Source organism: Dermacentor variabilis, chromosome 7, assembly GCF_050947875.1.
Source record: "Dermacentor variabilis isolate Ectoservices chromosome 7, ASM5094787v1, whole genome shotgun sequence".
NCBI classification, from domain to species: domain Eukaryota; kingdom Metazoa; phylum Arthropoda; class Arachnida; order Ixodida; family Ixodidae; genus Dermacentor; species Dermacentor variabilis.
In genome coordinates, this window is record NC_134574.1 from 106118210 (window position 1) to 106262388 (window position 144179).

At 45.0% G+C, this 144179-nt stretch overlaps 3 protein-coding genes and 1 long non-coding RNA gene across 6 annotated transcripts; 3 read left to right on the forward strand and 1 right to left on the reverse strand.

Moving 5' to 3' along the window:
- The first annotated feature begins 5079 nt into the window (after positions 1-5079).
- On the forward strand, positions 5080-42133 carry LOC142587000 (uncharacterized). The gene is made up of 5 exons (XM_075697868.1): positions 5080-5234; positions 21838-21971; positions 22214-22308; positions 37429-37524; positions 41917-42133. Exons 1-5 carry the CDS (start codon positions 5130-5132, stop codon positions 42102-42104), a joined length of 618 nt encoding a protein of 205 aa, XP_075553983.1. The 5' UTR covers positions 5080-5129; the 3' UTR covers positions 42105-42133.
- A 5376-nt stretch (positions 42134-47509) lies between these two features.
- LOC142588767 (THAP domain-containing protein 1-like) lies at positions 47510-51662 on the reverse strand. Its single transcript, XM_075700586.1, has 2 exons — positions 51597-51662; positions 47510-47800 (listed from the first exon to the last, which is right to left on the reverse strand). The coding sequence occupies exons 1-2, from the start codon at positions 51660-51662 to the stop codon at positions 47510-47512; spliced, it is 357 nt and encodes a 118-aa protein (XP_075556701.1).
- Positions 51663-55389: 3727 nt separating this feature from the next.
- On the forward strand, positions 55390-97450 carry LOC142587001 (uncharacterized). Of its 2 annotated transcripts, none has more exons than XM_075697869.1 (5): positions 55390-55570; positions 70847-70980; positions 71219-71313; positions 89343-89438; positions 97242-97450. In XM_075697869.1, the coding sequence occupies exons 1-5, from the start codon at positions 55466-55468 to the stop codon at positions 97415-97417; spliced, it is 606 nt and encodes a 201-aa protein (XP_075553984.1). In that variant the 5' UTR covers positions 55390-55465; the 3' UTR covers positions 97418-97450. The 2 variants fall into 2 exon arrangements, with proteins under 2 accessions (XP_075553984.1, XP_075553985.1); XM_075697870.1 differs by lacking the exon at positions 55390-55570 and adding an exon at positions 66113-66244.
- Positions 97451-121362: 23912 nt separating this feature from the next.
- Positions 121363-135192, forward strand: LOC142587003 (uncharacterized). Of its 2 annotated transcripts, XR_012829329.1 has the most exons (6): positions 121805-122162; positions 122243-122348; positions 128209-128345; positions 128409-128506; positions 132951-133037; positions 134997-135192. It is a non-coding gene; the product is annotated as an uncharacterized LOC142587003 (long non-coding RNA). The 2 variants fall into 2 exon arrangements; XR_012829328.1 differs by lacking the exons at positions 121805-122162; positions 122243-122348 and adding an exon at positions 121363-121577.
- The last annotated feature ends 8987 nt before the right edge of the window (positions 135193-144179 follow it).

The following is a 144179-nucleotide window of genomic DNA, read 5'->3' on the forward strand; positions in this document are numbered from 1 at the left end:
ACATCCGTCTTGAAAAAGAGGCAAGTACGAGGCCAGAAGCATGATGCTTAAGTAATTTCCATGAAATGTCACCGGAGTTCGCCGACCATGTTCACTGCTGCACCGATTCAATCAAAGGATAGGAGCACGTTGACACTGCTAAAGGATAAATGTCGGGTCAAATTAGGTTCGCCCTGAAAAACAGCTGCTTTTTCTTCGGAAATCCTACGCCATTCCCAAAGACCTAGATGCGATAAAAAACAAATTTAACAATTCATCATATTCGCAAAGGTAGGAATGCCACTAAAGATTTTCGGGGCCCGAAAACAACACTAAACCGAGATTACCGCACTAAATACCGAACGCACAAACATATGCTTAGAATGTATACATTGGTTCACAAGCTTTCCTGAGATTAAATGAACAAAGAGCATGTGTTGCTGCAGTTTGTTTTGCGTTACTCACCAGCATTATTATGGCAGATATAACTACATCATTGTACTATGTTATGAAATTACGAAGAATTTCAAGCAATATGCGAGGGTATGAACGCATAACACGTTACACTTGTTAAAACATGAAGTGGAAATTTGCAAGTTGTAAGCAAAAATATAAGATTTTCTAAGCCCATATACTGCCTCGTACGAATCGGTCACATACGGTTAACACACCCATATCAATGTCCCGGAGAGTAAAGTGATGCAGAACCCGTGGCATTCTTCGTATTCTGTTTAGGTGTCATTATCTCGGCTGCAGAAAGGGGACGGCAATACAGAGAAAAGGGACACTGGGCAAGCGCTGAACAATCGATATTTTAGTGCCCTCTGCAAGCAATGAGATATTTCTGGCTCTCCTATAAACGAGAGTACGTGCAAGCAAGAAATAGCAACGGACAAACAAGATTGGTTGGAGGTGACACCAGCCACAATCTTAAAAAGGGTGCAGTGCATATTTACAACGGCAAACATCGCCCCACCACACTACACCACGCTGTACTGTGCACTGGTTCATACGAACGCTGCACAGCTAGCGGAAGAAAACAGGCTGAAGAAGGCACGACAGGCAGCAAAATACGCGAGCAAGACCGAACGCACTGCCCAGCTAGAAGAAGAAAAGCGCAGGAGGAAGGTCCAACCAAACCTGTCAAGAAATTTTGATTCTTGCTCCGTGATCTCGGCGCAAGAGGTCACGTGTTGGACCACCACTGAGCAAAGGGAGGGTTTTACGGAGCGTTCGCTAGCCAAGGCCGGCTGCGTGACGTAATGCTCTGTCCTAATTTTTGTTTCCTCCACAAAGGCAAAGCACCGCATAATATGCATCCGGGGCCGCACCCCGCCTCAGCTCGGCGTGCTCAGTAGATCAACATCAAAGTCCATTTTGCAGAAGTAAAGTTTAGGGTATACTGTATCTGTCTTTTTAAACTCGCTATTGGAAATGACAAATAAAATTTTAGCCTACTATAAGTTACACCTGGAGTAATATTGTGAACAAACATTAGAAAGAACGTGGGAGTAATAATTTTTACAGCTAGCCGATTCGTCCGTCCGTCCGTCCGTCCATCGGTCGCCTGTACGCCGAATATTCCTCCAGCGCAACATCATGCACATGCGTGAAAAAAAAGGGTGGTTTAATGAAGAAAGTGCCGGTATACTGAAACACGCGGCAACCCTTTGATTTCCTGTGCTAGCGGCGTGCTGGACAACATCTCACTCTTCTGTGTAAAAATCCACAGAAGAGTGAGATGTTGTCCAGCACGCCGCTAGCACAGGAAATAAAAGGGTTGCCACGTGTTTCAGTATACCGGCACTTTCTTCATTAAACCACCTTTTTTTTCTGCAGGGGCACAATGTAGTACAGTGTCAGTTGTCAGTTAAATGCTTGTGCTTTGTCATTCTTTTTCTCTGTTTCCCTGCCTATGTTGCGCAGCTCTGATAATGAACGTGAAGGAAATTGCCCAAGTTCCCATGCTATAGCAGCTTCAAAGTCGAAGGTAATTGAGCAATTTTTTCTGGTATTCAAAGCGAAGAAAGATAGCTGGTAAATTATAAAGTAACTTTGATTTGCCTACTTTCCCGGCTATGTCGAGGCTGTTATCTCTTGGGTAATTCAGTATCTCGACGTGTATATTTCTGTATATATACACAATATTATATGTGCAGCGAATGCAAGTAATTACGAGTGGGCCTATATAAGGTGTCCAAGCTAATGTAAACCAAGCTGTTCAATGAAACAAAACGCATTTATTTAACAAGCCTTTAGAAGCTGCGGCGTGCGGTTTTCTTACTGCTAACGACTGATCAGCGTAGATTTTATAATTGCGCCTTGCACCGTGTTTTTATTAATTATTTTTGTTTAACATCTTAAAAAACATTAGCTAAGGACACATGGTATAACCCTTGTACGCTGAGTCCCAATGTATTTCAAGTAAGCCCAGCTCTGCTATGCGTAACAAAAAAAAAAGAATATCTGGACAAAGCCTGGACAAACATAATCGGCCCACAGGTACGGGTACCACCTACCGCCTAATGTAATAGTGCTGTATTTACTTAATCAATTGCTTTTCTTTATTTTCGTTGATTTAACTATTGGGTGCAAGTTGTGGACTGCCCGTTTTCGGCAAATACTCCAGAATTCATGGGTTTGTACCACTGGTACACAAGAGGCCCCAAATACATAAATGTAGCTAGATATACACCATACTTTTCTTATGCACATGCCATCGCCGTAATCCCCCAACCGGCGTCATGCATTGCCTTTGTCCGGGTGCCATGACTACTTCGACGTCCAAACCTTAAATGCGCCTGATTTGATGTTTTTTTTTTATTTCGGCATAGCTTGTGAACGATGCAAGGCAAAAACATAAAAATTAAGTGAATGTAAAGTTACGCGCTATGTTGTGATGAAACATAAACATAGCAAGAGAATTCCCGGTACATATGATGACAGTACACACACCTGTGCGCAGTGCCGTTTGTTTTACAGGATTCCATTATCCGCTTCACCAAAGTTATGCTGTACATATATTACAAGATGTGTGTGGAGTCTGCATCACATATGTTAGCATTACTGTTTATTTAGTGCTGTGCTTCTGGTAAGTGAAAAGTTCCTTGCTCTATTTGGGCAACTGACTACTTTACCTCGAGCAATTGTTGGCTCAAACAATTGTCAACAGAAGGTATGTAAGAATCGTGCATGGTATTAGTTGATTCGTGCGAAAGCACTTCATGTCACACCCTCAATCAATACATTTTATACCTTAGCCGGTGTATAATGAAAGTCAGCAACGTTTTAGCGAGATATATTCAAATATCTCTGTGGCATGGAAAGTTGCGAAAACTGATTAGACATGACATTCGCCATGATTCACTATGACTCAAGCTTCTTGCTCTTCCTAAAACGTTCATAAATACTGATCAATTCGCAGATGCGAATGACGGCACAACGAAGACAACCCTACATACTCATTAGAAAAGAAATAGCCGCGCGAGTTTCGGCTGGTATTGAGGATGACACCACTTTGAGGCACAGTCGAAAACGCGACGTTGCGGCCACACTGGACCACCCTCTAAAGGAAGGGTAGCCTTCAGCCACAACCCAAGAACTTTTGCCTAAGTGCACACAAAAGGCAGAAATTATACACATTGTATTGGGAAAGAAGAGTCTCACCGCGAACTTCACGTGGGCAAGTGCGCTATGAAAAAGAATTCTGCATAGAGCTTTATTGTATGCACAGCGGCTGTCGGCTGCTCTTCGTACTGTCGACTATAGCATTGGAATATCTTCAAGCAGACCAAGAAAGACAGCGCATGTTAAAGTATATCTCCACCACTTACGACAGTTGGACTACCCAATAACTGTCCTAGAATAGATAGATAATCACGGCTAGGTGTCTCAACAACTATTTTTACAGAAGTGTCCCGGCTGTTAAGGAAAGCCAAAACTTACATGAACTTCCAGGACGGCGCAGGTCTTGTCATATTTATTTCATAAACTCACTTATTATATCGTCTTTTGAAGCAAACCATGTGTTGTCAGGTGGTTCACATTTCATTGCGCCCTACCAGCTTATTAGTGTGCCGGACTGTGCCACTAAACGGTTTAGAAAATTCTCCACCCCTACCTAAGGGTTCAGCTTAAACAGCTTCGATTGCTAAAAAATATGGGGTTTTCCGTTTCAAAACCACGATCTAATTATGTGGCACGCTGCAAGAGCGACTCCGGAATAATTTGGACCACGTTGGGTTCCTTAATGTGCATCTAAATCTAAGTACACGGGTGTTTTCCCTTTTCGGCCCCATCGAAATTCGCTCGCCGTGGCCTGGATTTCATCCTGCGATCTCTTGCTTAGCAGCCCCTAAGCCCCTAAGCAACCGCGGCGGGTGTCGAGAGCTCAAATTCAGCATTCCAATAACTGAACCACAACATTACACAGTAAGTTTTGCGAACAGGTCTTGCACGTACCTATATGATTATTATGACACAGTTATATTTCGTAGTGCCTATAACTTTTATCTTCACTTAGAATGAATTTTCTGATAAGTTCCGTGCTGGATCTCAAGTGCGCTGTTTTCTTTCAATAAACATATTTTATATCTCATAATTATTCACGCCAAGCCATGTGACGGCCAATAAAAGAAGCTTTAACGAAGCTTTTGTGTGTCGGAAGCTTTTACGTCTTTGTCACGTTCATGAACTCTTTATTCATACCACCATCCACAAGCCTTTCCGTCAGGTCCAAAGTTCGCCTAGCCACACATTTGTCCAAGCCATCTGCTAGGTGCCTCTCCACATTAAGTTCAGATTGCCGACCTATTCCAGTCGGATATGGGAAAATTTCCGCGTTAAAGGTTGCCCGTGACGTTGGGAGAAACTATTATACGATATTTACAAAAAGTCATATCCACAATTAAGTTTTTTAGCATGGGTCAGTTCTGATTGTAAGAGAGTGGAATTAAGGGGGCGACGTTATAAGTGTTACGATTAGACGTCATGAAACTCAGGGAACAAAGGTGAACAACCGCTACAGTGTAGGCTCCACGTGGTGATACCTATATAAGTTTTTGACGAGCTCTTTGTGACTTCAATAAAAAGTGTCTGGAGGTTCGTTTTTTCATTCAGCTAAATCTGAAGACACTTACAGGAGAAAAGTCATGGCAGGACCCAAAATCGAAATAATTCTTGTGATCGCTGTGTTGGTGGTATATCAGTGTTCAGGTGCCTATCAGGCTTATGGGCCCCACACGGATATAAAAAAGGTAAACACTTCTTTTGTCAGAAATTGTGTTTATTTTGAGGTAGCTGCATCGAAATTTAAAGAACGAGTGCGTTGCGATACTTGGAATGTAAATTACATATATATATATATATATATATATATATATATATATATATATATATATATATATATATATATATACGTAGCAGGGCCATTATAGGAACTGCTTTCAATTTCACACCTGGTGTTATTTTACGTGCTTCGGAAGCACGGTACACAAGCCTTTGCCCATTACACACTGCTAAAGAAAAATTGAAGGGTCATTCCGCTCTGTCAAGGTAGGACGACCAGCAAAGTTGCAGCACATCCCACAGGCTTAGACAAGGGTAAATGTAATTATTCTCATCATTTCGTAATTGCAGTGATGATAGCTTTGTGTACTCAGATATACACTCATTGGTATGGTTATAACCTTGGACAGAATATTGGTCAAAGTTAAATCTATACAAGTCCGTGGTTGAGTAGTTGAGCGACTTGGATTGGTGTGGCACTTGAAACTTTTCTAGCACAAACTGAGTGAACCATTTCTTGTCTGGCTTTGAAGTGTCCACATTGAAGGGATGAAACGATGATCACAGGGATAATTTTATCACGGCTAATCCATTCAAAGTGCGTGGTAGTGAACTCCATATTCCATTACATCCCTGCTGCGCAATGCAAAGTACGTATCACAATTCCGTCTTTCGTTCGTACGGCAAATACATTCATCCCTACAGTCGCTGGCATTGTCCTCTTGCGAGTCAACAGGTCAAATGTGCATAAATTGTTTCCTTTGCGTATATGGAAACGCCTCCTGGTCGTGTTAAGGTCGGTAATGTTAATACCATTACCGCCGGCAGTCATCGTGAGGTGGGTTGGGCCGTTTCTTCTATTTATCTATCTAGGCTCATAAGCTGATCAAGTGCCCCCAGCTTCGACCTCTAGATAAGTATGGGCGCGCGATCGCGAGGCTTTCGTGGTCGTTCCATCATCGTCATTGCAGCTTGGTAATCTGACTCGCGTAATGCCGTCTTCATCAGGTCATGGCCGTCATGCAGTCGTCATGCATTTGTTCTCATGTCATGCGGTCACGCCACCGTCGCCATGCCTTGGTGTTTGTTTGTTATCATCACTCAAGCTCCGTCATCTGACTATCGTCACGTCGTCGTCGTCAGGCTATCGCCGTTCCACAGGCTTCACGATACAGTCATTCTGGGGTCATTGCCGCGATATACTCGTCGTGATCAAATTGCCTTTATACTATTTTCACACCATCCTGGTCCTTGATTCGTCGTCATGAAGCCGCCGTGATGTCGTCACAGTTTCACCGTCATCGGTCGTCGTCCTCACGCTGTCATCATACCACCGTCATCATTTCAGTAACGTCACCCCAATGCCATGTAGTCGTCGTCAAAGCTCCTTCGTCATTCCATGGAGGATAGTCCGTATTCCTCATTCTTCTGTATTTATGCTGTCGTCATTCAATCGGGATTCTGCTGCCTGTGTCATGCTATCCTTGTGAATGCTTAACCGTCAGACACTTGCACAGTGGTCAGTATGCATTCGTTCTCATATATACCGTCATGGCCATGGTGAGCACACCTTAACAGTCATGCACTGTCCACCTCCACAGCATGCACGACTCAGTCGGGTGGGCGGGCCAGCCTGACAAACGCAAAAGTATACTTCAGCGTAATAACTGGTGCTGATTGTCTGCGGAGCGTCCACAACGCAACAGTCGCAGCACCCGCAACGACAAGGCACCCACGACGACGTACTGGTGAATACGTCATAGCGTGTTAAGGCGCGCCCGCATTCTAGACTTGTAAATAGAATAATAACGTTTCACTGTTCGAAATATGTCACTGCCATGCCAGCTATTATGGATCGCTGGCCCATAAATTCATAGCATTCATGGCCAGCCTACTAGGATTCACCATTAAAATCCACAACGCCCCGATGGTCCTTTTGGTAGACGCACGCAACGTAACTGTTGCATCGTGGAGCTCGAAGAGCTAATCGCTATAGGAAAAAGACAAGGACCCTAGAGCTGAATATGTATTCTGCCACTCAAGCAATAATGTCATGCTTGTAAAAACTGGGTGCTGAACCCACCATTGATACAAGTTTTTGTCGCATCATGCCTACTTCTAATACAAACGTGCATACGTATATGCATATACATGTGTAGTGATCATGATACAAAAACCTTTTTCCCGGATTTCACTTTGAAAAGTTCACAGCACGGGTACCGTTCTTTAGAGAGGCCAAAATGTACACATCCGTCTTGAAAAAGAGGCAAGTACGAGGCGAGAAGCATGATGCTTAATTAATTTCCACGAAATGTCACCGGAGTTCGCCGACCATGTTCACTGCTGCACAGATAGAACGAAAGGATAGGAGCATGTTGACACTGCTAGAGAATAAATGTCGGGTCAAATTAGGTTCGCCCTGAAATACAGCTGCTTTTTCTTCGGAAATCCTACGCCATTCCCGAAGACCTACGTGCGATAAAAGTCTAATTTAACAATTGATCATGTTCGCAGAGGTAGTAATGCCACTAAAGATTTTCGGGGCCCGAAAACGAAATTAAACCGAGAATACCGCACGAAATACCGAACGTACAAACATATGCTTAGAATATATACACAGGTTCACAAGCTTTCCTGAGATTAAATGAAAAAAGAGCCTGTGTTGCTGTAGTTTGTTTTGCAAAGTGTTACTCACCAGCATTATTATGGCACATATAACTACATCATTGTACTATGTTATGAAATTACGAAGAATGTCAGGCAATATGCGAGGCTGTGAACGCATGACACCTTACACTTGTTAAAACATGAAGTGGAAATTCGCAAAGTTGTAGGCAAAAAGCTAAGATTTTCTAAGCCCATATAAGGCCTCGTACGAATCGGTCACACACGGTCAACACACCCATATCAATGTCCCGGAGAGTAAACTGATGAAGAACCCGTGGCATTCTTCGCATTCTGTTTAGGTGTAATTATCACGGCTGCAGAAAGGAGACGGCAATACAGAGAAAAGGGACACTGGGCAATCTCTGAACAATTGATATTTTAGTGACCTCTGCAAGAAATGAGATATTTCTGGCCCTCCCATAAACGAGAGTACGTGCAAGCATGAAATAGCAACGGACAAAGAAGGTTGGTTGGAGGTGACACTAGCCGCAATCTTAAAATGGGTGTAGTTCGTGTTCGCAGTGGCAAACCCCGTTACACCACACCGCAACACGCTGTACTGGGCACTGATTCATACGAACGCTGCCCACCTAGAGGAAGACAGCAGGCTGAAGGAAGCACGACAGACAGCGAAAGGCGCCATGAAGACCAAGCGCACTACACAACTAGAAGAAGCAAAGCGCCGGAAGGGAGCTCAACCAAACGTCTCACCAAATTTCAATTCTAGCGCCGTGATCTCGACGCAAGAGGTCACATGTTGGTTTTGCGGAGCTTTCGCTTGCCAAGGCTGGCTGCGTGACGTAAAATTCTGTCCTAACTTTTTGTTTCCTCAACGAAGGTAAAGCACCGCACAAGACGCATCAAGGCACCATGCCCCACCTCAGCTCGGCGAGCTCAGTGGATCGACAGCAAAGTGCATTTCGCAGAAGTAAAGTGTAGGGTATACTGCCTCTGCCTTTTCAAAGCCCGCTATTGGAAATGACAAATAAAATTTCAGCCTGCTAGAAGTTACACCTTGAGTAATGTTGTTGACAAACAATAGAAAGAATTCGGGAGAAATATTTTTTACAGCTAGCCGATTCGTCCATGCGTCCGTCTATCGGTCGCCTGTACGCCGAAAACTCCTCCGGTGCAACACCATGCGCATGCATGAAAAAAAGAGAAGAAGGGTTCGTGTGCGATTAGCTGCAGCAGTTGTGACGTTCTTGGCCTCTGTCGCAGCCGAGTGCGTGCGCATTAGTTTGTCGCCGGCTTCGAAATGGGTGGGGCAAACGTCGCACATATTGCTAGAGAGCAAACATCTTTCGATGAGCAACTCTGCGATCAGAACTGGTAACGAACTTGTCTACGCCGCGCCGATGCCGCAGCCCCGGGCACAACACACTTGTGCAGCCGAGCGCAAGAAGCAACTGCGTACCGATGATCCGGCAGCCTTCTGAGCCATCGTTTAATGAACCGTACCGATTAACCCACTGATAAAAAACGGGGCGGCGCGTTTCAGCTTTTCTGGTTAACAATCTGTACGGAGTGTTTCGGCGGTGATTTTTTAAAATTAGTTTGAGAGTAATTAGCGTGTGAATTGCAGTCCAGAATAAAGGGTGGAGGGATCTCGTTTCATTCTCGCAGTTTGCCCATATGTTCTCGTATGAGTATCCGGATAGCGGTTGTGGCCTTTGGCTCAGACTCACTTGTAGGTCGACGACAATGCGAGTTAAAAGCACTTCATGCCTAATGCAAAAGCGAGCCTGGTCGCGCACGTCACATGTTTCCATAAGACTAATTGCACAGTGAACGGTACAGATATGCGAAAATTAAGGCTTTATTTTGTCCTTGTGGAAAGCCTCCATGATTTCACATGCACAAGGTCTTTTAATTCTATGCCTGTTTTTGGCTCGCAAAAAAATTTTTCAACAACATGCCGAGAATGAGATGTGATGCCATCCCGTTTAAATCGTTATTGTGTTGACGTAACATTCATCAGGGGCACGTTCCAGTCTCTTCAATGTAGATTTTTACACAGGAGAGCCACATGTTGTCCACCGCGCCACTAGCACAGGAAATTAAAGGGTTGCCACGTGTTTCAATTATCGCCCAAGTACACATGCGATTGCAGCTTCAGAGTCAAAGGTAATTGAGCAACATTCGCTTGTATTCAAAGCGAAGAAGTATACTTGTTAAATTTCTAAGTAACATTGATTTCCCTACTTTTCCAGCTATCTCTTGGGTAGTTCAGTATCCCGACGTGTATATATCTCTGTATAAATATACAATATTATATGTGCAGCGAATGCAAGTAATAACGAGCGGGCCTATATAAGGTGGCCAAGCTAATGTTAACCAAGCTGTTCAATGAAACAAAAAACATTTATTTAACATGCCTTTAGGAGCTACAGGGTGCGGTTTTCTTAATACTGACGACCGATCAGCGTAGATATTATAATTATCTTGCAGCGTATGTTTAATAATTATTTTTGTTTAGCATCTTGGCAAACATTAGATGGGACACATGGTATAACCCTTGTACGCTGAGTGACAACGTACTTCAAGTGAGCCGACCTATGTTATGCATAAAAAAAAATTCTGCATAAAACCTGAACCCACATAATCGGCCCACAGGTACCGGTACCACCTACCTCCTAATGATATAATGCTGTATTTACTGAATTCATTGCTTCGCTTTATTTTCTTTGATTTAGCTATTGGATGCGACTTAGGGACTGCCCGTTTTTGCAAATACTCCAGAATTCATGGGTTTGTGCCACTGGAACACGAGAGGCCTCAAGTCCATAAATGTAGCTGGATATAGACCATACTTTTCTTATGCACCTGCCAACGCCATCATCCCCCAACAGGCGTCATGCATTGCCTTTCTCCGGGTGGCATGGCTACTTGGACGTCGAAAGTGTAAATGCACCCGATTTGATGTTTTTTTTTATTTTGGCATAGCTTGTGAACCATGCGAGGCTAAACATAAAAATTAAGTGAATGTAAACTTACGCGCTATATTGTGATGAAACATAAACATAGCATGAAAATTCACGGTACATATGCTGACAGTACACACACTTGTGCGCAGTGCCGTTTGTTGTACAGGATTCCATTATCCGCTTCAGTAAAGTTATGCTGTACATACATGCCAATTAGTGTGTTGAGTCTGCATCACTTTTGTTAGCATTACTGTTTATTTAGTGCTGTGCTTCTGGTAAGTGAAAAGTTCCTCGCTCTATTAGAGCAACTGACTACATTAATTTGAGCAATTAGTGGCTCAAAGAATAGTGAACAGAACGTATGAAAGACTCGTGCATGTATTAGTTGATTCATGCAATAATATTTCAAGTCAAACCCTCTATCAAGACATTTTATGCGTGAGGGTGTGTATAATCAAAGTCAGTAACGTTTTAGCTAAACATATTGAAACAACTCTGTGGTATAGCAAGCCGGAAAAACTAATTAAAGATGACATTCGCCATGAGTCACTATGACTCAACCGTCTTACTCTTGCTAAAACGTTCATGAATACTGATCCATTCACAGATGCGAATGACGGCACCCCGAAGATGACCGTACATACTCATTAGAAATGAGCCGCATGAGTAGTGGCTGGTATTGAGGATGCCACTTCACTTTGAGGCACAGTAGAAAACGCGACGTTGTGGCTACACTGGACCACCTTTCAAAGGAAGGGGAGCCTTGACCCACAACCCAAGAACTTTTGCCTAAGTGCACACAAAAGGCAGAAATTGTACACATTGTATTTAGAAAGAAGACACCGCGAGCTTCACATAGGCAAGTGCGCTATGAAAAAAAATTCTGCATAGAACTTTGTTTTATTCACAGCGGCTGGCGGCTGCTCTTTGTACAGTCGACTATAGCATTGCGATATCTTCAAGCAGACCACGAAAGACAGCGCATACTCAAACATATCTCCATCAGTTACGACAGTTCGACTACCCAATCGCTGTCGTAGATTAAATAGAGAATCATGGATAAGTGTCCGTGTACTACTTTTACAGAAGTGGCCCGGCAGTTAAAGGAAGCCTAAACTCACATAAACTTTCAGCACGGCGCAGGTCTTGACATATTTCTTTCATAAGCTCACTAGTTATGTCGTATTTTGAAGGAAGCCCGGTGTTGTCAGCTTGTTCACATTTCATTCGGACCTACCAGCTCATTAGTGTGCCGGAATGTGGTTCTAACCTGTTAAGAAAATCATCGACTCCTACCTAAAGGTGCAGCTTAAACCGCTTTCATTTATCAAAAAATATGGGGGTTTCCATTTCAAAACCAGGATCTAATTATGTGACACGCTGCAAGGGCGACTCCGGAGTATTTTGGACCACGTTGGGATCCGTCTAAGTACATGGGTGTTTTCTCTATCTCGCCCCCATCAAAATGCGACCGCATTTCGATGGTGCATTCGACACGGTGGGTGTCGAATGCTCAAATCCTCAAATCCAGGATTACAATAAGGGAACCACAACATTACACAGTAAGTTTTGTGAAGAGGTCTTGCACGTAGCTATATGATTATTATATTACAATTCTCTTTTGTAGTGCCTATAACTTTTATCTGTATTTAGAATGAATTATCTGACCAAGTCCGAGCTCGGTTTCAAGTGCGCTGTCTTCGTTCACAAAACACGTTTTAATTCTCATAATTATTCAAGCCATGCCAGTGCGACGACCATTAAAGGAAGCTCTAACGAGCCTTTTAGTGCGCCGGAAGCTTTTACGTCTTTGTCACGTTCATGAACTCTTTACTCATGCCACCAACCACAACCCTTTTCCATCAGGTCTAAAGTTCGCCTAGCGACACATTTGTTCAAGCCATCTGCTAGTTGCCTTTCCACATTTAGTTCACATGCCCACCTATTCCAGTGGGATATGGGAAAATTTCAGTGTTAAAGGTTGCCCGTGGCGTTGGAAGAAACTATTATATGATATCTACATTAAAAGGACATATCCAGAATTTATTTTTTTAACGTTTGTCAGATATGGTTGTGAGATCGCGCAGTTAGGGAGGTGACATTATAAATGTTACGATTAGACGTCATGAAACTAAAGAAACAGACGTGAAATACCCTTACAGGCTAGGCTTCACTTCGTGAGACCTATATAAGTTAATGACAACCTGTTTGAGACTTGAATCAACAGTGTGCGCAGGTTTGTTTTTTGAGTCAGCCAAATCCGAAGACGCTCACAGCAGGAAAGTCATGGCAGGACCCAAAATCGAAAGAATTCTTTTGATTGCTGTGTTGGTGGCATATCAGTCGTCAGCAACCCGTAAAACTCAAGTGCACCAAACGGATATAAAAAAGGCGAACAATTCTTTGTGTCAGCAATTGTGTATATTTTATAGTAGCTGCTTCGAAATAGAAAGAAAGATTACGTTGAAATCTCTGGAATGTAATATATGTGTATACAGGGTGCTTCAGCGAACACTTTCAATATCTTTGAAAAGTTCCCTGTGGCAAATAGCTCAATTCTAGTTTATGAGACCGTCTCCTCGAAGCGGCGGACACTACTTGCAAAAACATTGAAATGCAAAATCGACTAATGAACAGGACTTCACTAATTAACCTATTCCCTAATTGTCTTAGAACGCATATTGCAATTTACAAATCTAGCAGTGGACTTCGCAAGGCGGATCCACTTGGAACGAATTCTCAGGACGACAACAGTTTCGAGATATAAATTCTTGAACTTTGCGGACAAATGCATTGGCGTTACAGTTATTTGTGTGTTTCAGTGCATGAAACGACGTTTTTTTAACATATAAACTGGAACGGCAATGCGTTTCTCTGCAAAGTTCAGGAATTTGTATCTCTAAACTGGTGTCATCTAGAAAATTCGTTCCAAGTAGATCCGCCTTGCAAACTCCACGGCTAGAATTGGTAAATTGCAGTAGGGGCCATAATGTAATTAGTTAAGAAGTTAATTCGCGAACGTTTATTAATTAATCAATTTTGCATGTCAAGTTTGTTGCAAGTATTGTCCACCGCTTCGAGTAGACGAGCACATGAGCTAGAATTGTGATATCTGCCGCAGGCAACTCTTAAAGATTTTTGAAAGTGTTCGCTGAAACACCCTGTATATGCACATAAACAAGTAGCAGGGTGTCATAGGACACTGGTTTCAATTTCACATCTGGTGTTATTTTACGTGCATCCGAAGCACGACACACGAGCGTTTTTGCAATTCCACACTCATAAAAATAAATTGAGGAGCCATTGCACTCTTTGAACGTGGATAACCAGCGAAGCTGTAGCACATCCCACAAGGTAAGACAAAAGTAAATGTATTTATTTTCATCATTACATAATCACAATGACGATAGCTTTGTAATTACAGAGATGTACACTGACTGGTTGGGTTTCAACCTTGGATAGAATCTTGGTCAAAGTTAAATCTATACAAGACCGTTGTTGAGTAGTTGAGTAACATAGATTGGTGTGGTACTTCAAACTTATCTAGTGCGAACGGAGTGAACTATTTCTTGAGTGGTTTTTCAGTGCCCACACTGAAGCCTTTAACGATGATTACAGGGTTAATGTCATCACGCCTAATCCATGCAAAGTGCGTGGTAATGAACTCCTCGATATCACATGATATCCCTGGAGAGACATGCAACGTAGATATCACAATTCATCTTGCGTTTGTTCGACACAGACATTCATCCCCACAGCCTCTGACATTGTCCTCTTGCGAGTCGAGAGGACAAATACCCATACATTGTGTCCTTTGCATACATGGAAACACCTCCTGCTCGTGAGTCCATGTGCTGTTCACAGACGACTAGACCCTTACGGCGCAATGAGCCATTGGATGGATGGAAACAGCTTTATTCTGAATCCGGCAAATTGGATGACCCGGTCTCAGCTCTCCCATGAGGGGACTTCGAGGCCTTGCCTCGTCGCCGGCTCTCGGGCTTGCTGGACAGCCCACTCTTGTGTCTTGAGGTTGGAGCTGCGCAGAGAGGCGGCCCACTTCGACGCAAGAGCCTCCGTAGCCATTACGATCTTGCCGCCGCCGTCAGAAGTGGCCCAATGTGCACAGACCAATCAGCACTGATCCGCGTGCTGCTCGTGTGGCTGGATGCTCTCTCTGAGCCATTACGTTTTTTTCTTGCTTACGGGGGTATGAGCCATTGCCTCCCCAGGTATGAGCCACTGATGATCCCAAATTTTGAAATGCTGTCCTCTGTGTTGTATGCGTGATTAGAAGGAACGAAAGTGCTATTGGCTTCACTTTCCTGAATGCTTGTAGGATTTCCCTTACAGTATTCTGAGCCATTCGACTTTTACTTGCTTATGAACCATTGCAGATGATAGTTTCGATCGCACATACAAAAATTTCACGGAACCTTAGCCCTAGACAGTTTCACTGTAATTTGACTTGTCTCGAAGTCAAGCACTCAACTCATTCTCCTGCTCATTACAACAGTGCCATCCACTACAGTCTTGAAATCTTGTAAGTTATATTACATCGCTTCTCTTAAGGCCGCCCCTTGGCGTCACTAGGCGTAGACGCCGACTGTGGCGCGCTCAAGAGACACCCGATCTTGCCGCCGCCGTCAGAAGTGGTCCAATGTGCACAGACCAATCAGCACTGATCCGCGTGCTGCTCGTGTGGCTGGATGCTCTCTCTCGCGGCGTTTATGCGATGGCGCCGAGAGGCGAAACGCTAGAAAACGCTGGTAAAAACGCCGAATGTGGGGTGGCCTTTAGGCACCCATTCCTGCTCTAAGCTCCGGCATCCCTAGGCGTTCTCGGCGTCCCTCTGCGTAATCGAGTGAACGAGCACAGCGACGGATGAATGAGCGAATGCGGGACGTATACGCCGCTTTTGAAATACGGCAATAACACGGGGAGTGCGAGGAGGCGAGTGGAGGAGGAGGGTGCAGCGGAACCATAAGGTGGAAAGCGGAAGAGGAGGGTATGGCGCAAGAGTGGGAGGAAGAGCATAGTGCGGCACAAGACCAGCTCTGCGGTGACGACTGCTACGAGATCGCCAGAGTAACGCACCGTCGTCAGTTCTCCGATGGCATGCGCGGACCGCGTCCACCAATACCACATATGGAAATAACGCGCCGCATAAGCGAAGGTCTTTCTGCGGGGCCTGCTACGAACCGCGCCTACGGGCCATCCCCATGCTGGCTATCGCCATCACCTGATTGGTGAGGCAGTCGCACCACCATTCGCTCCGTTTGCAACATGGCGCACGAAACAGATTGTCCACGTTAGCCAATATATCGCGAAATTAAACACGTATGGATCTGCACTTAAATTTTGCATTAGGGAAAATTGTAATGCCAGCGAACTTTTAAAATACAGATCTCGCTGCCTTCTTTTCGGGGTTTGTTATAGCTACTACAGCTGGGTTGGTTGGCAACTCAAGTAATAATCGTGTGCATATATCGACCATTTATTCAAGGCACCGCCATTTTGCGATCACAGCGCCCTCTATCATGTGGCGTCATTCTGGTTTGGCGGATCGCGGTGGAGGCAGCACAACGAACATGCTGTGAAAGATGAAGGCCAACTTTTTGCGTTTCCCTGAGGTGTCTGAACAAGTTCTTGCAATTGGGGAACTTCTTTGCGCGTCGTTACTTAGCTTTGAGCTAAGATATAGCAGCAATATTGAACGGTGACTGGCCTGAAGGCGCTCACCTCGATCGAAATAAGAGGCGAGTCAAGTATTATTTGTCTAGCCGTCTACTCTCTTAAGGTAAAAGCAGCCAGAGGTGTGTCCGTGTACCATGCGTTGCGCCACCGAGCTTACATGGCAATCCACGTAACTAGCGAATCTTCGACAAAACACATTTTGCTAGCTTTCGTGCGCCTAAAAGTTTCGTGGTACGATTTTCTAAGCATTATTTACCTGGCATCCGAACATCAAGATTTACAATATAAGGAAGTGTAAAATAACTCGACCGGAAGGGTGGTTAAAGGGACCTGATCGCGCAGTGCTGCGCTAGTTTTGCTGGCTTACGAAACTCGCATAAACTGCAAGTAGCAGAGAATTCAACTTCCATGCAATGTCGCGGGAGGCTCGAACGGTCTACGCCACTTGACCAAAACGCAGCTGCAGCGGCGAACCCGCCGCTCTGCCTTGGCTAGGTACCGCCGTCTATCGGTTGCTGTTCTAGTCACCGATGGCAGCAAAGGGCGGTAATGGCGTATGCGACGTTACCAATACCCCGGAAATTTGAATTTGGAGAAAGGCATGCGGCCCCTTCAAATACAGTTTTCTTGTAAACTAAGTCTCTTCGTGGCACTATACAAGTGTTTCGAGGTTTATGGAATGGTACTTAAACAGTCCACGTCGACTTAGTATTTGCCTTTCGTGTCCCTTTAGTATGGAGTGCTCAATAAGGCGACCTCGTGACAGTGGCCGAGAATATGCCAAAATCAACCAGATGCACGTGACGAGTTGAATGATGTGCACTGCTACGTTTTGAGTGGTGCCGGTGCAAGGGCTCTTCGCCTACTCAAGAGCGCAGAAATACGACAACTGCTCTGTGCAACAGTAATTTCTTTTTCTAAAGTAATGCAGTGCAGAATGCGCGGCATGAATCAGACAGCTTGCCGGTGACATTCACAAGCGCGGAAGAGCCCACGTGAACTAGGGGCGGCCGGTATGGCTTTGGTTACAGAATGCTAGAGAACCCACCTACATTTTCTTTTTTGGCATGCACTCTTTTCATAATACGTCCCTCGTCAACTTTCACTAGAACGATATATGCCAAGCACGATAATCACAGAACAAATTTCAACAGAACAATATTTATGTTCGTGCACTACGTAGTCCGGCACTAGGGCGTGCCTCATAAATAGATGGTTGTGTTGACACGTCACATCAACGAATATATCTTAAGTCACTGAGACAAAGGAGATTACTACTTGCAGAAACCATTGGTTGGAGTGACCATTGTGGTAGACCTATGAGAGGAGTGTTACAAAACGACAGGTAAAAATTTTTAAAGACTATAGCAGCTTCGACCAAGACCATTTCTTGGTAAATGAAAATTAGCATCTAACTTCAGAAACCACCAAGTCGAGCAACGGTTCTGTAATTTCATTTCAAGAGAAGGGTTTGGTAAAAAAACCTCCACATGTCTTTGTAGCCTGAATTGTCAAGCATAACTTTATCGCTGTTGCGAATTCCCGGCGACAAGAGGTAGGCAGGAACAAAGTTTAAGCACAAAACAATAATCTATATTTAGTCTGTGGATAAGATGCGTCCGACGTAACCCTGCATCTTTTTACATGCACTCTAGATGGATCGGGCAGTGTTTATATGAAAGCAGGTCAGGCGTTCCTTCTTGTTTTTCTCTTTCTTTAATTTTAGCATTAGGATACGTCGACCTCAAGCTCGCGGAACCGATAAATACGTGGTTCCCGCGCTTCTGCAATAGTGATGTGACTGGACGTAGTTTGCGGGACTTCTAGGCACACTCGTAAACTCCGAGCCTTCATCAGCTGTAGACGATGGAGGGACGTCGCAGGTAATTTGTGCAATACAGGGGCGGCGTAAGGAATTCTCTGACGCATAAGTGTCGAGTGGACGTGAAGCAGGGATGCAGTTGTTCCACTCCACTTTGTGCCTGCGATTCTGCAGAGAACATTGATAGCACAACTGATTTGGTCTTCCAGGGTGGTCAAATGAATTGGTCAAACCTTTTTTGTTGTCAAAGGCAAAACCTCTGATTTGGCATAAGATGTCTTCATGACCCGTTCTCTTAAATACTCACCAATTGCGTTCAAAGATTCCTGATTAACAACGTCTAGAGACTTGTTCGATGTCCATATGAAAATGTCATCAGCATACATAGATATGTTTATGTCTGGTGGAAGTACTGCAGGTAAACCTGCTATTGCGTCATTGAAGAGAAGTGGACTTAATACACTTCTTTGTGGAACTCCTTTGTTAATGTGTATGACTCGCTTTGTCCGTCATTTGTATTTGTATATATCTTTCTCTCTTTCAAGAAGTTAGCGATCCATTTGAGAACTCGACCATGCACTCCGAGAGTTTAGAGTCCAAGCAGAACATGAAGGTGACTGAAGGAGTCAAATACCTTTTTAATATCAATAAACACAGCAAAAGCAATGTTCCCACGTCTAATGTCATGGTCAACAAACGTTACCAAGTCAAAGATACAGTCCATTGTACATCTACGTTTTCTGAAACCAGCAATTTGGTTCTGTAGACAACTGCTGGATTCTATCCACCATTTAAGTCTAATATCGATCATTTTTCCATCACCTTTGAAACATAGCTCGTTAAACTAACAGGACGGAACAAGCTATGAGACAGTGGCCTTTTGCCAGGTTTTAGCAATGGGAGTACGTTAGCGATCATCAAACTCAGAGGAACATGCGCTTTCTCCCACATCTTGTTGAAGACGTGTAGGAGAGTGGACGTGCTTGCTTGGCCAAGGTTTTTCCAGGTAGAATAAGAAAGCTTGGCAGTGCTAGTCACTGTTCTTTGACGTTTCTTTGAGAAAGCATGCAGCAGTTTTTTTAGAGAGAACAGAATATCCAACTGGGTAGGGGGTAAATTGCAAGCATTTTAAATGTGTTGCTCTACCAAAAAGATAGATTGATCTTGAAGTGATATAGGATTTGCGAAGTTTATTAGTGTTGCGCACAACGTGTTTGCTATTTCGCGTTTAGATAAGCTAAGAGCTGTTGCAAGGCTTTTCAAGGGAATACATTGTGATACCGGATGGCCAAGGGCGCTTATCAATCTGCCGATTTTCGGCAAGGGAATGAAGGGGGTAAGCGACCTACAGAACTCACGCCACCGTTGCCGTCCCAGCTTTTGCATGTCCCGGTTAGATTTTCGAAGAGCAGCTTGACTTTCTTGATACTCTTCAAGCCGTTCGGAACGACGAAACTGACTCTCTTCTCCGTCTGACGCCACGGAGTCGTTCATAGTCGGCGTCGACACTGTATTGTCCTTCCGGAACAGTTGTGCATCGCGTAGCCCTGGGGTAATTACTCAGTACGGATGACGTGAACATGTCCAGGTCATTTACTTGGTTCAGTACCACAGAATTATATTCTCGAAATAGTTGCCACTTGAAAAGTTTAGTTACTCTGGGAGATCTTGCCGGATGCATAAGAGGATGCGCGATGAGAATTGGGTAGTGGTCAATACCCACGCGTGTCAATCTGTGCGTCATCTAATCATTTCAGCATCGGCATCAGGAAATCGTAATGCCGCCGTAATAATACCGCCGTCGTCAGACCATCTTTATCACTCAAGCGTCATCATATCACGGTTGCCGTGCCATCATCGTCACGTCTTCTCACTGTCGCCATGGCATCATCGTCATTGCATCGTCGTTATGCAATCGTCCTCGTGATGTTGGGGTTCTTCCATCATCAATATGCCATCGTCATCATGCGTGACATGTACATGCTCAAGGTCAGCAGATTCTCAGTGAAAGTTTATCCAACTGGCTCGTGTGGTCTCTAGTTGGAAATGGTCGCAAAACAGACACAGCCTTCTTGAAAAACACCATTGAAAGCTTCGCTTAGACCACTTACAACTGTGCTTTCTTGCGGTAGCAATAATACAGACATTCAAGGCGCATTCTCGCCGTCGTTTGCAGGCGTCGCCGTGATGTTCTGTAAACGTCCGAGGGTGATAACACAGGAAAACGAGTTCTTTAGCGAGTTGGGCACTTACTGCAGGTATACCAGCAGCCCCAAAAAACACACAGAAAAGAAAAGAACACTGACACACACGGACAATCGCTGCACTCACAACTGATTCAATTGCTAGTTAACACAGAAAGAAGGGCCTATTGTAGAAGAAATGTACTTCAGTAAAACGAGTTGTTGGGCGAGTTGGTCACTTATTACAGGTATAACAGCAGCGCCCAAAGAGCACACACAAAATAAAGGAACACTGACATACACGGAGAATTGTGGCACTCACAAGTGAAGGCGATAACCCCTTCCGCGCTCGTCATATCCTGCATATGTGAAAGAACGCGAGGGAAGCCGACGATCGCGGTTCAATGTGGCGTACGCGAAGGAGGGAAGCGGAGGGCAAACGCGCATTCTTACGTCGGGCGGAAGGTCCTTGCGGTATGGGAAGGAGGCAGGGCAGCGTTGTGCTCCGGCAACAACTGCGTATTTCACGACCGGGCGCAACAGAAACTGACGATCGACGCTGAATCTCGTTCGCAAAAAGGAGGAAAGCTGACAGACAGCGCTGCCAACAAGGACGTACATTAGACGGCCGCGCACGGTCGCGCGCGTGTATCTTGAAAGGGATCTCCAAACGGCTCATACCTTTGTGCGCGCTGTCTTGGCGCTCTTGCGTTGAAGCGAATGACAGCAGGAAAGTCACTTCGCTCGTTATTGCTGCCGCGGTTGCTTACACCAGAGTTTTGGCAGGGAATGCCCCTGCTCATGGCATGTCGTATGTTGATGTTTGCTTCTGCACGCTGACACCATGCTTGTTAATTGTTAGTAAGCAAATGTTTATGTGGCGGATAAAACTACTATACGACTATTCTTACATTATATAGCTTTGTAATAATTTCCTATCGCAATTTCGCAATTAATGCTTCGACTTTTGGGGGAAAATGCTACTTTTTTATTCAAACACTTTACGAGGTTCTGTAGCCCATGCAAGTATGCCTGGATTCACAAGCACTCGCTGCTTTCTGGTTGCTGCTTAGTGTCATGTCTGGGACGTTATAGAGCGTGGCCTTTTGTAATAGAATGCAAAGCCCCACCATTTCACCCATGTGGGCTGGTACAATGTCTAGATGACTAATAAAACTAGTAGCAATGAGTGTTTTGTGCAGTACAGCTGACAATATGAGGTTTGTGAAAGTCTAACGGAAGATACTCATGATTCTCAATATTGACGTATTTGCAGTTCCTCAACACGACCGATGTCATCTGGACTTACAATACCACTGCAGGGCCAACTTTAAAGTGTAGAGTCGACAATAAATTGTTTATGAATGACTCACAGATTGTGTTCCAAAGATCTCATCGCCTCCAAAACGGGTACGTTTTCTTTATCTCATATGCCACAATATGGTAATCACGTAATATTAAAGAAAGTGGGGCGAGTTGGTAGCCATTCATTAGGATACTGCAGTGCGCACACAAGAAACGAAGACCTGAGGCAAATGCAACACACAAGCGCTGCCTTTGCCTTTACCTTCCATTGCATTTGCCTTGTCGCCTTGTTTCTTGTGCGCGCGCGGCAGTATAATAACGATAATTACGACTTCTGTTGTGTGCAGGAACTGGACGCATAGGAATTTACGAGGAAATTTCACCCATTGGCTTTTCTCCCAAAGAAATCAAACTTATAACGCCATGCTTGTAAGCCGCTTCGGTAAGTCACTTTCAAAAAGCAAGACTTTTATTCATTGCCAAGTGAAAATATTCAGACTAGACCTAGGAAAAATCAACCAATGAGACAGTCCGTTACAAAGAAGGCACTTTTGCCTATTGAGTTTTCGTTGCTGAGACATGCAGGTTTCCGTCGCTAGGTATTATTCTCTTGAAAATCACAATGAGTTTGTGCAAGAAAACCGTGGTAGACGCTCAGAACAAACATTTAGCTATAGTTTAGCGCAGGACATCCATGGCGAATTCAAAACATCATGAACACTTTCGGTACTGGAGTTGCAAGGTGTGGTCATCCGTTTGATATTTTGTGCGGGACGCGAGAGGAGGGGTTTAACTTTCTAGCATACGCAGTGAGAAGTAATTGATAAGGGCTTTTGCGTATCCGCCGCTTTTTGCGGATCCATGGTGCGAGCCGAAGGAAGCGAAGGCAAGTGAAGGAGACGGAGACAGTGGAAGGCTGAGAGAAAAATGTGTTACCATATCGTCATTATAAAACCTGCTAGAGCGCAGATCCAAATAAATGGCGCAGTAAGGAACTAGGCTCCTACAGCGCTCTGCTTAGCCAGCGCATCACCACCACTAATGCCGTGGCGCTATATGTTCGATGAAAATAGAACACTCTCCCAGTTTGGTGCCATCTTTTTAGACCACGGAGCAACAGAGACAGAATTGTCCGTGACAAATGATATGTAATTGCTTGTTACCAAAACATTCTTGCAATGTTGTAAGTTATCGATTACTTCTTTTACATTGTAACGCTCGCTGTACATTTTGAAATGCCCATTAGATGTAATCAGTTACTTTATATAGGAGACAGGCCTTAAGAGGCGACGCAGCTTTAAACACAGGGATTTTGCGGAAACTGCAGAGGAATGCAAGTGGTAGCGGCACGTAGCCTGCCGATGTGCATGTTCAGAGAGGCGAAACCAGGCGCTTAACATTGGCATCTTCGGGCGACCGTTTGAGAGCGATCCAGAGATTGTCATCTTGTTCGGGTGACCGGAACCAGCCGGTCCGACTAGATTCAATGAGCTCTTTGAGATAGCTGAAATCCGGCTTGGAGCTCCTAGAAATTTTCAGACCGACCTCGTCGGACCAATTGCTAAATCAGGACGCTTTCCAGCTATGTCAACGCTATGCAGCTTCCATCAGCGTACTTTTGCCGGTGCCGGCTAAGCTGTTTTAGACGGCTTTGTAAAAGAGTTGTCACGCTTTATGAGTTCTGCGCCGATTGTGGCGTTAGCGGCACCTTGAGTTCTTTTTTCTTTAATCGAGAAGCAACCAGTTACAGTACATCATCCTAGTGCAGAAAACTTGCAGTGCTCGCAGAAGACTTGCAATATATGACCACTGTAACCTTCGCTATCATTGCATACAGTTTTCGGCTGACGTACACTCTTGTTTGCCGTGATATCATATCGCTGTTTCACGGTAGGTGACGCCGTGTTCAGACGGGCGTCCTCGTAAGTTCCAATCGGCTCTCGCTTCCTTCTCCCTCGTGTCGCAAATCCGGAAAGTGACCCGCCGTTCGTGTGGCGCATGTTTCCTCTCACTCGGATCTGGTGTATCTTGCAATCCTGTTAGGAGGACCGAATCAACCACCAGAATTGGCCATGTGCTTCCTTATCCTAACGCTTCTCCAGATGTGGCGGTCTAATTCAACTGTGACTCTGTTCTGAACATTCCGTTTTTTCTTAGAGGCAAGAGAGCGAGAGTGAAATTTTATTGTTACCAGCAGCGATGGGAGCGGACGCAGTCATCCTCCACCTAGCAGACGGCCGAGATCCCCTGGGTCTCAGCGGCTGCCTCGGTTAGCTGGACGGCCCGTACCTAGTTTTTTCTGGTCTGAGCGGAGCAGCCGGGTCTCCGACTGCTGCCGGTTTTGAATTTTGCTGCGCCTCGAAAACAGCCGCCTTCGAGCATGTCCATAGAATATGTGGGAGATCGCATACCGTCATCTTTTACACCGGTGGCGAAGCCTTCATCTCCCCTGTGGTGTCTGCGACAGCCTCAAGTGGATTTTGCTAATCCAGGAATTACAAAGAAGGCCAATCATCCATCGCCGGCTCTGAAGCAACTTAAGCTCCTATTACTGCACGATGCGTATCGTGACGAATAACATATATATGCCGATAGTTCGACCTCACCTACCTGCTCAAAGGCCGCATTCGTCGTTCCAGCTAAGCAGATTACAGTTGGATTCAAATTGTCACACACGACTGCATCTACATCGGCAGAACTTGCAGCTCTCCATGCCGCTATGACGAACGTCACCGAAGAGCCAACAGAGAAATGGGTCGTGTTTTGTGATTCTAAGGCAGCTCTTCACAGTATCAAGTCTGCATTACATCTCAGAACTTACGAGCAGATGATATCTGACATTAAAACTTCTTTCTGGGCGAGTTGGTGCATACTTGACATGAAAACTGTTTACAGCGCAAACACATGCAACCACAAAGTATAAGGGACAGGACACAAGCGCTGACTGTCAACTAACTTTTATTAACAGAAGACGGGTGCCTTATATAAGGGGAAAGGCAGAAGTGAAGGGGGAAGGGAGTGATACAATCGGGGAAAATGACGATGCGCATCGGTGAACGAACGTGCAAGCAGTCAACGCATTCAGACGCGAAGAAACAAGAAAACGAAAAAAGTAGACAAACACTAACAAAAGGCGAGGGATACTAAGATACAATGAAATCAGTAAGCAGCCGCTTCCAAAAAATGAAGCTCTGCCGCAAAAAGCGATACAGAAGGGGTGCTTACGCACGTGCTGCCATATTTGTGTATGTAGAACGCTTCCAAACTGACGCGCGCCGTCGCGTCGGCACTTTTGCCGAGAATCTTCGTCTCTCCCAAACGAGCCTCGCATCCTGTGCATCCAATTACATGCGCGACCAAATGTGCGTACTTGTCCTTTAAGTTGCTTAAATTTCGGGCATGTTCCCCCAAGCGTTCATTAATGCAGCGGCCGGTTTGGCCGACATAAGCCTTTCCACACTTCAAGGCACCCGTCTTCTGTTAATAAAAGTTAGTTGACAGTCAGCGCTTGTGTCCTGTCCCTTATACTTTGTGGTTGCATGTGTTTGCGCTGTAAACAGTTTTCATGTCATATCTGACATCAGGGAAGTGAACCACGATGCTCTGGAAAGAGGACACAACATTATATTTCAATGTATTCCTGCTCACTGTGGCATCGTTGGCAACAACCTAGCTGACAAGGCTGCCCGGTCTGCCTACGAAGATACCCAGACGCGTCCAAAACCTTTGGCGAGGTCGGACGTTGCCAAGAAACTTCACCTGCTTGCACGCGCACAGTCATAAGATCTCTGGAGTTCAAGTGCCTTCAATTGCAGATTACGTAAACTGGACCCCACGCTACGGCTACAAGTGCCATCTAGCCTTTCCCGCGGAGAAACAGCGTTACTGTGCCGCTTGTGGCTGGGAGTGGCATTCACGAACGCCTACTCCTGTCGTTTGTGAATGGGCGAAAGCTCGGTGTGCGACTCCTGTGGGTGCGAGGAAACCATCAAGCACCTATTGTGTACCTGCCCTCGCTACGATGTACAACGCCTCTATCTGCGGGAAACTTTACCCGACTGGACTCGAGACCATTCACCGAATCAATGATACTCAAACCGTGGCCACGCCCTTCACTGGCATGAAAAGCGATTCGTGCACTCGTACAATACTTGAAGTGCACCAGCTTAAGATGCCGTTTATAGTGTCTCTGTGTATAGTGTCTCTCACACGTGCACTCAGTGCTTCCTTCCCTCTTTTTTTCTCTTTCTATCCCCTTTCCCCCTCCACAGTGTAGGGTAGCAAACCGGGTGCTCATCTGGTTGAACTCCCTGCCTTTCCTGTCCTTGCTCTTTCTCTCTTTCACCATATCATTACATAATTTACATTTATGGTATTGCTCTGAAAAGAACCTGCTGCAGGCCAACTGGTTAAGATACATGTTTGTTTGCAGAAAGCGCCAAGCCACCGCTTGCTTCTTGGTTAGGTCAGGATGAGCTGGTGAATATTGGGCCCTACCCAGCCGATAGTAATCGGTGGTTTCTATGTAGCTGACCATGCACTCTCCTTTCATTTCCTATAGGTCCGGCTCAATTCCTCAGCGAGTTAGTCCTCGTGATATGTTGTGAGCCGCCTTGTTACCGAGGACAGAGGAGTTCGTGGGCGCTTATATAATTTTTATTGTCCGGCGATAATGGTCGTTGTTATTAAGTAGAATTCGGAAGTGACACGTCGGCACGATCCTTATAAATTGTAGCTGATCACATCAATCGCTTTCGTAATGTGACGCACACTTGGCGTCGTGCCTTTGACACGGAAATGGCCGCAGGGAAAAGAGCGCTATAGATATTACCAAATCATTTGCCACTCAGTAAAAATAAAGTAACAATGCGAAACCGCACCATTATTCTGTTAAAAACACCTCTTACTTCTGTGATTTGTTGCGTACATGCCGTCGTCTGCTATATTAGTCCAGATGTATGGCTTTGAAAAACGGAATGACTCATCGTATATTGACTATAGCTGCTTTGCTTTATAGGACAGCATGGGTGGCCGAGCAGTTTTGAAGAGTGCACGTTGCATGCTTCGTTCTTGTCGTATCGCGAAGCGCAAGGGCTTCACCCCGGCTCCGCTAGTTGAGAAGTGGTCGAATATCCACGATAGCAGCGGGTGCGCAGGAGGTGGCCGCTTGCACGGCGCAAGCGGATGCGCTGACATCTCTAGTTCACTTACTGCTTATTCGCCAGGCATGATGAAACTTTAAGGCGCTGCCCTGCGTACATACACTTTCATAATGTAAAGCGGTTGTTTCATAACCTCTGATTATATGCAAAGTCCCTATTAATCGTGATTGCAATACAAATACAGCATTGAAAAGTGCAAAAAGTTGCAGAAGGCTGGTAATGTTCAACAAATATTATTTCACATAAACACTAGCTTCAAAAATATGATGACCCATACCACAAATACCAACACCACGCGAATGTTTTCCAAACACTATCAGCACGAATTATGAAAAAAATTTACTCATTGGCCATAATGACGTCGAAACTGCGGCCCTACACAAACCTTTCAGCTGCCATTTCATACGGTCTCATTAGCTTAACTGGCATGGTTCGTCGCACCAAAAATAATAGCGTATTGCTCTGCAGTATGCGACCCAGAGAACATCAAATGACCGCTAACAAAATAATATTTCCTGTGACGCTATTCATGTGCTATTTGTTCAGGCAATCAATAAGCTGCTATGGGGCTATTTCTATTCTTTTCAATCCTCCTACGTGTATTCGGAAGATCTTGAATACATTGCATGGGCTTCTGGTCGCTTCCATACACTTTCTTTTTTTATACATTAACATCGTAATACAACTGGCAAGGATACAAAAAGATTTCATCGAAAAACTCCGCCGCTAAACTACACCTCATTTACCCCGCGCGTTACTCCCGTCACTGACTTCTCCGCGGGGAGTGCGCTTCGTTACTGTACACAGCGTGTAAATGTCGCTTAGCACACCTAACAGTCCCCCCTGTCCTTGACATCTCCCTCATAACGTGGGAAACCGCGCTCTCCAGCTTGGTCCCGCGCAAGCAACAAGTGCTGGTGCGGCGACTCCTGGAGACGGCCAGAGGTGCGATGGAAGTATTCTGCAAGAACCCACCTAGTGGACGTGTCGATTCCGTCTGGTGCTGAAGTTCCGATTTGCTAGGCCTGGCTGCGCGTGCGCAGCAGCTTGGCTCCACAGCCGATCGGCACTTCTGCAGCAAACGAAATGGACACGTCCAATAGGTGGACTCTTGCAGAATACCTACCCAGGACTCTTGGACTGAGGGCCCCTCCCCGGCGAGGGAGCCGCGGCTCCCTGGGTTGACTTCTTTGTTTTGCATGAAGTTATTTCTCTCTCCCTCTCCATGTAAGTCACGTTTTGTCTTCTTCATGAAAGCCCGAAGTTGGATTTTGTAACACGTCCACTTTCGGGCACGAAATTCAAAACACGTGACCATTCGATAGACAAGGAAGGGGCAACATGGGGGATAATGGCTTAGGTACAGCCGTCATGTGTGTTGAGAATAGAGGCCTTGAAGCTGCTATGGCTCGACAGCGGTGACCACTAAGCTATTTGTAATATACTGGTGTTCAAGTTTTCATAGAAGCCCATGTGCATAGAAAATTATGGCAGTTGGTTCTGTGCGTACTTTATGAATGCGAGCGAATAGAATGACAATGAACGACCATGCCAGAGAGGTTGCAAAAGCCACATTTTTTATTCACCTGAAATGTTATACCGAATATGCACGACTGAATAAAAATTATATTTCAATGGATGACGAGTAATGCGGCCAACATGGAGTCACAATATAAAAGATATATTTGAAACTTATTCTCAGAATCTTCGAAGCGCGCACAGTTCTATGCAACACCATGTCTTCATATTTACCAGTTATCGGACACGATAGCGCATCTCTATATTATTGTTTACAAAGCACTTCAAGTCATCAGTTTTATCGCCGGTTATTTTAGGATTTATTTAATGCTATCACGACGGAGAGCGAAGTTGCAGTGAAGCACAAACTGTACAATAGCTCCATGACTGCACCTCTTTTGTGGTGCTCTGTGTCATCGCTCAAATCTCTAGCGACACCCAAAAGATGCCGTAGAAGATTCAAGTGAGGTGAAATTTCAGGAGTTCACTATAAAATGAACACCACCTAAGCAGTTCGTACGGATGGTTAACCAGCGAAGCTCAAACGCGCGGTCCCGGTGTCTATCCCTCGGTTAATACCGACGGTTCTTTAAACGACGGCTTGGTAGGCTGCCGGATCTTCGACCCGCAGTTGCTGCTTGCGCTCGGTTGCACAAGCTTGTTCTTGTGCGCGGGCTGCAGCATGGGCACGGCGTAGACGGTCTTGTTCCCGGTTCTGCTCGCCACACTGCTGATCGAGAGCTGCCTGCTACTCAGGAGTACTTATGACGCTTCGCCTATTTATTTCAGAGGCGGAGAGAAACTGCTGCGTGCGCGCTCTGCTGCGACGGAAAGCAACGACGTCACTACTAGCGCAGCCAAACGCGCGCTTCTCTTTGTCTTTTTTGCACGCATGCACATAGGATTGAGCAGGAGGAGTTTTCGGCGCACAGACGACAGAGCGATGGACGGATGGACGGATGAATGATGATGATATGGGGATTTTATTGGCGCAAGGGCCAGTTATGGCCAAAGAGTGCCATTACAAATGGTAATTCAAATGATTTATTTTGAATGGCGTGGACAGTGAATTCATTATGGTAGGTGTGACCTGGCTGTATAAGCGCATAAAAATTTTCCCTGTAAATGGCGTAAGTATATAGCTACTACAATGATGACACTGATTAGTTATGGACGTGGACGATGGCAATTGTGTTTTGATAACAAAAACATACGAAAACGAAACAACAGTTACACTATAGCATCAAGACGGCCCTCGAACACAAGGGCTGGTAATCACGTGTTAAAATTTCCTGGCCAAATTATTTTCAGAATGTCGGTTTCGGCTAAAAAATCTAAGACTATTTGCAGTTTAAGAAGTGGTTCATCACTAATAAAAAATACCGGGTGAAGAGGTATATTTTCCCGATATGCAGAAGGGAAATGCTTTTTCCTCTGTGCTTCTATTGCTGGGCACTGGATAAGAACATGGAGGACTGTCAAGCTATCGCCGCACCTACTACAATGTAGGAGAATCCCCCCCAGTCAAGAGGTAGCAGTGAGTACTGTATGTGTGCCCTATTCTTAATCGGCAAAGTACTTCCTTGTATCGTGCTGTCTTGTCACTTATCCAATTCTGCAGTTTTGGTTTTATAATGTGTAACTTATTCAATGTTTGTGTGTCCCACTCTGCTTGCCAATGAATCCTCAATTTACGGCGCAGAAAGGGCTTTATGTCTGTGGCAGGAATGGGAATATTTCCATCTGTGTCGCTGAAGCTCACTGACGTAGCGTTTTCGTCAGCAGCTACGTTGCCTTTTATGCCTTTATGGCCAGGTACCCAGCATAGGATAATTGCTTGGCTGCACATATATGCGGAACACAAGCTATACAGCTCATTCAAAGCGGGATTTCTATGCTTTCGTAAGCTAATTAGGGCTCTCACGACACTTAATGAGTCCGTAAAGACAACAGCCTTAGCGACATTTCTGCGCCCTGTGTTTACCAGCCGAAAGTATAGCGTATGCTCCTGCCGTAAAGATACTGGCGTGTGGGTTTAGTGGCCCAGTTGTTGAAAATGAGGGTCCGAGAGCTGCGTAAGCAACACCAGCAGGAGACTTCGAAGCATCTCTGTAATATTCGTCAGAGGAATACTTCCCTTTAATTTGAAGAAAATGTGATTGTATGTGAGCGTCAGGTGCTTGCTTCGGTAATTCTAAGAAAGAGGTGTCACATGGGACATTTTGCCATTCCCAAGGCGGTGGAAGCCGAGTGGGGCCAATAAGACATTCTCTAAAAGAGGGACCCCTGTTTTTTTCTGAGAGAGCCTCCAACCGGAGGGACAGAGGAGGCCGGACACCTAGGCGGTTACGGAACAGCCTGGCCGTGAACGAGTCGTGAACAGCTGATTTTACCTTCAAGGCATACGAAATACTTAAATGTGTCCTTTGGTAGTGTAGGGACCATTCATTAGATTCAAAGTAAAGTCTTCGCATAGGACTAGTTCTAAAGGCGCCTGTTGCAAGGCGGATGCCTAAGTGGTGAACAGGATTTAGTATTTTTATAGTACTAGGTCCAGCAGAATCATAGACTATGGCCCCGTTGTCAAGGCGTGTTAATATTAGACTTTTGTACAACTTTATTAGGCATCTCCTGTCGCTTCCCCAAGCTGTGCTTGACAGCAGCTTCAGCAGATTCATAGTTTTGAGGCACTTAGCCTCAAGATACTTCAGGTGTGGCACAAAAGTTAGCTTACTGTCTAGAAGGATCCCTAAGAATTTGAGTTCACAGCTCACAGATAACCGTTCTCCATTGAGATTGATTATGGGTTCCGCCAGTATACCTCTCTTGTTAGAGAACCAGAGGCAGGTACTTTTTTGCGGGTTTAGCTTAAAACCATTTTCGTCCGCCCACTTAGACAACTAATTTGTGCAGAGATGTACTTGTCGCTCATAGATACTTAGATTACAAGATTTAAAACCTATCTGGATGTCATCCACATATACAGAATAAAACATACTAAGTGGTATGGCAGTCCGGATCGAGTTCATTTTGACAATAAAAACTGTGCAGCTCAGCACACCTACTTGTGAAACACCAGCCTCTGGGGTGAATGGACGAGACAGAACGTTACCAACTCCAACACCGAACGGGCGGTTACAGAGGTAAATCAGGATCGCGTACAGCAAGTTCCCTCGAACTCCCATTTCACACAGATCAGGAGGATTCCAAAGCGCCAGGTTGTGTTGTATGCCTTCTCCATATCTAAAAATACTGACAGGAAAAACTGTTTATGGACAGAGGCATCACGGATATTTGTCTTAATGCGGACAACGTGATCTGTTGTGGACCTACCCTCCCTAAAACCGCACTGTAAGGGATGGAGTATCTTGTTGCTTTCAAGAAAAAGGATGAGGCGACGGTTAATCATTTTCTCAAATAATTTGGATATGCAATTTGTGAGAGCTATACGCCTACAACTGTTGGGTGGGGAAGGATCCTTTCCCTCTTTAAGAAAAGGGATTACGAGTGCTTCTTTCCAGACAGAAGGAATGTAGCAGGCAGAGAACATGGAATTAAAGACTGACAGTAGTGTTTTTTGGGTTTCAGGGTGTAAGTGTCTGATCATCTCATACATTATTCCGTCACTTCCTGGAGCGGACTTGTTGCAACAGTTCAGTGAGGCCTGGAACTCAGCCATTCCAAATGGACGATTGTATACTTGATTAGATGTGCTTTGCGGACCCAAATTCATCTGTTCTGCTAGTCGCTGGTATTTTAGGAATGTATCTGTGTAACGAGATGTACTGGAAATGTGCTCAAAATGCGCTCCAAGGCAATCTGCCTGATCCTGAGGAGTGTCTCCTTGTGTATTTAATAAAGGTAACGGATGAGCTTCGCAAAAATTTATTCTGTTCACCCTGTTCCAGGCTTTTCGTTCGTCTAAATATGAATTGATGGTTGTTATGAAGTTTTTCCAACTTTCCCGTTTAGCGCGGCAGCGCGTTCTTCGACCTTTGGACTTGATCGCCTTGAAATTAATTAGATTCTCTGTTGTTGGGGAGTTACGGAGGAGATTCAAAGCCTTGTTTTGCTTTTTCTTCGCTTCCTTACACTCCTCATTCCACCATGGAATACGTCTTTTCGAGGGCGACCCTTTTGTTTGGGGAATACCTACTGATGCAGCATCAATAATGAACGCTGTTATGCATGCTGCAGCATCATCTAGGCTAAGTTCACAGATATCATTCCAGGCTAGCTGTGTTCGCGAAACTTCGTCCAGTCGGCGGAATCAACTTTCCATCGAGGAACATGTGCAGGACACTCACTTTGCTTTTTAAGGTTTAGAACAATGGGGAAGTGATCACTGCCATAGGGGTTCTTTTCTTAATGACATCTCACTCCAGATATGGTACAATTGTACTAGACGCTATGCTTACGTATATCGAAGAAAATGTTTTTTGTGTAGAGCTGTCAAATGTTGGCCTTTTCTTGTTAAGCAAGCAGGAACTTGAAGTGAATGGGATGTTTTCTATAGGCCGTCCTCTCGAATCACAGCGAGAGTCACCCCACAGTGTGCTATGCGTGTTTAGATCACCGACGACTATGTAAGGGTGATGGAGCTCCTCAATAAAGCTTTGAAATGTGCTAGAGAGTTGATAATTTGGGGGGATGTATACAGGCGTGATGGTAACTAGGTTATTGAATAGAACAGCTTCGATAGCAACTGCCCCAAGAGGAGTTTGAGCAGTTGCCGACAAGCAAAGGCTCTGTCGACTATTATTGCTACCCCGCAGGACGATGCAACAGCATCATTTCGATCTTTCCGGAAAATAGGATATTGCCTGAGAAAGTTTGTTCGCGTAGATTTGAAGGCATGGCTGTTGTGGACGAACACACCCTAATAAACAACTGCCTCTCATTGCAGCACTCGGCATCCACCGTGGCTTTGCCTGCTTCTGTGGTTGATGTCAGTCCCACCTTATGGACCGTCGAATGCAACGGCCTTCTTGAGCTCATCGATGAGTGTAAGAGCTGATTCTCATCTACGTCAGGAGTTAGCCAGGCCCCGCACACCAATCACCGTATTGTCACCGAAGCCGACGCCAGACTAATTTGACCGAATCCTTGTCGTGCCGCATAGAAAGAGCGCGAGGCAATACAAACACAAGTGAATACGATGCTTGAGGACGAGGTTATTCGGCCATATAAGAGTCCTTGGGCATCGCCTGTCATATTGGCGAAAAAGAAGGACGGTAGCCTGCGCTTCTGCGTCAACTCTCGAAAATTCTACCGGATCACAAAGAAAGACGCTTATCCGCTACTGCGTATCGATGATTCACTGGACAGGCTACGAACGGCACGTCACTTTTCGTCGATGGGCATGAAAAGCGGCTACTGGCAAATAGAAGTGGATGAGAGAGCCCGTGAGAAGACCGCTTTTGTGACGCCCGACGGACTTTATGAATTTCAGGTGCTTCCCTTCCGTTTGTGTTCTGCGCCAGCAACATTTCAACGACTAATGAACACGGTATTCTCAGGACTCAAATGGCAAACCTGCCTGGTGTACCTCCACGACGTGATTGTTTCCTCCGCCACGTTGGAGGAACACTTACGGAGACTAAAGACGGTCTTTGAAGCAATACGCTCAGCTGGTCTAACTTTCAAACCTGAAAAGTGCCATTCTGGTTTTGAAGAACTTCAGTTCCTCGGTCACGTTGTTAGTCGTGAAAGTGTCCGACCTGACCCGGATAAAATCTCTGCCGTCAGCAATTTCCCAACGCCATCAGATAAGAAGGCCGTGCGGCGTTTTCTGGGCCGTTGCGCCTACTAGCAACGGTTAATTGCGGAATTGTCGTGAATCGCATGGCCATTAACTCATCTCACCAGAGAAGATGTACCGTTCATGTGGGGCGAAGACCAGCAACGGGCATTTCACGACCTACGGCAATGGCTGCAGATGCCTCCTTTCCTCGCACACTTTGATGAAGGCGCTCCGACGATTCTTCATACCAATGCGAGTAATGTCGGCTTAGGCGCAGTACTAGTACAGCGGCATGACGGCGCCGAAAGAGTGATTGCTTGCGCCAGCAGGAACGTATCAGAACGGAAGGTAACTACACTAGAGAAAAAGAACGTCTCGCACTACCATGGGCAGTCCTGAAATTTCGCCGTATTTAAATTGTTTGTGTTTCACCGTGGTCAGTGATCATCATGCACTTTGCCGGCTGACTAAATTAAAAGGTCCAGCTCGTCGACTTGCGCGCTGGAGTCTTCGGCTACAGGAGTTCGACTTCACTGTTGTGTACAAATTGGGGAAACGCCACAACGACGCCGACTGCCTTTCTCCGTCTCCTGTTGAGACTGCAGTGCACGACGATGATAAAGCGGCTTTTCTAGGCATGCCAGATACTGTCAACGTGTTACGCAGGCAACGCGAGGACGAAGAACTGGTCCATCTTTCCGATTACTTAGAGGGAAGAACCAGCAGCGTGCCAAGGTTATTCGCCAGAGGGCTGCCTTCATTTTGCTTGTGCCCACGATGTTCTCTAGAAAAAGAACTTTTCACCTAGTGGCCGCAGCTGCCTACTCGTCATTCCCGCATCGATTCGTGACGAAGTCCTACATGCCTGTCACAACGAGCCAACCCTTGGTCACTTGGGCTACGCCCGCACATTGGCAAGTATTAGGTTATAGTACTACTGGCCGAGACTTGCGGCGGTTGCGAAACGTTACCTCCAGACATGCCTGGATTGCCAGTGCCGCTAAGCCACACCCGGCACGCCAGCTAGACTGCTGCATCCTGTTCAGATACCGCAAGCGCCGTTGGAGCAAATGATTGGCATGGACCTTTTATGTCCGTTTTCACTGTCTACTGCCGGCAATAGATGGATAATCATCTTCACAGATTATCTTACTCGACATGCCGAAACAGGTGCTATGCAACGGGGAACAGCAGCCGAAGCAGTGCGATTTTTTATCAAAACCATCTTCCTAAGGCATGACACTCCCACAGTGCTCATAACAGACACAGGTGCTATGATCAGGGCTGCGCTTCTGGGCTCTGTTTTGCGACTAAGTAGTGCCACTCATCGAAAGACCATGGCTTATCATCCCCAAACCACTGGGCTGACAGAGCGCTTGGATAAGACTGTGGCAGACATGATGAGGATGTACATCATCGTCGGCCGCAAGAACTGGGACGAGATTTCTCCATACGCTACATTTGCGCATAACACGGCTCACCAAAAGACAAGACGTTTGACACCTTTCTACTTTGTTTACAGCTAGGAAGTCACAACAATGTTGGACGCAATGCGGCCACACAAGTGCGGTGATGACGAGACGGGTTTGAGGAGTTTACGCAACGGGCACAAAAAGCCAGGCATCTTACGCGTTTGCGAATCCACGAACAACAGGACCACGATGCCAGACTCTACGACCTTCGACACAGACCCATCACGTACAACGTAATTGACCAGGTGTGGGTCTGGACTCCTAATTGTCCGCGGGGTCTCTCTGAGAAGCTCCTGCGAAGATGCTCCGGGCTTACACAGTTGTGCGCCGCATCAGCGGTGTGACTTATGAAGTTGTCCCCAACAGTCATAACTACTCCAAACGTCGGCGGCACCTGCCCGAGGTTGTCCACGCGCTTCGTATGAAGTCATATTTTTCCTCATGTCCTCAACTTTGCACCGTCTGTGCAATGCTTTCGGAGGTTGGTGCATCGGGACGACGCGTTTTTTTCCTAAGCAGGGGCACATTCCACATCCTATATGGTCGCCGCGGGTATCGGGCAGACGATGAAAACAGCACTGACGTAGCGCGCGGATAGAAAAACAGAGACTACGGCGTCACGTTGACTGCTCTGATAATGTGCTTTTATACCTTCCTCTACACCGGCTTTCCCGTCTCCTACTAGGCCGTGACAATATGACATCGTGTGGAAGTACTTGCGCCCAAGTGGTCCTTATATATGGCGGGGAAAATTAGTTCCTCAATAATAGGGTATCCTTCATCAAGAAGTAATTACGGAATGAGCTAGGACGACGCCTTGCTTACCTCACTGAATTAAGGTGCTTTTAACAGAAGTCTAAGCAGAGCTGAGTTTGCGTCCTATGACCAGAGCGTACAACGGAAGTTGACGAGCTCTGTTCACTTGCCGAAGACGTTTTTCTGGTAGGTATGATCCCCCATGTTACGAAGCTTCGGCTGCTTCTACTAGAGATAATGAGCTGAAACTGATCTGGTCATAGTAAGAAGGCCTGAAAGCATTTTCCGATCACTGGCTCAAAGATAACTATCGTGAACTAAAACCCATCGCCCTGAACCAAGCGAAGCATGGCGACATTGCTTGAGGAAGATTATTTGGTTATCGGTGACAAATGACGCAGGCGGTAGTTGCATTATTGCAACTGAAAGTTAGAGTTATTGCAGCAAAACCACTATACCACGGAAATCACGGGAAAATCATTTGCGATTGCCATGAAGAAGGGACGTTAGCCATCCTCTTGACGTATAAAGCAGCGCAAAACCGTCCTGTTCAGCTGCTTTAACCGTATGACATTTCAGCCAGTAGCAGCACCTGGATGATTGCTGGAACATCTTGTTTCATCCGTCTCTCAGATGACAATTTCTGATATGATTTGCCCCTTTCGAGCTTCCTGGCGCTCAAGCCCAGCAGCTGTTTGTTTTTTTACGCCAGCGCACCTTTACGATGTGTCGCCTCGCTTTCTTTCAAACCTGTGATTCCCAGTACGCACCGAAGTGCAGTGTGTATATTTAGACATCTATTTCTTAGTAACGGATGAGTCACTAATTACCACATTGCCCCGTCTATAATTCTCGCTTCACACTTTTTTTAAGAAAGCCATTAACGACAGCATTCGTTTCCATCTTTATAGAACACCCAATGGCCAATTGGAGTACAGAAGAACTACTAGTGCACCAAGACGCTAATAACCAGTGTGGCGTGTTCAAGATTGTCAGGAGAAAACTAGGTAAGCAGTCTTATTTATCGGAGAAAAAAAAACGTTTAGATATTTGGATATAGTCGACAATATTTACCTCATGCTTTAATCATTTTATGATTCATCCATGTTTCGCTGTGTACGCATACAATTCGCAAGCGATGAATACATGTAGTGTTTGGAAGCAACTAATGACGTTTTGGGTTGTCACTCTGGGATACCCAGTTTCTACGACTGAAAAAAAAACAGGCTGCATGTTCTGCTAGGGAAACAGGAAAACACGGTTCCAACGCCAATTTTTTACCCCAATAGGCCAAACAAATCCCCGAACAATATTTTTAAGCGATCCCTGTTAGCGTATGGCTGCTAGTTATAATCTTGGCAATATTAACTGCGAATCAATAGGTTCGCTAGAATATTAGACAACTGTCACACAAGAAACACCAAAGAAATTAATGGGCATAAAGTAGTCTGCACTGCTTGATCAATAATCCTGAATTCCAACACTGGCGCATATAATATTTATGATTTCTTACGGAAGAATTCAACCAAGCAGCCTTACTTACAATAAAGAAATTTTTTACGTTTGCTCATTGCGAGAAAATCGGTTGTGAAAATTGCTGCGGAATACTGCCGCTATAGAAATTCGATCACTACATGGTGCAACAACGTGCCAGTACCACTCAATCCTTCAACATTATTCTAAAAGAACCGAAATTTTTTTGTAGGACAACAACAGGATACCGTCAGTGAGCACAATTATCCCGTCAACACTGTTGTTATTTACCCAGCGCCTTTGTGTGCTGGGTAATGTGTGCCAGCCCCATTCCGCCTACCCCTCTGTTCTGACAATCAGCAGAACAAGGAACCCCCTGAGAAGGACAGAGCAATAGCAAGAATAATATCACTCAAGAACCAGTCTCCGCCGAATATTTCACAAGTCATCAGACATTGCGACACAGTCACCGAAACATCCAGACTCATTCAAGGGTCTGTTTTCAAACTATTGCGTGTAGTAATCTATATTAACAATAATAGAGGCAACATCAATTGGAATATAAACTATTCGCTGACGACTGTGGCAGTGACAGAGAAATTTATCATTGTAATGATCATATTAAACTGAATGATTCTTTAGCTGATATAGCTCTAAATGGCAGATGTAAATCAACATACAAAAGTCTGTCATCATGAATGTAACCGCAAAAACGGTATCATCAAACTTTATAGACGCAATTAAGGGCACTCCACTTAAAAAGGGGAAGAACAGAAAGATTTAAGCGTTACAATAACCTTGGAGCTCAAATGGGACAAACTTATCAGTAATATAATCTCAAAGGCGCTTCGCAAACTATCTTTTTTAATGAAGCCTGGTGCTCGAAACCACGTCAATGAAGCTGCTAGCCTACACATCATTTGTAAGGCCAGTTCTTGAATATGCTAACACAGTCTGGTTTCCGCATACGCTGATTAACATCACCAAACAAGAATGAATACAAAGGCAAGCTGTGAGGTTCATTTATAACAAATATAGTCGTAGACTCGCCCACAAATCTCTTAACCCAGTCCGGTTTGCGAACGCTATCAACAAAATTGAAAGACGCTCGCTCAAAATTCTTCTTTCAACTACTAAAAAATACCTGTGGGACAAATGCCTCCAAATACATTTCATTTTCCCAGGCTTGACCTACACGTAGTAAGCATACGCACATATTCACAGATTACGTATGCAAAAAATGACAAGTTTAGATAATCCTTCTTCCAGTTCGCAATAGCAGAATGGAACCAACTTGATGCTACTATGCCCACATTGAATCATTATCTGAATTTATTCCACAAATAGAAATAAAACTATGCGTGTAAGAGTGCCTATGCATGCAGTGGCATCTGTACAAATTACTTTGTTCGTTGGTAAATTTTAATAAAACTTCTCATTTAGGACAGTTTATTCGTTTGCCGTAATGATTCTGAATCGCCCGAAATTTATATTTAGTTACATTTGTTTTATTAGTTGGCGCTAGTGAAACCTCTGCTATGTTTATTTTCCTTTGCCATTTAACCTAAAGCTTATTGCTTTTTTCTTTTATTTTCTTTCTTTCACTAATACATGTGAACTTAACAATATATACTTATATATTATGTATAACTTCCACTGCTTTGAAAAGACGGGGAATGCGGGAGATGGAAATTCAAGACGATGAGCAAAACGTGAACAAGGTGAATGCAGGAGCCAACGCTTCGACATGCGGACTTGTCTTCTTCAAGGCGACATATGCTTTCCTCGCCACAGTATATATAGGTTGGGTTCACCCCGGTCTGTCAACACACGCGCGGTAGCCGGCGTGTCACACGCCCTCGTTTTTCCAACGACAGAGGCTTGAAATCGAGTCTGCAGCTTTCATGACTACTTTTGGCTGCTGGCTGAGCATTTACTATAGTGTAAGAGGTTTTTTAAACATTCTTCAGATTCTTCACGGGAACAAGCTTTTCTGTCCTAAGGCCATAAAACGTAAGAAGACTCTACTGTATCTTCAAGTCTCCAAGGAACAAATTTACGTAACCGCCGGCGCACGCATCGGTTGTTTACCCGCAACGTGCTTTTAACCACCCAATCAAACACCCTCTTCCTTTATTGGAGGTGACTTGTTTGCTTTGAAAACAAATAGCATTGCCTACCTTGATAGATTTTTGCATCTCATTGGCGTTTTGATAGGTTTTGCACCTCAAGAGGTGAGGAGCACGCACACGTGGAAAACGCTTAACTAGGTCCGAGCTAGCGCTATGAAAATAAACAGGAGGTGGAGAGCGGTACCGGTGGCTGCTATTGGTCCGCTTCCCTGGTTTAGCTTGCGGTAGCTGGATGTAAATCGTTGTGCAGTGATGCAGAATAATAAAAACAGGAAACACAAATCGCAAGCTGAGGGATAGCCTCCGAGTTTGGTGCATCGTAGAGGCCGAATTGGGAAGTAGTGCCGCCTATGTGAACGTCCAAAGTAAAATGTTAACGGCGCGCTATGGCGACGTTCAGTAGGTGGTGCGTTGTGAGTAGAGCCTCGGTCCACCGTAGCTTCCACAGCGCAAGGTATTGAATAAGGAGCTGAAGCACCGCGAATGGGATCGATGGTGATCTTTCGTTGCCAATATAAGTTAGCTTTTGTTGAAGGAACTAACGCACTTTATTGCTGCAAATTATTTCTGAAATATTCTATTTTAATTTTATATGCATTTCTCGACTTAAGCAGTGTTTCGTTTCCCCTCTAATTACGTAGCTTGCAAGAGCGACTTTAATAGCACACGATGTCGTTTACGAACCCACGCAGAGCGCGTATCCATGCAGGATCGGGCGTTTCGCACATAGGCACACAATGCTGAGTAGAAAATTTTACTGTCATTTGTTCTTGGAAAAGGATGTCGATAGAGGAAAGAAGCAAAACTTGGATCTCTGAACTATTATTCAAAGCAGCATTTTGTGCTTGTGAATGTTTCTCTACGCCACAGAAATAGCTATGTTCTGAACAGCCGACCTTATATGTGCTATGATGCAAAAAACCGCTGTGTCCCCCAACTAGTGGTAACAAAAACACCATCATCAGCGACGTCTTGTACGACGTCAGTAGTAATACGTAATTAAAGTTAGAACAACTTAGAGTAAGGTGATTTAAGACGAATAAAGTGAGTAAAAGTGGATTAAAGTGGATTAAGGCGGATTAAGTTTGGTAAAAATAAGACCAAGATGTATTAAAAGGGATCAAGGTCGATTGAGGGTGGTACAAACTATAGCAAGGAGGATGAAAGTAGAGTTGCGAAAGACGCGACACAGTGTATGACGTCATATCTCATGGACGTAACCAATTAGAGAAGTCATAATGCCTTCGCATTTAAACATCGTAAGGTTACTTAAGTGACTGTCCGTGCGCTATTTGGCTACACCTGACCCTTCGCCACTAAACACCACACATTCCTTTATTCAAGTGAGTGTCATTTTTTGTTCCGGTGACGAAGATATCGCTAGGCGCAAGACGCGCTACGTGAGCGCGAGAAATGTTTTCGTCAATTTTATATAGCGAAATAATATTGTGTAATGTGATTGCATGCGTGAAGCGAATAGTGGTACATATTCTGTAGCTTACGTGGTCATCAGCAATTATGATGGAATGAAGAGTGAGGCATGTGTAAATATCTGACGTGCTTGTCATGTAGCATTTCGGTGAGCGAGTAATGTGCTCGTGGTTATGGTTGTTCTTTAAATGTCGCTAGTTTCTATGGACAGAAGTTCGCCTAAAGAGAAGCTAGATTTCTGGTGAACATATTCTGCAACACCTTGTTAAAGAAATGTTTCAGAACTCAAAAATAAAGATGATGAAAACAAGCGTTATGGATTTTCTAGTCATAATGGAGTTTTGTCCTTGCTTCATTCCACAGGTCTTGACTTGATTACAGTCGAACTTCGCATAAGAAATTCTTCGGTACATGAAGGCCCCAGTGAAAACTGTACGAATGTATATCGCAGAAGTAAACGGATGAAGCAGAAAAGCTATGGCTTGTATACTTCCGACTGCCAGAAGGCAGTGGAAGATCACCAATATGAATTTTTATTAAACCGGCAATAAATTTCGTTCGTTGTATCCCCTTCCTTGTGATTCGCACTACTTTGTAGTACTGCTTTTCACAACGTTCACATGGGCGCTATATGGATTCCTTCCGAGATCGGCGCACGCAATCGAATTACGCAACTGGTGCGTCCGCTACTTCAACTGCATGGGTTCTCGCAAGATTGCTCCAGTTGTCACCTGAACATCGCATCGGAACATCTTTCTCTGTTTCTTCCATGAATGTACCTCGGCTAGATAGAGACAAAGTGCCATTTTATTGCTCCCGGCATTGCAGAAAACCTATAAAAATACATTTGAAGCAAGAAAACTGCGTTTGGGCACATTTCTACAGACGGAACAGAAAACTTAGCGACTTGGTGAACGTTCATAGCATGAGGGCAATTTACTGAGGCGAAGATTGAGGCAAGTAGGAAGAGCATATGCACTGACTCTCAGCCATTCTTTTATTGACAAAAACTTTAGCACATATACATACCCAACTTTAGTGAACGATACGTATTAACGCATATGCGGCTGCACGTTTCAGCTGCTCTGGCTAACTATCTGTATGGAGTGCTTTGGCGGAGTTTGCTTTTGCAACTTGTTTGGGGGTAACTAGCGTATACATTACTGTCCTGAACAAAGGGTTCAGGGATCTCGTTTCGTTCTCGCTACTTGCGCAGATGTTCTCGTATGAGTGTCCGGATAATGGTTGTGGCCTTTGGCTCAGAGTCACTTGAAGGTCGACGACAATGGGAGCTAAAAGCATTTCACGCTTAATAGAAGCGTGAGCGTGCTGGCGCATGTCACATGTTTCCATAAAACTGATTGCAGAGTGAAGCTGGATGAGAAACAGTACAGATATGCGATAATTAAGGCCTTATTTTGTGCTTGTGTAAAGTCTCAATAGACCCTTTCGAAAGTACGCCACCTGCCGAGTAAATGCAGTTTCGGTTTCGGTTGCAAAAAGCATCCTGGGCAGGAATTCGCCATGTCGCGGGGGAGCGCGGGCTGCGCGGGAACGCGGTAACCGCCGTAACGAGGTGAAGTTGGTTCTTTACTGTATGACGAGGTGCTGCTGTAAGTTGGAGTTGTAAGGTGTCACTTGGACGCGGATTTCGACATGAGCGACATAGTTTACCCGGTACACGGTTGGGAGAGTGACTTGCCGTGCCTCCCGCCACTCCGGGAAACGGCAATCAGCAGTTCTGTTTCGACGAAAACTACGAAGGGCTGACGAAAGGCGTACAAGTTGGTGACAGAGAGCTACGTTGTCGCCTCTACAGTCTCCGCGAACTATTCCTGCAAAACGGAAGTTTTTGTGGCTGAATGATGCCAATTTCATAGATAACATCAGTAACAGCGCTGAGAAAGCCTCCAAGGCCAATACATAGGTGCGCCCAAGGATTCGGCATGTTAAGAAGGGCTTAACATCTCCTGCACCCCGCGCGCTTGTTCGGAGCCATGTAGTAGAAATGCGATGAAAGGCGATTAATTTAACCGAATTTGGTCATTTAATGTTTGCGATGAGGAAATAGTTAGTTGTTGTAGTACTTGTAGCTTTATACACGGAGCGTGAACGCAGGCTCTAGCGGAAAAGAACCACTTTGTTGAGGTGAATCGCTTACCAGGGTTTTACGCTCGTGGAACTGTTACGCCGCTTGCTGATTACTACACCGCAAAATACTTTATCTCCCCGAAAAAAAAAGGCGGTTGTCCCGCTACCACCTGTTAAAAATGCGGGGCTTTTCTTCTTAAATCGGCACTAAAAGGGCTCGTTTTTCTGCTTCTCCATAACGCAGTTGAATGATGAAGTCTGTATAGAGAGGTAAGGAACCCTGTGTCTGATTTTACTCGAAAAATGTGGTGTGGTGCCGTGCCATTACGGAATTCAGGTATCACGTTTTACATCATTGCTTGATGTCACAGCGTGTGCCCGACTACGTTAATCAACTTTGCCCCCTCAAGACCACTTATGTGTAATTCATCTGCCCTGCAGCGAAGCAGACCTATCGGCTTCCTGTTGGACGTAAATCTGATTGTGCACATGATTGCATAAGCTCGCATTTGAAAAGCCTTGCTACATCACACGCCCACACTGAAAAAATTGCGTATTTCTCAACGAGCCACGGTCCATTGCGTATATAAGGGGTCACCCCCCACCTCCCCCGATTGGTAAGAAAAGGTCGCGTGCTTCTCATCGCAGTTGAAAGATTACAAACTTATAAAGAATTTCGCATGGGAATCAAGCATAAACCGGGGCTGTTGTACATTTGTACTCACTTTGTTTCAGGCCTAATACCGACTTTGCAAAGGCCAGCTGCTACAGAAGCCAACAAAAAACCCTCTCACCATATATAGTCAAGGCAGCGTTGTCGCTTCAGGGAGACATACTTAGCGGCCTTTGCGAGTGCGCTGCTGGCAAGAACGCATGTAACCATTTGCAAGCTGTGCTCAAGTTAGTGGCATTACTTCAAGTCAAAGGATACGATGAAGCACCAGAGCATCCATCATCGACAGATTTGCCGCAGCAGTGGAGAGTGTCAAGGACAAATCCGCTTCGCGGAACAACTCTGCAGCAGGTAGATTGGCGGAGAGTAGGGGAGGGTGGGCAAGATTTACCACGCACCTCTCGCCTGTATAAAGGCATTGCTGCTAACGAAGACCCGAAGCAACAGGAGGAAGACATAAAGGCTTTTTCCGATGCACTGAAAGAAATTAATGGTATGCAGGAGTTCGCCAGCTTTCTGGACGCTGCAGACAGCTCAGACGTCACTAAAACAAAATTTGGGACACGTTTGAAGGGCTGTCTTCTGGACTACCAACAGTCTATGGTTCCTGATGGATTTACAGTCTTCATGTACAAAGAGCTAGAAATACCTCGGCCGCAAATATGGGCAAGTGCGCAGGTGTTTACGGGCGCTTTCACTGTTCCAGAATGGAAAATACCCGACACGTTCGATGGAGCCTGTGCAGCATTTCTTAAGGTATTATACTTAGTTTTATATTCTATATTCATGCAACATCGCCTTAATTTAGGCTCGAACAATCAATTGTTTCAGTCCCTGCACATTAACACATAAAATATGTGCCATTGATAATCATTTGCCATAATCATGCCATAATCAAACTAGGCCGACTCGCAGTTATGCTTCAATTGATAATCATTTCAGGGTATATGCGTCACCCCAGCGGAGGCGAAGGACCTAGAAAGGACGTCTAAGAGGCAACGAAACAGCCTAACATGGCATCAAGGATGTCTTCACCGCCTTACTGCATCCAACTTCGGTTTCGTCCTGCACCGGAAGAAGTGGATAAAGAAAGGCTTTATTAGTCTAACGACTCCGAAGGACCTGTCATGCGTTAAGCCCGTCAGGTACGTTCAGGCATGGTGTTACTGAAAACATTTTGCGAATGCATTTTTGTCCTGGGCGTACACTCGATTTCCTGAAGCTTCACTAAATTCATTTTCCAGGTACGGCATAGCTAACGAGAAAGACGCCCTCCTGAGGTACAAGGATACCTTGACAACTGCGGGACATCCTGTTGAAGTATTCAACTGCGGCCTTTTTGTTGACCCGTCCAGGCCATGGCTTGGAGCATCGCCTGACGCCCTAACCATTGACCCTTGTGAACCATTTCCATGGGGGACAGTAGAGGTGAAATGCCCCTACTCCCTCAGACATGCCACCAGAGATGTTCTCCTTTCGGAAGACTTTTTTGTTGCATTTGATGAAGATTTCGAACTGAACTGAAAGTTTCCTACGAGCACCACAAACAGGTGATTGGACAGATGGGGATAACTCGCACACAGTGGGCAGACTTCGTTGTCTTCGGACCGCACTTTATTATAGTGCAGCGCGTGCGTTTTCCCGAAAAAGAGTGGAACGACATGGTTCATGTGCTAGACAATTTTTATTTTTACACTTTGCTCCCATTCTTCGTACAGCAGGTGAAAACATGAATGTTGCATGAAGAGCTAAACATTTATGCAAATAAAGACGAGTAAGCTTTTGCAATAAACAAAACCATTTGTAAGAGTTAGCACCAATAAAGCAATTTTTCCCACCAGTCACTCGCTTTCGGTGATCAAAGAGCTTTGCATATAGCTCAGCACGGCACACACTGAGCATACCTGGTTAATCATTGGACCCAGGGAATGTGGCACTGCCCTATCAAAGATGTGGTAGCACTTGATTCGTTGTATTTGCCTTTCGACCTGAATGAGGAATGAAGCGATTTCTTGTGTCCGCCGCACGTCGTCCTGCTCAAAATTGTTTTTGTGTCAAGAAAGGTGGCAGATTCAGGCCGACCCCTTTTTCTTGAAGTAGATCCTTGATCTTAAAGCCCTTGTCGGCCATGACAGTATCGCCGGGAGCAAACTTTAAGTCCAGAAAACCATATCTGATCACTATTTCGCGGTCGGAGAGCGACCCCATGAAAAGTTCTGATGCGAACGTAAGAAGACCATATGGTGCCACGCCAATGAGGGCCTTAAACGTGTTCGCCGACTTGTATGTTGAGTACGTACTTGACTGCAAAACGACGGAGCTAGGTACTTCACACTTCACCTCTGTGGCATAGATGATCACCCTTGTGCTTAGGCACAGCTCCCGAAATGCAGGAGGCATTTGCCTCCTGCATTTCTGTGCATCTCACTGCGTGGCGCCTACAGAGGAAGTTTTCCCAGCTGGATGTACATAAAATTTATCCAACTACAAAACACTCTTGACACTGTACTTGCAGAAACACCGAAAATATGCCCGAGGTGCAGGTGGAAAAATCTACTTTTAAATTTCATCAGTGTGAGAAAAAGTTCTTCCGCAGGTTCAAGCTTCCGTGGGCGTCCCTTAACGTCCCCAGGTGTGCTTTCACTTTCCAAGTATACATTATAGGCATTTTCACCCGGCTTCAGGTATAAAAGGAAGCATTGAAAGTACTTGCAGCTAGATAATCCAGTGTAAAACTGCATGCTGCTGTCGTCATCTCGGAACCTTGTAAGCAAGAATGGCTTTCTTCTCTTCTTTTGCTCGACTTTCTTTGTCTTCAGCTACTCGTTGCATTTCTTGCAGCTGCCTTTTGACATGTTCAAGCTGCTCAGTTAGCTTTTTGTTCCCTGCAATCAGCTCAATGTTGTAGTCGTTTCTGCGACGATGTCCTCTCTGAGCTTCCTTGCTTCACCTAAAGCCCTTTAAGGTTCTGAACATGAGCAGACAGCTGTGCAACTTCTTCGCACCGTGCTTTTAGCTCCAGTTGAATTTTTTGAACAGTGGCAGTGCACGAGTGAAAAACCACATCTGCAGCACTGTTTTGCGTCGCATGACCCTTGGCTGGTCGGCCTGGACTTTCAGATTGCTGTGAAGGCTCCCAGGTCATATCTTGGTCATTATTACTTTCACGCTGACTCAGATCAGTGTCGGGGCTTACTGCTTTAAAAGATGGCTTGTGAGACTCTTGCTGCAGCGCAGGGCTTGCTCCTTAGGTGGTCGACGCTGTTTCACAGGCTTGGCAAACACAAATTGCGTCGGCACAGCATTGACTTTCAGAAAGCGTCGCCCGCTGGCAACGTTTGGGATATAGTCATCCGGCTTGAAATCTTTGGAGCAAATCCTCGTAAACTGGCCGACCACGAAGTTTGGCCCTGGATCCCTTCTTATGGCGATTATCCACTTTTTGAACATCACCTTGTCCCGTGGGAACTCGGGAAATGAGACCTGCAAAAGGAAAATTAGGATATGCTTGTCCAAAATACAGGTATTTCACTAAAAAAGCTGGGTCACTAGCCGTCATGTTCTTACGTTGCCATGGGTGCCAATGCAGCTGACTAAAAGGAAATTCAGGATGGCTCTAGGCATCGCGTTTTTAGCACTGCATGTTGCTCACTCACAAAAAAGTTGTTTCTTCGCATTAACTTCCTGGCCCGATTTTAATCTGTTATTCATAAAAAATTAGCGTTGGATTTTTAAAAATAAATCACAAGGTGCAGGCCAAAAAATTTAATATTTTTTTCTGATCGAGGCTTTGAATAAAATACTCGGCATACTTATGAGGAAACTAGGCAGCTATAGGTAGACCACGTACATTTTTTTTTACTTGCCGGCTGCCCACACATTTGTAGCGCGTCGTACCAGACAGGCTGGCTAAAGAGTGTGATGTTCCAGTAGCATCCCGGTGTAATTCAGGGTTGCACAGACTTTTCGTGAGTTCAAATACTTCACCGTATCTATTATAGCTTGCCTGTAGACTGCGGACACTGCGACGAGGTCATTTATTTTAACGTGTTGTCAGTAGTACACTCGCTGCGCTGCAGTACAGCCGCAGTTTCAGGGAGCGACAGCGTCTCTACCCCCTATATAAGTGCCACAAACGTTCATCATCATCATCATCAGCCTAGTTACGCCCACTGCAGGGCAAAGGCCTCTCCCATACTTCTCCAACTACCCCGGTCATGTACTAATTGTGGCCATGTGGTCCCTGCAAACGTCTTAATGTCATCCGCCCACCTAACTTTCTGCCGCCCCCTGCTACGCATCCCTTCCCTTGGAATCCAGTCCGCAACCCTTAGTGACCATCTTCCCTCTCTTCCCTCCTCATTACATGTCCGGCCCATGCCCATTTCTTTTTCTTGATTTCAACTAAGATGTCATTTACCCGCGTTTGTTGTCTCACCCAATCTGCTCTTTTCTTATCCCTTAACGTTACACCCATCATTCTTCTTTCCATAGCTCATTGTGTCGTCCTCAATTTCAGCAGAACCCTTTTCGTAAGCCTCCAGGTTTCTGCCCCATATGTGAGTACTGGTAACACGCAGCTGTTATACCCTTTCCTTTTGAGGGATAGTGGCAACCTGCTGTTCATGATTTGAGAATGCCTGCCAAATGCACCCCAGCCCATTCTTATTCTTCTGGTTATTTCAGTCTCAGGATCCGGATCCGTGGTCACTACCTGCCCTAAGTAGATGTATTCCCTTACCACTTCCACTGCCTCGCTACCTATCGTAAACTGCTGTTCTGAGACTGTTAAACATTACTTTAGTTTTCTGCAGATTAATTTTCAGACCCACCCTTCTGCTTTGCCTCTCCAGGTCAGTGAGCATGCGTTGCAATTGGTCTCCTGAGTTACTAAGCAAGGCAATATCATCAGCGAATCGCAAGTTGCTAAGGTCATCATCATCATCAGCCTGGTTACGCCCACTACAGGCAAAGGCCTCTCCCATACTGCTCCAACAACCCCGGTCTTGTACTAATTGTGGCTATGCCATCCCTGCAAACTTCTTAATCTCATCCGCCCACCTAACGTTCTGCCGCCCTCTGCTACGCTTCCCTTCCCTCGGGATCCAGTCCGTAACCCTTAATGACCATCGGTTATCTTCCCTCCTCATTACATGTCCTGCCCATGCCCATTTCTTTTTCTTGATTTCAACTAAGATGTCATTAACTCGCGTTTGTTCCCTCACCCAATCTGCTCTTTTCTTATCCCTTAATGTTACGCCTATCATTCTTCTTTCCATAGCTCGTTGTGTCGTCCTCAATTTGAGTAGAACCTTTTTCGTAAGTCTCCAGGTTTCTGCCCCGTAGGTGAGTACTGGTAAGACACAGCTATTATATACTTTTCTCTTGAGGGATAACGGCAACCTGCTGTTCATGATTTGGGAATGCCTGCCAAACGCACTCCAGCCCATTCTTATTCTTCTGATTTCCGTCTCATGATCCGGATCCGCCGTCACTACCTACCCTAAGTAGATGTATTCCCTTACGACTTCCAGTGCCTCGCTGCCTATTGTAAATTGCTGTTCTCTGCCGAGACTGTTAAGCATTACTTTAGTTTTCTGCATATTAATTTTTAGACCCACTCTTCTGCTTTGCCTCTCCAGGTCAGTGAGCATGCATTGCAATTGGTCCCCTGATTTACTAAGCAAGGCAATATCATCAGCGAATCGCAAGTTACTAAGGTATTCTCCATCAACTTTTATCCCCAATTCTTCCCACTCCAGGTCTCTGAATACCTCCTGTAAACATGCTGTGAATAGCATTGGAGAGATCGTATCTCCCTGTCTGACGCCTTTCTTTACTGGGATTTTGTTGCTTTCTTTGTGGAGGACTACGGTGTCTGTGGAGCCGCTATAGATATCTTCCAGTATTTTTACATATGGCTCATCTACACCCTGATTCCGTAATGCCTCCATGACTGCTGAGGTTTCGACTGAATCAAACGCTTTCTCGTAATCAATGAAAGCTATATATAAGGGTTGGTTATATTCTGCACATTTCTCTATCACTTGATTGATAGTGTGAATATTGTTGGTCTATGGAATATTGTGGTATATGGTCTATTGTTGAGTAGCTTTTACGGAATCCTGCCTGGTCCTTTGGTTGACAGAAGTCTAAGGTGTTCCTGATGCTATTTGCGATTACCTTAGTAAATACTTTGTAGGCAATGGACAGTAAGCTGATCGGTCTATAATTTTTGAAATCTTTGGCGTCCCCTTTCTTAAGGATTAGGATTATGTTAGCGTTCTTCCAAGATTCCGGTACGCTCGAGGTTATGAGGCATTGCGTATACAGGGTAGCCAGTTTCTCTAGAACAATCTGACCACCATCCTTCAACAAATCTGCTGTTACGTGATCCTCCCCAGCTGCCTTCCCCTTTTGCATAGCTCCTAAGGCTTTCTTTACTTCTTCTGGCGTTACCTGTGGGATTTCGAATTCCTCTAGGCTATTCTCTCTTCCACTATCATCGTGGGTGCCACTGGTACTGTATAAATCTCTATAGAACTCCTCAGCCACTTGAACTATCTCATCCATATTAGTAACGATGTTGCCGGCTTTGTCTCTTAACGCACACATCTGATTCTTGCCTATTCCTAGTTTCTTCTTCATTGTTTTTAGGCTTCCTCCGTTTCTGAGAGCCTGTTCAATTCTATCCATACTATAGTTCCTGATGTCCGCAGTCTTACGCTTGTTGATTAGCTTAGAAAGTTCTGCCAGTTCTATTCTAGCTGTAGGGTTAGAGGCATTCATACATTGGCGTTTCTTGATCAGATCTTTCGTCTCCTGCGATAGCTTACTGGTTTCCTGTCTAACGGCGTTACCACCGACTTCTATTGCGTACTCCTTAATGCCAAAAGCCTGCCAAAACGTTACCGTCCATCAAAATACGGACACATGCGTGGATGAACGAACGCTTTGCAGAAACGTCCCACGTGGTGGGGAACGAAGTTCGAGTGGCTAGTTTTGCGCAGTGTTTGCGAAGCGCGGCTTAACGCCTGCATTTAGCACGCACGGTCGTTTCATTCCTGCTGTGGTCACAGACACGCGTGCGCCCCCCCTCCACACACGCACAACGCAGTTACCGTAGCCTCTAAAGCGTTCCCACAATGTTTCGCTAAAAAACGGAATACGGCAATGGCAAAAGTTCGCTCCAAGCTCGTTTACGCGGGGTCAATGCAGCAGGACAACAGTGGCATGTCCACGAACAACACCCGTAATAATAGCCCGTACGTATACGTACCTTCTCGCCGCTTTTGCATCGGTATCCCTCCTGGTGACATTCAGGAACACAGCAGAAGTGAACCATTGCCAAATAAATATTTTGAACGCAGACTTGCAACGTAAGGGCCTTGAACGACGCGACGCTTTGCTTAGTCAACACAGCCGAGACAGCGGCGGCAGCTGGCGGCACTCCCACAACATGGCGGCAGCGCACGTAGTTGTGGCGGCTGCCGCGAGCGGCCTACTTTTGCAAGGGGTCTATTATTTCACAAGCACTTTCATTCATATGAGTGTTTCTGATACGCAAAAATTTTTTGCAACAACTTGGCCGAGAATGAGAGATGGGACGCCATGCCGTTTAAATTGTTATTATGTTGACGTAATATTCATCAGGACCACGTTCCAGTCACGCCAATGTAGATTTTTATACAGAAGCGTCTAATGCTGTCCACCCCGCCACTAGCACAGGAAATAAAAGGGTTGCGACGGTTTCAGTACAGCGGCACTTTCTTCATTAAACCGCCCTCTTTTATTCTACAGCGGCACAGTATAATTACTGTGTCAGTTGCCAGTAGTGTGCATGTGCTGTGTCATTCTTTTCCTCCGTGTCCATGCCTCTATTGCGCAGCTTTGATAATGAACGTGAAGAAAATCGTCCAAGTTCATATGCTATTGCAGCTTCAGAGTCAAAGGTAATTGAGCAACTTTCTCTTGCTGTTAAAGAGGAGAAAGAAAGTTGGTAAATTTCAAACTAACATTGATTTGCCTACTTTCCCTGCTATGTCGATGCGGCTATGTGCTGGGTAGTTCAGTATCTCGACGTGAATATTTCTGTATAGATATGGAATATTATACGTGCAGCGAATGATAGTAGTAACGGCCGGGCCTATATAAGGTGTGCAAGGTAATGCTAGCCGAGCTGTTCAATGACAAAAATACATTTATTTAGCACGGTGCAAGATACGCCTTCAGAAGCTACGTTGTGCTGTTTTCTTAATGGTGAAGACCGATCAGCGTAGATATTATAATTGTGTCATGCACCGTGTTTTTAGCAATTATTTTTGTTTAACATCATGGCAAACATTATCTGGGAGACATGGTATAGTCTTTGTAAGCTGAATGACAATGTACTTCAAGCAAGGCCAGCTCTGTTATGCATAACAAAAAAATAAATTTCAACATAAAGCCTGGAAAAACAGAACCGGCCCACTGGTACCGGTACCACCTGCCGCTTAAGGAAGTAGTGCTATATTTACTGTATTCATTGCATGACTTTATTTTCTTTAATTTAGCTATTGGGTACGACTGGGGAACTGCCCGTTTTCGGCAAATCCTCCAGAAATCATGGGTTCGGGCTACTGGAACACGAGAGCCACAAATCCCTGAGTGCAGCTAGATATCCGCCATACATTTTTATGCACCTGCCATCACCATCATCTCCCAACAAGCATCAAACATTGCCTTTGTCCTGGTGGCATGGCTACTTGGACGTCGAAACTATAAATAAACGCCTGATTTGATGTTTCCATTTCGTCGCAGCTTTGTCGTAACAATGCAGTTCAAAAACACAAAAATTCTATAATAATAAATGTTATCCGCTTTGCTGGGAATAAACATAAACACTGCATGAAAATTCACTGTACATTTGATAACAGTACACACACTTGTGCGCATCGCTGTTTGTTGTACAGGATTCCATCAGCCGCTTCGATAAATGTACGCTGTACATATGTACAGCGTACATTTCGCGTTGAGTCTGTTGAGTCTGTTAAGTCTGTTGAGTCTGCACCACTTTTATTAGCATTACTATTTATTTAGTGTTGTGCTTCTGGTAAGTGAGAAGTTTCTTGCTCTATTTGAGCAAGGGACTACTTCACTTTCAGCAATTAGTGGCTCAAACAATAATGAACGAAACGTATGAAGGAGAAAGTGCATCTACTAGCTGATTCGTGCAAAAACACTTCATGTCAAACACTCTATCAATGCATTCTATACGTTAGGGTGTGTATAATAAATGTCGGCAACGTTTTAGTGAAATATACTCAGACATCTCTGTGGCATAGAAAACCCTAAAAACTGATTGAAGATGACATTCGCTACGATGCACAATGACTCAAGCTTCTGGCTATTGCTAAAACGTTCATAAACACTGATTCTTTCGCAGGCGCGAATGACCGCACCACGAAGACGACCATACATACTCATTAGAAATTATATAGCCGCACGAGTAGTGGCTGGTATTCCGGTTGCCACTTCACCTTAAGGTACTGTAGAAAACGCGATATTGCGGCCACACTAACCACCCTGGAAAGGAAGGGGAGCCTTGACCCACCACCCAAGAACTTTCGCATAAATCCACACAAAAGGCAGAAATTACGAACACTGTGCTTGGAAAGAAGGGTCTCACCCCGAATTTCACAAAGACAAGAGCGCTATGGAAAATAATCCTGCATAGAACTTTGTTGTATTCACAGCCACTGTCGGCTGCTCTTTGTACCGGCGACTACATCATTGTAATATCTTCAAACAGACCACATACGACAGCATATGTGGCAAGTGAAAACATACCTCCATCACTTACGACAGTTGGACTACCCAATCGTTGTACTAGAATAGATAGAGAATCATGGCTAGTTGTCTCAAAAACTATAGTTATAGAAGTGATCCGGGTGTTAAAGAAAGCCTAAACTTACATGAACTTCCACGACGGTGCCGGTCTTGACAGCTTTATTTCATAGAATCACATACTATATCTTTTTTTGAAGGAAACCATGTGTTGTCGGGTTGTTTACAATTCATTGCGACGCATCAGCTTATTAGTCTACCGGAGGATGGCCCTAACTGGTTTAGAGAACCATCCACCTTTGCATAAAGCTTCAGCTGAAACCACTTCGATTGCTAAAAAAAATTATGTGGTTTTCCGTTTCCAAACCACGATCTGATTATGAGGCCCGCTGTAGTGGGTGACTCCGAAAGAATATGAACCACGTTGCGTTCCTTAACGCGCACCTAAATCTAAGTACACTGGTGTTCCGCCCCCATCGAAATGCGACCGCCATGGCCGGGATTTGATCCTACGATCTGGTGCTTAGCAGCCCCACCCCGTCGCCACTAAGCAACCACGGTATGTGTAGAGTGATGAAATTCAGGATTTCAATAACTGAACTACCATACTATACAGTGAGCTTTTTGAACAGGTCTTGCACGTACCCATATGAATATTATCCTACAGTTCTCATTGGTAGTGCCTATAACTTTGGTGTGCATTTCGAATGAATTCTCTGACCAGTTCCGAGCTTCATCTCAATGGCGCTGTCTTCGTTCAATCGACATCTTTAAGTTCTCATAATTATTAAACAAGCTCTCATAATTAAACAAACTATAATGGATTTTTTAGTGTGCCGGAATCTTTTACGTCTCTGTCACGTTCATGAACTCCTTACTCATACCACCAACTACAACCTTTCCTTCAGGTCTAAAGTTCGCCTAGCGACACAGTTGTTCAAGCCTTCTGCCAGTTGCCCCTCACATTAAGTTCAGATTGCCGACCTATTCGAGTGGGATATAGGAAAATTTCAGGGTTAAAGGTTGCCCGTGACGTTGGGAGAAACTATTATATTATATCTACAAAAAGTCATATCAAGAATTAATTTTTTTTAACATGTGTCAGTTATGATGGTAAGAGAGTGAAATTAAGGGAGTGAACGAATAAATGTTACCATTAAATGTCATGAAACTTAGAAACAGACGTGAAGAACCCTTACAGTGTAGGCTTCACATGGTGAGACCTATATAAGTTAATGACTACCTGTTTGACACTTGAATAAACAGTGTGCAGGTTCATTTGTTGAGTCAGCCAAATCTCAAGACGCTTACAGCAGGACAGCCATGGCAGGACCCAAAATCGAAATTATTCTTTTCATTGCTGTGTTGGTGGCATGTCAGTCGCCAGCAACCCATCAAACTAAAGTGCCCCAAAGGGATATAAAAAAGGTGAGCAATTCTTTATATTAGCAAAATTGTCTATTTTTTAGTAGCTGCATCGAAATTAAAAAGAAAACTATGTTGGGATTTCTCGAATGTAATATATATGTATATATACAGATATACAGGTAGCGGGGTGTCATAGAGGTGTGCTTTAAATTTCACACCTGGTGTTCTTTTACGTGCATCCGTAGCACGATACACGACCGTGTTTGCATCCCACACTCATAAAAATAAATTGAGGAGCCTTTCCACTATGGGAATGTGGAGGACCGGCGAAACTGTAGCGCATCCCACACTGTAAGACAAAGGTAAATGTATTTATTTTCATCATTTTGTAATCGCAGTTACGATAGCCTTGTGATTACGGAGCTATACACTGACTGGTTCGATGACAACCTTGGACAGAACCTTGGTCGATGTTAAATCTATACAAGAACGTTGTTGACGACCACCGGGGTAACGTCAATACGGCATCCATACAAAGTGCGTGCTAATGAATTTCTCGATATGACATAATATCCCTGGAGAGACATCCATCTTTAGTTTATAGGGCAAAGACATTCATTTCCACAGTCGTTGATATTGTCCTCTTGCGAGTCAAGAGGACAAATGCGCATACATTCTGTCCTTAGCATAGGTGGAGACGCCTCCTTCTCGTTAGTTCATGTGCTCGTCAGAAACGACCTGACCCTTGCGGGACTATAAGCCATTGTGTTTTTTTGCTTGCTTACGGGGGTATGAGCTATTGCTTCTGCAGGTATGAGCCACAGATGAGCCCAGTTTTTGTCATGCTGTTCACTATGTTGCACGCGTGATTAGAAAGAAGGTAAGGGTTGTTGGCTGCACGGTGCTGAATGCATCTAGCAGTTCCCTTACAGTTCTATGAACCATTACATCTTGGTTAGGTTAGAGGGGTATGAGCCATTGCAAATGATGATAGTTTTGATCAAACACATGAAAATTATATGGGACCATAGCCATAGACAGTTTCACTGTAAAATTCCTTGTCTCGAAGTCGAGCACTCTACTCATTCTCCTGCTCAGTAGCACCGTGCCATCCACTACGATCTAGAAATCTTGCAAGTTCGTTTACATCGAGGCCCTTTAAGGCCTCGATGTAAACGTTCAGCGTTTTCAGCGTAAAATTCAGCGTTTTCCCGACGTTTCGTCACACGGCGTCACTGAGTCTGGACGCCGAGGGTCGCGCGCTCAAGAGACACTAGATCTCGACACGGCCACAGTAAGAGGCTCAATGACCACTGACCCATAAGCACTGGTCCGCATGCTGATCCTGTGGCTGGACGCTCTCTCTGGCGGCGTTCATGCGATGACGGCGAGAGGCATAATGCCCGAAAACGCCGGTAAAAACGCTGAATGTAGCGCGACCTTAAGGCACCCGCCCCTGCGTTGAGCTCCGGCCTCCCTAGGCGTTCTCGGCGTCCCTCAGCGTAACCGAGCGAACGAAAACGGCGAAGGATGCTTGAGTGAACGCGGACGGTATGCGCAGGTTTTGAAAGACTGCAATATCAAGGAGAGTGCGAGGATGAAAGTGGAGGAGGAAGATGCAGTCGAGCCATGAGACGGAAAGCGGAAGAAGAGGGTATTGCGAAAGCGAGAGAAGAAGAGCGTAGTGCCGCGCTACACGGGCTATGCGGTGACGACCGCTACGAGATCGCCAGAGTAGTGCACCGTCGTGGGTTTGCCGATGGCAAGCAGGGACCGCGTCCACCGATACATGAAGAAACAAAGCGCTGCATAAGCGAAGGCCTTTTTGCGGCGCCTGCTATGAACCGCGCCTAGGCGTCATCCCCGCGCTGGCCAGAGCCTTCTACGGATTCGTGAAGGAGTCGCACCTCAATTTCTTCCGTTTGCAACGTGCCGCAGGAGACAGATTATCCACGCCATCCAACATATCGCGAAATTAAGCGCCTATATAGCGGCGCTCAAATTTCGCATTTGGGAGTATTGTAATTTTCAGCGAACATTTAAAATACAATTCGTGCTGTCTTTTTTCCGGGGTTTGGTAGAGCTACTATAGCTGTGTTGCTCGGTATCTCAACTAATATCCGTGTGCATATATTGACCGTTTTATTCAAGGCGCCGCCATTTCGCGATCACAGCGCCGTCTATCGTCTGACGTCACGCTGGTATGGGGGATCGCGCTTGAGGCAGCGAACATGCTGTGAAAGGTGATTGCCAAGTTCATGCGTTTTGTTGAAGCGTCTGAACAAGTTCTTGCGATAGGAAAACTTCTTAGCGCGTCGTTACTAGGCTTTGGACCAAGGTATAGCCGCAATACTGAACGATTACAGGTTTAAAGGTAGTCACCACGATCGAAATAAGGAGTGAGTCAAGTCTGAATATTATCGATAGCTATTGTGCCGCGCCGTCTACTCTCTTAAGTTAAAAACAATCGGACGTGTGCCTCTGTACCGTGCGTTGCGCCGCACGAGCTTACATAGCAATCTACGTCACTAGCCAAGCACCAACAAAACATCTTTTGCTTGCATTCGTGCTGCTAAAATTATCCCGGTGCAATTTTCTAAGCACTATTTACTGGGCATCCGGGCATAAAGCTTTACAATATAAGGGACTGTGAACTATTTCGACCAGAAGGGTGGTCAATAAAGCAACCTGGTGACAGCGGCAGTGAATATGCCACAATCAACCAGACGCACGTGACGCGTTGAAAGATGCGCACTCTTCGGCCTCGAGTGGTGGCTGTGCAAAAGCTCCTCGCATACTCAAGAACACAGATAAACGGAAACTACTCTGCGCAACAGTACTTTCTTTTTCTGAAATAATGCGATGCAAAATGTGCGGTATGGACGAGACAGCTTGCCGGCGAGATTCAGACGCGCGGAAGAGCCCATGTGAACTAGGGGCGGCTGGTATGGCTTATAACGCACCTAGATTTTCTTCTTTGGCGTGCAGTGTTTTCATAATACTTCCCTAGTCAACTTCCACTAGAACGTTATTTGCCAAGCACGATAATCACAGAACACATTCGAACAGAATAATTTTTATGTTCGTGCTCTACTTAGTCCAGCACTACGGCGCGCCATATAAATAGATGGTTGTTGTGACAGGTAACATCAATGAATCTATCTTAAGTCACCGAGGCAAAGGAGATTACTAGTGGCAGAAACCATCGGTTTGAGGGGCCACTGGGGTAGAACTATGAGAGGAGTGCTACACAATGACAGGTCAAAATTTTTAAAGGCTACAGCACCTTCGAAGAAGACCATTTCTTGATAAATGAAAATGAGCAACTAACCTCAGAAACCACCAAGTGGAGTAACGTTTCTGCGATTTGATTTCGAAAGGATGGGTTTTGTCAAAAAATCCTCACATGTCCTTCTAGACTCAATTTTCAAGCATAAGTTTATCGCTATATCGCATTTCCGGCCATAAGAGATAGGCAGACACACATTTTAAGAACAAAACAACGATCTATATTTAAACTGTCGGTATGGTGCGTCAAACGTCTCCCTGCATCTTTTTACACGTACTCTAGACGGATCGGGCAGTGTTTCTATGGAAGCACGTCGGACGTTCCTTCTTGTTTCTCTTTTTTTCATCTTAGCATTAGCATACATCGGGTTTAAGCTCGCTGAACCGATAAATACATGGTTTCCTCGCGTCCGCGTCTATTCTCTGTTTGTTGCAGCGCAGCATACCTGTCGTTCTGCAGCCCTCGCAGGTCCGCGTGCTCATCATTGCCTTAAGAGGAAGCTTTAGCTCGGGCCCAACTCCAACGCGGCCTATTCAAATACATGTAAAACGCAAAAACAATTTTCTGAGACAGCCCCTTCACCGATTTTAACGAAATTTCTTGCATTTGAGAGACAAAGGTAAATTCTAGTAACTGTTGGAAGCGGAATTTAGATTTAGGGCTTCAAGTTTGTTTTAAAACATTTTAGGTATTCGACCGTTCTAAAGAAAATAGAAGCACGAAGTTTACAAATTCATAGCTCTTCATCAAGAACAGATGTAGCGGTTCTGTAAAGGCATCCATTAGATCGTCGAAAGCGGACAAATTCGATATGTCATTTTACATCTTATGTGAACTTGATTTGTTGGTTACAAGGCTTCTGCAAGAAGCTGTATTTACATATTAATACTTTTTTATTCATGTGTAACATATCAATTTTGGCCGCTTTACATGTACTATGATATGCAATTCACAGAATTGTGATATCATTTTTCGATGTTGCGTTACGGAGCTGTAAACTTGATGATTTAGTTTTCCGAAAATTTTTAATTTTTGTCTATCTTTTCATAAAAATTGACAACTTAACTCAAATATTCAAAACAAACGGTCCCTAGATTTTAAGTTGTTCCTTTAAATGCAACAAACCTCGTCAAATTTGGTACAGTGGTTGCCGAGAAAAACCAATTCTCCTTTTACATGCATTTAGATAGGAGCACCCGAGCTAAAGGTTTCTCTTAACTACTGCCGTATCTTATCCAATTGCATTATTGCACGCTTTCGCAGCAAGAGAAATGCATTCAATTCGGTGTACATCCACAAGATACTGCGACAACGTGGGCTCATCACAAATAGAGTAATGCTTGAATTACGCTTCGTTGCCGATCTACTATGCGAAAAGGGCGTTATAACGTAAAGCTATTCCAAACTTTTCTATTCCAATTCTGCTATCAGCCTTCCACGATTGGTCAAAAACTTTTTTCGACCACCCCCACTTCACCTGTCTGTCACGCGACGTCACGAAAACCACGATACCTCCCAATCTGATATGATGTGTACACACTGATTATGCGTGATTTGAGAGAAAAAAGAAAAACAGTTATTTCTGATTCGACCCCTTTTCGCCATTAGCCCTCGGCTATTGGTAAAAAGTTTTCGGGCTGCACCCACTTCACGTGCCTGTCACGTGACGTCACAAAACCGCAATAACTCACCGCGTCAAAGTGACGTGTACGCGATAAAGATGCATTAATATGCCGAACAAAACTGAATTTTCTTCGGAATATCCGCAGGCTGCCCCATTCCGAAAGGAATAAAAGATCGCTGCCGCCGATCGCTCAGACGCTGGCTACTCGCACCTGCCAGAGAGCATGGGTGTATTTGCATATAATAACACTTCGGGCATGGCCGTGTAACGTTTTCGTGCACTTTCGGCATGTTTACCCTCTCATTCTGCCAACTCTTCTTTGCTGAGGGTCCGTTTTAGCGTCATTCTTGAGCTTCCGTTGCATGCCGCCGCGATTTTCGACCAGCCCCCGCAAGCTAAGTAAGGGAAAGCCGACCAATCGTAGACGCCGGCACCACCCTCTTCATCCGGTTATCGACTTTCAGTGCAGTGGCTCGGCCCCATGGAATCCCTCTCCACTTGAACGTTCTCCTCGCCTCTTGTCAGCCAATTAGGTACGACAAGCCGCTCAGTGTAGGCAATGATATTCGTTTTTCAAGCAAACAAAAGTGACCTCCTATGAACGAGGAGAGCGTTTGACTGGTCTGTTCAGACAACCCTGTGGGTGACCGCCCGAAGCTTGCGTTGATGGTTACGCAAATTTGACATCAGGAGATTGGAATAGAAACATATTGGAATAGTTTTACGTTATAGGGCCCTAGCTTAATTCAATCCTGTCCCAACATTTCACAATTATTAAAATGTTGACAGCGAAACTGCAATCCATAAATTAACAGTATCGTTAACGTACAAAACCAGAGAAGCGTAATTCTATTCCCTATGGTTAGCTCCACGGAGCCCTTTTGAATTCGTGTTGAGTTTTCGTTCTCGAGCAGCCGCGAGTGACCCTTTCCGGAGCAGTTGCTTTATGGCTCGAAGCAGTTCTTTCTTGACGCATTACTATTCATATACATGCTGTGCTTATGGTAAGTGAGAAGTTGTTCGCTCTCTTTGAGCAAGCGCTGCTGAAAACAGTCACAGAAAATGTTCTTGTGCTTTCTGAGAACAACCAGCTTGTGCGATAGCATCTTACTGCTTAGCGCCCTTTTCTGCGCACATGCTCCCATTCACGGCATTGCACTCTCCCTCTATCTCTCAGTCTTATCTCTGTTTCCATTTTCCCTTCCTCCAGCGTAAAGTAGCCAACCTGACTACTGACTAGAAAAATACCTGCCTTCTATCTTAATTGTTATTCACTGTGTTGGCCATCCGGAGGCTATATGAAACATACTCCCCTGTGGCGCCACGTTGGTATAGCATTTCCTTGCCAAGGTCTCCCATAAGCGTGGCAGGACAAGGACGCCTGTATGACGACCACGCAGTGACGACGATGGCTTGCGGCAATAGTATAAAGATGACTCTCTGACAATGACGCCATGACAAGAGTCGGATGGCAAAGTTAGAATGACGGTAATAAAACATCCTTGACGGCATCATGATGATGTTATGATAAGGAAGGCAAATGCACGGTGACGACTGTTTCACGACTAAGCAATCACGGCGATGGCATGACAATGGTCTCAGGACAATTGGATGCTATAGAGCGAGTCGCATTAAGAAGGCCGAACGGCGGCGATGGCACGGGCATGACGGCATGACGACAACGGTGTGATAACGTATGCATGATAGCGACGGTCTAACGTCGACGATATGACGACGATAGCATGAAAATGGCGGCATAATACCGGTTGCAACGTCAACAGCTTTATTATTACAAAATGCTGAAAAAAGACGGACGTCAACGGAACGACAAAGGTAGTTTGACGATCACTGCATGACCACGACTAGGACGAGGACGAAAGTAATAAAGAGCGCGATGACAAAAGTAATAGAGCGAGCGCGATGGCATTACAACTTCGGCTTGAGAACGACACAACGACAACGAATGCATGACGACAATGACGGGACGAAGAATGTATCACAAAGTCTGTTTGACGCGGATAGTGTGACGACGACGGCACGAGAAGAGTCGGAAGACAAAGCCGGTGTGATGATCATGGAAGGCCTACGACAATATCACGGCGGTGGTGTAACAACGAATACATGACGAGTCTATGACGAGGTTAGTGTCAGAACGACGACATGAAGAGAGAGTACGGGAGTCGGATGATAGAGCTACAGTAACGACGATACAATAACCATTAACGATACCTATTGGCCGAGGCAATTCGACAACTTGAGCCGCTGAGGCAGCTTGAGCCAGTGAGTCGGGAGGGCAAATGTGACGGTGATGGCATGACAAGAGTCAAGTCACGAACCTGTAATGACGACGGTGGAAGAGCCACATCGACTCCACGGCCATGAGCACATGCCTAGAAGCTCAAGGTGGTACACAACTTGGGTCGCTGTTTTGCCCTAAGATGGATGGATGGGCTGAAAACACCTGAGGTCGGTACAAAATGCTTAAAAATTGTAACATACTGTCACGGGCCGTGATCCAATCCTACGGCAAGAGCTTGGAAGCTGACGACAATGACGATGTGGTAATCCAGTCCACATTTGCTAGCCATACCATTGCTACAACGATCTGCTCCTTGAGTTGTAAATGTATCCTCTGTAAATTGTTTCTCTTTGTAACGTTTCTGTCGTAAGTGCCCCGTGAACTCGCAACAACACGCGGGACTGGATCTTTGCAGTGTACGGCTCGTTGCTGCGCGATGACAGCCCAAGCGACTGAATTTGTAGAAGGCCCATCAGCGGTCATTCTCTTGAACCTTCTTGTTCCCGTGGCATCCCCCAGCTCAACCTACATGGACGTCAATGACTCGCTAGTTGTGTACGAGGGCGTCAAAAACCATAGCAAGTAGGACTCAATCATAATGCTCGCGAATGTCATCTTCCATTTGTGGGAGACTGCGCAACTCTGGTTCGAGACGCATATGGAAGATTTGACAAGTTGGGATGTCTGTGCGCAGAAATTAGGCGATCTATTTTGGAAACCTATCGGTCGACAAATAGCGGGCAGGAACGAACTCGTAATTTGCCCTCAGACGTGTAGAGTCATACATCTCCCACAATAGGAACGCTTTGGCTATGTGCCGCAAGGTCGACAAGAACATGCGTGAAGTGAGCGGAGTTGGACACGTACTGAAACGCACAACTTTCAACCTGCTTCTAACTTTTTAATAATTGTTCTTATGTGGAGGTGGTCATGCCAAAATAGCGTCTTTTTGAGCAAGCAAAGTCAGCTTATCTCTAGCAGGAAGTCGTACAGAATCAGCACGACTTCCAGACACGGCTTCAACGTCCTCATACAAGCGTTTACTCACGCTGCGTCATTCACCAGCCCCAGAAAACGTCACCAAGATCTTTTGTAGAGAAAAGGAGGCCTCCTCATGGCAGTATGCAAGAAATCAACCTGGCCATACGGTTTCATTATCTCAGGTTGTTGTCCTCCAAGAAATCGCGAATATGGGCATTTGACTCGCATTTTTAATGGCAATTCTAATCACAACTCGTTCTCGCTCCTTTAAGAACCGCAACTCTTTCTCGCTACGGTAGAAAGAAGGCTTGCTTTGCATTTATTTCCTTCGTGATCCATAAATAAGGCATTCACAGTTCCTCAGGTGTTCTGGTCTTTGCTATAAAACACAGCTGTTTTCGGTGCTTTAAGGGGCTGAAGACCCCATTTATTCATCCGAGCACTAGAGCACTTATGGAAGCCTTATTTATTGATCACGAAGAGGACAAACGCAACGCGCCGAACGCATCCACCGATACCATATGTGAAAACAAGCGAATGGGAGGAGGTCTGTCTTCGACGGCTGCTGTGAATCACGCCCATGTGTCACCCACGCGCTGCTTCTCGTGATCTACCAATTAGCGAGGCAGTCGCGCCACAACGCTCTTCGTTTTCAATGTGCCGTACAAGACAGAGTGTTCGCGCCAGGCAATATATCGTGAAATAAGAACACGCATTGAGCTGTGCCCAAATTTCATAAAAGGGAGCATCCTAATCGTCGGCGAATCTTTTTCTGTCAAGCTTGCTAGTGCGTTTGATGTAGTTCTCTTCACGAATAGACATCTAGTTGAGTCAGCGTTCTAGGTGAGTCAGCGTTGGTGAGTGTTCCCACCTTATTTCATCAGTCTCTTCTCTGTTTGAGCCATTTTTGTTAAGTCTGTACGCATACTAAATTGCCGAATTCTCTGTTCAATAGTGATTTCAGAAGTAAATTATTAGCTTTATTTATTTCTACAAGAAGGCTGCAGCTTCTCATCTTCCGTTTGCTTATAATATACCTGTACATATGTAGTTTAAATTCAACGACTCATTCGGGCAGCCAACAACAGTGCTACTAATTTTATTTGGGTGTAAGATTTATTAAGATCATCTACGCAAGGTGTAACATGTGACATAGCTGTTTGTAGGTTTACAAGCATTTATAGGTGTTAAACACACTAAGTTCTGCTTTTCGCTTATCATGACGCTACTTTGTGATATGCTGCGCTGTCCAGGTGCAGGACGCTTTTTTATGCTGTAAGTGCAGGTATTCTTTTTATATATTTTGGAGAAAAATTTGCCGCCAGTTTAAATATGTATTATATCGCTATCGCGTGTAGTTTTTTTCTCCAACACAAATACTGTAGCTTCCTCTGTCTTTCAGCTACTACATTGTCGCAACCTTTGCGCAACTTTGATGCAGCGAAATACTGGTGCCATTTTAGTTATATTTTATCTGCGCAAGTGAGGTAAATGGTGCATTGCATGTGCGTTTATTTGTGTTTTTCACTAACTGACCAATCTGACTGCCACTCATTGGAACCGTGTCTCATGTATTACAATGAGTAGCTCGGGCCTCTTTGATGCTGTAAGTTCAGGTAACTATTCTTTCGCTGTTACAACCTTGTTATGTCGCTTGTGGTTGGGAGTGGCGTTCACGAACGCATACTCCTACCGTATGGGAATGGCCGAGGGCACGATGTGCGACTCCTGTGGGTGCGAGGAGACCATCAAGCACCTATTGTGTACCTGCCCTCGCTACGATGTCCAACGCCTCTCGCTGCGGGCAACTTTACGCAGACCAGACTCGAGACCGTTCACCGAGTCAAAGATACTCGGACCGTGGCCACAACCGTCACTGGCTCGAAAAGCGATTTGTGCACTAGTGCGGTACTTGAAGTGCACGGGCTTAAGTGACTGCTTATAGTGTCATTGTGTACGCTGTCCCTCCCACACGTACTCAGTACTTACTCTCTCCCTTTCTTCCTCTTTCTAGTCCCCTTTCCCCCACCCCCAGTGTAGGGTAGCAAAGCGGATGCTGTTCTGGTTGACCTCCCTGCCTTTCCTGCCCTTGCTTTCTCTCTCTCTCTCTCTTTCGCTGTTATAAATTTTGTTAGCGGTGTGTTAGTATGAGTTTCCTGTGCTACATAAAGATTTTTTCTTATATTTTTGAAAGTAATAGCTAGTCTTCCATTGGCTCTTTATTTAGCGAGGAACCACTTAGCTTCTAAGTGTGGTGAAAAAGGCATAAAAAAATAAATCGGATAAACTGTGCAATTACAGAAAATTCACTAAAAAACGAGCTCCCCCAGTTCAGGCAACGCCGAAAATAAACCATTATGTACCCCTAAATACATAACAAATTAAATGCTGTGCCGTTTTCTTGCCAGCACAGCTGCATTCAACGCACAAGACCTTTAGCAGTTTACCTCTGGGGAAAAGCAAACTTGGCTCCTCGGAAACGCATGATTCAGCTGTTGCTCACCATGTCCGACAACTTTCGGCATGATGTCTCGCAAAATAGTAAGTAAAGTTGTGTGGTGGTATTTTACAAAATTATTAGGGTACATGAAAGTATATACATCTCGATGACAAAAAGCTCAAAGCAACAGACAAGTCTAACGTGATGCCTCATGAAATTTTGACTGCGGCGAAAGACGTATGTTAATGTTCGTGTTCACGTGAAGCTAATCGTTTCCAGTCTACTTGTCATTTTCCCGTCTTACAGGCAGCAATGAATACTTCTAGGATGCGTTGGCGTGTGAAGCATTTGAACCTAAGGTATTCAGAGGTTTTTATTTATGTGTGTTCATGTATCGAAGTCAGCTTAAGGAGTTCACATGTTCAAAGTTTGTTGTTACATCTGTGCGCTTAAATAGGACGCCTTTTGAGACACTTTCCCGTCTAGTCATAAGCATAAGTCAAAACATAAATCACAACAACTGTGATTGCTCCGTTTGAATTCGAATGTACAGTTCTTCATATGTATTTACCCTGTTAAGACAACTGTCGGCACTAGCCTATGTCTGCAGGTTTCATGCTGTTATGGCTTATATACTGTAATGTTTCATGTGCAGGCATCTTTAGTTCAAATAAAGGTAGCTCAAGTTCGTTCATCTCTCCTTTGTTTTTGTTCGTGTTCGGGAAAGTTATGAACAACAGGCACCAGGGCATGCACGTGTGAATGGCAAAGCAATTTAAGAATTAAATGAACCAAAATGCATTAGCCCAACGAAATAGGAATAGCATCTAAGTGGCGGTTTTTGAAATCTCAATGTCATCTCAACAGGGGCACAATGTTCTTTCAATACTGTGTCAATAATGGCTCAACAAATGGCCAACAGAACTATCACAGCACCATTTCGATGCTGTATCAATGGTAACTAAACAGCAGTTCAACAAACCTAACACAACGAGCTGCCCAAACACAGTGTACTTTCAATGGTAATCTTCTTTCCGACATAACATACTTGCCAAGTATCAGTCATCATTGCCCGATGTCACTTAAAGTTTGCCTCGAGCAACCTAAACCAATTAAAAAGATCGAGACATTAGCAAAATATAGCAAGGCTGATTTTCTTTCAATTAATAATTAACTCGCAGTGTTCCTTTATGAATACTTGCGTGAATTTGAATGCCATAATGTTTAGCCAAACTGGTGCACCTTTGTTAATGAAGTGACTGAAATAACAGATAGGCACATCCCTGTTTATGCGATAACCTCTAATCTAAAGAACCGTGGCATAATCGTCAGGCAAAACGCTTATCTAATAAAAAAGCGCCTCTAAATCAGCTAAACTAAGCCGTACCAATGCTCGTTGGTCAGCCTTCAAACAGAGCGCCGATGAGTAGGCGCAGGCCCTAAAAGACCCCAAAAATAACTTCCTAAGCAGCAAATTACCCTCCATGCTTAACAATAACCCTAAGCAATTTTGGCACATGGTTAATTTCAATGACGATAATATAGCAGTGCTCAGTAACCTTAATGGTGACGCTATACCGGCCAACCAGTGTAACAGAGTGCTAAACGAAGTTTTCGCAAAACATTTTTAGTTACCCAGCAATTCCACTCCACCACACCTACGACCATATGAGCATGATGTAATCTTCCCTCTCATTATCAGCTATGATGGTTTCGGAAGCATTATTAGGTCACTCAAACCACCCTCTGCGCCGGGTAGTGATCAGAATAATGTGAAATTCCTTCAAAGCACAGTTTGCCACACATCAGTCATCTTACCTACCATTTTCCAGCAATCATTGTACCATGGTTTCTTCCCATCCGAGTAGAAAGTCGGGAAGGTGATTCCAATTCATAAATCAGGCAATATGCATTCTTCTCTAAATTACAGACCAATTTCGCTCACAAGTATATCTTGTAATATACTAGACCATTTCTTGGCTTCTCACCTAGCTACTTTTTTGGAGTCGCATTCATTTTTCGCACCATCTCAGCATGGATTTCGCAAATCACACTCAGGTGAAACTCAACTAACACTTTTTGTACACAAACTAAGCACCATTCTTGGCAATAGATCCTTGGCTGACAGCATTTTTCTTGACTTTTCTAAAACCTTTGACAATGTGTATCACAAGCTGCTCATTCATAAATTGCGACTACTTAAGCTGGAGTTTTAATCTGGATAGAGTTTTCTTGCTAACCGTTCTCAGTTTGTTTCTGCTGACGGTGCGAATTCTGAAGAATGCACTGTCCCTTCTGGTGTACCACAGGGCTTAGTCCTCGGTCCTCTTCGTTTCCTCATTTATATTAACGATTTACCAGCTTGCATTTCTTCATCCGTTGATTTGTTTGCTGATAGCGTAATTTTCCGAGAAATAACAGGTCCAAACGACGCCGCTCTTCAACATGACATTAACGCCGTCTTTGAGCGGCGTAACACATGGCTTACGGAACTGAACAATAAAAAACGCGAGTTCATGCGAGTGTCTAGAAAGATTAATAGTTTACCCATTTATCGTTTAAGTATTACACTACTCGGTGTCGTATCTTCATGTAAGTACCTGGAAGTTCACATCAGTAGCAATCTAACACGGTAAGTTCACATCTCTTACGTTGTCTGCAACGCTAATCACATGCTCGGATATCTTCGTCGCAACTTTGCAAAATCGCCTTCGGCTTTCAAACTAATGCTATATAAAACACTCAATCGCCCCAAGTTAAAACGTGCCGCTTCAGCTTGGGATCCGGTTAAAATAATTTTACAATTTTACTAATTACAATCGAATCGCGAGCATCACTTGAATCTAACTTGAATCTACCTGCGCTTGCTTCTTGACGTACGATGCTTCGTTTAAGCCTCTTTCACAAACTGTGTCAACATACCTAGCTGAGCGATTTACTAATACGTCTTCCCCATTACATTTCGCACCGTCTGGATCATGCTCATAAGGTTGGCATTCCGTTGTGTAAAACAGAATCGTTCCTCCAATCCTACATACCACGCGCGTCAAATTATTGGAATTGCCTTCCCAAATTGCTAGTAACAGTTTCAAATCATGAAAAATTTGAGACTTAATTAACTAATGCTTTTTAACATGTTGTTGTATTCTGCCTCTTCATAACTATTAACACTTAATTAGAAACATTGTTCTGTTTCTTGTAGCTAAAATTTTGTTGTATTTTATACCACTCCCCTCTGTAATGTCCGTTGACCCTGAGGGTATAATAAATAAATAAATGAATAAATAAATAAATAAATAAATATGCAATTGATGTCGACGACATGGATCGAGAAAGCCTCTACGAATTCATGTTAATGTCATTCGAACTTGACTCTGCGCCTGCAACGTTCCAGCGCGTGATGGGCAAAGTCTTGGCAGGACTGAAATGACCGATTAGTCTCATCTACTTCGATGACGTTGCAGCCTTTGCCACAAATGTGGAATATCACATGAGGCAGCTTGAGACAGCATTAGATGCAATAAAATCATCTGAGCTCGTCTTAAAGCCAGAAACACACCGTTTCGCGTACGAAAAACTTTTGCTCCTAGGCCACATCAGCAAACCGACCCGCAGACGACCGCTTCCATGACTAAGTTCTCGCGGCCCGTCGGTAAAAAGACACTATGCAGATTATTTGTTAGCCTCGATTCCATTAGATGAAGATGTTAGCCATGTCAAGTTCTCTGCCAAAAAATCTTGCGCATGTGCCCGTGCAATATTTGGTGCCAAGTAGACGGTCACGATAACGATTCCATCGTTGAGCCTGATGGCCCCGGCATCGCCACTCATATGTGTTCACGAGCCGGGTATTTCTACCGGAAGATCTGTGTCGGAAATTTTCAGGTAGATTGCAACTCCTCTGGAAGTTCCGGCAGACTTCGAGGTCGGCCTCTCGGCGCTGTCATTCAGCTTTTACCTTTGTAGCTCGCAGCTCCGCGTCCACTTGCATCCGTTGTCGCTCAACTTACGCTTTTTTAGCTAGTAGCTCCGAGTCGGTTTGCATTCGATGTCGCATAGCTGCAAGTTTTTTTGCATACGTTTCGGGGTTAGCATCTCGACGAAGACGTTTAACTTCGCCTTCTGTTGCGCGGACTTCCCGGTTGGCTCTGCAAAGGCGGGCCCGTTCCGGCGGAAGCTCTCGCTGGCGCTCACGTCGGGTGGCCTCTTTCTCGGGAATGTGAGCAGTACTGGCCATTCTCGAAGAATGGCCAGGACTGACTTCTTTTTTTTATACCCTACCTTGCCTCGCTGAAGTGCTTTTCGCAAATGTTCATTGGCTGCCTGAATCACTTACCCCCTTCTTGGCGCGGCACAGATGTCTGCCTCACTCTCGCCCCTCTCCCTCCCATGTCACGTGTGACAATGGAACTTTTTTTACTCAAACACTTTACAATGTCCTGTAGCACATGCGAGTACTCCTAGTTTCACAAACAGCAGCTGCTTTTTGATTCCAGCTTAGTGTCAAGTCTGGGAGGTTATAGAGCGTGGCATTCTCTAAAAACTGCAAAAGCCCGCGAGTTCACTGATGTGCGCTGGTTCAATGTTTTGATGACTAAGAAAACTAGTAGCAATGAGTATTTTGTGCAGTACAGCTAGCAATATGACTTTTGTGAAAGTGCAACGGCAGATACTGATGGTTCTCTTTATTGACGTATTTGCAGTTTCTCAACACGGCTGACGTCATCTGGACTTACAATACCACTGCAGGACCAAATTTAAAATGCAGAGTCGACAAGAAATTGTTTATGAATGACTCGCAGATTGCTTTCCAAAGATCTCATCGCCGCAAGAGTGGGTACGTTTTCTTTATCTCATATGCAGTCATATGGTAATCATGTAAGAATACAGAAAGTTGGGCGAGTTGGTAGCCATTAATTAGGATATTGCAGTGCGCACACCACGAGGACGCGAGGCAAATGCATCACACAAGCGCTGCCTATGTCTTTACCTTCCATTACATTTGCCTTGTCGCTTCGTTTGTTGTGCGGGCGCGGCAGAATCATAACGATAATTACGACTTTCGTTGTGCGCAGGAACTGGACGCATTGGGATTTTCGAGGAAAATTCACCCATTGGCTTTTCTCCCAAAAAAATCAAACTTATAATTCCATGCTTGTAAGCCGCTTGGGTAAGTCACTTTGAAAAAGCAATGTTTTTTTTTTTTTTGCTTTGCCAAGTGAAAATATCCAGACTTGTCCTTGGAAAATTCGACAAATGAGATAGTCCGTTACAAAGAGGGCCCTTTTGTCTAGTGAGTTTTTGTTGCTGAGACATGCAGGTTATCGTTACTAGGTATTATTCTTTTCAAATTCACAATCATCTTGTACAAGACAACTGTCGCAGACGTTCAGAACAAACATTTAACTATAGTTTAGCACCGGACGTCCGTGGCGAATTCGAAACTTCATGAACACTTTCATTACTTGAGTGGCAAGGTGTTATCTTCCCTTTCATATAGTATGCGGCACGCTAGCGGAGCTGTTTAGCTTTCCAGGATACGCTGTTGTTGCCGTGACAAAAAATTGGTTAGGGCTTTTGCGTATCCGTCGCTTCTCTGCGGATCCATGGTGCGAGGCGAAGGAGTTAAGGAGACGGAGGTAGTTAGTTACGTGCTGAGTGAAAAATGTACTATCATATCGTCATTATAGAACCTGCTAGCGCGAAGATACAAATAAATGACGCAGTGAACAACTAGGCTTCTACAGCGTTCTGCATCGTCAACGCATCACCAGCAGTAAGGCCGCGACGCCATTTGTTCGCTGAAAATAGAACACTCTCCCGGTTTGGTGCAGTCTTCTTAAACAGTGGAGCAACAGAGCCAGAACTTTGCATAGCGAATTATATGTAATTACTTGTTACCAAACATTCTTGCAATTTCGTAAGCTACCGATTACTTCTTTTACAAAATGACGCTCACTGTATGTCAATACATTTTGAATTACCCGTTTTATGTAATCACTTACTTTATTGAGGAGACAAGCCTTAACAGGCGACGCAGCTTTAAACGCATGGATTTTGCGGAAACTGCAGAAGAACGCATGTGGTAGCGGCACGTAGCTTCCGGATGTGCATGTTCAGAAAGGCAAATCCAGGCGCTTAACATTAGACAGTTCTAGTACTGCGCCATGACGATACGTACGCAGCACGCAAGCGCTTTCCGGAACGTAGGAGCGCATGTCACATTAGGGCTTTTAGAACTGCAAAATGCCTACGTACGTAAGCGGACGAGTGTTTGACGACGGGTGCGTCGGAGCGCGTTGGCCGCGTCCGCCAGTACGTCGAACCATCGGTCGAACTATAGACGCTGTTGATCTCGCCAACGTGATGTAACTTGTGGGGGTGTTCACGCTACGTCGAACTATATTTAGGCCTTTAAATTACTCAACTTCTTTTTTTGATGCGAGGGTAAATGCCTCAGGCCATACAGGGGTATGGGATGGGGCTGTATTAGGATGATTAAATGAATGAAAAAAGATTTCCTGATCTAATGAAGCCCAAGAGGGATCGTTAATGCGGTCCCTGCGTCCAAGCAGTGTAACCGCTCGTATTATGCGGCGACAGTCCCGCTGCTGCGAGGTGCCGGAGCCTCGTCGCTTTCAAAGCAGGGCAAACCCACAGCAGGTCGTGGATGGCGGCTTCAGCATTTCGGGACTTGCAGAGTGGACACTCAGGGCGAGGATATAACGGGCGAAAGATCGGCCACTTCCTAGTCACGGCAGGAGTGAGGGCAACCCCGACCCTGATCCTCCGAAGCGCAACCTCCTCTGCACGGGTAAGACCGCGGGGGAGAGTTACCGCACACGGAGGTATGAGAGCACGTGTGCGGCGCCGCAGGTGCTCCTTTCTTGATAAAAGGAGGGTGGCGTCATCTAGATGAAAGAGTTGAGGCAGTGACGATGGAGAGGTCGCTAGACGGGTCGCAAAATCCGCACGTCTTTGGATCCACTCGACAGATATTGTCTGCGGGATGCGCGCCGCCAGAAGATGGATCTGTTGGCATATGTCAGGGCTGCGACTGACGCGTCGCAGAAGCCGCGTCGCTTGGAGGGCATAAGTGCGGATGACGATGAGGGCCGTGGGGACCATGGGAAAGGCGGCCACAGAGCACAACGCTTCTCGGGCAGCAAGGAGCTCAGCACAATACTCTACTTTTAATACGGGTGCAATACAAGGATCACATCAAAAAAAATAAATACCGAGTACTCACTTCCCGAGGCTGGAACGGTCAATTGCGATGAACTGCGCCAACAGGAGATCGAGCCTTTCGAGCAAACAGCGCACACTGAACACTTTCTTAAAACTTACAGGGTCTCTTATGATCTCTCTAAAGAGGTGAACGGCGAAAGCCTACTCTTCCTCCTCTTATCGTTCGCCTGTTTCGCTTTGCCTCTTCTCTTTCTCTTCTTTCTCTTAGTTATTACTGCTCACTACTAAGCATCTTTGTCATTTGTGGTCATTACAAGCTCTCGTTAGACATGTTCGTCATATCATAGTCATTAGTAGTCATTACAAGTCATTTCACTAATGATAAGTCATGACTGGTCATTGTTAAGCATATTTAGTCATTTCAAATCAATTGTAGTCGCTACGAGTTGTCTTTAGACATATTGGTCATTTTGTAGTAATTACTCGTCATTTCAGTCATTATTAGTCAGTACTGGTCATTACTAAGCATTTTATCATTTCTAATGAATTGTAGTTGTTACAAGTAGTCGTCAGGCGGGTTGGTCATTTCATAGTCATTACTACATTACAATTCATTTTAGTCATTATTAGCCATTACTGCTCACTAGTAAGTCATTTGTAAACAATTGTGGTGTTTACAAGCCATCGTTAGATATATTGGTCATTCCGTAGTCATTAGTTGTCATTTCAGTCATTATTAGTCATTACTAGTCATTACTAAGCATTCTTAGTAATTTCAAATCAATTGTGGTCATTACAAGCAGTCGTTGGACAAATTAGTCATTTCGTAGTCATTAGTAATCATCACAAGTCGTTTCAGTCATTATTAGTCATTACTGGACATTACTAAACAATTTTATTTATTTTTAATCAGTTATAGTTGTTGCAAGTTGTCGTAAGACATATTGGTCATTTCATAGTCATTACTAGTCAATACAAATCATTTCAGTCATTATTAGTTCTTACTGCTCATTAGTAAGCATTTTAGTCACTTGTAATCAATTGAGGTCATTACAAGGCGTCGTTAGACATATTGGTCATTTCCTAGTCATTAGTAGTCATTTCAGTCATTATTAGTCATTATTTGAGATTTCCTGTCATTTCAAATCAATTTTAGTCATTCGAAGTCATCGTTATACATATTGGTCATTTCGAAGTCATTGATAGACATTATTAATCATTACTACTAATTATTAATCTCTACCAATCTCTTATAACGGTATCATTCACTAACTATCACTAGCAGTCATTTTTAATTCCTTTATCTGTCTTTAATCTGTCTTGATATGGCGTAATGACGATTCGGTGTACACTCCGGCGGTCAGGTCTGCTGACACAAACTTCATGAGCCTACAAAGGCTTTCGCCTTAAAAACAAAGTTCCTATTTTTGCTATGAATTCCCACCGTGCAGGTTCCAGGAATGGCTTTTGCGCGTTCACTTCGCGCAGCAAAGCCAAATCATAAGCCATCAAATAGTACTGCCTTCCGGTGGTCTCCTTTGACACTCCCATTTTGCGTCGTGCTCTCCCGGACAAACGAGAAGTACGAGAACAGCGCACAAGGCTTCCTACGTATGCACACAAGCATCGGATGCGTGCGTACGCAGCTGCTGCGTACGCATCACGTACCATTCGTGTTGCGCTCTGTACATGCGCGCTTTGAAGAACGTAGCGAGCTTAAGTACGCAACGTACGCAGTACTAAAATTGTCTGCTGGTATCTTCGGGCGATCAATCTCGAGAGTAATCCAGTGTTTGTCATCTTGTTCGGGTGGCCCAAAACAGCCCCTCCGACTAGATTCAATTGGTTCTTTCAGATCGCTGAAATCTGACTTGGACCGCCTAGAAATTCTCCCGCCAACCTCGTCGGTGACACTGCAAGATCCCGATGCTTTCCGATTATGTGAACGCTATGCAGCTTCCATGAGCGTACTTTTGCCGGTACCGGCTAAGTCATTTTGCACCGCTTCCTAAAGGAGTTGCGCTTTATGTGTTCCGCGCCGATGATGGTGTTAGTGGCACCTGAGTTCTTTTTAAGGCGGAAGCCTTTAATGGCTCATTGTCAAGGTCATCTACCGTTAGCAGAAACTGTCACAGCTTTCCGGCCTCCTGATTGGTCTCCTCTGTGTTGTGACGTTACTGTCGCTAGGCATAGGTGTGCGCCTTCTGATTGGCTCGCGTGCGTGACGTCACTGTCGTCAAGTGCGGGTGTCGGGGTGATTCGGAGCCGCGCGGGATGACTCATCACATCGGCACGCGTGCCGGCCGTGTATTCGACGATCCATCCTGACGTCACTGTCGTCAGGCGCTTGAGGTGGCCTCCCGATCGGGCGGTGACGTCATTGTCGCCAGGCGCGCGTGGCAACCGTTTGCTTTGGTGTGGTGTGGCGGCGGCGGTAGTGGCAGTTTAATTTGCGGTATCATGTGGGAAGGACGCCTCGTCTGGCCAAACCAGTGTCCTCCAAAACACGTGAGGTACGGCAGCCGCTGCACGCAAGTGGAGCTCTAGAGAGGCTGAGCGTATACGTCGTATGCATCAGGGCAGCGAGGCGCGTTCGACACTACACAGTCCAGGGACGCGACGGGCCAACGCAAGAGAGGCGACGCGTTTGAAGCGACTCTCCGGGTGCCAAGGCAAATGAAGCTCGGAAGCGCCGTGACCGCCATCTTGCCGCGGCAAGCCGAGCAAGTACAAGTCAAGCGAGCGAACTGAATGATGACGATGGCCAACCACACCCCGACACCGTCATGGAAGACGCACCTCCTCCTGATCCACAAACGGCGCTGCAACAGTTCCAGGCGGCCGCAAACTACTTCAACAGACACTTCGTAAACAAACATTCACATAACAGTGTACGATTTGTGTGCCTCCGTGGTGCTTCTAACGCAACAAAACGCCATTGACAATGGTGTCAGGCTTCTGCCGTTTCACACTTTAGTCTGGACAAAGTGTCTTTCATTTTTTTTCTTTAGAGGCGAGCAGCGACAGTACCTCATACTAGCGCAAAAACCTTGCTGTGCTGGCATAGGACTGTCTTGTAAAATATGACAACTGTAGCGGTGGCTTTCATTGCCTACAGTTTTCGGCTGGCGTGCACTGTTGCTAGCCGTGATATTATATCACTGTGTGACGCGAGGTGACGCAGCGTTCAGATTGCCGTCCTCGTAAGTACCAATCGGCTCTCCCTTCCTTCTACCTCGTGGATCCGAAAAGTGACCCACCGTTTGGGTGGCACATGTTTCCTCTCATTCGGTTCTAGTGAAACTTGCCATGCGGCTTGGAGGACCGGTTCAACCACCCAAACTTACCACCTCTTTCCTTATCTTAACACTCCAACAGACGTGGCCATCGAATTCAACTGAATTGAATTGTCGAATTGAATTCATGACATTCCGCTGTCTTCTGAGAGGCAAGAAAGAGAGTCAACGTTTATTGATGCCAGCAATCATGGGTGTGGACGCAGCCTCCCTCCGCCTAGCAGACAGCCGAGATCCCCTAGGTCTCAGCCGTTACCTCGGCCAGCTGGACAGCCTGGACCTGATTTTCCTTCCGGTTTTCAATTTCGCGGCCCTCGAAAACGGCCGCCTTCGAGCATGCTCATAGAATATGCGGGGGATCTGCCCAATCCTTACATAAGTTACATTTATCATTGTATTGCCCTGGGCAGAACCTCCTGCAGGCCACCGGGTTAGGATACATGCTTGTTTGCAGGATGCGCCCGGACACCGCCTGTTTCTTGGTTAGCTCAGGATCAGCTGGTGGGCACTGGGCGCTACCCAGCCGATAGTAATCGGCTGGGTAGATTTCTATTCGATTTCTATGTAGCTGACCACTCAGTCTCCCCTCGTCCCCTGCTAGGCCGGCCCACTTCTTCGGCGAGTTAGTCCTCGAGCTTCGTTGTGAGCAGCCTAGTTGCCGAGGGAAGCGGAGTGTGCTGGCCCATAAATAATTTGTATCGTCCCGGGATGATCGTCGTGCCTAAGAAACGGAAATTGACGCAGTGATAAGAGCACCGTTCATAAAACCACATAATTTGCCACTCAATAAATATAAAGTAGCAAGCCGAAAGCGCACCATTATTCTGTCAAGAACGCCTCTCACTTATTTCATCTGCTTTGTACATACCGTCGTCTACTATATTAGCCAAGATGTGCGGTTCCGAAATGCCTTAGAGTTTCATATTACTCCAACTAGAGGAAAATCTGCCGCGGCGATCGTTCAACCATTATGGGAATGATGGGAAGTATAGGCTACGGAATTGTATTTTGTTGAATGGCAAATAGTCAACAGGTATTTTTTGGCAGTTCTGGTTTCGCTCCAGGCGCAATTGCTATAACTCGCAGTGGGACGGTGCGGCACAAAGCTCACGGCCCGGCGTTGGGCCAGCGACTGGGCCGTTGTTTGTGTCGCGATGTGGTGTCGAAGCCCTGATGAGAAAGTGACGGAATCGTAAACGTGGAAAGAACGTGTTTTGACCGTTTTCACCTTGGTTTGTTAAGTGTGTTACGTTGGCGCTGTAGCGTTAGGTGCTTTATAAAACGTCAGAAGAGCAAAAGGAGGGCACTGCTGACACAAGACATAGACAGTTGTACTTCCAATGGCTTGGCAATCAGATTTTATTAAGGACTTCATTACACATTGCCCGTTTATGTGCGCATTTAAATGTGTGTTTTAGAAATTTGAAGCGCAAACTTGCTTGCGGTAGGAAAGGTTGCTGCTTCCTGGCTGTAGTCTGCTGTGGCAAAATGGGTAAGTGCAAAGGCATGCTATAACAGCTGCTGGCGGCCACTTCAGGAGGAGTATGTCAATATAATATGTAATGAAGCATACTCGTAGGAGGCCATAAGCGTCCTAGCTAGCACTGCAGCAGATGTGCGTAAAAGTACTTGAAGACACTGAGCAATCGCGATAGCCGACGCAGCCTTACGAAAGAGCGAGAGAGTTCGCAAGTGCCTGTCGTTTGCGAGAAAAGTCTCGCGTTTGCAGCGAGCAGGCGTCGTAGCAGACGACACTTGTAGCATTCCTCACAAAGCCGCGACACTTTCTCACAATACAAAGTTTTTATTTCCATAAATACTTCATCAGTATCTTTATATAAATACTTGTGGGGTTGTTATTGCTGTTGTAAAAGTAAATAAATATTTATTCTCTGCCGCTGAATCGGGAACATAATTGCAGAATGCACACCCTGGTGTGCCCTGGCGGCAAACCGTGCTTGAATCTCAAAGTCGTACAAAGCTTACGTAACGTGTTTTGCATTATATAACATACTGCAGAAATAAAATTAGATTTTATCTATCTAATATTTGAGTATAGCTTTGTTTACTGCGCCGCAAGCAAACGCTGCTAGTCTAAAGATCGAAGTCAATCCGAAGTATATACTTCCCATCATTCTCATGTAGGTTGAGGCAATGCTCAGGAGAGCCCCCGTAGACAGTAGCGCCACATTTTCCTCTAGGGTATTTGCTGAGAGACACTGCGAAAAACGGAATGAGTCGTCATAAACTGGCTCCAGCTGCTTTGCTTTTTGGGGCAGCATAGGTGACCGAGCAGTTGTGAACAGCGCACGTTGCCTGCCTCGTTCTTGTCATATCGTGAAATGCAAGGGACTCACCCTGGCTCGGCTAGTTGAGAAGGGGTCGAATGTGCACGATAGCAGCGGGCGCGCAGGATGTGGCCGCTTGCACGACGCAAGCGAACGCCCCCGCAGCCATCTCTAGTTCACTCGCTGCTTATTTGCCAGGCTTGATGAAACTTCAAGGCGATGCCCTGCGTACATATACTTTCATAATGTAAAGCGGTTGTTTCATAACCTCTGATGATATACAAAGTCCTTATTAATCGTGATTACAATACGAATGCAGCATTGAAAAGGCCGAAAGTTGTAGAATGCGTGTAATGTTCGAACAATGTTAACTTAATTAAACGCTAGTTTAAAAAATTATGACCCATACCAAAAATGCCAACACTACGCGAAAGTTTTACAAACACTATAAGCACAAATTATGAAGAAATCTATTTTGCGGCCATAATGACGCGAGAAATGCGGCCCTAAACAACCCTTTCAGCTGCCATATCGTAAGGCTGCTCATTAGCATAATGCGCATGGGTAGTCGAACCGAAATTAATAGCGTAATTCGCTGCAGTACGCGACGCAGAGGACGTCAAATTGCCGCTTGCAAATTAATTCTTCCTGTGACGCTATTCACGTCCTACTTACTCAGCCAATCAATAGGCTGCTACGGCCGCTCTTTCAATCCTCCACCATATATTCGGAACATTTTAAACACCTTGCATGGGCTTCTGCTCGCTACCATTCACTTTCTTTTTCATACCTTTACATCGTAATAGAGCTGGCGAGGACGAAGAAATAGTTTTATTCTAAATGCTCTGCCGCCTAACTACACCTCGTTTAACCCGCGCGTTACTCCCGTCACAGCCTTCATGGCCGGGAGTGCACTTCGTTACTGCACACAACGTGTACATGTCGCTTAACACACCAAACAGTCCTCCTGTCCTCGACCCCGCCGTCTAAAAGTGGGAAGGCGCACTCTCGAGTTCGGTCCCACGTGACCAGCAAGAGCTCGTGCCGCGGCTCCTGAAGACGGCCAAACGTGCAGGGTAGGTAGTCTGCAAGAGTCCACCTAGTGGACGTGTCCATTTCGCCTGGTGTTGAAGTTCCGATTTGTGGTGCTGGGCTGCGCGTCCGCAGCAGCAAGGTGCCACAGCCGATCGCCATGGGATTAAATCAGCAGGAGGAGTTCTCGGCGCACAAGCGACAGACGGACGGACCGACGTATGAATAGTCTAGCCACATACAGCTTCGCTGTCATAATGAAACAGAGTGTCCGGACGAGGTGTGCTACTCACGCCCTTCTATTTCATAACAGGATGTCCAAGATCGCTTGTCTTCAAAACGCACACTGAGATCCAGTCGGTGCCTGGAATTCTCCCTTAACTTCAGCGACATTGTACGCTAAGTGTAAAATGGAATCCACACTAGCTAACTTTTGCTATTTATACAGCTGCGCGTAAATAAAAACGAGGGGCGAGCGTAAGAGAGGCATAAAGAGGGCTGACCTACAACTGGTTTTTGTCTCTAGAGGGTGCACATGTATAGTCAACTCAGAAAAAGGACAAGAAGAAACTCAAGAACGTAGTTGACATCTTGAGGACCGTTACACCTTCACACCGTTTTTACGCGCTGCTATTTGACGATCATGAATAACGTACCAGCCAGAACTTCAGTTCTAATATCTGCGTTGGCAACGTTTTGCCAGGCCCTATCGAGCAATTTCGACCTCGACGTCGATGAAGCGATTTTCTCTTCCGACGATCAGATTACCTTCGCTGAATCCGGAAAGACTGCAGACCATGGAGAGCCTTCGTCGGAAACGGGGTGCAAAAAATCGGCAAGTCGATGAATCCTACCTCCTGGTACTTTTTTCGTGGCAAAGCAAATCATGCAGCAGTGCTCATGAGAGGATTTTTTTCCCAGCCAACTGCGAAAAGCTCAACTTTGGCGTTGTCAATTCGAATGCAGAATCAATCTTTTCTCCGAATGCTGGTACTGGACATGAACATCTGGTAATAGCTGTACAGAGAGCAACTATCTTTGCTCACCTTGAAAGCATGACACGTTCCGTGGACAGAATATCCAGCATGGTACAGTTCAGCTCTGGTAGAAATTTTCTAAGGCTTACAGCATAGTTATTAGCGTGCGCAAAAAAATTTTGAAAAACTACTCGACATCTGCCAGAGAGCTTTCAACCACAGTTCAACATGTTGAGAGTGCCTTCACACGTGGCGAACGAAAGATAGACTTCAACGAGTAGGTGACAAGCGTATAGGCGTAAAATCATAAATTATTGCGGAGTCAATTAAACAGCTGCGACCAAGACGACTCGACGTTTCTTGGACTACTAGGCAACGCTCACGGTAAGAAGGCATACTGCAGAGTTCAACATTTCCCTCTTTCCTTGAACCGTTATCGCTTTACAACGTACACTATCTGGCAGCCTCACATGGGCGCTATTGATTGTAGCTATACAAAACTCCGGCACGAATTTATGAGTGTTTCAGGAAGGTCAAGAACGTGCCTCTACTGCACTCTTCATTTGTGCGGTCAATGGAGCCTCACATTTGAAGTTGGCCGAAAACATGGCGACAAAAAAAAATTGTGTGGAAACCATCGACGATAATGATCAATGGAAAGAGTAGTTGAACGGTGGTAGGGACAAAAAGAAAGCGCGAAATACATGGCGAGAGATCCATTCTCATTAATAAATAGATGATGCGCTTGAAGGCGTAAAATAATGCGATTAGTATCAGTTGGCAATTTCACCAAGTTTCGGTATGTTTGTCTTCGGTGTGTTTGCCTGTTTGTCTGCAACAAACCTACTTCCCAACTCAGATTACTATGTAGTCCTTGTTCCGATGAGTAGTCGGGCTCTTGTACTGAGGGAACAATGTTTGAAACCTATCGTCGGACCAACTCAGATCACTAGGTATTTGACACTAGCTATTTACTGCACTCTCACCAGAGCAGGATTGGCCACCCTGGTGCAATACTTGGCCACACCCTCCTATATGAATACAACAATCAAATCGCGGCCCTCAGTCCCCAGCACCCGCGAAGCAACTGACCACGGCGGTGGTCAGATCTGTGACGCTGCAGAGGGTGCTAAGAATACCTGGCTCCGGACAGGCCGCCATTGGAATCTGAACCTGGCAACGTTTAACGTTAGAACGCTATCTAGTGAGGCGAGTCTAGCAGTGTTATTGGAGGAATTAGAGGGTAGTAAATGGGATATAATAGGGCTCAGTGAGGTTAGGAGGACAAAAGAAGCATATACAGTGCTAAAAAGCGGGCATGTACTGTGTTACCGGGGCTTCGCGGAGAGACGAGAACTAGGAGTCGGATTCCTGATTAATAAGGAAATAGCTGGTAACATACAGGAATTCTATAGCATTAACGAGAGGGTGGCAGGCCTTGTTGTGAAAATTAATAAGAGGTACAAATTGAAGGTGGTACAAGTCTATGCCTCTACATGCAGTCATGATGACCAGGAAGTCGAAAGCTTTTATGAAAACGTGGAATCGGCGATGGGTAAAGTCAAAACAAAATACACTATACTGATGGGCGACTTCAATGCCAGGTTAGGCAAGAAGCAGGCTGGAGACAAGTCAGTGGGGGAATATGGCATAGGCTCTAGGAATAGCAGAGGAGAATTATTAGTAGAGTTTGCAGAACAGAATAATATGCGGATAATGAACAACTTTTTCCGCAAGCGGGTTAGTCGAAAGTGGACGTGGAGGAGCCCGAATGGTCAGACTAGAAATGAAATCGACTTCATACTCTTCGTGAACCCTGGCATCATACAAGATGTAGACGTGCTCGGCAAGGTACGCTGCAGTGACCATAGGATGGTAAGAACTCGAATTAGCCTAGACTTGAGGAGGGAACGGACGAAACTGGTACACAAGAAGCCAATCAATGAGTTAGCGGTAAGAGGAAAACTAGAGGAATTCCGGATCAAGCTACAGAACAGGTATTCGGCTTTAACTCAGGAAGAGGACCTTAGTGTTGAAGCAATGAACGACTATCTCATGGGCATCATTAACGAGTGCGCAATAGAAGTCGGTGGTAACGCCGTTAGACAGGAAACCAGTAAGCTATCGCAGGAGACGAAAGATCTGAACAAGAAACGCCAATGTATGAAAGCCTCTAACTCTACAGCTAGAATAGAACTGGCAGAACTTTCTGAGTTAATCAACAAGCGTAAGACAGCGGACATCAGGAACTATAATATGGATAGAATTGAACAGGCTCTCAGGAACGGAGGAAGCCTAAAAACAGTGAAGAAGAAACTTGGAATAGGCAAGAATCAGATGTGTGCGTTAAGAGACAAAGCCGGCAATATCGTTACTAATATGGATGAGATAGTTCAAGTGGCTTAGGAGTTCTATAGAGATTTATACAGTACCAGTGGCACCCACGACGATAGTGGAAGAGAGAATAGCCTAGAGGAATTCGAAATCCCACATTTAACGCCAGAAGAAGTAAAGAAAGCCTTAGGAGCTATGCAAAGGGGGAAGGCAGCTGGGGAGGATCAGGTAACAGCAGATTTGTTGAAGGATGGTGGTCAGATTGTTCTAGAGAAACTGGCCACCCTGTATACGCAATGCCTCATAACCTCGAGCGTACCGGAATCTTGGAAGAACGCTAACATAATCCTAATCCATAAGAAAGGGGACACCAAAGACTTGAAAAATTATAGACCGATCAGCTTACTGTCCGTTGCCTACAAAGTATTTACAAAGGTAATCGCAAATAGAATCACGAACACCTTAGACTTCTGTCAACCAAAGGACCAGGCAGGATTCCGTAAAGGCTACTCAACAATAGACCATATTCACACAATCAATCAAGTGATAGAGAAATGTGCAGAATATAACCAACCCTTATATATAGCTTTCATTGATTACGAGAAAGCGCTTGATTCAGTCGAAACCTCAGCAGTCATGGAGGCATTACGGAATCATGGTGCAGATGAGCCATATGTAAAGATACTGGAAGATATCTATAGCGGCTCCACAGCCACCGTAGTCCTCCACAAAGAAAGCAACAAAATCCCTATAAAGAAAGGCGTCAGACAGGGAGATACGATATCTCCAATGCTATTCACAGCATGTTTACAGGAGGTATTCAGAGGCCTGGAGTGGGAAGAATTGGAGATAAAAGTTGATGGAGAATACCTTAGCAACTTGCGATTCGCTGATGATATTGCCTTGCTTAGTAACTCAGGAGACCAATTGCAAAGCATGCTCACTGACCTGGAGAGGCAAAGCAGAAGGGTGGGTCTGAAAATTAATCTGCAGAAAACTAAAGTATTGTTTAACAGTCTCGGAAGAGAACAGCAGTTTACGATAGGTAGCGCAGCACTGGAAGTGATAAGGGAATACATCTACTTAGGGCAGGTAGTGACCACGGATCCGGATCATGAGACTGAAATAACCAGAAGAATAAGAATGGGCTGGGGTGCGTTTGGCAGGCACTCTCAAATCATGAACAGCAGGTTGCCACTGTCCCTCAAAAGGAAAGTGTATAACAGCTGTGTGTTACCAGCACTCACATATGGGGCAGAAACCTGGAGGCTTACGAAAAGGGTTCTGCTGAAATTGAGGACGACGCAACGAGCTATGGAAAGAAGAATGATGGGTGTAACGTTAAGGGATAAGAAAAGAGCAGATTGGGTGAGGCAACAAACACGGGTAAACGACATCTTAGTTAAAATCAAGAAAACGAAATGGGCATGGGCCGGACATGTAATGAGGAGGGAAGATAACCGATGGTCACTAAGGGTTACGGACTGGATTCCAAGGGAAGGGATGCGTAGCAGGGGGCGGTAGAAAGTTAGGTGGGCGCATGACATTAAGACGTTTGCAGGGACAACATGGCCACAATTAGTACATGACCGGGGTAGTTGGAGAAGTATGGGAGAGGCCTTTGCCCTGCAGTGGGCGTAACTAGGCTGATGATGATGATGATGATGATGATGATGATGATGATGATGATGATGATGATGATGATGATTTACTGCACTTCATCAATGAACTTCCTTCACGCACATTTGAATCAATGTGCCTGTGTTACCACATGTGAGCTGCTCTTCGTTGAACTTCTTTGAGGCAAACTTCTTTCACTGCGTATGTTCCATTGAGTATGTGCCGCTCTTCGATGAAGCACTATCACGCCAAATAGATATACACCGCTCTGTAACAGCAAAGCTGTTTACCTTTAAACCCTGTAGGCATCCTTCCCATGTGTTTCCAGTAAGGAGGGGGGGGAACCCCGGCCAGCTTGCCTCCATATAGGCGATAGGAATGTGTACGCCGATCCCGGAGATAGCGCAATATCGGGCCGACCCGCGGCGAAAGTGAAGCAGACTTCTCTCTCTCTCTCTCTCTCTATATATATATATATATATATATATATACACATATATATATATATATATATATATATATATATATATGTGTGTGTGTGTGTGTGTGTGTGTGTGTGTGTGTGTGTGTGTGTGTGTGTGTGTGTGTGTGTGTGTGTGTGTGCGTAACGGTCTCGACAGCCACCTTGATTACGCATCGTTGTAACGTTGTGTCTCTTGTAAATATTGTAAATGCCTCTGTATGTGTCAATTATTCAACGTAACAAATCGGTTAGAGACGCTGGGAACCCACGAGAAACAACAACGGAGCTCCGCAGTGGACATCACCTCGGACGGGACAACATGTCAGACCAAACAGGATCCGACATGGCGCGGCCCACATCGATGTCTACAAGCCCCACGGTTGTGCTGGCTCAGCCGCGGGATCCAAAAACGTTCCGCGGCACCGACTACCACGATGTGGAAGATTGGATCGCCACGTACGAGCGTGTAAGTGCCCGCTACAAATGGAATCCGATGATTATGCAGTTAACTGGGTATTCTACCTAGGAGGCACGGAGGTGTGGTATGACAATCACGAGGAAGGGATTAACGACTGGGACACGGGCAACCGGAAGCTGGCGGACTTCTTCTGGAGCATCGCTAAGGAAGAAATAGCGACCCGCGCTCAGATATCCACAGAATCATACGTCTCTTCCAGGACGTGTTGGCTCTGTGGAGTAGGGCCCACAGCTAAATGGCTGAGTCAGACAAGGCTTGGCGTATACTGAAGGGGATAACTCACAATGTCTGCTTTCAACGTGCTAATGTGCAAACATTTTGATACAGTACAGGACATCATAAAAGAGTGCTTGGTATGGACACCGCTCGCATCGTCATCGCGGAGCGCCTAACGACTGTTTTGTTTGTGCTTTGAAACAATGCCCTTACGACGTTATACTTGGCTTGGGTTCCCAGCGCTCGTCCTGTGTACTCCCTTTTCCGTGTTTTTGGCGCTGTTTTAAATATGAATGATCCTTACCAAATAGCTCGCACCCAAACCCTACTGAGTTGGCTTAGACATTTTATCTTCCCATTCAGCCCTCTTTGATGGCTCGTCAATTGTCATTCTGGTTGAACTGCCCCACGGATAATATAGCCCCCCAGTGCAACAACTACAGTTATGCTCTCCCGAAGATATCCGCCTGTCGCCTCAAACCACTACGTACGTTACTTTCCTGTCGTTCATATCTGTTCCTGGTGGCGTCTATGTACTACGTCTCACTGCTCACATACCGCTTGAAAGGAATTAGGCCGTTCCCCATGCCGTGCTCACTGCTACAGGCATTCCAGACTTCGTTCCTTCACTTTAATTTTAGCTGCTCCACTCAAATTCTTCCTAGAGGCGCGTTTTTGGCGACATCTTGCCTGTGAACTTTTGCGAGATCACAGCTCTTGACGCCGACATTCCATTGCCTTCTACAGGAACCTCCGATTCACCGACTCTCACAGACGAACTTAGCAAGATGATTGCACTTGATCTTCTGGCAGAATCTGCTGACCTTCGCCGCCTCTTGGAAACTTACCACGGCATTTTTGACCTTGACAGTGGCCCTTTAGCCGAGACATCGGTGGTCACCCATACTGTTTACACTGGAGATGTAATTCCGATATACCACCGGCCATACCGTGTTTCATATGCTCAAGGACACGTGACAAGATGTGTAGTCGATAAGATGTTGACGACAGGCGTTTTCGAGCCATCTTGCAGTCCGTGGGTGTCACCTGTTGTCATTGTCCCGGTTGTCACGAAGAATGACGACAGTTGGTGCTTTTGTGTGAATAACAGACACCTCAACAAATCACACATGGATGTCTACCCATTGCTGCTATTGAAGGTACTGTGGGCTGCTTGCACGGATCCAAGTGCTTTTCATCGACAGACCTCCGATTAAGCTTTTGGTAAATCCTGATAGATGATATGGACCATCAGAAAACTGTCTTCGTAACATCTGACGCCTACTGCCAATCCAAGGTTATGCTGTTCGGCCTTTGTATTGCCCCAACAACCTTCCAAAGAGTGATGGACTAATTATTTTGCGGCTATAAATGGTCCAAGGGGTTATGTTATCTAGATGGTGTCATAGTCATTTCATGAACTTTCACGAGCCATCTAACGCGTCTATCGGTTATTCTTGCTGTTTCCTGACGCGCCGGCCTGCAATTGAGCTTATCCAAGTGCCATCTTGGACTTGTAAAAATACCGTTCAGTGTCGATGGTGTTAAACCCGACCCTGACAAGATTTTTGCTGCCGAGAACTTTCATGTAGTGTCTTCCGCCGCGAACGTACGAAGAATTATTTGGCTATCCTCCTATTTCCGCTATTTTATCAAGAACTCCACCGAAACCGCTCACCCACTCACCGGCTTACTTAAGAAAGACGTTGCTTTCACATGGGGTAATGCTCAAACGAAAGCCTTCTCCTTCCTGCCATGCTTGCTCACTCCCATTGCTCAGGCCAACCCCCATTCCTCGCTCATTATGATCCATCGCCCGCCATTGAACTCCACATGCATGTTAGTGGCCATGGAAATGGGGCTGTACTTGTTCAATGGCAGCGTGATGTAGAGCGTGTAATTGCATTCGCCAGCCGCCTCCTGTCACCAGTACAGAGGAATATTTCAATGGCCGAATGGGAGTGCCTGACGTTAGGGCTGTTTATTCCTTTTTATCTTAACAACTACATGTGTACTTTCAGCTCATTTTCCTGCACAGTTTCTCTTTAGGGCGCGCCTGAACCTGTCTTCATCTGACTCCTATATAAAACAACGTTGCCAATATGTCAAGCGTACTTCGGAAGCTGCGTTAAACAGTTCGGATTCTACTCCTCACTATTTTTTTTTTCAGAGCATATTGCCACATCCTATATTGTCGCCGCGGGTATGTGCCAGGCGATGTAAACGACAATGAATTAGTGCGCGGGTAGAAACCAGAGAACGACACCGCGTTGACAGCTCTGATGAAGTGCTTTTACACGTCCTCTACACCAGTTTTCCCGTCTCCTACTAGGCAGTGACAAAATGACATCCTGTGGAAATACTTGTGCCCAGGCGGTCCTTATATAGGGCAAGAAAAATTATTTCCTCAAGAAAGGTGTATCCTTTGTGAAGAAGTACTTGCGGATTACGCTAGGCCGACGCCTTGTTTACCACACTGAATTCCAAGGCGCTTTTAACGCAAGGGTAAGGGAGCTTAGTTTGCGTCCTCTTACCTGCGCGTACAACGCACGTTGACGAGCTCTGTTCACTTGCCGAAGACGTTTTTCTGGCAGGTATGATCCACCATATTGCGAAGCTTCCGCGGCGGCTACTAGAGATAATGAGCTGAAACAGCTCTTGACCGAGTAAGAAGGCCTGAAAGCATTGTCGGAAACTGGCTCAAAGAGAACCACTGTGAACCAAAAAGCATCGCCGTGAACAAAGCGAAGCATGGCGACTTGCTTGAGGAAGTCAATTTGGTTATGGGTGACAAGTACCACACGTGGTATTTCAATTATCGCAGCTGAAACTTTAGATTATGGCAATAATACAACTATATCACGGAAATCATGGTAAAATTCTATGCGATTGGCATGAGGAAGGGACGTTACAATCCTCTTGATCTAAACAGCAGCGCACATTCGTCCTCTTCAGCTGCTTTACCCGTATGATATTTGAGCCAGTAGCTGCACCTGGATGACTGCTGGAACTTCTTGTTTTATGCGCCTCTCAGACGTCAATTTCTGTTCTAATTCGCCCCTTTCGAGCTTCTTCTTGCTCAAGCCCAGCACCTGTTTGTTTTTCCACTAAAACCAGCGCACCTTTACGGTGTGTCGGCTCTCTTTCTTTCAAACACGTGAGTCCCAGTACACGCTTAAGTGCGGTATGTATATTTAGACATGTGTAACGAATGAGCCACTAACTGACACATTGTCCAACATATAATTTTAGCATCATACTTTTTTAAGAAAGCCATTAACGTCAGCATTCGTTTCCATCTTTATAGAAGACCCAATGAAATATTGGAGAACAGAAGAACTACTAGTGCACCAAGATCCTGATAACAAGTGTGGCGTGTTCAAAATTGTCAAGAGAAAACTAGGTAAGCAGTATTGTCTGTTGGAGAAAAAACATTTAGATATTTGGAAATAGTCGACATTTATTACCTCAAGCTTTCAATTTCCTTATGATTCTTCCATGTTTCGGTGAGTACGCATACAATGTGCAAGCAATGACTACATGTAGTATTTGGAAGCAACTAATGATGTTTCGCGTTTTTGCTAAAGAATACCTAGTTTCCATGACCGAAAAAAAACAGGCTGCAAGTTGTGTAAGATGAACAGGAAAACACGGTTCCAACCCAATTTCTTCACCAATAGGCCAAGGAAACATCCAAATAATATTTTCAAAGGATCCCTATTAATATAAACTTGGCGATATTAACAGCAAAGCAATTGGTTCGCTTAGAAATAAGGCAACTGCCACAAAAAAGCACCGAGAAAATTAATGGGCATACTCTGCACTGCTCTATAAATAATCGTGAATTCATGCACTGGCGCATATAATATTTTCGACTTCTTAAGGAAGAATTTAACCAAGAGATAATATCTATACTAGAGAAAATTTTTACGTTTGCTCATTGCGAGAAAATTGGCTGTAAGAATTGCTACTGAAAACAGCCGCTATGAAAATTTGATCACCACATGGTGCAATAACGTACTAGTACCAGTCAATCAACCTACGTTATTCTAAAAGAACGGAAATATTTTTGTGGGACAACAACATAATAGTGTCACTGAGCACACTTATCCCCTAAACAGTGTTCTTATTTACCCAGTGCCTTTTTCTAAAATTTAATGCAGTTATGTCAACTTATGTGTGCCACACTCATTCCGCCTACACCTCTGTTCTAACAATCAGCAGAACAAGGAACCCCCTCTGAGGGACAGAGCAATAGTGACAATAAAATCACTCAAGAACAAGTCACCGCAAGTATTTCACAAGTCATTACACATTGTCACACAATCGCAGTAGCATCCGGAGTACCTCAAAGGTCTGTTCTCGTACAATAGCTTTTCTTAATCTATAATAATGATATTAGAGCTAACATGATTCCCTAGCTGATATAGCGAACTGGTGCTCTAAATGGCAGATGTAAATCAACACACAAAATTTCGCCATCATGACTGCAACCGGGAAAACGGTATCATCAATCTTTATAGACGCAATTAATGGCACTCCACTTATAAAAGTGAAAAAAACACAAATCTCTAGTGGTTTCATTAACCTCGGGGCACAAATGTCCCAAACACATCAGTAATGTAATCTCAAAGGCGCTGCGCAAACTATTTTTCCCAAAATGAAGCCTGGCGCTCGTAGCCACGTCAATGAAGCTGCTAGCCTACACATTAATTGTAAGGTCTGTTCTCGAATACGCGAACACAGTCTGATTTCCGCGTACACTGATTAACATCAGCAAATTAGAATGAATACAAAGGAAAGCTGTGAGGTTCATTCATAACAAATATATTTGTACAGACCCGCCAACAAATCTTTTAACCCAGTCTCGTTTGCGAACGTTATACACAAGAGTGAAACACGCTCGCTTAAAATACTTGTTTCGACTACTAAAAAATAACTGTAGGATAGACATCTCCAAATATATTTCATTTTCCCAGGCCTGACCTACACGTAATAAGCATGCGCACACATTGACATAATACGTATGTAAAAATCACGCGTTTAAGTATTCCTTCTTCCGGCTCGCAGTAGCAGAATGGAACCAACTTGACACTACTATCCACACATTGAATCATTATCTGAATTAATTCACAAAAAGAAGTAAAACTGTACGTGTAAGAGTTACTATGAATGCAGGGGCATCCGCACAAATTGCTTCATGCTTTGGGAAATTTTAATAAACCTTCTCACTTACGATAGTTTATTACTTTGCCATAATGAATCTCATACGCTCGAAATTTAATTTTCGCTTCTGTTGTTTTAGTAGTTGCCCCTACCTGTGCTATATTTATTTTCCAATGCCCTTTCCCATAAAGCTCCTTGCTTTTTTTATTTTTTGTTTTGCTTTTGTACTATTACATTTGAACTTATCCTTGTATTACTTGTATAGTGTGTATACCTTGCACTGCTCATGTCAATTTTTGTATAAACTATACTTCGTTTGCCTTGCACTGTACACGTGAATTATTTTACTGCTCAAATGCCATGGTTTCGAAGGAGAGCAGCAGTATTTAAAATAAATAAATTAAATCACCAGTTCAGAAGTTTAAACACAAGCTCAGTACTGTCTATAAAGAAAACGCTGCAAGAAACAAACAAAATCTATGTCACTATGTCATACACCAGAGTATAAATATATAATGAACCGTCAGAATAAAAGAACACAGAACAGAGCTAATGGGCTCTATGTTGGCACAAGTTTAGCAAATGTATATAGAGGTCTGAGTAAGTGCAAATTATGTTGCAAAATCAGCTGTCAAATGATTTTTAAAAATCCTAAACATTCTTTATATTCTCGTTTCTCCAAGAAAGTCTACAAATCCACGCACTGCTCGTACATGTGATGGTTCCGTTGGCAGCACAAACAAGAGTTTTTTCAACGACAGCTGCTTTCTATTGAGTCTGCAAATTTCATGACTGCTTTTGGCAGCTGGCTGAGTATTTATTCGGCAAGGTACGCTGCAGTGCCCATAGGATGGTGAGATCTCGAATTAGCCTAGACTTGAGGAGGGAACGGAAGAAATTGGTACATAAGAAGGTGATCAATGAGTTAGCGGTAAGAGGGAAAATAGAGGAATTCAGGATCAAGCAACAGAACTGGTATTCGGGTTTAACTCAGGAAGAGGACCGTAGTGTTAAAGCAATGAACGACAATCTTATGGGCATCATTAAGGAGTATGCAATAGAAATCGGCAGTAACTTCGTTCGACAGGATACTGGTAAGCTATCCCAGGAAACGAAACATCTGATTAAGAAACGCCAATGTATGAATACCTCTAACCCTACATCTCGAATAGAACTAACAGAACTTTCTGAGTTAATCAAAAAGCGTAAGATGGCCCATATAAGGGAGTATATTTTAGATAAGATTGAGCATGCTCTCAGAAACGGAGGAAGCCTAAAAGCAGCGAAGAGACTAGAAATAGGCAAGAATCAGATGTATGCGTGAAGAGACAAAGCCGACAATATCATTACTAATATGGATAAGGTAGTTCAGGTGGCTTAGGAGTTCTGTAGAGATTTATACAGTACCAGTGGCATCGACGACGCTAAAGGAAGAGGGAATAGTCTAGAGGAATTTGACATCCCACAAGTAACGCCGGAAGAAATAAAGCCTTGGGAGTTATGCAGAGCGGGAAGGTGGTTGGGGAAGATCAGGTAACAGTAGATTTGTTGAAGGATGGTGGGCACATTGTTCTAGAAAAACTGGCCACCCTGTATACGCAATGCCTCATGACCTCAAGCATACTGGCATCTTGCAAGGACGCCAACATAATCTTAATCCATAAGAAAGGGGACGCCAAAGACTTGCAATATTATAGACCGATCAGCTTACTGTTTTTTGACTACAAAGTATTTACTAAAGTAATCGCAAATAGAATGAGGAATATCTTAGACTTCTGTCAACCATCCAGGCAGGATTTCGTAGTCTACGCAACAATAGACCATGTTCACACTATCAATCACGTGATAGATAAATGTGCGGAATATAACCAGCCCTTATATATAGCGTTCATTGATTACGAGAAAGCGTTTGATTCCGTCGAAAGCTCAGCAGTCATAGAGGCATTCAGGGTGTAGAGGCAGTCATAGAGGCAATCAGGGTGTAGACGACCCGTATGTTAATATACTGAAAGATATCTATAGCGGCTCCACAGCCAGCGTAGTCCTCCATAAAGAAACAAACAAAATCCAAATAAAGACAGGCGTCAGGCCCAGAGATACAATCTCTGCAATGCTATTCAAACAGCCTGTTTCAGGAGGTACTCAGAGAGCTGGATTGGGAAGAATTGGGGATAAGAGTTAATGGAGAATACCTTAGTAAGTTGCGACTCGCTGATGATATTGCCTTGCTTAGTAACTCAGGGGACTAATTACAATGCATGCTCACTGACCTGGAGAGGCAAAGCAGAAAGGTGGGTCAAAAAATAATCAGAAAACTAAAGTATTAACAGCCTCGGAAGAGAACGGCAGTTTACGATAGGTAGCGAGGCACTGGAAATGGTAAGTCAATACATCTATTAGGGCAGATAATGACCACGGATCCGGATCATGAGATTGAAATAATCAGAAGAATAAGAATGGGCTGGGGTGCATTTGGCAGGCATTCTGAGATTATGAACAGCAGGTTCCCATTATCGCTCAAGAGAAAAGTGTATAACAGCTGTGTCTTACCAGTACTCACCTACGGGGCAGGAACATGGAGGCTTACGAAAAGTGTTCTACTTAAATTGAGAATGTCACAACGAGCTACGGAAAAAACAATGATGGGTGTAACATAAGGGGGGGGGGGAATCAGAAGTGAGGAGATTGGGTGAAGGAACAAACGCAAGTTAATGAAATGTTACTTGAAATCAAGAAAAAGAAGGGCATGGACAGGGCATGTAATGAGGAGGGAAGATAACCGATGATCATTAAGGGTTGCGGACTGGATTCCAAGAGAAGGGAAACATAACAGGGTGCGGCGGAAAGTTAGCTGGGCGGATGAAATTAAGGAGTTGGCAGGGACATGGCCTGAATTAGCATATGACCGGGGTAGTTGGAGAAGTGCGGGAGCCAGTCTGATGATGATGATGATGATGATGGTGATGATGATGATGATGATGATGATGATGACGACGACGACGACGACGACGACGACGACGACGACGACGACGACGTATTCTATACCTGCTTCAATTTCGTTACGGAAAGAAGCTTTTCTGTCCTAGGGCTATAAAACGTCAAATTACTCTACTCTTCTTTCCAATCGCCAACGAACGCATCGGTTGGTGACCCGCAATGTGGTTTTAACCACCCGATCAAACAACCTCTTCCTTTATTGGAGGTGACTTGTTTGCCTTGAAAGCAAATAGCATTGCCTACCTTGATAGGTTTTTCTACCTCATTGCATGAGAAGAGGTGAGGAGGGCGCTCATGGGGAAAGCTCTTCACTAGGTCACAGCTAGCGCATTGAAAGTACACAACAGGAGGAGGAGGGTGGTGCCGGTGGCTGCAATTGGTCCGCTTAGCCAAGCTTAGCTTGCGGTAGCTGGATGTAAATCGTGGTGCAGTAATGCGGAATAGTAAAAAAAACAGCAAACACCAACCGCAAGCTGAGCGATAGCCTCCGAGTTTGGTGCATAGTAGACGTCGAAGTGGGAAGTAGTGCCGCCTACGTGAACGTCCAAAGTAAAATTTTAACGTCGCGCCACGGCGACGCTCAATAGGCGGTGCGCTGTGAGTACAGCCTCGGTCCACCGTAGCCCTCACAGTGCAAGCTTTTCAATAAGAAGTTGGAGCACCGCGAATGATGGGATGGAATGCGATCTATCGTTGCCAATATAAGTTAGTTTTTGTTGAAGCCACTGAAGAACTTATTTATGCACTTATGAAGCACTGCTGCAAATTATTTCTGAAATATTCTATTTGAACTTGGTATGCATTTCTCGACTTTGATAAACAGTGTTTCGGGTCCCCTCTAAATACACAGCCTCCAGTATCTACTTTAACAGCAAACGATGTCACGTACAAACCCACGCAGGGCGCGTATCCTGGCAGGGTTGCGCATTTCGCATGTCGGCACACAATGCTGTGTAGAAAGTCTGACTAATATTTGGGCTTAGAAAAGGATGTGGATAAAGGATAGAAGCAAACTAAGCATCTCAACACAAATATTCAAACCAGCATTTTGTGCATATGAATGTTTCTCTACATCACAGGAATATGTATGTTCAAAACAACAGATTTTATATGTCCTATGAGAAAGAAACGCCGGTGTTGTCATCACCGAGTGATAACAAAAACATAATTATCAGTGACGCCTTGTATGACGTTAGTAGCAACACAAAATTAATGTTATAACAAGTTAGAGTATGGTGATTCAAGGTGAGTAAAGTGACTAAAAGTGAATTAAAGTGGATTAAGGTGGGTTATGTTTGATAAAAATTAAACCAATGTGCATTAAAGTGGATTAAGGTCAATCAAGGCTGGTATAAACTGAAGCAAGGTGCATTAAGGTAGAGTTTTCAATGACACGACACAGTGTATGACGTCATATATCATGGACGTAACCAATTAATTAGAGAAGTCATGATGCCTTCTCATTCAAACCACCTAAGGTTACTTAAGTGACTGTCTGGCGCTCTTTGGCCATACCCGGCCCTGGCGCCACTAAACACCACACATTCATTTATTCAAATGAGTGTCATTTTTTGTTCCGGTGACGAAGATATCGCTAGGCGCAAGGCGCGCTACGTGTGCGCGAGAAATGTTTTCGTCAATCTTGTATAGCGAAATAATATTGTCTAATCTGATTGCATACGTGAAGCGGATAGTGGTGCATATTCTGTAGCCTGCGTGCGCATCAGCAATTATGGTGGAATGCACATTGAGACATGTGTAAATATCGGACTTGCTTGTCCTGTAGAACTTCGGTGAGCGAGTAATGTGCTCGTGGTTATGGTTGTTCTTTATATGTCGCTAGTTTCTATGGAAAGAAGTTCGCCTAAAGAGACTTTAGAATTCTGTTGAACATATTTTGCACGACCTCGTTTAAAGGGGCACTAAAGTTTACTATGAAGTCAAGTTAAAGTGATTAGGCAATGCCCTAGAACGTCTAAGGCGTCAATATAATCGCGAAGAGAGCTTTAGTAACCGAGAAATCGAGGTAAATGCATGACACAATTTGCGAGCCCCCAGCGACATTCCGGTATTAGCCCGATGATAAAGGCACTCCTCATCATAATTTATGTGACTGGTACTCAACTACTCGCATTAAAAAGATCATTTCATTAGGTTATAAGACGGAAGAAAATTCTGCTTGTCTACTTCTGTTCGATTCTAGAAAAAAGGAACATTTGGCGTTACCCTTCAGTAGTATGGATGGTCGAAAGGTTTCGTTTTAGCTTGACTCTGCGCGCTCGACTCTGCGCCACGCGCGCTTTGGAGTTTCAGTTGTTTCGTTATCACGTCGTGCAGCGCTGGCTCTACTGGCTCGTGAGACTTGCATTCGGAACAAGCAGCGAGAATGCCACGTTCACGTGAGGTCGTGGGATGCGCGAACGGTCCGCAAAACTTGACTAAGGGCAGTTGCAGCAGAGAATGCAACGTTACTTATCACTGTGTGACAACAAGTGAACCTCTCCGTTCGAAGTGGTGAAGTGCCTTACCTCTGCCAAAGCGCGTTGGCAAAGAGCCGAAAAATCGCATAGTGTGCTCGCTGAATTTTCGTCCAGAGGATTACGAGTTCAACGCTGATTACTCAAGTCGTGTGGTGTGCCTTTAAAAGTAATGCTATCCCGCGGCGCTTTTCTGTCGGCGTTTGCGCAGAAAAGCCGTAGCGCGGTCTGCGGGCGACGTTTTACTCACAGACGGCGCAACGTCACTATGAGACCATGACGTCACCACTCCTTGGTCAGAGTGCGGGCGAATTGAAATGCGCTAGAGGTACGCGGACGCTTCCGAATGTATTCTCTCTTAAAATAAGTCTCTTCTTCGCATCTTCTTCGCATGAAACGAGCGTTTCGAGGTTTCTGGGATGGTATTTCAACAGTTCACGTTGACTTAATATTAACCTTTATTGTCCCTTTAAGAAATGTTTCAGAACTCAAAAAGAAAAGATGAAGAAAACGGGTGTTAAATATTTTCTAGTTATAATGGGGTTTGTCCTTTCTGCATTCCGCAGGTCTTGATATGATTACAGTTGAACTTCGCATAAGAAATTCTTCGGTACATGAAGGCCCCAGTAAAAACTGTACGGACGTATATCTTAGCAGTAAACGGAAGAAGCAGGAAAGCTACGGCTTGTATACTTCGGACTGCCAGAAGGCAGAGAAAGACCACCAACATGAATTTTGTTAAACGGGCAATAAATTGCGTTCGTTGTATGATCTCCTCCTCCTCGTGCTTCACTTTTATAACCTTCACACTTTTTATAACCTTCACATTCACTTTTTATAACCTTAACACACTTTTTATAACCTTCACATGAGCGCTATATTGCGCACGTTCTGTGCGGCATTCCTTCCGAGGCCGGCGCACGCAAGCGAATTATGCAACTGCGGCGTCCGCTACTTCATCTGCACGGGTACTCGCAACATCGCTCCACTTGTCGCCTGAACATCGCGTCGGAACATCGTTTCCCTGCCTTGTCCATGAGTGTACCTCGGCTAGAGAGAGGCGAAGTGCCATTTTATAGCATCACGCCATTGCAGTAAACCTATAAAAACACATTTTAAGCAAGCTAACTGCATTTGGGAACATTTCAACAGACGGAATAGAACTCTTAGTGACTTCGTGAACGCTCCTAGCATGCGGGCAATTTACTGAGGCGAAGACTGAGGCACGTAGGAAGAGCATAAGCACTGCCTCTCAGCCATACTTTTATTGAAAAAGCTTCCGCATATATACATATCAAACTTTAGTGAACGATAAGCATGAACGCATCAGGGAAAAAGCACAGATGTTCGCTGTCTGCCTCGTAGCATTCCCATCTCTCTCTCTATAGCGGCGCATTGTCGTATTTGTACGTGCATATCCGAACGTTCTGTCTCGTCATGACGAGCCGCTGGCCCGTGGGATCACTGAAACCTTCCATTCCATAGGGAAAGGGTACATTTGTGTTAGTAAAAGGTCCATTGCTCGCAGCAACAAAGAAGTTGAATATCAAGCTGGCGAAAAAAATAAAAAGTAACAGAACGTTGCTCGTCCTATTCAGAACCATCAATCGTACCATTTGTTATGTTTTGGTGCCCATTGTGGTACTTTTCTTTTCTCCGCGCATTCATTTTTATCCAGATAGCAATTATATGGACACTCGAACGAGCTTCCGCTGCCGTCGCCTCCATTGGCATCGGCGCCGGCGTCACCGTTACGTTCTGTATAAACCCCAAGTGCGATATCAACGCGGAGGCTCACCGTATGCTGTAGGTTTGAGAGAAAGCTTGCGTGGGTGAGCGAATAAGTATGGTGGCCTGATGCGGCGCTGTCTTCACGCGCTCACAAGGGCGGAAGGCGTAGTGCGTGCGCGTCGTCTTCTGACACGTGTAAAGGGGGTGAGCGGAGATATGCGTGCGCTAAAATGGATGGCCATCGGGGAGGAGGGGCAGGTTAGTACGCGTCTACTCTTCCACTCTAGCTGCGGCGGCTGTGCGCGGCCGCATACCTCCTATATTGGAGGTGGTCTGCCTTGTGTTCGAAAGATCTCGTCGACCGGATCTCGCTGACGGCTTCGTGTGTGCTGTGTTCTCGCATGCCTAGTACACGTTGAAGTGAGACTCTGCACGAAGCGGAATTCACTCGCCGCTGCTGCCGCTTTTCACCACGCCAGCGTTCTGAAAGCGAGTGTCGGCGGTCACCGAGTGAGATGTATTCATGTTTGTTTTTGCGTGTGTGACAGTGTGCTTGTTAATTTAGTTAGTAAGCCAAGGAATGGCAGCTGGTAGTTTACGCAGTTGATAAAACAACTAATTTTTCTTTGTACAGCTTCCAGATAATTTGCTATCGGAATGAATGGTTTGCCTGTCGGGCGAAACTCACTTCTTTGTTTATATGAAAAATAATTAAAATATTTAAATTTAACTGCATATTTGGGCACGTTGTCTTTCTACTACCTTCTGTCTTCGTATCAGTAGCGTTGCAACCATTAAACGGCTGCAAAGATACTTGTGGTGGCGTGATCATTGCGTGTTCATTGCTGTAACTACTCTATGACAAACTTTATTTTTGTCTGTAACCTGCTTTCTTCTAAAAAATAAAGACTTTGATAAAGCTATTGCAAGCGGTCATTCATATATTCAGCTTTCCCTAATCCATTCGCTTTGCAGCTTGCACTGTGAAGGTACGTGAGAATGCACTTTAGAGGTGATTTGTTATGAAACACATAAATTTAGGGCTCTTACTTCTTATGTGCTAACTTTATCGGCCTAATGCAGCTCTCGACATAGACTGTTATCACTGTTCACAATAATGATGTCCTACTGAGTTCACCATCTTTATCACCAGCACATTGGAATGTCAGATCGCTGTTGCTTGACCTCAGATATTTTCGCCTGATTTCTGTGATATTACATAGGGGAGCCACCATATGTTTCCGCACGGATGCAAGTTGACGTCCCCGCGCTTCTGCTGGGAATGGCGACTTCCGTAGTGGCTGCGTCTCGGAAGCGGACCGGCCTCCAGAGCGACACCCAATGCGACGATACCAGTGGGTACTCATTCAGCAGTCAGGACTTCTCCGATGGTGACCTTCAGCGTATGAAGAGCCGCAAGGCGAGACGAAGAAACACAAGAGCTTACTTGCCTTGAAGAACATCGGCTGTAGGACCTACTCGAAATAATTGCAGTCAGTGTGATTCTATTTCTATCGGAACTCGCTACCGACAACCGAAGTGACTGAACGTAGTCTAACTTGGCGTTTCTTGGAGCAGTGATGCCAAATCAATCCACCAACGTCACAGTCAACACATGAAAAATACATTGGCTATTGACGTTTCACATGGGACTAAGCTAAGCACTTCAAGCAAATTTACGGAAGCTGATAGAATGAAGGCCCGCTCGTTTATTCCACTGGACAGTGACACCACTACTGGTGTCATCTACGACGTGGACGTCCCCATCTTCAGTGGTGATTTGCCTATTCTAGGGAAGCCAGCCGTCGATGGCATTGCCATAATTCATGTGTCTCGACTCGGTCCATCCAGCTTTGTGAAGGTAATCTTCAAGGGCCTATCTCTTGCCTCACATGTGAAGGTTGGCTCCTTCAGACACCCAGTGCGATCATTTATCCGAGGCCACTCCAATGCCGCAATTGCATGAGGCTGGGACACGTGAACGCTGTGTGCGAGAACACGAGAGTTTGCTCGCGCTGCGCAGCGCCCTTGAGTAGCCACGGTTCTGAAATGCTCCTGTGGCATTGACGCTTATGCTGCTACCTCAAAGGACTGCCCCAAAATCAAGAAGGAACGGGAGGTCTTGAACCAGATGGCGAAAGACCTTTCGTCTCTTTGGGAAACTGTCACGGCCCTTAGAAAGTGACGCTCCCACCGCCGTCCGACTTCACAAAACTCGGATGCCTCCGTCAGGAGCGCGGCACATCCAACAGCTCTTCCTCCTCTGCCCCCTAGGCCAGGTGGAGTCGAGTCTAACTCTGACAACAAGGTCGTGCGGGACAACACAAATACTGAAGCTTTGCCCACGCTATCAAAGCTACAGCTGCCACCAGAGCTGAAGCCACAGCTGCCACCAGAGCTGAAGCCACAGCCGAAGCAACATCCGGGACCACAGCCGATGGCACAGCCGAAGTCACAATTAAAGCAGCAGCCGAAACCAGAGCCGGAGCCGCAATCGATGCGATAGCAGGTACCACAGCCGGAGCCATACCCGCATCAAAGGATACAGCGCACCTCGGTAGAATCCACACCACTCACTCCCAATAAATTGTCAGAAGAAGGGCGGCAAGCGGTTCTGATTCTTCGGTCCCTCATGAGTACCCTTCATGTCATTTTCAGTAAATTGCATACTCTGTCAGCGCGAAGTCCACTGCAAGTGCTGGATGCTCTTAATCCAGTGCATGAGCGCTTGTTACCCTTGCCCGGATATTCAACATTATTTTATCTTCTGCATATTAACGTTCAAAAATGGGGTTGAAGAATAATATGAAGAAGACAAAGATGATTATTAAAAGCCGGACGAGGGATCAAGAGTTCAGGATTGCCAGTCGGCCTCTAGAGCCTGTAAAGTAGTCTGTTCACCTAGGTCAATTGCTCACATGGAACCCTGATCCCGAGAAGGAAATATAAGAAAAACAAAAATGGGTTGGAGTGCATACGGAAGACATTGTCAGCTCCTGACTAGAAGCTTACCATTATCATTGAAAGGGAAGGTGTACAATCAGTGAATTTTACCGGTGCTGACAATGGGACACAAACTTAAAGACTAAGAAAGAAGCTTGACAGCAATTTAAGGTCCACGCAGAGAGTGATGGAACGAATATTTCTAGGCATAGCGTTCAGAGACAGAAAGAGAGCAATTTGTAAAAGGCAGCAAACGGTTGTAATTGATATTCTAATTGACTTTAGGAGAAACAAATGTAGCTGGGCAGGTCATGTAATGCGTAGGTTAGATAACCGGTGGACCATTAGGGTTACAGAACGGGGTCCAAGAGAGGGTAAGCGAAGTCGCGGACGGCAGAAGACTAGGTGGGGCAATGCAATTAGGAAATTCTAGGACGCTAGTTGGAATCGGTTGGCGCAAAACAGGGGTAATTGGAGATCACAGGGAGAGGCCTTCATCCTGCAGTGGACATAAAATAGGATGCTGATAAATCCAGTGCTTGCAACTATCGAGTAAGCACCATGGCTCGCCTGTAGCCTGCTATTGCCGCAACGAGCACTCGCCCTTTGCTCGTCCCAGATGCCATGAACGCAGTTCACCAGCTAAGAAATTGACTTTGGTGTCACTGCGCTTCCCTGCACGCACAGTGATCACTTCCTCTTTGCTTATTTCTATTCCCCCTTGCTCTTATCCCCAGTGTAGGGTAGCAAACCAGACGCTCATCTGGTCTACCTCCCTGCCTTTCTTGTCTTTTCTTTCTCTCTCTCTCTCTCTCTCTCTCTCTCTCTCTCTCTCTCTCTCTATATATATATATATATATATATATATATATATATATATATATATATATATATATATATATATATATATATATATATATATATCACATATGCTTAGTTTAGCTTCCGTTAGTTGAGGCCGACAAGTCCGTTCATGCTGCCGACGATGGGTTCCGACAGGACATTTAAAAGCGGACAACGCAGTTTTAACGCTTGATTGACTTTACCGTACACTGCTATGGAAGAGAACCTAAATGGTTTCTGTGCAGCGAAGGTAGCCGCCGTTTTATAATGCGCATACATCATGTTCCGTTTTCCAGGCTTTCGATAGACAAGCGTATCTTCAGCACTCGCGAAGGTACTACTGTGGTGTGGTAGTTGCTAGATGTCGGGTATTCCTCCATGAACGTGGTCAGTGACTAAAACTATTTTCTTCACGTTCAGCTGTGTTGTACGTGAGTAGTAAGCCTGCCACATTGATCGGTTTTACATTAGTTGCAATTCGAATAGCATTCTTTGCCTACTTCAGCCATTTTTAACCTCTGTATTGTGTAGCAAGTTTTTCAAAATATTGACACCTCCTATTCCCTTCACATAAAAATTCCTTTCACCCCAGAAAAATTGAAGTAATTTTTACGCGGTTATGTTGTATTACATCATTATTAAACCTTTATCGTCACAGGGCTGGTCTGGCATGTTCCCCTCTGTGCCCATTCTGTGCAGTACATGAAAGCACCGATAATTTTTTTTATTCTGCCACCGTTTTTCTGCTTTAAGGACAAACATTTTAGAATCAACATTCACGCAACTTGGTTTGAATTTCTTCATTTAAATATCCTTTTTCTAGGAGCCTGCTCTCTTGGCAACTAGCACAGGGATGTCTCCTCAGCTGTGGAGGAATTCATAGTTTTTTCAAGACGTTTTTCTTAATTTCCTCAAACATTTTTTTATCTCTTTTCACATTAGATTTTAGCAGTTTTTGTGATACCAACATGTTGATAATACCTATCAAATCTTGGCAAGCCCCCCCCACAGTGGCTATGCACCATCGAAGAAGGATATTCAATCCGTAATTGCAGACTACTAGTAGTATTAAAGTATTGACGACTTTTACCGTGTATGGGAAATTTATATTTAGCGCAACCGACGGCAGGATCCTTTTGTGGGTGACATTCTACATCGCAAAACACTCGTCACGGACTATGCTTTGGAAGATGACAACTTCGTTGCGGCGCCGGAAGAAATGGCTACACCAGGGCTACTTGAAACTATCACCAACAAAGCCAAGATACTACTTAGTGATGTCACAAAAAGGGGTACCGTGACAATTGACATGGAAATTGGGGAACTTGAATCTATGAGGAAACAAATTGGAAATAAATGTGACGCTCAAGCCGATACATATCAGAGTGTACTGCTGCATCTTGAAGGATCAATAAATGCGATAGCACGATCAACGCAAATGCAAATGCAGTACATGGAATAACAGCAAGCAATTTTGAGTATACTTGCCGCTGGTCAATACGCCGAGACACAGTGAAGCCGGAAATGTTTGATGGCAAATTCTTATCCAGACGAAAAGAAAGCCTGGAACAGGTAGAACAAAATTAAAAGCCATGACACCCATTATCTGGCATTAGTAAATACAGATAGAGGCACTCTTGAGCATGGTCCTTAACATAATTTTAATACATCACTAATTAATCCCATTGCTCGGATAGGTTCCCGAGATACCAGCCACAAACGGAGCGACGCCCTCGAGATTGGAAAGGAAATAAAAATCAACCTCACAACCGTTCATTTAACATGGCAGAATTTCAGGTTGCATTAGATTGTTGTAAGAAATCGGTCCTTAGATACGATAGAATATTTTACGAGATGATCCAAAGCTTTCACCCCGAGGTGCACAAAACAATCCTATCACTTCTTAATGCAGTATTCTTTGCCAGCAATATTACGTCCACCTGGAAGGAAGCAGCCATAATACCCATTTCCAAACAGAGAAATTTAAGAACGGCCTTCGGGCAACATCTATACGACTATATCCCTGACAAGCTGCTTATGCAAACTCTTTGAGGAAATGGCAAACCGCCGTCTGATCCATTATCCTGAAATCAGCCAAATAATAGACACCTTGCAGCGTGGTTTCAGGGAAGGTAGGTCAACAACAGATCACCTCGTACTTATCGAGGCAAATATCTGAGACGTCCTTGTGTGCAGTTTTTCATGTCGTTGTTTTTAGATACGGAGAATACATTCAACACAACATGGCGTTTTGCAATTCTCCACGATCTGACTGGAATGAGAGTCCGACGCAACCTCTTCAACATTATTGAAACTTATCTGTCAAGCCGCACGTTCCGCGCTAGAGTTGATAGTGTCTTATATCGTCGATTAACACAGGAAACGGGTGTACCACAAGGAGGTGTGCTGAGCTGTACTCATTCGTTCTAAAAGGAACTCGCTCCATGCTATCAAACCACGTACATTGTTTTATTCTGTGTATGTGGATGACTCACAAATAGGTCTTAAATCATGTATTATTTCTATCTGTCAGCAACGTACACAACTTCGCTTAAACAACTTTTCTGAGTGGGCCGACGAGAATGATATTAAACTGAACCCACATAGAGCACGTGGGTCCTCTTCTCGAATAAGAGATGTATACTGCCTGGCCCAGTTATTGGTCTTAATGGACAACGGCTATCCATCAGCCAAGAACATATTTTGGAATGGTCTTGCACTCGGAACTAACATTCATTCGTCACCTCAGGTATCCGAGAGCTAGGTGCCTGGAGACAATGAATTTTCTGAAGCTCGTGTCTCGTACGAAGAGATGCCTTTACAGCCACTAGAAAAGTAGTATACGGTCACGCATTGACTACAGAGCTATGGCATATATCTCTCCTGCACCTAGTTCTTTGAAGATGCTAGATCCCGTTCACCATTTGGGCATACGCCTTGCTACAGATGCTTTCAGAACTAGACCCGTAGAAAATCCGTATTTGGATTCTAAAAAATAGTCTACATCTACAAAAGACATATTTAGTCTTTTTCTACGCCCTGAGGGTTAAATCTTATGCGGAGCATCAATGTCACTATAGCATTCGCGACATGTCCATAGCAAGACTCTTTCGTAACTGCCCAGCTATTAGGGCTCCACTGAACCTTCGTTCAGAAAATTCACAGAAGAATAAAAATGTTTTGGATAGCGTACTGCAGGCATCGTGAGCTCCTGACTGGGAGCTTATCTTTGTCATTGAAAGGGAAAGTATACAATGAGTTGTATTTTACTTGTGCTCACATGTGGCGCAGAAACTTCGAAGCTGAAGAACAAGCTTAAGAACAAGTTAAGGACCGCGCAAAGAGCGATGGAACGAAGAATGCTAGGCATAAATTTAAGAGACAGAAAGAGAGTGGTTTGGATCACAGAGCAAACAGGTATAACGATATTATAATAGACATTAGGAGAAAAAAATGGCACTGGGCAGGTCATGTAATGCGCAGATTAGATAAGCGTTGGACCATTAGCGCGGAAGAATGGGTACCAAGAGATGCGAAGCGCAATAGAGGACGGCACAAGACTAGGTGGTGTGACGAAACTAGGAAATTTGCGGGTTCTAGCTGGGATCGGTTGGTGCAGAAGAGGGGTAATTCGAGATCGCAGGGACAGGCCTTCGTCCAGTAGCGGACATAAATAGGCTGATGATGATGATGAACCTTCGTTTGCAAGCAGTTGCAGAAGAAATATGCATCCCACTTCTAGAACACGTCCTAATTGCTCCCACTTGCCTGCCTCCACCTTGAGAATGGCAGGCCATTGAATGCGATATCTATTTTATAGAAATATCAAAGCATGCGCCGGAGCCACACCTGCACTTCCACTTTCTTGAACTCCACGAGAAGTACTCCGGCGCAGAATACTATACAGATGCATAGAAATCATCTACTAGTGTTACTTACGGAGCAGTCGGGCACTCATTTTCAACACCTGGAGCACTAAATCCACACAGAATTATCCTTACAGTGGAATCATATGCTACACTCTCGCTTTATTTCATTATAACATTTCATTATTATATGTCGTAGGTTCGACGTGTACAGAAAATGACCTTTATCAGATCCCTTTCGCCAACATTAATTGGTCATTGCGCTTCCTCTGACACTGTCTCCTGGGGCGACTACAATAAGATACTGCAACAGGAGCCTATGTCGTGCCATATTTAGCTTTGTAACTAAAAGAAAGAAATTGCCATGGTAATTTTATCGTTTCCTTTTTTGACCGCGTTAAAACAAACATTGAATTTCAATTTCCAAAATAATATAGCCCCGAAAATTCATGATTACGATTGGTACTAATTTTATATTTCAATCTTAATTGACAAAATCCCATTTAGGCTTTTTCGTTCTCTTTAGCTACTGCCACCCGCTTCACCGCCAATCCTCCGTAGTGGGTTGATCCATGCCCGTAGGCACCATACCAAACAAGGCTCGTCACATGCACCAGATCTTATCACGATAGCCACATCTGCAATTTGCATGTGAATACGAAAGCACATATGTTATCTAGGACCTCGGCAGCAACCCTAACTCTATAATTACGACAGAATGCAAATAGTTTGTTAGATACATTAAAGAAAATACTGTGTTGTATCACCTTTAGCGAAATCAAAGAAGAAAAACAAATAATGTGTACCGAACATTCTTCGTACACCAAATAGCTTGAGCCTTTTATAATCTGAAAGGCGGCTGTCCAAGATTAGGGAGGGAAGAGAGCCTGCACACTTGGCGACATCACAAAACAACGGTGCATGTCAGCCGTCGCAGACAAGTGAGAAACGAGAGCGCCAGCGACGAGAGCAAAGCTGCACGGGCTTGTAGTTCGATCCCTAGAGAGGCGTTTACGCGGCCTCTCTAGGGATCGGCCACTGATCCGGCCACCGCCTAGAGCAGGGAAGAGGCAACGCACGTGAAATGCGTGTTTGCGTCTTCCCTGCGCTAGGTGGCTGCCGCCGTCAGGGGAATTCGGGAGATGGTTTCGGGAAGTTTGGATCGAGAGAGAGAGGGCCGAAGAGATGTTGCCTTATCGCAGGGAGTTCACTTTCGCGGGCGGCGCGTACGCGGTACCATGCTAACGAGTTTAAAGAATTATCGGCATCGGTTGCCTCCACCTCTTGTGCCTCTTCGCTACACGGACGGCCATTCATCTCTCTCGCTCATAGGGGAGCGAAGCGTGTCCGGAAATCGCTCGACCGCAAGCACACAACTTCCGAGCCAAGGCGTAAAAATGGTTACGGTGCAAGAGACACGCAAGGCCAGCGAGCGCCGAAACGCAGCTTGTGGCGGCTGCAAATAAAATGAGTGCTTACGGATGAAGCACGCAGCAGAGAGCGATCACGCTTTTGAGCGCGCGCGCCATTTTGAATTCTATGCGGACGAGCGAGCAGGGAAAACTGCGCACGTTGGTGATGAACGCTGATGAATGATGCCTACACGTGTGGGCTTTTGAAATGACGGAACGATGGAGCAACATTCTGATTACCGCCGGCTGCGGCAACAATTTAGATATCAACAAACAAAACGAAACTGTCTTTTGAGCGAAGTTGTTTTTGCAGAAGAAAGATTGTGGCAGTGCGGCTGAAGTGCGCGTCGATACTGAACGTCTGTGTACGCCTTGCGACATTATGTATAGAATAACAAAGCGTTGGGCCTGCAGGTGCTGTGTCGAATTAAATTGCTTGACACTTGTTAGATAACCGGTTGACCATTACCATTAGAGAATTGGTGCCAAGAGCAGGCAAGCGCAGTCGAGGACGGCAGAAGACTAGATGGGGGCGATGAAGTGAAGAAATTCGCGGGCGTTAGTTGGAAACGATTGGCGCAGGACAGGGGTAAGCGAAGATCGCAGGGGAGACCTCGCGGAGACCTTCGTGTTGCAGTGGACATAAAATGGGCTGCTGCTGCTGCTGCTGCTGCTGCTGCTGCTGCTGCTGCTGCTGCTGATGATGATGATAATGATGATGATGGGTGATCAGAAGAGCAAAAAAATATAATCGTGATTGAGGGCAGGGTATGTGTGCTAAATAAGAAATAAAAAACGGAGAAAGAGAAACAAACTGAAGAAGTTCTGCCTACCCTACACTTACTGCGCAAACAAATCGCCCAAGTAACGCACATGACAAAACGCAGTACAAGCCGCCGACAAGGACTCCAACAAAAATGTGTACTCCAAATTGTGCAAGCCCTCATAATTACCAGATTAACCTACCACTTCCCCTACCATAGCCTTACTAAGACCGAGACACACCAAGATGAACACCCTTAAAGGCAGCGCTGGTACTACCTCAACGCAGCTCCTACGACGACTCGCTGTGCAAACACCATTCGCGAACTACTCGAAGGTAATCTTAACAGCCAATTATTGTAACGTCTCCAATGAACAATGCAGGGATGCCTCATTCAATCACGGCTAGGATACCAAACAGCAAGAAAACCACAACAGGAAGACCACACACTTCCTGGCCTTAGCATTCGCAAAAAAATTGATGTCGCCCCAATTCTCCGGAATATGCACCCTGACCGTCATAAAGGCCGAAGAAAGGCAATAGTTCAAGCCCTGGCTCGAATCTTTGGCGATGACACATCGGACGCACCGGTGCTCTACACCAATGTGGCCCGGTACCCACGGAGACATGCCCTATGTCTAATTGTACTAGAGCACAGACATTCTTAGGGCTTTGGGCACACTCAACACTGTGGACAGTGGTAGAGCCGAAGAGGCTGCGATCTCCCTAGCCATCGCACACGCTTCAACTATACCGGCACCAGATGGACCCATCACAATGGTCACTGATTCATAGAGCGCCTGCAGCACTTTGGCACAAGGGACAGGGACACTGTACACACACCGCATCCTTACATCATTACACGCCACAGCGTTACACAGGGTGCGTATTGTCTGGACACCTGGACACGCCTCTTTGGATATGAACGCGCTTATGCAGTAGTCCAACAGCTCGCTAACAGGGCGCCACTGTAAGAGCTGTCCGATGCAGACGACGAACTGACGGAACCACTGAACTTCACTTAAACTCTACAACATTAGAGATAGCAGGAGACACCTCCCCCCCCCACACACACACAAAATTACTTTAACCGAGAAGATAACATCGCGTGGCGACAGCTTCAAGCTAATTAATTTCCCTGTCTATTTTATCTTCACCTCTTCCACCCGCACAATATCCCTCATACTGCCCCTACTGTGGAGCCAAGCCTACAGTACAACATTTCAGCTGGGAGTGCCCACACACTCCGGTTTACTCCCCTATTCCGTCACCTTCACCTTCCTCCTGGGAGACTGCGTTGACCACCTTAGACCCGCACGAGCAGCGACGGCTGATCCTGCGGGCACGTTGAGTGGCGCGAGCCAATGGGGCCCGGAACTAAGAGCTCCACTCTACGAGGCAGTCAGCCCACCTCATTAAAAATAAATATTTTTTTTCTCTCTCACCATGTCTTGCGCTAGTTCATTCTAACTTGTGGCCGCAAATTTCATAATTTCATCACGACTCATAATTTTCCGCCGTCCTCGACAGTACTTCTCTTGCTTGGCACCCTTTTGTAACTATTCGGCCACCGTTAATCTGCCTTACACAGTACATGGCCTTCACAGATCCATTTTCTTTTTTTTTGTCTGCTAATGTTAGCTAGAATATCAGCTGTCCTCGTTTTCTCTCTGATCCATGCCGCAACCGGCGCAACTATAATATCGAGCAGCATTTCCTGGTAGGTTAGTTTCGTGGATCTATTTTTCACCCTATATCATCCTATGTCGTGGTGTTGTGTCTTGTACATGTCGTTATGCCAAGTGTGCGGTGCGCGGAACTGTAGTGCTCTTGTAATTTTTATGTGTACTCATACGGTACCAAGTGTGTCGTGCTTGGAACTGTGGTGCAGTGTTAATGATCTAGTGGTGCGTGTGTGCTACGGTGGACCACCGGATATCAAGTACCCTCAAGTTCTTTGAACTAATGAACTTTCATAAGTGGGGGTGATTGTGAAGAAATACTCACAAAGTACGGAACGCACGACGAGGCGACATTGCGGCTGTCCTCAACAAGAGGAAAAGAAAGACAAGGGAGGCTCGTGCAGCTAATGAAAAAAGGGGCTCGTGCAGGGGTGATCTTTGGAACGCCAGCGCGACCAGGGCCGCAGGGAATACGGAACCTGCATCTACAAGTGAGGATCACTTGACCGGGCGTCCGCCTTCGGGACAAAGAACACTCCGGGTCGTTGCACGGCATGAGACCTCCGAACGGCCTGCTGCAGCCTCCAAACCGCATCTACGCGCGCGAGGTTCGGGAGAGCGAGCGTCCGTCATCAAGACGAAGTGCGTCTCTGGTGGTCGCCTTGCAGGAGGCCTCAGGTTGACCTACTGACATCTCGGAAACCGCTTCTACGCTCGAGGTTCGGGTGACCGGTCGTCCGTTATCGAAATGAACGCCTAGGGCCGTCTTCTTGAACGAGACCTCGGAGCGACTTGTTCCCGTCTATGGAGCTGTGGGCCGTGCACTTTTTCCGGCGCCGTACTACTGCGTCTACATTTCCACGCCGATCATCACTCTTCCAGCGAGTGTTCCACCTCCAAACTCTACGAGTCTCACTACGAGTTTACGTTCCGTCTAATATAATTGTCTTCTGTTTGCTAATCATGCACCGTCTCCTCAATATTCATCGCTTCACACGCCTTGCAACGTGACGAACCTAACCATCACAATCATCGTCACGCCAACGTCTTCGCACTGTCGTCGTTATGCCATTGACGCCATGCTGTTCTCCTCACGCTATCATCATACCACCGTGATTATTTCAGTAACGTCACCCCAATATTATGTCGTCGTCGTCAAAGCGCCTTCGTTGTTCCATGGACGTCAGTCCTTATTCTTATGTATTCATCCTGTTGTAATTCAATCTGGATTATGCCAGCTGTGCCATGCAATATTTGTCAAGGCTTAATCGTCAGACAGTCGGACATTGGTCAGTACGCATTTGTGGCCATGGTGAGCACACATCATGGCCATGGTGAGCACACCTAAGCAGTCATGCATGGTCCACCTCCCCTGCAGCCACGACTCAGTCGGGGGTCGTGCCACGCTGACGGCAGCAAAAGTATACTTCGACGTAAGAGCTCCCCTCAACGGGTGCTGATTCTCTGCGGAACGTCCACAACGCAGCAGTAACATAAGCCGCGACGACAAGGCACCCGCCACGACGTACTGGCGAGAAGGACAGTACACGAGTGCTAAGGCGCGCCTGGGTTCTAGACTTGTAAATAGAGTAATTACGTTTCACTTGCCTGTCAAGTGGGCTACTCGGTAGCTACTATAGTATTATAGTCTGTGTTATATGTACGAAACACGTGACTCCCATGCAAGTTATTACTAATCTAGCGCCCATACATTCATAGCAATCTGGCCAGCCTACTAAGATTAAACTTTAAACTCCACAACGCCCAGATGGCCCGTTTGTTAGACGCACGCAACGTAACTCTAGCATCGTGGAGCTAGACCAGCTAATCGCTACTGGAAAAGGACAAGGACTCTCGAGTGCAAGACGTACTCTGTCACTAAAGCAATAATGCCTTGCTTTTAAAATCTGGGTGCTGAAACACCCATTGATACAAGATTTTGTCGCGTCATGCCTAGTCCTAATACCAACGTAAATATTTAAATGCATATGCATGTATAGTCTTCATGATATAAAAAATCTTTGTGCAGTTTTCACTTTGAAAATTTCACACGAGGCGCACCCCCCTTTAGAGAGGCGAAAACGTACATTCGGTCTTGAAAAACAGTCCCGCAGGCCAGAATGATTCATAAGTGATTTCTACGAAATGTCACCGGAGAACGGCGACCATCTTCACTGCTGCACAGATGGATCGAAAGGACAGCAGTATGTTGGCACTGCTAAAGAATAAATGTCGGGTCAAATTGAGTTCTCCCATAAAAACCGCTGCTCTTTCTTCGGAAATCCTATGCCATTCCCAACGATCTAGATGCAATAAAAGTCCACTTTACCAACTGATCATGTTCACGGATTTATTATTGCTGCTAAAATTTTTCGGGACCCAAGAACAAAACTAAACCGAGATTGCCGCCGAAAAGGCCGAACGAACAAACAAATGCCTCGAATGTATCCGCTGGTTATCAAGATTTCCTAAGATTAAATTACAAAAAGAGCCCGTGTTATTGCAGTAGCTTTTGGAAAGTGTTACCAACATTATTCCGGCACATAATCTACAGCAGTGTACTATGATATGAAATCGCGAAAAATGCCAAGCAATGCGAGTTTATGAACGCATAACAGGTTACATTTGTTAAAACATGAAGTGGAAATTTGCAAAGTTGTAGTCAAAAAAATTACAAGGATATAAAGTGCCTCCTACGAATCGGTCACGCACTGTTAATACACCCATATAAATGTCCCAGAGAGTAAACTGATTCAGAACACGTAGCATTCTTGGAATTCTGTTTAGGTCTCATCACGGCCGAATAAAGGGGACGGCAATACAGAGGGCTGAACATAGGATAGTTTAGTGCCCTCTGAGAGAAATAAGATATTGCTGGCTCTCCCGTAAACGAGAGTGCATGTAAGCATGAAATAGCAACGAGCAAAGCTGAGCGGTTGGAGGTGATACTAGCTGTAATATTAAAATGGATGTAGTGCACATTCGCAGAGGTAAACCCCGCCACACCACACCGCAACGCGCTCTACAGTGCGCTGATTCATACGAACGCTGCCCAACTAGAAGGAAATAGCCTCAAGGAGGCACGACAGGCTGCGAAAGACGCCATGAAGACCAAGCACACTCTCCAGCCCGAAGAAGAAAAGCGCCTGAAGGAGGCTCAACCAAACGTCTGAGTAAATTTCGATTCTTGCTTCGTGATCTTGATGCAAGAGGTCAAGTTGTTGAGCCGCCACTGAGCAAAGAGCTGGCTTCACGGAGTGGTCTCTGGCCAAGGCTGGATGCGTGACGCATTACTGTCCTAACTTCTTGCCTCCCCCAAGAAGACAAACGCGCATCAAACGCAGCCGGCGCAAAGTGGCACAGCAACTCAGTTGGTCCACAACAAATTTCATTTCCTAGAATGGAAGCATACGGTGTCCTTTACCTGCTTTTTGAACGTCGCTCTTGAAATGACAAAACTTCAGCGTACTAGAAGTTACAGCTTGAGTGATATTGTGAAAAAGCATTAGAAAGAACTCTGGAGTAATATGTTTACAGCTAGCCGAATCGTCGTTCGCCTGTCCGTCAGTGGGTCGCGTGTAGGCTGAAAACTTCTGCGGCGCAACCCCATGTGCATGAGTAAAAAAAGAAAGAGAAGGAGAGGCGTGATGTTATCTGTGCGAGTAGGGACGTCTTTGCTTTCCCTCGCAGCTCAGCACACGCACATCAGTGTCTCTACGACTCCGAAATGGGCAGGACACGCTTGATGCGTACTCCTGAAGAGCAGGCAGCTTGCGATCAGCAACGCCGCGACCAGAAGCGGGAACGAGCTCGTCTAGGCCGTGCCGATGATGCATCCTGGGCACCAGAATATGCTCGTGCAGCAGAGCGTAAGCAGCAACTGCGTACCGGGGATCCCGCCACCTGCCGAGCCACCTTTTAATGAACCGTTCGAATTAACCAAGTGATAAACACTGAGGCCGCACGTTTCACCTTCGTTGGTTAACCACCTGTACGGAGTGCTTGGGTGGTGAATTTTTTGATAGCTTGTTTGGGAGTAACTATCCTCTGCATTACGGTCCTGTACAAAGGGTGGGGAGATCTCGTTTCGTTCGCGCAACGCGCCCGGAAGTTCTCGCATCAGTGCCCGGATAACAACTGTGGCCTCTGGCCCCAGCCGTTACCCGGACACTCATACGAGAACATTCGTTCCACGAGCGGCTTGTAGCGCGGAAATTTTCTGTGCATTTGTGGGCTTCTTTCAAGCTCGGAAAAACACTTTTATGTTGCACGTATTGAACTACAGAAACCTGTATCTGTAGTTTTTTTGTGTCGCTGTACAATTTTCTCGTCGACACTTTTCATCTAATATAATATTTGAGGAGTTGCTTATTTAATTAGGACTAATTATCTACTTAGGCGGAAGCAAAAAAGACAGGTTGAGTATCTCCAAGCGGCCGCAAACGACGTTAATTACCTTTGCTTTGTCCAGCTACGTGGCATTTCCTTTTTTAACTCGGGCTAAAGTTAGCTGGGACCACCCTGTATATTATATATATATCATGTTCGACAAATGCAATTATCAATGAACGGGCTTATAGAGGGTATCCATGCTACGTTAGCCAAGCTGTTCAACATAAAAAAAAATATTTAGAAAACACGGTGGAAAATTTGACTTTATGAGCTACCGTGTGCGGTTCCCATAATGCTAATAACCATAACCATAATAACCATAATAACCGATTACCGATCGGAACATGCGCCCTGGGTGTGGTTTATATGATTCCGTTGACTTGCGGAAAGAAATACGTTGGCCAAACAGGCAGATGTTTAAATGAACGATTGAAAGAGCATTTTTACAATGTTTTTACCGCAGTGCAAGGTCATCTTGGTATTCACTGCGGAGTCTGGCATTGTGACCCTGAATTTGAAAACTGCGTCGTAATTTCCAAACACCGAAACAGTCTACACGTGAAATTATAAAGGCCCACGAGAAACAGTGGCTGGGCAACCTCTGCATCAGCATGTCGTCTATTGCCCTCACAAAAAAAAAAACGAAATCAAGCATCTGGCCGTGATGAGATAGTAATTCCTGTATGACTTCATGCAAATGTTCTTTGTTCTTTACTTTTGTGCATGTATATAGTTCTGCCGATTTCGCAAATAAAGATTGGTTGAAGTCAACGCCTGTCTTGTGTTCTTCCTTCAGTCCTCGTCTTTTGCGCTGTGCAAACATGTCGATATTGAATCACAAACTCGCCCAAGCTTCCACCTCATTCAATCTGGCCAGCCTCCCAGAATCCGCAGGCAACATCAGTACTGCCCAGATGGGCTTGTTGGTGGTCGCACGCATCAAAACTTTAGCATCCTGAACCTAGACGAGCTAGACGCTATGGAAAGAGACTAGGACTATCGGGCGCAGGACGTATTCTACAATTCAAGTGATAATGTTATGCCTGCAAATGTGTGCATTGGACCTTCGTAGAGGCAAGTTTTTTCGTATCAAGCCCAGCCATAAGGCAAGCACACAAACACACACACACACACACACACACGCATATATATATATATATATATATATATATATATATATATATATATATATATATATATATATAGGAGGATGCATGTGTGCGTGTGTGTATTTCTTCAAAAGGTGAATTCTGGCATGTGTATGTCTTTCACTTTGAGAAGTTCAAAGGATGCACACCGTCCTTTAGACAGGCAAGAAATGGCACTTCCGTCTTGAAACGTACCCAGTAGATGCGACGTCGGAATAATGAAAATAAGTAATTACTACGAAATGTCATCGGAGTGTACTGCCGACGTGTGCTGCTATACAGATGGATCGAAAGGACTCGAGCATGTTGGCACTGCTAAACAATAAAATTCTGGCCAAATTGTATTCGCCTACTTAATCCGCTGTTTTTTCTTCAGCAATTACACGCCTTTCCCAAAGCCCTAGATGCGATAAAATTCGAATTGAACAAGTGATGATATTCACAAATTTATTTACGCCACTAAAGAGTTTAGAGGCCCGAAAACAAACTAAAACGAGATTTCCGCTCAAAATGCCAAACTAACAGAGAAACGCTTAGAGCATATCCGCTAGTTCACAAGCTTTCATGAGTATAAATAAAAATAGGGCATATGTTCTTGCAGCTTCTCCAGAAAGTGTCATTTACCAACATTATTCTGGCACAAATAACTACAGCAGTGCACTCATATGAAATTACGAAAAAATGTCAAGAAGTGCGAGGTTATGAACGCATAACACGCTACAATTGTTAAAACATAAAGTGGAAATTGCCAAAGTTGTAGGGAAAGATGAATGTTACAAGGTTATTCAATGCCTGCTACGAATAGGACACACACGGTTAACACACCCATAATAAACTGATGCAGGATCCGTGGAATTCCTGGCATTCTGTGTTAGGTGTCATTATCATGGCCGCAGCAAGGGGTCGGCAATACACAGAAAAAGGGACACTGTGCAAACGCTGAACAATGGATAGTTTAAATTCTCAGAACGAAATAAGATATTGCTGGCTCTCCCGTAAACGACACACATGTAAGCGTCAAAAAGCAACGGGGAAAGCAAATTGGTTGGAGGTGACACTAGCGACAATCTCAAACTGGGCGTAGTGCATGTTCGCAACGGCAAACACGCCACACCACACCAAAACACGCTGTGCTGTGCACTGGTTCATACGAATGCTGGCCAGCTAGAAGAAAACATACTGAAGGAGGCACGACCGGCAGCTAAAGACGTCATGAAGACCAAACGCACTACCCAGCTAGGAGACGAAAAGCACCTGAAGGAGGCTCAAACAAACGTCTCAGCGAATTTCGATTCTTGCTTCGTGATCTTGACGCAAAAGGTCACGGGTTGGGCCACCACTGAGCTAAGAGCTGGCTTCACGGAGTGGTCGCTGGCCAAGGCAGGCTGCACGACGTAATGCTCTGTGCTAACTTTTTGCTTCCTCTACGAAGGCACAGCAGCGCATCCGCCGCATCTGGCGAAAAGCGGCACAGCAACTCGGCGAGCGCCCAATATCCACAGCAAATTCTATTTCCCAGATTAAAGTGTATGGAATACTGTATCTGCCTTTTGACTATCAATATTGGAAATGACAAGTAAGACTTCAGCGTACTAGAATTTAGACCTTGAGTGATATTGTGAACAAACATTAAAAAGAACTCGGGAGTAATCTTTTTACATCTAGCCGATTCGTCCCACTGCCCGTCTATCGGTCGCCTATACGTTGAAAACTCCTCCGGTGCAGCATCATGCGCATACGTGAAAAAAATGAGGTAGCAAGTCGTGCAATTACCTGCACCAGTTGTGACGTCGCTGGGCTCTGTCGCAGCCAAGCGCGCGCGCATTAGCTTCTAGCCAGTGCCATAATGGGTGGGCCACGCGTCATGCGTGTTCCTAAAGAGCAAGCAGCTTTCGCTCAGCAACTCTGCGACTAGAATCGGGAACAAGCCTGTCTACGCCGTGCCGATGACGCAGTCCCGGGCACAACACACTTGTGCAGCCGAGTGCGAGCAGCAACTGCGTAGCGATTATCCGGCAGCCTACTCACTCGTCATTTAATGAACTGTGTGGATTAACTCACTGATAAACAAATGGGCCGCGTGTTTCAGCTTCTGTGGTTAACAATCTGTACGGAGTGCTTAGGCGGTGATATTTTTGTAACTCGTTTGGAAGTAACTAGAGTATGCATTGCAGTCCTGAACAAAATGTGGAGGGATCTGGTTTCGGTCTCGCAACTTGTCCAGATGTTCTCGTATGAGTGTCCGGGTAATGGTTGTGGCCTTCGGCTCGGAATCACTTGAAGTTGGACAATGGGAGCTAAAAACATTTCATGCTTAATATACACGCGAGCCTGCTGGCGCACGTCATATGTTTCGATAAGAATGATTGCACAATGAAGCTGGGTGAGAGACGGTGGGCGATAATGAAAGGTTCATTTTATGCTTGTATAAAGTTTCAATGATTTCACAAACACAAGCACTTGTATTAATATGCCTGTTTTTGACACACACAAAATTATTGCAACAATTTGCCGAGAATAAGATGTGACGCCATGCCGTTTAAATTGTTATTGTGTTGCCGTAACGTTCGTCCGGGACATGTTCCAGTCTCGCCAATGTAGATTTTTACACAGTAGAGTGAGATGTTGTCCGCCCTCGCCACAAGAACAAGAAATAAAATGATTTTGACGTGTTTTAGTACACCGGAACTTTCTTCATTAAACCGGCCTGTTTTTTCTACAGCTGCACAGTGTATTACAGTGTCAGTTGCCAGTTGTGTGCTTGTGCTCTGTTATTCTTTTCCTCTGTGTCCCTGCCCATTTTGTGCAGCTCTGATAATGAAAGTGAACCAAATCACCAAAATTCACATGCTATTGAAGCTTCACAGTCAGAAGTACTTGAGCAACTTTCCTTTGTATTCAAAGCGGAGAAAGTAAATTTCAAGCTAACTTTGATCTGCCTGCTTTCCCGGCTATGTCGAGGCTGCTATCCGCTGGGTAGTACAGTACCTCAGCGTGGATATTACTGTATAAATATACAATTTATGTGCAGTGAATCCAAGATATAACGAGAGGGCCTATATAAAGTGCCTCAGCTAATGTTAACCGAGCAGTTCAATGAAAAAAAAGACATTTGGTTCACACGGTGCAAGATACACCTTTAGGAGCTATGGTGTACGTGTTTCTTAATACTGACGACCAATCAGCGTAGATTTTATTATTGCATCTTTCACCAAATTTTTAATAATTATTTTTGTTGAATATCTTGGCACACATTAGCTGCGACACACGGTATAACCGTTGTCCGCTTACTCACAATGCACTTCAAGTAAGCCTACCTCTGTTATACGTAACGAAAAAATTAATGTCTAAATAAAACCTGAACAAACAGTATCGGCCCACAGGTACTGGTACCACCTACACCGCTTAATGAAATTGTGCTATATTTACTGTATCCATTGGTTCGCTTTATTTTCTTTTATTTAGATATTGGGTAAGACTTGGGCACTGCCCGTTTTCGCCAAATCCTCCAGAATTCATGGGTTGTGCCACTGCAATACGAGAGGCCCCAAGTCCATAAATGTAGCTAGATATCTGCCACACTTTTCTTATGCACCTACCATCGCCATCTTCTCACAACAAGCGTCATACATTGCCTTTGTCCTGGTGGCATGGCTACTTAGACGCTGAAACTGTCACCATATGCTTAATTTGGTGTTTTCATTTCGGCATAACTTGTGAACGATGCAGTGCAAGAACACCAAAAATCAATTATAATAAAAATTTTGAACCTTGTTGTGACTAAACATAAATATTGCAGGACAATTCACTGTAGATTTTCAGACAGTAAACACACCTAAACGCATCGCCGTTTGTCGTATGGGATTCCATCCGCCGCTTCACTAAAGTCATGCTGTACATACGTTCCAATGAGTGTGTTGATTCTGTATCACTTTTACTAGAGCTACTATTTCTTTAGTGCTGTGCTTCTAGTAAGTGAGAAGTTCCTTGCTCTATTTGAGCAAGTGACTGCTTTGAGCAATTAGCGGCTCAAACATTTGTGAACAGATGGTATGAAAGAATCGTGCTGCTACTAGCTAATTCGTATGAAAACACTTCATATAAAACACTCTATCAATGCATTCTATACGCTAGGGAGTGTATAATAAAAGTCAACAACGTTTTAGTGAAATATATTCAAACATCTATGCGGCATTGAAATCCCGAAAAACTAATAAAAGATTATATTCGCGATGATTCAGAATGACTCAAGCTTCTTGCTATAGCTAAAATGTTCATAAATACTGATCCATTCGCAGGTGCGAATGACGGCGTCATGAAAGCAACCGCAGATACTCATTATAAATGAAATAGCAACACGAGTAGTGGCTGGAATTGATGATGCCACTTCATCTTGAGATACAGTTGGAAACGCGACGTGGAGGCCATACTGAACCACCCTTCAAAATAAGGGGAGCCTTGACCCACCACCAAGAACTTTTGCCAAAGTGCACACAAAGGGTAGAAATTTTAAACATTGTTTTTGGAAAGAAGGGTCCCCCCCGAACTTCAAAACGGCAAGTGCGCTGTGGAAAAAACCTCTCTATAGAATTTTGTTGTATTCACAGCTACTTCTGGTTGCTGTTTGTACTGTCGACTATATTATTGCAATATGTTCAAACAGACCACGAAAGATAACGCATGTTCAAACATACCTCCATCACTTACGACACTTGGGCTACCCAATCACTGTCCTAGAATAGCTAGAGAATCTCGCCTAGGTGTCTCGAAAACTATAGTTATAGAAGTGTCCCGGCTGTTAAAGCAAGCCGAAACTTTCATGAACTTCCGGGGTGGTGCAGGTCGTGACTCTTTGATAAACTCACCTATTTTATCGTCTTTTGAAGCAAATCATGTGTTGCCATGTTGTTTGCATTTCATTGCAACGTACCATCCTATAACTGTGCTGGACTTTCGTACTAACCGGCTTAGAGAATGATCCACCCCTACATAAAGAAGCTTCAACTGAAACTGCTTCAATTGCAAAAAAAAATCATGGGGTTTTCCGTTTCAAAATCACAATCTGATTATGAGGCACGCTACAGTGGGTGACTCCGAAATTATGTAACCGCGTTGGGTTCTTCAGCGTGCACATAAATCTAAGTACACGGGGGTTTTCCACCCACCGAAATGCGGCCGCTGCGGCCAGGATTTGATCCCACGATCTCGTGCTCAGCAGCCCAACACGACAGCCACTAGGCAACCCCGGCGCGTGTCGAGGGCTGGAATTCAGGATTCCGATAACTGAAACACAACATTACACAATGAATTTTGTGAATAGCTCTTACGCGTACCTATATGAATATTATCCTACAGTTCTCATTTGTAGTGCCTATAACTTCGATGTGCAATTTAGAATGAATTCTCTGACGAATTGCTTACTCGATCTCAATTGCGTTGTCGTCTTTCAATAGACATCTTTTAAATATCATAATTATTCACGCCACGCCAGTGTGACGGGCATTACAAAAAGCTTTAGTGAACCTTTTAGTGTGCCGGATGGTTTTACGTGTTTGTCACGTTCTCGATCTTTTTACTCATACCACCCGCCACAAACCTTTCCGTCAGGTCTAAAGTTCACCTAGCGACAACACATTTGTTCAAGCCATCTGCTAGTTCCCTCTCCACGTTAAGTTCAAATTGCCGACCAATTCCAGTGGGATATGGGCAAATTTCAGTGTTAAAGGTTGCCCGTGACATTGTGAGAAACTATTATATGATATCTACAAAAAGTCATATCCAGAATTTTTTTAACGTGTCAGTCATGATTCTAAAAGAGTTTAATAAAGGGGTGACATTATAAATGTTACGATTAGATGTCATGAAACTCAGGGAACGTGAATAACCCCTACAGTGTAGGCTTGACATGGTGAGCCCTATATAAGTTAAAGACAACATGTTTGAGAGTTGAATAAACAGTGTGTGAAGGTCAGTTTCTTGAGTCAACCAAATCTGAAGACGCTTACAGCAGGAAAGTCATGGCAGGACCCAAAATCAAAATATTTCTTTTGATTTTTGTGTGGGTGGCATATCAGTCGTCAGGAACCCATGAAACTGAAGTGCACCAAAGGGATGTAAAAAAGGTGAGCAATTCTTTTTATAAGGAATTGGGTCAACTTATAGTAGATACATTGAAATATACAGAAATATTACGTTGGGATCTCTGGAATTTAATATATAGGTATATACAGATATACAGGTAGCTGGTTGTCGTAGGGGAGTGCTTTCAATTTCCCACCTGCTGTTCTTTTACGTGCATCCGAAGCACGATGCACGAGTGTTTTCGCATTTGACGCTGATAAAAATACATTGAGGAGCCATTCCACTATGGCAAGATGGATGACCAGCAAAGCTGTAGCCCATCCCACAGGGTAAGACAAAAGTAAATGTATTTATTTTCACCATTTCGTAATTGCAATGACGGTATCTTTGTGATTACAGAGATGCACACTGAGTGCTTCGGTTACAACCTTGGTAGAATCTTGGTCAAAGTTAAATCTATGCAAGACGGTTGAGTATCTTGAGTGACTTGGATTGGGGTGATGCTTAAAGCTTTTCTATCACAAACTGAGTGAACCATTTCTTGTATGGTTTTGGAGAGTCCACGTTGATATCTCCAATGACGACCAGAGGGATAACGTCATCACGGCATCCGCGCAAAGTCCCTGGTAATAAACTTTTCCACATCACACGATATCCCTGGAGAGATATGCATAGTAGATATCACAATTCCGTCTTTCGTTTGTAGGGCAAAGACATTCATCTCCACAGCCGTTGGCATTCTCCTCTTGGAAGTCAAGAAAACAAATGCACATACATTGTGTCCTTAGCGTATATGGAAACGCCTCCTAGAAGTGAGTCTATGTGCTGTTCATAAACTACTTGACGCTCATGGAGCTATGAGCCATTGTTTTTTTTTGCGTGCTTACGGGCGTATGAGCCATTGCTTCCGCAGGTGTGAGCCATTGATGATCCCAGTTTTTGACATGCTGTTCTGTATGTTGTATGCGTCATTAGAAAGTACGCGCCGCAAGGCACCAATTCCGGCTCTGACAAAGAGAGAGAGAGAGAGAGAAAACATTTATTTGTCAGGAGATTCGGCGACTTCCTCGTAGGGTAGAGCCCTTAGTTCACGGCCCCATTGGCTCGTGCCGCTACGCGTGTGGAGCAAAGCCCATCATATAACTTTGCACCTGGGAGTGCCCACAACCTCCGGGCTACTACCCTATTCCTTCACATTCACCTTCCTCCTGGGAGGCTGCGCTGACCAGCTCAGATCCGCAAGAGCAGCGACGGCTGATGCTGCGCTGAGCTCCGGCATCCCTAGGCGATCTCGGCGTACTGAGTGAACGAGCACAGCGAAGGATGAAAGGTCGAACGCGGAGCGTATACGCAGGTTTTGAAAAACGACAATAGCAAGCAGAGCGCGAGGAGGAAAGTGGAGGAGGAGGGCGAAGTGGAACCATGAGGCGTAAAGAGGAAGAATGGCGTATGACGAAAGCGTGCGAAGAACAGCACAGTGCAGCGCAAGACGGCCTCTGCTGCGACGACCGCTACGACATTCCGAAAGTAGCGCACCGCCGTCGGTTTGCCGATGGCATGCGAGGACCCCGTACACCTATACCACATATGGGAAAGAAGCGCTGCATAAGCGAAGGTCTTCCTGCGGCGGCTTCTACGAACCTGGTTCTTCAGGGCGTAAGCTGCTGCGGCAGAAAGCGTCGTCGCGGAGCCCAAGCCTGCGCAGTGCGTGCTACGAATGCCCAGAAACGAGATGATCGATGAGAACACGTAAGCAGTCATCACGCCGTGGTTCAGTGCGGATGTCGTGTAGATCAGAAGTGACCAGGACGCAAGAGTCGGTGTCATGCTCACCATATTCAGGGCGGTCTACAACATGACCGGAGAGGCAGCCAGCGTCCTTGGGCAAATGGCCTGACTTGTATAAAACAGCAAATGAATATACTCGGAGCCGTAGCACCTATCTACCCAATCGTCCAGTGGGGATCTTAAGATAGGAGAGCCAGCACAAGGGGTGGTGATCGGTAACCACGGAATATGTGCGGCCGTACAGGCAGGGGAGGAATTTGGGAACTGCCAAATTTAACGCCTGGCACTGCTGTTTCGTGATTGAAAAATACCTCTCGACGGGCGACAGGAGGCAGCTGGCAACTACTGCCCCAATTTCATGGCCACTGGCATCCGTGTGAACATCAGTTGCGGCAGATGGATGGATCAGTTGCGGCAGATGGAGCCGTAAGCAAGCGTACGAGGGCGGAGAAGGCTTGTTTTACCAAGGCCCCATGCGAAAGCAACGTTCTTCTTAAGCAAGTCGGTGATTGGGAGAGCGGTTTCGGTGAAATCCATGAAAAAACGACGGAAATATGAGCATAGCCTAACCGAACGTTTGACAACTGTGGCGCAAGACGCAACAGGAATGTTCTGGACAGCACGAATCTTGTCAGGGTGAGGTTGAACGGTAGCGGCACTGACGAGATGGCCAGGAACGTTAATTTGATGGCGTCACAATTGGATGAGTTTAATTGCAGGCCGGCGCGTCGGTAAACAGCGAGAATAGCCGATAGACGCGTTCGATGACTCGCTAAAAGTTGGTGAAAAAGTTTGACATCGCCTAAATAACACAGACAGGTGTACCATATATAGCCGCGAATAAGGAGTCCATAATTCTTTGGAAGGTTGCCGGGACATCACAAAGGCCGAACGGCATAACCTTGACTTCGTAGAGGCCGCCAGCTGTTACGAAGGCAGTTTTATCGCGGTGCACGTCATCGACCAATATTTGCCAATAGCCTGATGCGAGGTCTTTCGATGAAAAGTACCTGGCTCCATAAAGCAGCCAAGGCCTCATCAATACGTGACAAAAGGTACACTTCCTTGGATGTGATTTGTTCGGGTGTCTGCAACCCGCACAAAAGCGCCAACTGCCGTCCTTCTTCTTGTCAAGGACAACAGAGGGCGCCCACAGACTGCAAGATGGCTCGATTGCGCCTTTTGTCAACATCTTATTCACTTCTCGTTATAGCACTTGTCCTTTAGCATGTGAAACAGGGTATGGCCGGTGGCGTATCGGATTGGCGTCTCCGGTGTAAATCCAATGGGTGACTACTGATGTCTTCTCCAATGGGAGGCCGTCGAGGTAAAATATTTCACGTTAAGTTTATAAAAGACGGCGGAGGTAAGCAGCTTGTGTCGATAGAAAATCACGTGCAACCATCTTGCTAAATTCATCTGTGAGAGTTAGTGAATAGGAGATTGCTGCAGAGGGCAATGGAATTTCGGCGCCAAGAGCCGATATCTCGAAATCGTTCAAAGGCGACATGCCGCCTCTCGGGAGAGCTTAAGTTGAGCAGTTAAAATTAAGAAGAGCCAGCGAAGTCCGATTGCGTGTAACAGTGAGCATGGTATGGGGAACGGCCAAATTTCTTTCAAGCAGTTTGTCATTGGTGGGACATAGTACACAGACGGTGTTAGGAACAGTTGGGAGCGACAGTAGAGTGGTGTACGTAATGGCTTGAGGCGGAAGAGCATAAGCCTCTTTGGGAGAGCGTAACCGTGGTTGTGTTACTGGTGCACTATAGCAACCGCGGGGCAGTTCAAGTTGAATGACACTAGACGCCCAATAAAATAGGGCTTAATGGGACGATGAAAAGTCTAACCGAGCATAACGTCGCAAAGGCATTGTTCCAAAGCGGCAAACAAAACAGTCGTTATGCGCCCCGCGATGCCAATGCGAGTGTTGCACACACCAAGCACCGTAGGCTGGTATCACACTACATGCGGCTGTGAGAACTTTCTTCGGGCGTCGGCGCAATTGGGCACTCCTCCCGGATACGAACGTGCCAGTGTCAGCGAGAGCTGGGACACTGACGCCGTCGACTAAAACATCCATCAAGTTATGCTTGGTCGGCAAACTAATCAGAGGGTTTTCCGGTTGAGTTGTCAATGCAGCGTCACCTCCGGGAGCTACATCGCTTAGTTTTCCGGAGACGGGCGTCGGGGCTGCATCGGGGACGGTGGGTGACATGCCTGCGACAATAGAGATGGTGGTCGGCGTGCTGGTGGTGAGCGGCAGTGGTGGAGTTCTGAAATTTACCGTAAAATGCATTCCTCTCCTTCATATATTTTACATTCAATGTATGAAATGCGTATTAAAATTTAGGTGGGAGATCAATGTCAGTTTGCCATACCTTTGATTGCGCTTATCTAAAACGTAGGGCTAGTTTAATAATTCCTTGCAAGTCGACGTGCATTGTGATATCGCAGGCTGAAATCGCGGGCTCTAAATTTGAATATATAGAGTAAAATAATTAATTAGAACTTTCATTAGTAAAGTTTTCTAATTTATTCATATGTGCGTTTCAATTTGTTGTGCAAGTGAATCCCCCATTTCGTGTAAATGGGCTCATTGAATATGTTCGTGATATACAATACAGGTAATCGAAAAAAAACACCGTGTCTACAACGTTTCAATAGAACTTCTGTGTTAGCCGAATGCAGATACCAGACAAAAAGTCCGTTTCGCCTGAAAGACGAAGCATGGATTGTGATAGCAAATTAGTGGACAGCAGTTTTAAGTAACGATAGTAGTTTTACCGGCCGTGTAAACTTGGAAACAATCGCTTGCTAACTGAATTAATTATCATGGTGTCAGCACGCACAAGCAAACATCGACACATCACATTCGATGAGCGCAGACACTCGCTGACAAAGCGCCGATGGGAGCAAGTACGGCAGCAGCAGCGAGCGAAGTGACCTTCGTGCCATCTATGGCTTCAACTCAAGGGTGGGTAGAACACAGCGCGCAAAAAGGTATGAGCTGTGTGCAGATCTTTTTAAGATATGGAGCACCCGACCGCGCGCGACCGTCACTCACCCGCTGACACCCGCTAACACACGGTGCTCCTTCTACCGTCCAAGTAGCCGACGGAAATAGATCTGCCGTGCTTGCAATGTGCACTGCAAGCACCGTCCCTTCTGGTCACCTTGCATCTGTTCTTTTCGCGGTGCTAGCACAGTGCCCCTACGACCCCATTCTTGTAATTTGCTTTCTGTCCACACACGCTGGCCCTCGTTGACTGCTCCACGGCACTTATCCGGCTTCAACTCCCTTCGTTCGCCGACAACGTTACTGCCACCCCACCCCCCGCGCCTACGCATCGCCAAGTTTCTTGGACTGCCACCGCAAGCCGCAATTTAACTCAAGCTCTCCCCCTTTCCACCCCTGCCCGATAGTGACTGCGTTGCCTTTTCTATTCCAGAGATCGCCATGACACGCAGTATCATGTTGGGGAGCGCCCCAACATGATACTGAAAGTTACAAACAATCGAACCGGGTTTCCCGCCCTCAATTTTGGCTTCTCGACCCAAGTTAATCCTGGTGGTATACAAATAGCGCATCCAAACCCAGTGGCTGACTCCACGGTTTCATCCGTGACCACAGAACCTCTGTCGCATTGTCACCACTTTAATCGCCGTCAGCTTTGTCCTGCGACTACTTCACACGCATAATGCCAGAACTCGCTCTGGCACAGGTCGCGGCCATTCGCCGCCTCCTCGCTACCTAACAGGATATCTTTGAATCTGGCAACCATCCATTGGGCCACACTTCTGTCGTCACCAACCGTATTGGTACCGGCGATGCGAGTCCCATTCAACGATAACCTTACCGTAAATCAGCTCCGGGGTGTGCTTCCATACAACAGGAAGTAGCTAAAATGCTCGGTAAGGAAATTGAACCTCGTGCAATCCTTTGCCTCACCTATAGTACTTGTTAGAAAGGACCATAGCTGGATATTCTGAGTAGACTGGCCCCATCACAACCAAATATTCAAAAACGATTTGTATCCTCTCCCACATCTGCAAAAATTATGCAGCAGACCCGAACAGGGTGCATAGAACGTGGAAAACACTGAGAGCTTCCACCACTTACCTGCCTATTGTTAAACCGACGCTCCTCTTATGCAAGAACAAGGGGCAACCAGCGGCGAAGATTACCACAAAGAATTATTAGTGTGCACTGATGAAGAAAACAAGTTTCATAAAAGTGCTCACAATTTACATTCCGTGGCCTGTACAAGCTTAGTCGCTTAATTTTGCGTCGTACATTGAGTCTAGAGCAGCGCTTGGCAATATATCTTTATGTCATAGTCTACGGCACTCTCGTGCTACCATTGTGCTTACGTTGTCGCCTCACAGATGATTCATTTTCGGTATTTACACCCGCACACTCCAGCAGCTATATATATATATATATATATATATACTCCACAAGTAAAGGAAGCTAGCATTATTTATTTGAAACATTGAAGAAGACTGTATTCAATCTGACGAATCCTGTCACATTTGCAGAGAAGTTCCGATTTATCACTCAAACAAACAATGTGCACCAAGATTCGAAAATTCTATTCAACATCTGCTTCACGCACTACGTATCGACTGTGATGGCTTGAAAAGGTCACTCCCAGGTTGCGTATTATGCATATCCTCTTTAGTGCATATGTCCGCGAAGCTGGACCAGAGTTATAAATGCTTGACTTTTGCGCTTGTTTCGTAATGATGGTTTTTCTCTCTAGTGTACGTCTGCATAGTAGTAAATATATTGCCAAGCGAAAGTAAGTTACCCGAAATGATTTCTCTCGGATATCCTCATTACGCCATGAATAATTTTACACTTTCTTTTCCTCTTACTTTCAGTTTCTCGACGTGAATGAGACCATATGGACCTACAACAGCACTAGAGGATCAACTTTATACTGCAGAAAGGATTTCAAGTTGTTTGCCACAGAAAGAAAGATTAGATTTGAACGGTCACATTTCTTAAAAAGCAGAAAGTATGATTTTTAGATCTCTAGTAACATGATCGACGTTAATATAGCTGCTTATATCGTCTGCAGGAAATGGATTGAACATAATCTGGAAGGAAATTATTCCATTTGGCACCGGAAAAAGAATAAAACTCACAACTACGATGAACTTCTGGTTGGCTCAATAGGTGAGACATTCATGTTCTCTGCTAAAATACGTAAAATTTATTGTTTGTACACAGTACCTCAAAGCCTCGTATGTTGTCTATCAAAGTCATTATTTTTTGGTAGAACGCTATGTATATTTTGCAGACATCTCGTACGAGTATTTGTTCGCCTCTCACAAAATTCCTTCGAAATTAAATTTCGATCCCTTAATTTTCATCTCGTACTAACTATAGCTACGATAACTCTTTTTACGTTGTGTCTTTTGAAGAATAATGCCCAGGGCTCTATTAGCTCTGACGTTATCTTTCTATACCGTGAATTCTAAGAAAAGTTCTAAACCTATTTAGAGTATCATTTGGTGGTCCACTTCTGAATTTTGCCATAAATTATAACGAATATTGAATATCATACATTTGACTTGCAGTTATCGCGGCAGCTACGGTATTGCTCATTGTTGAAATTGACACCAGGTAGCACTACTTCATTTTAGAAATGAAGGATTTTCGCTATAATGTCGTATATCAAACAAAAATAAGTAATTCTTGAAGGATTATAAACCCATTATATATATATATATATATATATATATATATATATATATATATATATATATATATATATATATATATATATATATATAAATGTACGACCTTTGGACGCTTGCGTAATGGCAGTTCGAATTATACATGTGAGACAAATTACAGTGGTACAACGCACTCGCACAATCTGTAGTATGAAGATGTGGGCGCATATTCGATGTTTCAAATATAAATCCAATATTGCACACTACCAAGTTGTATTCGAAAGAGTCTCGTCTGTTCGATGTTTTGGGATAATTTAATCTAACCAAATATTTCGCAACAACTGACAGTTGATGTCGGTTTAGTGTTGTCTGTCTGCTAAACAAATAATCGCAAATTATCAGAGGTCCGGCCACGGCAAATATTTTAGAGAAAATACAGAAATACTACGTATTATGCAAGCTTTGTTTTCTGTTTTTTAGCAGAAGTCTACATCAAAACCTGACATTATTGCTTCTGGTCTGTCATTTAGTGTTTCTCTCGATTTAGCCATGTGTATATTTTATTTTATAATATACGCACAGATGTTTCTTTCGCAAGGGGCCCATTTAAATCTGTGTACGACTCACCAGTCCTTCAGAAGCTTTTCTTTTACAGCACAGCTGGCTCCGATGCCGCTTATCATGCCCCTCCCATACTGCCCCTCTCTCTGTGAAGGCGCTGATGGCATTGTACCACTGTCAGTCGCTGTGGTAATTTCTGTCTCATATTCTTTGCTTCATTATATCGTGAAATTAAAACACGCATAAAACTGGGCTCAAATTTCGCATTAGTGAGGATCGTAATCGTCGGAGATTTCTTTTTTTTTGTACAGTTACTGAACTTTATTGGCAGACATTTATTTAACCTTCTTGGAGATCTAGTCATATAGCAGTCTTTCATTCTTGGAAAGCTTCTTTTCAGCCATGCTCTAAACAAGTTGAGACGTTATTTCTTTACTTATTTTATGACAAAAAATGATCTTATGTTTAAACCTAATCCTTTCTCTCTGCTAACTAGCTGTGTTCTTTGCCCTAGTGAGTACAGCGTTAGTTAGTTAGTACCTAATTAAACCAAAGCAAATGTTCCTGCTGTTATTACATTCGTCGGCGTTTCGCTATTCGATGTTCAATTCTATATTTTATGCTTACTGTTCGTATTCAATTCGTATTTGAAAAAGTTGACATTCGCCTTTCTCCAATGTTACGCGAAGCCCCTTTTAATTAATCAAAATAGGGGTTCAACTTCTAAAAGAAACGCAGCAGCTTTGAGCAACGCCGTAGTTGGAAGCTCTGGAATAATTTAGACTACCTCAGTTTCTTTGAAGATACACGCAACTACAAGTTACACAAGCATTATGACGTACCATCTATGTAAAGTTGAAATTGCCGTGTCTGAGAAGCATTTGACTGCGACAGTATTTATGTCGTCATACTCTCATTGCCTTGCCGCAGTCTTCTATATAAGTCATCACCATGCCGCTGTCATCGTCTCATCATCATTTACCTGTCATTATGATCATCGCGTCTTCGTAGCCGCCATCGTCAATATCGTGCCCTCAGTTAGTCAACGCATCAGTGTTCCCTGAAAAATAGCATGCCGAATGCTCTGCTCACGCAAATGACTCGCGATAACACGATGAACTGCATATTCCTGCGGAAGTTCACGAGGGCGACGTAAAGTTACTTTCCTCTTGACAGCTGAATAGAAATGTGATTCCAGCAGTTTATTTTCAATGACGACTACATTTATCATTTTATCTCGATGTGTCCTGCAGCACACAATGCCAAGTGGGAGGCGTGGTCTTTCGTAGCAACATTTGTTTCTTTTGCGCATCATGGTGATCAAGGGGTCATGAAGATTTGTTCCCACAATTTTGACGGTACGATCAGGGGCTAAGTAAATACATAATTAGGGAACTTTCTCGCATGTTAGTTAAGCATAGTACACTGTAAAGCAATTCACACCCATAACACACCCTTGAAGGATGTTGCCCAGAGGGAACATTCGCATTCGAATGTTAGTATGGCAACATACCACACATAACATACCATCGTAACGTACGAGTAGCAACATTCGGATTTTTCCTATAGGCAACATATACAAAAAAAATGTTTTTTTTTCTTGCGGAATTTTCAAATTGAATACCAATTTTCTGGTTAACTCTTTCCTGCCAGCAATGAATGACTGCCAGCAAGCATCACTTGGTTTAGAGCAAGAACACCGGAAAATGAAGAAGTTGGACATGCGACTCGGTTTCGTTTCAAACTATGGCCAGAGGAGAATTCCCTATGCAGGATATCCGGCTGCAGTAGTGTCAACAACGCAAACTAACGGAAATGCGTCCCAATGGTTCATATTTGACGAGTGTTGTCCGTAAAAACTTCAAACAAGGCTATTGGTGGCTTGCGGTGAAGCCTACTACCACGTTTCTCCCTAGTGTTCCCCTCTTTGGGTGGAAATGTTTCCTCAAAATATTTTGTTTCCTTGATTGTTGATATTCATGACGCGTTTTTCACATTTACATATTGAATAAGCATTTTTTTTCTGGTAGATATGCGTGCCATCATCCCAACGGTTGCGTGATAACGGATGACAACAGATGACAAAGAATAGCGAGTCTCTTATGACAACAAAATGACCACGATGAGATGAGAACGGCGGCATAATGCCGATCGAATAATGAAATCATAATTACAATTTAATTAAGGGCGAATGGCGTTGATGGATCGGCGAAGACGATATGACGACGTTGACATGGCGTCAAATAATAACTTTACTGAAATGATGACGACGCTAATCTGGCAGCCTGACGACGACGTCATGACGACATTGGTATGATGACGGCTGTGGCTCAACGGAGGTGCAGCGGTGACGATCGGACAAGGGTCTCATGTCGAAGTTACAATGCAAACGATGGAAGGCCGCGACATCCTCACGACTACGGTACAACGAATACACGATTATGACAGAATGAAGACGATGGCATCTCAGCTGTACGGAAACAATGGGATGACGACGGGTATATGACGACAATGGCGAGGCGACAACTGTATCGCGAAGTCTGTATAAGCCTTCAGACTTCTCGGCATGCAAATGTACCACGTTTAGCTACAACTAAATTTATTTTGTCATTCCAAGACAGCTACATACGTCGATCAAGCTAGGTTTATCAAGCACTGTCATGCCACAGGAACTGTCTCGAGGGCACATGGCCTATTGATTCCACGAACGAACCAGCACTTAACTGAAGCTCCATGTCATGTGTGTGGAAACACTCACGACACACGGTGAGGTGGCATGCAGCCTCTAGACAGCACATCACTATATGGTGATACTTTGCGAGAATTCGGAGGCCATCATCTATCTGCGGCTACCGAGTTTCTCCGAATCGCTTTCTCAGTTCACCCAGAAACAGTGCGCACTACTGCAAATCAGACACCACCATCGAATTCATATCGACTGGGTCCAGCGGCAAGCGGGGAGCAAAAAAAAAGGCGGAACATGTGCTTGCAGCCAAGCCAAACTGCCCGCCCTAAGTATTCTTAAATGTCATCGTGCGAGCTGCAATAGATTTGTGTCCCAGCGGTGCCCGTTACCGCTGCAGCAATTCCAGAAAAATTCCGATTAAATACAATGTGGCACTGCATTAATGTCATACCACGCATTATCGCCAACTCAAGGCAGCAATTTTATTAAACATATCTCATAACAGTGTAGACAACAGTAGGGTTACAATCAGAACAACTTTCACAAGCCTAAAGCGAATGAAATAATCAATAAACAGAGTGTCATGCAACCATCATCGCAAAAAAAAAAGATGTAGACGGGCACGTCAACCTGGGAGTCAAACACTTTATAAACAAAATTTATTTTTTGTTTCGACCTTCTTTGTCTTCAATAGGTACTCGATGGAATAAAGGCGAGCTTTTAGTCTACCAAAGCGAAAATAATGACTGCGGTGTGTTCAAGATATTCACTAGAGGAAGACGTACGTATACGCTTATGCCTATATCACAAATAACAAATAGCACCAAAATATATCAATTACAGAAATCTCTATAGTGTAAGTGTATATACGCAGAGCTACGCGCAAAGGGCACGGACACAAGAAAGAACGATGGGAGAGAAGGCGCCTTGTGTCCCATCATTTTTTCTTTTGCCCGTGTCCTTTATTTGCGCCTCTGTACATACTTATGGCATACCGACAGGGCAAACTAGATACATTAGTGAACTCTGTATTCTGTTTCTGTTATGTTCAAGTTCAACTTGATTGTCCTTCTACTTATAGGTCTCGTTATGTTAAAATCTTAACAGAGTGAATAAATACAATTGTTTTATCAACTTTTCATTGCAATCGCAACTATAATGACAATCCAGGTGCCGTCGTGCAATGGCAATAAAGCCCAAGGGCGATAACACCGTCGCCGCGCGCCGTATGCTGTTCGTGAGTGAAAGAGTGCGAACATGAGCCGACGATGGTAGCACAATCTCGCGTGCGCAAGGGAGGAAAGCGGAGAGGAAGCTCCCCGGCTTCCGTCGCGCGCAAGGCACCGGAGGCAGGGGGGGGGGGAGGTCACATCCGGCGGCGGCTGCGTATGGCGCGGGCACGCGGGCCCTATTTTGGAAACGATCTGCGATGGGGACAGAGTGCGCCGAGTGCTGATAGCTTGTACGCACACCTGCTCAGCAGGAGCACTAATATCTGTGCACGCGACTATCGTGCGAGCAGTCGAAGCTAGAACACTGCCCCAACTCCCGCATAGGATGCTCCGTGCAGCTTGAGAGCTGTTCATGGATCAGTCGCTTTTACAGCTTTACAGCGCTTCTCTGCCGACTTTCTCGCCCTCCAACCAGCGGGCCAAACATGGGCCTCAATGCAGACACAGCATGACGGCGCCGCCGATGGCAATGGTTCCAATGTGCTCCTAACATTTGTGTACTTGCTACCGCAAAAAAACTAACAAACTATTGTTGCGACGCCTCAGACGCCACGTAAAACAATTGGATTTCCTCCACTGCAATCACGTACGTAAGCATTCCGCGGGTACATAAGCATTTCACTGGTATAGTCTAAAATTTCGATAACGTCATGTGGTTATCAAATGAGCTTTACAAAATAAAGTACTTTATTAGCCGCGCTACTTATGGCGGAGTGCACTTAGCGGTGGTGGGCGATAATTCGCCTTAGCAAAGCGTGTAACAAGAAAAAAGTATAGGCTCAGTGGGCCAGGTTAATTATGGTGCGCCTTTTGGTCGTGAGAAACTGCTACACCGTCACTCTTCGTCTATCAATGGTTCTTCTAATGTTTCTTCTTTTATCGAAGTCGCAATCGCCTGCTAAAGAAGGATGATGACCACAGAAATGCCCTGCCTTTTACGTATGCATTGAAGTCGGTAATCCCTTACGTCAACTCTTCATAGGCTTTGCAAATCTTGCGCGAGTATGGAGGTTTCGTATGGCAACTTGGGAATGGCGTAAATAGCCGAGAGGGCTTCTTTCAATAGGATTTTTTTTTTTGTTTAAAAGTCGTTTTCATAAAATAATCCCAACTATCAAACAGGCTCAATGCTCGTACCTGTATATATTCTGGTAATTTTGAATGTCAAACAGCTTTATTAGCAAGCTCCTTCTAAATATTCTAGCAGTTAGGGATTTGTACGTGTCATAAATTACAAAGAACATGTCGGTGAGGAGTCGTCGACACTTCCACATCTGTAATATACTCTGGGTGTTCAAGACACAACAGTCAAGGATCATATGAACAGTAAGGACACGAAAAACAAGCGCAAGCCAATGTCTATTGTCAATGGGCAATGAAACGGGAGCATATTTGCGTGAATATATTCTGCTCCTTCCTTTGTGTTTTTACGCAAGCAATCAAAATTAAACTCACTTCTAACGTTATCATGCTGCTGCTTCATGTGGTCTTCCTTTTTCAATCTCCAGCTATTGATGTGTTCTCAGTTGACCTTCGAGTGAAAAATTCGTCGGTTTCGCAAGGGCCAACTAAGGAATGTTTGGAAGCATACGTTAAACATTCAAGAAGACGCAGAAGCTACGTCCTATATTCTCCAGATTGCCAAACCAACGCAAGGGATTACAAAGATGTGTTTGTCCCAACTCTGAATTAAAGTCTGTTTAATGCGCCTTTTGGGCAGTTTTGAGCATTTATAATGTAACGCTACACACACATGGCAACAGAGTTCTTGAATCTACCACAACAAATTCTTAAACCACAACGTGTCCATTTAGTGTGGATTTTTCGCAGCAGAATTCGAATGCGGTACATGTGGCGACAAAACGAAACGTGATCAATAGCGCCCGTGCGCTTAATACCTCGCAGGAAGAAAAAAATAACAATGATGCGTTACTTTCACAAATTTTAATAAATGATACACGGTATTGAGTCAGAAACTGCGGTTAGCCACACTCGTAGCAGGCGTGAAACGTCATGTGCAGGCCACTTTTACATTACGATAACTATTTCATGCTAGGCAATGTTTTTGACCCTCGTCTCGCACTGAAAACGAATAACTGAGGTAAGCCTAAACATTTATTCGTTGTTGCACTGTACCCTAGTATTTCCAACGGCAGTGTCCGTAAGAATTTTCGGCACTTGCGCTTTGATGCAGGAATAAATTGCCGTAGCAGAATGAGTCGAATGTGAACCAAAGAACTCCTTTTTTAAAACACAAGCACGTGTTTGAGTTATCGTGCTTTCGCGATAAAGGCCACTTTGCCCCAATATTTCTAATTGTGTGCAAGATATTGTTATTGTACTAGATATATTAAAATAGAGCGATAGTTTCTTAGTTCTTTCATAATAACGGGCTTTATGTGAGGTCAACCACTACTCCAGGATAGAGGCTCAATATTTTGACGCTGTAAAGTTGTGTTTTGACCGAAGCTGCCGCGAATGCGTGCATAGTTAGCAATGTTGGGAGATAAATAGCAAAATAGTGCTCAAAACAATTTTTCTAAAACTTGCAATTTACCGCACTGACTCGCGATGAATTGTATAAAATTGTGTAATAATATGCATAGACAATGATGACATTTTTGCTATACATCTTGCGACAGATGAGCCTTCAACTTTTTCTCAAGACCATAAGACACCTTCTCTGCAATTTTCTTAGTTCTACTCAACTTTTCAGAAGCCAGGCGGAGCTGGGTAGAGTAAATTGAATTTGTTGCAAACTAAGTGCTGTTTGTGTGAACGGCATTTTCTGTTACGCCGGCTATCAAACAAAGAATCGCGGCAGCTTTACAGTTGTCGTGCTCCCCCTTTCCTCCTTTCTATGCAAGGTTGTCAAACGCTCTTTTTTTATTGATATAGGTATACTGCCATTTCATAGCGAGGCGTTGCGGGGACGTGGGGAGAAAGGGTACTGAAGTTGCTTACATACGTAGTAAATCAGACATGACACAGCATACAATAGCATACACACAAAATGAGAAACTGCATAAACCTACAAGTACCGGAAGTGCACATCCCATATACGTCGTAGCTCACGACAAAACAAAACTGCGAGTAAAAAATTACATATCGAAGCGTCCATATATAGTTACGCGATCGCACTGTGGTTGAAGTCGATTGCACTTAATGCATCTCATGGCAAGATGACTAGAGTTGCAGCTGCGAACAATACCAAAAACCATGCTCACTCAAGAGTCAAGCCGCACTGCACACTGCAAAACAAAACATATATCACCGTAGATGAGATGCCTCATCTCATTGGGTGAAGTTTGGTAGGTATTTATAGACCGGCTTTTGGGTTCACAATTAGCACTCACACTTCACACTAACCATCAGTGCATAGTAAACTGCGTCCGCACAATTAATATCTCAGTAGAGTCAGGAAGTGCGTAGAAGCGTCAGCTTGACGAGACCAGAAGACGAAAGACCAGGACGAGGACGGCAAACAACTTTCATGTCCTTCGGAGTTTTTTTAGTAAACGTGTCGACTATAAGACTTCGAAATAAGTGTTTATGCTTAGTAAAGTTACAAGATCTCTCATACTGGCGCCATAAAAACTTGAAGACTTCGGTATATGTAGCGTACGAGTATGTAGCCATGATTCTGCCTCTCGCACTTCTGACAACAATCCTAAATTAAGAATTTAACAGCAGACGTAATCCTAAGTCGACAAGTGCACTTGACCCAACGTGGTGGCATATTGGCTTTGGAGTGGCTCTGCTAAGCCCGACGTTGCAAGATCGAATCCCGGCCGTGGCAGCCGCATTTATACGGGGTCGAAATGAAAAAAAAACGTTTATCGCGCATGGCGTACACGTTAAAGAACCCCAGATGGTCAACCTTAAGCCGGAGTTCCCCGCTACGGCGCGTGTCATAATCATATTATTGTTCTGACATGTAAAAATCAAGAATTTCACTTTCTTTGGCTGGTGCACTTCAAATATGGAGTCGGCATTCTGAATTACAAAGACAATAATATAACTTGTAAGAAAGCTTTGGCAGAAGCCATGACTGAGCTTAGGCGCTGGTTGCAGGACAATAATGTTGGTTCTGTGCACAATAAATGATACCATATGTGCTTTCAGAATGACTAGAAATCCATGAAACCCACGATAGTCGAGCAGTCCCATCATTAAGCTAGGTAAGAAGAGGAAGAAAAGACGAGTCTTTCCACGTCACTACCGGGAGGCGCAGCTTCCACAAACATATGCGATTCACATTTTGTTTACTTCTCCAAAGCAGAATCCTCGCTCGCCCTCGTGAGTGAGCACTCCAATATATACCGCACAAAACTGCAAAGGCTTACCACGGATTATATTTCGCTAGCTATCTCTTCATGGCTTCGCATTTTTTACAACTAACGTAGTCAATAATAATTACAAGTTTCTTGACGATAAAAGCAAAAAAAAAGAAAGGAATATACGCAACACCTCTATCATTCACGAAATTTACGCAGATGTTTGAGATGTAAGCTACGCTCTATAATAAATAACCTATAGATCGTTCATTGTCCTGAACAAAACTCCCGAAGTCGTGTCTAAATGTGTAGGACTAATGTCAATGTCCTGCCTTCCCTTGCGCTTTAAATTTGTTTTCCAAGAATGTGAACATGGGACTAAGATACGATGGTCAGTGATATGAAAACTGAAGATGGGTTTTTTTCCTTTCTTTTTTACACGCACGAACGATGCTGTATCACTTTTCGCCATTTTCACTCCCATTTCCAATGCAAGTTTGCCAGTGCTTACATAGTGCCTGTATACCCACTGAAAAAAAATTGTTTGGGAGTGTGCGCAACGACCCGTGTACCTCGTGTCGTTCCTTTTCTTCAGAATAACACCTTGTCGCCCAGGACTTCTTTCAGGGGTCTAAACATATGGAAGTCACTCGGAGCGAGGCCTGGTGGGCATGGTAGATGCGGAAGACGCTAAAGCTTGAGGTCTGGTTTTGTCGCAACTGTTGCACTGGCCACATGGCGTTGTGCACTATAATGTTGCGACATAACCGCTGCTGACTGCAATCCAAAGCGATCTGATTTGATTGAAGGCCGAAGATGATTTCTTAGGAAGTCATAGTATGATTCACATGTTCAGTAGTACCTCACGGTGTGTAGTGTTCTGAGATAACGCGTTTCTTTTTTCTCTACAGAGTGTCACAAGGATCTTCCCTGCTTATGGCTGAATTGGAAACTTCTTTAGTTTGGCTAATGAGGAATGGTGCTACTCCGTACTCACTCTCTACGCTTCTGGTCGGTTGTAGCGAACCTACGTTTCGTCTCTGGGAACGATTCCTGCATGTAAGGCATTCCCATCATGTTCAATGCACCGCAGAAGTTGTTAACATGCATCCACACGTTGCCATTTCAATTCAGTGGTCAGCTGGGCACTGATATTTCAAATACTATGTGAAATTCGAGCCTATCATGCGCAATGAGGCTTGACTGATATTTTCGCTTGTAATGTCATCCCCAACTTACTTACTGTACCTAGCGCCAAACATGGGCAGAAACGCACACACGGATCGCTCTCTGCGATGGCTGTAGATGCAGCAGCTAAACCCAAAGCCGTGTTTCGTCATGGCGTCTTTCCCTACAACGCCAACGTGACGCCAGCCTTTAACGCGTGTGACTCGGATTTGGCGGCTGCTAACGAAGACGAGAGCTAACAAGGAGCACAGATGACCTTCAAATACGAATGCCGCGATCTAGGGAAGAAACATGCAAACGCACGTATGCAACACTCTTCGACGAACGCACTGTGATCCTGAAACTTCAAGAGTCATACAGATTCATGGATGAAAATGTCCTTGTTATCAGTGAGGTAATCTGAAACTACATCCACAACGTTCCCACAACGCATAGGAAGGAAGCTGATTCGATGGTTCAGATCAGATACGCGGGCAGCAATAATCAAATAGCAATTTAGAAAAACAATCGCGACACGCAGCACGCCCCTCTTACTTTAAAGCAGCTTACAATAAATGGTAAGCCAGCTACTTTTCAAGCGTACGAGGCCATACAAATGGCTCACATCCACGGTATTACCAGCACCGCAGGGGGAATGAATGCCGAGCAGCGTATGATTAACTTGCACTGCCGAAAATGCGACACTGTGAGCCCTCACTCCATTAGGGAGAAAGGCACAGCTGTAGTCAATGTCAAATGGCCTAGCCTTCCATACAAAATCGGACTCAATAGTGCCCTCAAGTTCAAGAGTGCCCTCAAAATACTGTGACCATGAGACACAACTTTTACACTGGTCCTCCCCGCTCACCATCAACTCCTAGGATGGCGCCGGAAAATAAACCACATTTTGACCACGGCAAGCACAGCTTTGCCAATGTGGTCAAGACGGCTAATGTCGAAGCGTTAGAACAAGCGAAAGCGAGTCGCCAAAATTACAGGTTAGTCTGTCGGTGCCTCATTCTTAGCAAATGAATGTGCACATCACGGACAAGACACCGAAATCACCTCTCGACCCCTGACTCTCATTGTGCCCAAGCGGAGCCAGAAAAGGCTGATAGAAACTCAGCCAAAACCACAAATTCAGCCTGATTACGAAGCCATCTTCACTGCGTGTGTGGCACAAATGGACCGCATCATGTTTAGGGTACAAACAATGATAGAATGAGCTATCGAAACATGCATTCGCACCACCGTAAAGTGCCTAATGCTTAATGGAACGCTCTATTTTGGAGTTTTTACTGCCACCGCATCAGTTTTTTCAGCGCCCTTGCTGTCTGTACAGATATCTCCGACGCAGATGACCCACACACAAAATGGCCCAGCTTCTCACTGAGGTTGACGTTCGCAGTTACGGCCTGGATGTGGGGGAAGCCATCCCGACCATCAGTCAGTGGAACGGCAGCTTCAAGAAGAAAAAAGCAGACATGATTTACATTTGGGGCTGTGGTATAACAGTATCAGACCCCGCTGTTCTGGCATTGCACGAAGTGAACTGCTTCATGCCACGTTTACCACAACACGGGAGCTATGGCTTCCCTGAAGACGCCGACACACCAGCGTGCACAGCTGTGTACGTGGATTGAAGACTCACCTACACAAAGCTCGACGCTCAGCCCTGATGTAAGAATATCATTAATGTTACTGGATGCTGGACTCAACTCACGCCCGATAGAACAGTAGTTTTTTTCCGTTTACATACACCCAGAAAACGCACGAAGGCAGACTAACCGCGTCTCGGTAGATTTCAGCTACATGCAACATTTTCAGAAGATCTATCCCAAGGAAACAATGCTAATCCGGGGGAACATCAATGCTCAACATGTATCCTGGAACTATAAGAAGTGCAGTCCACACAGTCGTATAATGGAAGAGTGTGACCATTACGGACTAGAGCTCCCTGTTATGCCGCAATGCCATACGAAGCTCAGACAAGATACAAGGCAAGCAAACACGATGTCAGACCTAACATGGTCCTTGAGACCCCGACCCTGCCAATGGAAACTGCAGGAGGACGCTCTTGGCAAGGAACACTTCCGATTGCAATTCAAGTGAAAACACACTGTTGCTCGTGCTGCGTTCCTCTTACAAGCGAGTGTGTATCATTACGCACTGGGACAAATATCGGACGCTGCTAGAAGAAAACAGCCTAATTAATAATCTTGATTCCTTAACACAGGCTATGACGCGTGTCATGCGCACAAGTAAAACGCTGCGGGTTTCTCCGGACCAACCAGATCCAGAGAGGCATCTCCTGCTTCTATCAAACCGCAGGCTCAGACTTTTGTCTTCTTATCGAGCGAAGGGACGCCCCAGGACATAACGAACAAAACTACGCTCTTTTCAAGAAGAAACTAAGAAGTAAACATGAGAGCTAGCTTCCGAGCGTTGGATGCAGGTCTGCGAACAAATCAATGGATCGACTCATTCACGCGGGTGCGGGCAGCGTAAACCATCTTGGGCACCGTAAACCATCTTGGGCAGCGTAAACCATCGGACGGCGCAGTCGATGTTGCCCTGAGGGAATGCATCACCAATGTCAAACACGTAGAAAAAGTCGCAGACATGTTTTTTTTCTTTCAGTCAAATAGTATCATAAATATAACCTACGCGAGGGACTATACCCAAGAGGCACACGACGATCTAAACCAGCCCTTCACGGCCATCGAACTTTCCCAAAACCCGTAGTATAGAAACGAATTTACCCGGATGCATACTCCCCCCTTTTCAAAGCGTGCGAAGCCCGCGCTGACCTCGATCACATAATCTGGGCATGGCCCAAAACTTCATCCATCAACACGCACCACACTAACATTACACGCATCATAGCTACAGCCGAGCAATACGAGACTGCTGCTCAGCTTGGACACTACAGAAGAGCAACAAGGGGCCATCTGGATGGCAGAAGACGCCGCCATTAACCAAGGACTGGCCGCCAATGGAGGAAGGGCGGGACTGGGAGTCTCCCAACCCCCGCCACCCTTGGACCCTATCAAGGGCACAATAAAGTTTTCTCTCTCTCATGACGCTGTATGTTGTAATACCTAGAGACTTTTATTGACCTCAATGAGACACTTCAACTAGCATGTTGTTTATTGTGGTGTCTTGTATATGCTGGCTGTGAAATTCACTGCGTCAGTTGAAGTAAAATGCTATGCTAGTGGAGTTTTGACTTATGTAAAGCATGTTCTGAATTCTACCTAGCTCATGACAGTATAGCTAGAGTGCGGCCCACTGTGAGAGGGAACACGTGAGCGCGTGTTCAAAGTGCGACATCTGCAACGTCACTGTCGGCACTCCCCGTCACACCTGTGTTGTAAGACGTCTAGTACAGTGGCCGTGGCGCTGTTACTTCTGCCGTGAGGGAGTTTATTTCTTTGATGGGGTTACCATCGAGATGCGGCTGTGATCGTTAATTCCTCGGCACTCCAGCTTCGTCATGCGACTCTGGCCATGTCCTCATCGTGGCGCCATCGTTGTCAAAGCTTCGTCGTCATGTAGTCGTTGGCATACCGTCGTCATGGTGCTGTCGTGATCACTCCATCACCGTCATTTTAACTTCACCATGCTACTTTCGTCATTGATCGTCAAGCTGTCATTGGCCTATCCTCATCTCTTTAGAAACGTCAATCCACTGTCGCTATTGGGCCAAGATCACAGTGCCTACGTCGTTCACTTGACGTAGCAATGCTGGCCGTGATTTTGCGGCCGTTGTCATGGCAGCATCGTGATTGCGTCATCGACAGGTAGTCACTCTCATTCGCCCATTGCCTTGCCATTGTTGTCATTCCTTCATGTTTGTGCCATTCCTGTCATCCAGCTTTGTCATCTGGTAGTCGTCAATGCGTCATCCTGACGCTATTGCTGTCATACGCTCTTTGTCATCCCAATGTCTTCGTGCCGGCGTCGTCCCGCCGTGGTGGTTATACTATCGTGATCCAGGCTATCGTACCAGAACATAGCCGAGAACCACACAAGAACGTTATTTCTGCTCAAATGGAAACTCTACCGGAATGGTAAAATATCTTTCACTCGCAAGCCAAACCTAAAAAAATAACGGTTTTCGGTTCAGCTTGACCAGCTTTTCTTAGCTTACCGTCCATGCATTTCCTGGAGTAGTTGCTGAACTATGCTTGTCAGCTTTAAATACACACCATCCCACCATGATTTTATGAGTAGCGGCACCATTAGGGTAGTTTTCAGCGTATTTTCTCTGGCGGTGTTTTGTTATTGGGAAACAATTTGCATCACATACGACGCGTGCACTCGCCAGACTGCGAGGCATGCTAAGTACCTGAACCGTAGAACACGTATACTTGTTGCTTATCAGCAGTATGAATGGGAACGGCAAGCATTTGCTTTTTGCTAGCGACATGTAACGAAAAGCCGTTCATTGAGAACGTGTTAATTTGCCATTGGACAAACATATTAAAGTAGCGAGCCATCGAGGATCTCCTAGGAAATTAGGTTAACACAAGTGTAGATTTAAGGCTGTGAACAACTCCTTCAAACATGAACGTGTAAAAAATTACGTCCTACTGCCAGTCTTCATCATGAGACCTCACTCCCCCATATTAGGCCTCTTACATACCGCCTCAGCAGAGTTTCAAGCTGAAGGACTGTGTTTTCTCAATATATTTTCCTCTTTTTCTCTCACTCTCTAAATAAAACTTCGACTTCGCTTCACATAGTTTCTAGCATTGGCGCTGGATTCACGTGACTTTTGTTGTAATTACGTGCGGGTTGAAGAACAAACATGCCTCATCTTTCAGTGCATCCTAGAAGCAGCGTCGAGTTTTCGTACAAAGTTGATATGAGCTATTTTCCAGTAATTCACTATTATCATCATCACCAACGTGGCCCATTTTTATGTGCGCTGCACGACGAAGCCTTTCCCAGCGATTTCTAATTCTCCATGTTTTGCGCTAGCTGATTTTAACGTTTGCATCCAAATTTTTAATTTCATCACCCAACCCAATTTCCAGTCGTCCTCGACTGTGCTTCTTTCCACTTGGCAATGTTTCGTAGCTGTACTAGGCCACCGGTTACTTGTACTACGCAATACATGGACTACCCAGCTCCATTTTTGTCCGCTAATATCAACTAGAATATCAGATATCCCCGTTTTCTACCTGAACCACACCACTCTCTTCCTGCCTTTTAAAGCTGCTCCACCCATCGTTCGTTCCG

What these genes read in the sequence shown, in the direction of transcription:
- LOC142587000 (XM_075697868.1), top strand. Translation starts at nt 5,130, where the DNA reads ATGGCAGGACCCAAAATCGAAATAATTCTTGTGATCGCTGTGTTGGTG. An exon ending in TCTCATCGCCTCCAAAACGG is followed by an intron (nt 21,972 to 22,213) that starts GTACGTTTTCTT and finishes TGTTGTGTGCAG; the next exon opens with GAACTGGACGCATAGGAATT. An exon ending in CATGCTTGTAAGCCGCTTCG is followed by an intron (nt 22,309 to 37,428) that starts GTAAGTCACTTT and finishes CCATCTTTATAG; the next exon opens with AACACCCAATGGCCAATTGG.
- LOC142588767 (XM_075700586.1), bottom strand. Translation starts at nt 51,662, where the DNA reads ATGGTTCACTTCTGCTGTGTTCCTGAATGTCACCAGGAGGGATACCGA. An exon ending in GATGCAAAAGCGGCGAGAAG is followed by an intron (nt 47,801 to 51,596) that starts GTACGTATACGT and finishes TTCCTTTTGCAG; the next exon opens with GTCTCATTTCCCGAGTTCCC.
- LOC142587001 (XM_075697869.1), top strand. Translation starts at nt 55,466, where the DNA reads ATGGCAGGACCCAAAATCGAAATTATTCTTTTCATTGCTGTGTTGGTG. An exon ending in TCTCATCGCCGCAAGAGTGG is followed by an intron (nt 70,981 to 71,218) that starts GTACGTTTTCTT and finishes CGTTGTGCGCAG; the next exon opens with GAACTGGACGCATTGGGATT. An exon ending in CATGCTTGTAAGCCGCTTGG is followed by an intron (nt 71,314 to 89,342) that starts GTAAGTCACTTT and finishes CCATCTTTATAG; the next exon opens with AAGACCCAATGAAATATTGG.